Consider the following 123,291-nt stretch of genomic DNA (forward strand, 5'->3'; position numbering starts at 1 on the left):
ACATGGATGAAGCTTGAAGGCATTACGCCAAGTGAAATAAGCCAGACAAAAAGGACTAAAATTATATTACTCTATTTATATAAGGTGCATAGAAGAGTCAAATTCATAGATATAGAAAGTAGAGGGCTGGGGAGATAGCTCAGCTGGTAGAGTGCTTGCCTTGCAAGCACAAGGCCCTGAGTTCGATCCCCAGTACCGCCAAAAAAAAAAAAAAAAAAAAAAGAAAGTAGAATGGTGGTTGCCAGGGGCCTGGGGAGGAGAGAATGGGGAGTCCCTGTTTAACGGGAGTGGGGTTTCATTTGGGAAGATGAGACGGTTTTGAGAATGGACACTGATGACGGTGGCACCACAATGTGAATATACTCAACACCACTAAAGTACACAAAAAATGGCTAAATGGTAACACTTGTAGTATTTGTTTTACCACAGATTTTTGAAAAGGAAGAAGAAAAACAAATGTAAATAGTTCTCCTTTGCTCAGGTCTTAACCAGCTATGCCAACTGCCCAAGTATCCCCAGGGGCAGGTTCATTCTGGAAGTCCTCTGTCCTCTCCTCCTGAACACCTCCTGGGTAAGCCCCAGTCTCTAGAGCGACACACTTGGCACCATCATCATCTAATTGATACATTTAGATACATCCCTTTTTGCCTCCATAAACCTCACCCATCCTGCCAAGGATGCTCAGATCCCTTCCTCACTGTGTGTGTGGGGGTGTCTCAATGGATTGAGCTAGACTTCTACCCATTTTTCCTTTTTCTTATCTCTTCTCACCAGACAACTACAAGTCTGAATTGTATTCATCACCAGTCACAGGAGACACTGTCTTGGACTTCCCTTGGGGTTGTCAGTTGCCTGTTTTCATATCAATAAAAGAAGGGAATGTTGGTTCTAATGACAAATGAGACTGTGCATATGAAAACAAAGGAAGCCAGATCAAGCAGTTCTTCCTCTCTCACCCTATCTGGCAAAAAAGCAATCAATATGTAAATATCTCATAGTTTGTTTAACCCAGCCTGATTCTCTGGAAGGTGAGAATCCATTTTCAGTGTCATGAGGTAGATCCCTGCCAGTGCATACTTCCAGGGAACAATTTTTTGGGGGGAGCAGGGGTACCAGGGATTGAACTCAGGGGCACTCGACCACTGAGCCACATCCCCAGTCCTATTTTGTATTTATTTTAGAGGCAGGGTCTAACTGAGTTGCTTAGTGCCTCACTGTTGCTGAGGCTGGCTCCTGCTTCAGCCTCCCCAGCCTCTAGGATTACAGGTGTGCACAATGGGATTTCAATACTAGGTCTGTATAACAGGAGTGGAATTAGAAGGTAGAATCCCTTTCCAGGGAAAAGTGGGTCTCTAACAAGTACTTAATAATTCTAACCAATGTTACTAGAGCTTTCTAGATACTAGGCATTGTTCTAGGTGTTTTATATGGACTATCTCATTTAACCGCACAAATAGCCTCAGAAAATAGGTACTATTTTCCGTATTTTATAAACCAGGAAACTGGAGCTTAAAAGCTATCTTTTGGCCCCTTATCTTTGGAAGGTTCCTTTTTCATGTTTAATTATGGGGGTTGCTGCCACACTCTTTGCCACCCCTATGAATGATTGGGGGGGTGAATGTAAAGCTGCTCTTTTAGGCTTATAAAGAACTTCAGAAAATCAAGGTCACAAAGCTCTAAGTAGTAGGGCCAGGAACTCTACAGGTTCTGAAGACTTCAGAATAAAACTGCCCTAAGGGGCACACTCTGTTGCCTCCTGCTTCCCAGGACATTTTCTTGAGTGAGGCAAGCAGGGAGGGCTGAGGCCTCCTAGAATTCCAGGCCTGATCTAGGGGTAGGAGATGTTGAACAATTCTCTTGCACTGGATTAGGCAAGGCCTTCACCTACCTCCAGGAGAAGGTGTGGTCCGGAGGTCAGTCATTGCTGCCAAGGGTTGAGTACCTTGCAGGATAGGCAGATCTGTAGGAAGAAGGAAAAAGTCAGTAATGACGTGGGTAGACCTGGAGATTCCTTTGGTGTCAGGTTTTTTCCTAAGTCCCTTCCCCACTTCCTCTTTTCCCCTTAGAGCTTGTCTTCAACCCTTCTCTTTGGGTCTCCCAGAGTTATCTCCTCGGGCTCCAGGTACAAATCTTCCCCCAAGAGCAGATCCGGGACCCCCAGTTTTGGGGTATGCCACTTTTGCGACCCTTTCACTGGGCCCCCAATTTTATCTAAGAGATCTCTTAAGGCCTGAAAAAGTTAGGCAAAGGTATGCAAATACCAAAGCGCGATTACAGGTACCTGGGCTGCTACCGCCTGGAGTTTGGGCGGAGCCATCCACTAGGTGTCAGAAGAGGGCCGAGAAGGTCAGGCCCAGCGGGGTGGGGGCAGGGGCACCGTCAGGCAAAGAAACGAGATGCGGTGGCCCCACACGCCTTTTGGCCAGTCGCAGACCCCGGCTTCTCCGTGCTTGGCCCGCTTCCCCATAGTCCTCCCTTAGTTGCCCAGTGCGCCGTCCACGCAACAGCCGATCGACCCCACTGGCGCGCCCTTCCGAACCCCAGCCTGTGACTCCAGCACCCAAGGGCCCCCCAACTCCACGGACGTCGAGGGTCGCGCGTGGACCTGGAGGGTTGGGTGCTTGCCCCGCAGCCGCCGCGGCCCCCACAGCCCTCCTGAGTTACCGGCACTCGGAAGGGCTCCGCGCACAGAGGGGCGCCGGTGCGCGCCGGGCGGCGCGGCTGTGCGTCCCGGGACGCCGAGCTCCGGCCGCTCTCGGTTTCAGTTCCTGCCGCGGCCGAGGTGGCTGCCGTGTGAGTGTGGGCGACCGCGCTCGCCTCGCCCTCCTGCCTCCCCAGGTCCCCTCCTCCGCGTGCTCACCTTACCAGTCGGACGGGCTGCGGGGCAGGGCCCGAAGCCACTCCGCGGTTCCTTTTGAACTGGACGGGGGCGGGAACCGCAGAGATTCGCGGCTGCCGGGAGAGGCCGAGCGAGAGGGACGCGAGGAGGACCCCGCGCGGGAGGAAGCCGAGGACAGACGCGCAGAGTTAGCGGCCGAGGCCGGCCCGAGTGGGGGTGGGGGCCAGGCCGCCTGGGTGGGACAGGAAAAGAGGAGAGAAACCGCCCTCTCCAGGTTCCCTCTGCCCGCCGGACTGCCTCTGCTCCCTAGGGAGGAAAGGCTGCCTTCCCTTCTCCGGTTGTCACTGTACTCTCCATCCGGAGCCGCTTCCTCCCTCGCCCAGAAGCTCCAGAGCAGATGGGATCTGAACTCCCTGCTAACAGAGACCGTCGGGTCTCCCCGGGGTTGACATAATTTGAGTTTTCAGCAAGTGTAGAAAATTGCATATGCCTGCTCTTGCGTATCATTTATGCAAATAGTCTGGTGTCCCGAAGCTTGGACTGTAAGCCAATTTAGAAGGTACACACGCGGGTCGTGAGACATTGCAGGTGAGGTAGGCAAAGAAACGAGGCCTCACCCAGATCTTACTTGTTCGACAATCGACCACCACACTGGACAATCGACCTCCAATGTGGAGGGTAAAAGTGTCCTGGACTTTGGATTCAAACAGACCTAGCTCGGCTGCTTGCTGGCTGTGTGACTTTGGACAAATTAACATCTCCAAATTCTGTTTCCTAATGCCTAAAATGGGGTACTTGAGAGTGATCATTGCTTATAAAGTCATTTCATAACAGAAGTTCTAGCACATGGGAACCACCTTAATATAAATGTTAATTAGCACCATACTTTGTGGCAGGAAATGTTCCACATTAATCAGAGAAACTCAGTGAGTAAGAGAATGTAATAGTATATAACTCAGGCTCTGAAACTGGCTCTGCTGTGTAATTTTGGACAAGTTACTTCTGTTTCATTTCTTTTGCCTGGGGGAATACCTGTCTCATACCATAGCATTACTGTGGGGATAGAATAGTTAATTCACACAAAGCATTAGAGCCTTACCTGGCACATAGTAAGTGCTCAATAAACTATTGTTAGCTATTGTTATCGTGGCCACTCACTTAGGGTTGAACTTCTTGTGGTTATTCTGCCTTCCATCCCAGTGATACAGACTTCTGTGCTTACTCTTTACTCCTTACTCCACAGATTTGAGAATCAGTATTTATATAGATCATTAGAAAGACAGGTATCATCAGGTTGTGGGTATTCATCTGGGAAATAAAGACTGAGAGAAAGTCTCAGAAGAGAGAAAGGCATAGAGTGAGAAAAAAATATTAAAGCAAGAGTATTGCTTTCATTCCTAAAATGTTAGTTAATTATAAAAAAAAAGCAAACAAACAAACAAAAAAACCCACCAGGAACAAAAAGAAGGAAAGGGTAAAAAAGAAAAAGTTGATGAAATTCATCTCATATTTTTAAAAGGCAAGGCAATATCAGTTAGGAAGAAGCTCATGTGTAGGAAATGGTCAATTCAACCAAGGAAGACAAAAACGTGGCATCTAGGCAAGATGTACATTAGTTATTAAAAGAAAGTTCACCCTAGCTAGTCCTCAGATAAGAAAATATCCAAGAGAAAAGGAAATTCAAGTCCTAAGGGCTAAATTCCAAAGGAAGACAATTGCTTGCATTTATTCTGGCTGACCAGCTGACCATGAATTGCAGGAAGTGTTGGGATCTTTCTTGTATCTGAGTCTGTCTCTCCTACAGCATTCTCTGTGAGCAAGTGGCCCAGCTGTCTCCCTACTGATTTGCCATCACTTTCATAATTTTATTTGATGGTTGTTTGATCTCTTATAATTTTTCTTCTTTAAAATATAACATTAAAAGTTTTGCTCATACATGATTTTTTCTTGCCGGCACATAATTCATACTAAAAGTGTCAACATGCAGAAAAATAAGATCTGATGTGCACCCAATTTGGTGTATAAAAAATTTGAAGGCAGTGTTATGCTCTTTGATAGATCCTAGTAAGCCCGAATATGGCATATTTCTTGGGTTCTCCATATGACTTACCTAGTCTATCAATATTGTCCTGTAGATTTCTGGAGGGCAAGGACTGGATGGTGAACATTCAAGTACTTTTATATAAAGATGCTTACAGTGGACGATGAATGAAGCCTCATGTGGTGGTGAGTTTCCAGTGATCTTGAGGATTAAATGCTAAGCCTGAGAAACTAGAGCAGCCATCCTTTTCTCAATAGAGCTCCAGAGACCTCGGAGCAGGGAACAAGAGACACTCATCTCCACCTTTTTTTTTTTTTTTTTTTTTTGGTGTGTGGGGTAGGTACCCTGGATTGAACCCACTGAGCCACATCCCCAACCCTTTTTCGCATTTTAGAGCGGCAGGGTCTTGACCTCACTAAGTTGCTGAGACTAGCTTTGAACTCTAGCTTCAGCCTCCCGAATGCTGGTATTACAGGTGTGTACCACCACGCCCAGCTCCACCCCATTTTTATACTCATCTCCACCTAATTTTATTGGCTTTCAGCCCATCTTGTGCTGCTGCCAGGATGGTAGTCTTCTAAGCCATAGCATTTTCCCTGGACAACTTTAACATTTTGTGAGTCTGGGAAAATCATTTGGTTCTCCGTCAAAGACTGTCCACCTTATACAAGCATACTGGCCATTTACCTGCCTCCTAGGACCCTTCAGTAGGGTTGTTTTCAAAAGAAGTACCAATCTCAAAATTTAGTAAAAATTTTCACTTCATTTGCACCTTTGTTGTAGCAGTTACTGCTTCTGTCCCCCAATAGGCCATAAGTCAGTCCCTAGAAGTTCTTCTCTAGCACATTTGCCAAAGAAGATCCATTTCCTGGGGAAATGAGGGGCCAGGAAAGCCCTGGAGACAAAAGGCTTGAGCTGGATTTTGCCAGATGAACTTGTGAGTGGCTTGCATAGGGAGAAGCCTTGTATTTGTAGCTTTCCCCCTACATTTCCAATGCCCCTGGGTGTCACTTCCAGAAATGATTCTGAATCCCAAGGCAAGAGGTTTTTTTCTAGTAGGCAGTAGGGCTTTTATATTTTTAAAAACCCTCCTCTCCACAGGGACATGCAACCTCTTTCCTTTTACTGATGTACATGGTAGAAATCCTTTGAATGCTTACTCTTTTTAAAGAATACAAGATCAGATTTTAGAAAAATGACTACCCAGAGTTTTGATTCACATAGCCCCATGGAGATGTGGTTCAAGATTCTTCCTAGACTCATCATCATGGGTGTGAGCCTGCTTATCTGGGAGTGGCCACTGCATATATCCACAAGTTCACAGAAAGGGACAAGGAAAAAGGGGTTGCTCATTATCCAGATCAGTGAAGTCTGATGGAAAGAGACAGGCACATCTCTGGAGTTGATCGTCCAAAGGGTTTGGAAGCATTTTCCTGATTGAAGAAAAATAACTCAGTTATGGTCATCTACACTTACTAGAAGGTTATGCAGCATATTATGTAGCATGCGGCATGTTATGTAATGCTTGATAAAAATAAAGTGGAAAAATGACTCCTAAATAGAAACATATATTACCAGCTCCCTAACAGCCATATCTACTGAAAAATTCTACAAGTATTTCAAACTCCAGTTTAAAAATATATATATATATATATTTTTTAGTTGTAGGTGGATACAATGCCTTTATTTATTCATTTTTATGTGGTGGTGAGGATCAAACCCAGTGCCTCACACCACTGAGCTACAACCCCAGTCCTAAAACTCCAATTCTTATAGGGCACACATATATTTTTTTTGTGTGTCAGGGGGGTACTGGATTGAACCCAGCAGCACTTAACCACTGAGCCCCTTTTAAAATTTGATTTAGAGACAGTGTCTCGCTGAGTTACTTAAGACCTCACTAAATTGCTGATGCTGGCTTTGAACTCATGATCCTCCTGCCTCAGCCTCCCAAGCACTGGGATTAGAGGTGTGCGCCCAGCAAGGGTTTGTTTTTACAGCTTATTCAAGGCATAAGTGATAAATAAATTGCACAGAGTACACGATTTGATAAGCTTCAACACATGTATATATCCATTGCCATATCACCATAATAAAAATTAAGAGCGTTTCTATCATCCCTAACAGTTGCCTGTGCTTTTTTATCATCTACCATCCTCATCACCACTTGTCTTCTTTCTAGCATTATTACTACACCAACATGTCATGTTGTGCCTTGAACCTCCCCATCATATAATAGGGCCAGTCACAGTTCCCCATGTCCCTAGCCATTGGATGGGCAAATCATATTAACTGGGCCGGACCTTTTTTCTCTGGGGAATGTAGATCTGAAAAAGATGTGGTGCCAGGAGGTAGCTTGAGCTGAGTCTTCTAATGGCAGCTGCCTGAGTGGCAATCCTCACATTCCTGCCACAGGCAACCCTGGACTGGCTCTTGTCCTTCCTCCTGCTTGATTGTTCTTTGTTCTACAAGCTGCCTGCTCTCCTTCCAACATATCGTTTATTGCTTAATTTTGTCAGTTTATTGCTTGCTACTGGAGGCCCCAGATAAATACGTTTCCTTCTACAGTCACCAGGAAATGATACCACCAGATTCTAATCTCTCAAATTTAACCCAGAATAATTCTTTAAAACCTCAGTGTCTACCACATGTCTAACCCATCATTAAATCCTGCCCATTCTTTTCTCTGCTCAATATTCTCACTGCTTTATTTTTTGCAGTACTTGGGATTGAACCCAGGGGTGATCTACCACTGAGCTACACCCCCAGGCCTTTTTATTTTTTGAGATAGGGTCTCACTAAATGGCTCAGGCTGGCCTTGAATTTGTCATCTTGCTGCCTCAGCCTCTTGAACTGCTGGGATTATAGGCATGGGTCACCACACCCAGCTTCTTACTGCTTCTTTAAAGATCTTACTTCTTTCCCTCATCATTGTTTCTCTAGTACCTAGTCCTGGTATTCAGTGCTTGGCACAGAGTAGCTGCTCAATACATACTTGCTGAATGACTGAATGGAGAGTGACATTATCACCCTTGAAAACAAGAACAAGGATGGAAAGGCATTTACATGTGTACATGTATTTATCGAGGTGGCAGGACTTCAGAGTTACTTATTTTTCACAAATATTTTCACAGAAAGCAAATGGTAGGACTTGAATCCAGGACTTCTGGCTCCAAATTTAATCCCATTTCCACTATATTATATTTTTCCTTCATTTGGAATTTCTTATCTTCTTCTATCCTGCTCAGAATCCTATTTGAACCAAGTACTTACTTATGAACAACTAGATACAGCTCTAAAATATAACCCCAGTATATGTAGTAATGTATCTGGACTGAGGGTGGATTAAAGGAGGTACAGCCTGGAGGTAGAGTGAGCTGGGGGTCAGGGATATGACTAAAGTTGTCTGAACTTGGGGCAAAATCAACACCTGTGCCAAATTGGAAAACAGTGTGCTGGGTTTCAAACAAAGAATCCGTATACAGTCAAAATCACACTTTATTTAGCAATCTGAAAACCTGTTCTTTGGCTTTAAGTCCTGCAAAATGAGTGTTAAGTCAAAGACAAATTTGTCCACTATCCTCTGAGTATGTGTGGTTGTGTGTCTCTGAGTGAACAAGTGTTCGTGTATACAGATACTTTTGCTTTATATAGTTAAAACAGCCCCATTTAAACACATAAAATCTTATTCTTCTAACAGTTTCTAAAACCTGAGTTAAAATATTCCTGAGTCTGTCATTCTCCTCTCCCAAACCTGCCTGCCTGCCTTCCTCCCTCCCTCCCCTAAGGCTGCTCCTCAGCCTCCATTAATGCCAGGTCTTTGGAGATGACCAGCATCCACACTGCCTGAGCAGTGGAAGTGAATGCAGCTTTATACCCCTTGACCTATCTGTCCCCTTCGGTTAAGGAGTTTCTCTGGGGAGATGTGTATAGGGGAGGTCTTGGCAATTTCTCTTCAGAGTTGTGCAGTTTGACTTACAAATACCTGGAAAATAAACAAGTTTGCATTAGATGCTGATCTGCTCTCCTGCCAACCTCTCAATTTCTTTTTCTTGAATTGTATTTTCTCCCACATTTTTTACTGGTGCAGTATAGTTGTACATAATGGTGGAATTTGTTGTTATATATTTGTATCTGCACACAATATAACAATATAATTTGTCTAATATCCCTCCCCAGCACTTCCTCCCTCCCCGCCTCCTTCTTCTATTCTACTATCTCCCTTTACTTTTCATGGGATCGCCCACCACCACCACCACCACCACCACCACCACCACCTTTCTTTTCCTTTTTCCTTTCTAGCTTCTACATATGAGAGAAAACATACAACCCTTGACCTTCTGAATTTGGCTTATTTCATTTAACATCCATTTTCCTGCAAATGACATAATTTCATTTTTCTTTATGATTAACTAAAACTCCATTGTGTATATATACCATATTTTATTTATCTAATCATCCATTGATGGACACCTAGGCTGGTTCCATATTTTGGTTGTTATGAACTGTGGTGCTATAAACGTGGGTTTGCATGTATTGCTACAGTACAAGAACTTTGATTCTTTAGAATAAATATGAGTGGCATAGCTGGGTCATATGGTGGTTGCATGCCTAGTCTTTTGGGGGAAACTCCATACTGATTTCCATAGTGGTTGTACTAATTTACAATCCCATCAACAGTGTAAAAGATTCATTTTTCTCCACATCCTCTCCAGCATTAGTGTTTGAGTGTTTGTACTTTTTTTTGATGACTGCCATTCTGACTGCTGTGAGATAAAATCTCAGTGTAGTTCTGATTTACATTTTTTCTTAGTTTTGATTTACATTTTTTCATACAGTTGTTGCCATTTGTATTTCTTCTTTTGAGAACTATTTAATTCATTTGGCCATTTATTAACTGGGATTTTATTTTTGGTGTTAAGGGTTTTTTTTTTTTTTTTTTTTTCTTTTTAGTTTGGGTATTCTAAATACTAACCCTTTGTCAGTAAAGTACCTAACAAAGATTTTCTCCCATTCTGTAGGTTCTCTCTTCACATTCTCAATTGTTTCCCTTGCTATGCAGAAGTCTTTTATTTGAAGCTATCCCATTCATTAACTCTTGGCATTGTTTTCTGAGATTTAGGGGTCCTATTGATAAAGTTGTTGTCTGTGCTTATATGCTGGAGAATTAACCCTACATTTTCTTATAGGAGTTGCATAGTTTTTGGTCAATTCTGAGGTCTTTGATCCATTTTGAGTTGATTTTTGTGCAGGGTCAGAGATAAAGTTCTAGTCTCATTCTTCTACATATGGATAACCAGTATTCCCAGCACCAATTGTTAAAGAGGCTATCTTCTCTCCAATGTATGTTTTTGGCACCTCTGTCAAGGATCAGATGACTATAGATGTATAGATTTGTCTTTTATTCTGTACCATTCGTCTATGTATCTGTTTTTATGCCAGTAACATGCAGATTATGTTACTATAGCTCTGTAATATAATTTGAAGTCAGATACTATGAAGTCTCCAGCATTACTTTTTTGACTTACGATTGATTTGGCTATACTAGTCTTTTATTCTTCCAAGTAAATTTTAGGACTGTTTTTTTCTAGTTCTGTGAAGAATGTCGGTGGTATTTTGATGGGGATTGCATTGAGTCTGCATATTGCTTTTGGTAATGTGGCCATTTTAACAATATTAATTCTGTCTATCCATGAACATGGGAAGTCTTTCCATCTTCTAAGGTCGTTTTCAGTTTCTTTCTTCAATGTTCTATAGTTTTCATTATAGAAGTCTTTTACATCTTTGGTTAGATTTTTTCCTCAGTTTTTTTTTTTTGAGACTATTTTGAATTGGATTTCTTGATTATATTTCATCTAATGCCACTAGCCTCTACTGAGGAAGATGATATGAAGCTGGTGGGTGGGATTACTGCAAGGACTTGTTGCAGACATTGATCATTGTACCATTTGCCTCTCTTTATGAGGATTCACAGAAGAAATTTTTTTCTTAGTAGTAGCAATTGTTGTCTCCATAGGAACAGGTAACATGAATTGGGTGAATTCATCAGGTGTTTCTCTTTCTGTTGGATTGGAAAACCTGGGACCAATTTTGTGGCCCATCCTTAATAAGCTTATTTTATAGAATGTATTTTTTTGTACTTGCTTATTCATGGCTCCATTTTATATCACCATTCTGTGTCTTATACTACTGAGTTATTTTGCCACATTATGATTGTATGTATATAAATATGATATATATGATGTTTTTGTATAACTAAACTCCTTTTTGAAATAAGTACAGATATACTTAAATAAACACTTAGGAGATAGGATTAGGTTAAGGACAAGTGTTGGGCAATGGGTACAGAGATACCATAAAGTCCCAGTTCATACCTGCCTGACCCTACCCTTAGAGTATTGCTTATAACCCATGGAGAGGATTACAGTCTGTAGTCAAATCCCTGTCCACCCGGTGCCCAATCTCACCAGCCACTCTGATCTCCTTACCTCTTCTTGAGGCTCAGGTGCTGTGATGTTTTCTCCTGCAAGTGCAGAGACATGGAGCTGAGGGCCTTGGACCTACAAAGAGAAGAGTTCTGCCAGTGAGAGGTGGCTCAATGTCCCCAGCCTCTCAGTTTAGCAGGGTTTTTCTGTGCCTTACACTTTTCAAGGGTCATACACAACACAAAGGGTAAGCAAATCCTGTTGTTTCAAGGAGCCCAAAGCAACAGGAAAGACTTTCTTCCATTCTCTTTCACAGAAAAAGAAACCAAGAATGAAAGGGTGAAATGACTTGCTGGAACAGGAAGCCAGATCTCTGGATTCCAGAGTTGTTTCCATGATCAGACACCATGTGATTTGTATGACATGCATTTGTTTATATATATCTCTGTGGGAGTGTGAGGTCTTAAAACCACTACCTGCCACTTTTAGACTAACCCTTCTTAAGAACGCACGGTAGCTTTCTCACTTGCAAGTTATCCTAAACCATTATAAGCAGTTAGGAGAGGCCAGTGGTGTAATGATTTCTTTGGGAAAATTTCTAGATTCTGAAATGGGAACCCACGGTATAGAAAGCCCTAAGAACTGCTCTGCCAGGGAAAATCTCAGAACAGTATGGTTTAAAATTATTTTTTTAAAAATTTACATTTAATTCACATACCACAAAATTCATACTTTTAAAATAGAATCAATTATTAACAGTGTGAATAATTCTGTGATTTAAGGAAAATTTCCATCTTCTTGCTCTCTCCTTCTTTATCAGGCCATGAATTAGCTCGAAAGTAATATCAGCTTCTAAGTTACCAAAGCCGCCTTCCTCTCTCAGATATTTCAGATGCTGAGCAAGAACAGTTTTTTCCTCCATTACGTATATATAAGGGTCACTTAACCATTGAACCACATCCCCAGCCTTTTTTTTTTTTTTTTTTTTTAACATTTTATTTTGAGACAGGGTCTCCCTAAGTTCTTAGGGCCTAAGTTGCTGAGGTTTGTGTAGAATTTGTGATCTTCCTGCCTCAGCCTCCCCAGTCACTGGGATTGCATGTGTGCACCATCACACCTGGTTCATTATATTTTAATTTACTCATTTTACATGTGATATGTCCATAATTCTGCTTGAGAGAAAATATGGTTTAGGATGCATCTGCAAGGGAAGGGAGCATATGTTGTAGGACATAGCTTCAGAGGCTTGTTGACACTCATAGACTAAGATGCTCTAGTTGCTTAATTCTTCAGGAACAATATGTCTTCTCAGCTGGTGACCAAAGCAATCCTACCACAAAGGTTGAAAATAAGGAAACACCATAGATCTCAAATACAAGGACATAACCTCAGGGGAAAGAAGCCTGTGTGCTATACTTTCTCAGGGAAGAGAGTGCTACTAGCCTGTTCCTCAAAATGGTCAAACAGCCTCTTGGTGCTCATCATCTCCCTTTACAAACTTGCTTTATTATTCATCAAACGGTCACTCTATTACTGTCTCCATACTAAAATGGTGCAATACATAAAAAAATCAAATTGAAATTATTTTTGGATTTTCCATACCATTGAGTTACTCTCTTCATTGCAGAAAAACTCTGCTAGGGGTGTAGTTCAACACCCCGTGTTGACCCTATGCTTATTCACCATTCACATCCTGCATCTCTCACAATTAGCATAGTTGCCTCCAACTAGAAGCCAGCCAAGGGGAAGTTTTGTATCTTGTTCTGCTAGGGCCTTCAGTGCTTCTTGTGAATCAAGACTCAATGTAGAATAATGTCAATGACTTAGATTTTAGTACCTCAAGAGAGTTGGCTGAGATAAGTTTATTGTCCTCTTCTTTGCCTTTCACCTTCCCCATCTCTCCAGGTCCTGAACAAACCTGTGGATGAAAGGGAACAATGTAGGAGAAAGACCCATACCTTTCCGTCCTGAATGCCTCCCTGGTACCCTTTGTCCAGGTACACTTTCAAGTAGCACATGTGATCTGAGAGGTACTAGAAATTTCATACTCTTCTTCCAGACATTCACATGGCTCTTGTCCTGGCATTTTTCACTGCCCAGATGTCACCATCTCTGATCAGATCACTTAAAATTGCAATTTAGCTCTGATTTCTATGCCCTCTCCCACTTAATTTTTCTTCATATCTCTTATCATCACTAGTTTGTAATTTTATTTTCTCATCTGTCTTGCCCCACTACAATATAAGCTCTAGGAAAGCAGAGAATTTTGTTTTATTCACTGTCTTAACACACCTCTTAGAAGAGGGCCTGGCATACTGCAGGGCTCAGAAAACAACTGTAGACTGAATGAATGAATATTGGTGCCATCTAGTCAGACAGTTCACCATAATCCTCTCTACCATGCTCCTGAGCAAAGATCATATATCCTTAGCATTTAACATCGAGGAATGAGAACTATTTTTCAAGGTGGTTCATTCCATTTTTAAAATTTCACTTTTTATTTTTGAAGTGCTGGAGATTGAACTTGGAGCCCTGTGTGTGTTAGGCATGCACTTTACCACGAAGCTATAGCACCGGGCCCCATTTTGGTTTTTGTCACACCTTCGTGCCTCCTTCTTTCTCCCATATTTTTATTTGCTTTTTTTCCATCCCACTTTTTATTCAGAGCTAATTGTTGAAAATGTCTCTTATATTGGTTAAAAATGTACCCTTAAAAAAAAAATCTTTTTACACAGGACCTAGTTCTGTCCTCTGGAGTCTCAAAGAACAAGTCAAATCTCTCTTCTTTATGATGGCCCTTTCGTATAATTTGAATAAAGTATGACTTGATTTCCAGATCCTTCACAGAACAGTTGTTCTCTAGTGGATCACCATCTCTCAATTTTTTCTCATCTTTATTCTCACCTTTCAAAAGACTGTGCTTTTTGTTTTACCTTCCTATGTCAACTCCTGCTTCTAGGTCCTTCTCATCAAAGAAGGCCCACACTGGGAATTTGCTGCCATCTTTCTCAGGATCTATTTGCCATAGTCATAGGTATGAAACATTATATTTTCCCTTTTCCACCCCCCATTAAAAAAGGTAAGGCTCTAGATGCCAGTTGTAGGTTCTTTATATTGGGAACTTCTAGAACTTAGAGCAAAAAAGAAAGAAATGAGTAAAAATCTGCTCATAATATTAGTGAATGCCCTTTATGGAAGTCAATTACCCTAAGATTAGATTACTAAATTAATTGCTATGAAGATATAAAACAATCCCTAGACAAAAAAAAAAAAAAAAAAAAAAAAAAAAAGTGTCAAGAGTCTTCTTGAGACTGTAATAAAATGACATCAATTGTGGGACAAACTGATTATAGTAAAAATGATCTACATGGAGGTTATAAAAGGGAATAAAGAACCCAACCAAATCCAGTTACCTGAGAGGTGTGCAAGGTGGGGAAAGTACGAAGTTCTTCTGGGTTCAGATTGTGAATGTTTTCCTTTTCTCTGGCTTCAGGAGTTCTTAATGGCTTCTCTGGTGGTTCTGGATCAGGAGAGGCTGCTAAGGAGGACCTAGGACTTGGAGTCCCAGTCCCCAAGAGGGCCCTAGGGCTGGAGGGTGAACCCCCTTCAAAGGCTGGAGGGCTAGAGGGTATGGTCCCTGAGGTGGGCCTGGGGCTTGGAGGGGCTTTGGGTGGGGGAGGCCTACTAGGGGGTGCTGAGGTCCTCTGGATAGAGGCTCTCTTCTTTGGTTGTTCAGATTCTTCACTTGAGGTGCGGGTTCGTAGGACTACTTCTGGAAGAGAGGATGGCTGTTTTGAAGGGTTCAGGGATCTGCCTGGTGCTGGAGCTTGAACGCTAGGGAGAACTTCCTCCTGGCACTTGTCACTCTCAGTGGTGGGCATGGGCTGGGCCTGGTTTGGGCCATTACAGGCTGGTAGAGGCTCTTCCTCCTCAGAGGAGCTTACTTCAGACCCTCCTTCCTCTATTTCCCCATCTTTTAAGGATTTTTCTTTGATCTTAGAATCATCTTCTCCTTGGGTTGCATCAGATGTCAGCTCTTCTTCAGCTGCTGAGATAGATTCAGTCTCACTTGTCAAGGAAAGTGCAGAGGGGCTGGTGGGTGAGGTAAGATGGCTGGAGACTGAAGATGTTCGAATTGGGGGAGAGATGACTAAAGAGCGCCTGCTGCTGCTAAAAAAGGAAGGGCATGTGGATTTAGAAGAGACAGACTAGAAGTAACCTGCCAAATAATCATGCTCACATATAATAATAAAATAGAATAAAGCAATTTAGAATCATGTTAGAAAGTTTGCATAATTGACAATTATGCTAATGTCATAAAGTGAAGTAAAAAAGGGCTACAAATTTTTACTTATTTTATCTCAATTATGTAAAAAGTCATGTACAAAATACATTGCAAAATATTACTAATATTTCCCCCAGTGAAAAGATTAATGGATGCTGCTATGCAGTGGATCCACAAAGATTTTTTTGTTTGTTTGTTTGTTTGGTACTGGGGATTGAACTCAGGGGCATTCGACCACCGAGCCACATTCCCAGCCCTATTTTGTATTTTATTTAGAGACGAGATCTCACTGAGTTGCTTAGCACCTCACTTTAGGTGAGGCTGGCTTTGAACCTGAGATCCTCCTGCCTCAGTCTTCCAAGCTTCTGGGACTACACCACCACCCTCAGCCACGAAGATTTTTTTTTTATGCAAATTCACCTACCTGTTTGTTTGTAACCCCCAAATCAATACTTCTGGCACTTTCCAGTCATTGGTGGACATGTGTAAGTAGTGAAAAATGATTCATCTGACATGTACTTTCTCAGCTGAAGCCTAACACGGCAATGATCTGCCTTTTTGTTTCAGCTCTCATACTGTTTCTATTCACCATGTTTTTGCTTTTTTTAAATTTTTTTTTTTTATGTTGGTGGTGATTTTGTTATTCAAAATGGGCCCCAAGTTGAAGTGATGTGCCTTACAGAGAAAATACATATGAGACAAACTTCATTCAGGCACGAGTTATAGTGCTGTTGGTTGTAAGTTTAATATTAATCAAGCAACAGTATTATTAAATAAGTTCCTTAAACAGAAGCTTACATAAAACATACCAACCAGTATATAATCTGGTTGGTTGATAAAAATGTTGTTGACAAGAGACTTGTAGAAACCTAACCTTATGTTTTCTCAATGAGCAAAGGCTCAGTATTCAGTGTTTGTGGCAACTTTATGGGACATAACCACCATGAATAAAGCAAATTCACTATAACATTTATCCAGTGCCTACTGGATACAGTACCAAGAACCTCTACAGGCAATATCAGCTTGACTCCTACTTCACCCCCTTGTGTGCCTCTTATGTACCATCCACCAAATGATTAAGCAACCCACAAATATGTACTTGTTAGAACCATGCGCTGTGTTCTGGGTACTATCCCTAGCCCTGCAAAAAAAAAGAAAAAAAGAGTTCTTGCCTGGTGGGAGTTTCTAATGTGGGATAAGCTGTGGGACATAAGGTTCTTTATAGTACTAGCATTCTGAGAGTCAGTAAATTTAGAAGGCTCAGGGCATAAGAAAAAACCTGATTTCTACTTGAGGTTCTGGGACACTTCAATATAAGTGATAATAAGTTTGCAAAGAATGAGAAGTTATAACGAATTCTGGCTTTCTATGCTGAAAAGAGGAGAAATGGAGGTTTTGGAGCAAATGGAAATTTGTCAAGGAAACCTACATTGGCCCTTTAGTGATTTTTTAAATTGCTAAGTGAATAGTACAAACAGCAAATGTGAGCCTTATTCTTCCTTCAAGTCCCAAGCCCAGTTTTACTACCTCCTTAAAGTCATTCCTAACCATCCACACATTGGCAATTACTTACCTCTCTGGAATTCCTACTGGTCTCATTAGGCGAGCTCATAACCTTCATTCCTTGTCTCTTTAGGTACACTTTCTATACTTCCAAATTTTTATAAATCACATTTGGAAAAGGTCAACTTTCCTATGTCATTGGATCCCTAACACTGACATAAAACCTTCTACACAGAAACAGCTTAATAAAACTTTCTAAACAAAGACTTTGGAATGAGCAAGTAAACACCTTCCAAGAGGCCACTGAATTACTTACATTTACTTATATTTACAGTTGTAAAAATGTATGAAAGCAAAGACACAAACACAAACACACACATACATAGTAGAAAAATCCATAACAGATTGGCAAATGATATTTGCTATGTATATAATCACAAGATTAGTATCCAGAATACATGAACCAAAATTTCATATAAATTAATTTTTGAAAAGGGTTAACAACTGAACTGAAAGGTGGGAAAAGGATAAATAGGAAAGTTACAGAATAGGAACCTTAAATGGGCAATAACATGAAAAGATGAAAATGGGTAACTGTGGGGCTTGACTGTGACTTAAAAACTGCAAAACATTCTATTTCTTACCCATGAGCTTAGGAGAATTGAAAGGTCTGTCAATTTCACATGGAGCAAGAAAGAGGAGCCATGAGGGCTCGTATTCATTGCTAGTGAGTTGCAAACTGGAATAATCACTTTGGACAGCAAGGCTAAAGAAGCACCAGCCACAGACCCTATGACTAAGCAATTCTACCCCATGTATACAGACCCTAAAGAAACTCTTGATAAATATTCATGAGGGGAAAAGGTAAAACATGGTTATTGCAACATTACTGGTAATAGCAAAAAAATGGGGAAACAGCTCAAATGCCAATTAGCAGGAAGATAGTTACATAAATCCTGAAGTAGGCATACAATAGTAACAATAACAGTTATGGAAAGAAACTATTATGGAACAGTTATGGGAAGAAACTGCTACCACATGGAACAGGAAGGATAAATCCCACAAACAATACAAAGAGAACAAAAGAAGTTGTGTAAGAATATATACAGTAAAAGTCCATTTATATAAGGTTAAAAACATGCCAAACACTATTTTATATGTGTATGTGTGTGTGATGTAAAAGGAAAAAGACATACATGGAAATTATAAATGCTAACTTTAACACAGTGGTTACCTTTGGAGGGGGCAGGAAGGGAAAGAGTGGGGAAGGGACATTGGGAGTTTCAACTATATTTGTAATAGTCAGTATTCTTTCTTTTTCTTCTTTTGCAGGCCTGGGGATAGAACCCAGGGCCTCACAAATGCTAGGCAAATGCTCAGTCACTGAACTACATTCCCAGCCCCAGTAATTGATTTCTTAAATTTGGTGGTACATATATGGCTATTTGTTGTATTATTCTTTATACCTTTAATTATGTCTGAAATATTTAATGAATAGAAAAATAATTTATATTGGGGCACAAACATCATCATGACCATGAACATAAAGGGAAGACCAGAATTTTGGACTGGAGATGAGAATTTTGAATATGTTCATACAGTATAAGTGATGCAGAAAAGAGTCAGAAGTTGCTCACCTTGACAGTCCCTTCACCACAAAGACTTTGTTGGAATGTTGCTTCTCCAGTTTGCTCATCACCTCGTAGAGATTGTAGTTCAACTATAGCCAGCAGGAAAGAAGGGGAAGCTAGCCAAATGCACAGACCCCAAGACTGCCCTCTCCTTCAAACTGTATCCCAAAATAAAACCTCCTCACCCTTCTAACTCTGATCTATAATTTAATTCCTTCTCATGTTTCTAGCACTAGCCTTCAGGGGCCTGTCCCACCACCTCTTCTTCTTTGTTTCTCTGTCCTAAGGTCTGCCTTTTCCATCAGGCTGGCAGCCAGCTCTCTTATAGCAGGATCCATAACTTTTGATTTGAGGTTTTAGCTCCTGTCAGGTGATCCAGGGAATAAAAACTCAATATTAATCAGGCAAATCATAATCTAGCCAAAGAAACTGTGAAGAGGAATATATGTAGCTGTGTATGAACATAATATTGTAGCAGCAAAGAACTGCAGAATCCCAGACTAGAAAATACCTCATGAAGTCATGTTATATGGCTACCTGTCACTGACAGGACTGGTCCTATTCAAGACCAACCACCTGAGAAACTGCTTAAACAATACCCCTACCACTCCCCAACAATAGATAGACTTCAGAACTTGGTTCCCCATTTCAATTCTTCCTTCCATGAGTCCAACCTCTTTATGCACGTTGAAGCTATAGTTTAGTTGCTCTTAGTTGTTAAGGGAGATGGACAGGACCCTCTGATAATGTATACATGTGCTTTAATATAGTTCAACACAGCAAATCAAGTGTTATTATTCCATCAGGGGATGGAAGTCAAACTTGGTGGTACCAATACAGATGTTCAGAGAAATTATGTAAATCAGGGCTACTTTATATTTACTAGAAAAATCCACCTAGGAGTCTCAACTGGCCAGATGTTTCTCACCTTGCTCATCTCCCTGTAGAAGACATCCCTCAGGTTGGAAATGTTTTGGAAAATGGTCACATAACAGCCAATACGACTATTAGGAAGCAAAACAAGAAACATGTACAGGTAAGGGACGGGAAAGGAGGTCTTTGAAATACAAGGTAGGAACGTAAGCCCAAACTAGCCATCACCAAGGTGCTCAGAAAAAGGAACCCCTCATTCTAGATTCAGATGTTGTGTGACCCATATTCATCAGCTACACACATATGACTTTGGGAGCAGGAAGGTCAGAGGAGACAATATTGGCCAAGCTGACACCAATGTCTAGGCTCATGAAGTTATCAGATTCAGGCTCTGGAGGTATTAACGTAGACATGAAAGTACTTTGAAGAATTTTTTTAAAGTGCTATATAATTAGAAGGCCATATGATTATAATTATTATAATAAGTAGTTACTCTCCTTGTATGATACAAGATTTCTATACCTATATATACCTTAATGGAATATATACCTTAATGGAATAAATTAATCAGGGAAGTTTACATTTAAAGAAATTATCAAATTTAAATTCCACTTAAATTGGGAGTCACGTAATTAATGTTTTAGAATAGTCATTAAAAAGGCTCCATATATAATCTTTTTTAATTCAATCCTCAGCACCTCTTATGCAGACTAAGAAACTATACACAATACTCTAATTACAATTGTATTAAAGCATCTTATACAGCAAAAATAGTACACAAGTGGAATTTCTTCTCTGATTTCTCTTCCAATTAGGAAAATTTAAATCTAAAATACTTTACTATGAAGCAATGACACCTTCATTAATGCAAATAATCATCCCATGGCTAATCTATATAAATCTGGTATTTTATGAACCAAGCTTGTTTAAAACAATACATACTTGAACATGAAAGCAGATCCTGGCAGTATGCATGTTGACAGCAGTTTACTTGCCAAGATTTCTCCTAACCAAGAAATATCTTGTCTTCAAACCCAGAAAAGCTGGCAGGGCAAGGATGGTCATCATTGAATTATAGGTAAAGAAACCAGGATGTAGAGATAAGGTGGCTTGCATGATATCACATAACAAATCAGATCCTACTCTTGGACCAGATTTTTTTGGTTTTCATTATTATTTTTTTCCTTTCCTTTTGTGGTACTGGGAATGGAACTACATATGCACTCTACCACTGAGCTGTACCCCAAGTCCTTTTTTAATTTTTATTTTGAGACAGGGTCTCTTTAAATTGCCCAGACTGGCCTCAAATTTGTAATCCTCCTGCTTTAGCCTTCTGAGTTGCTGGGATTACAGGCATGTGCCACCACACCAGGGGGACCAGCCCTCTTTTTATGAGATGACAGATTTGGGCTGTAAGGTGGCCTTGCCTTCCACTTGCCCAGGAGGTAAGCCTTTTCTAAATCTCAGTCATTACCTATTATAAAGAATAGGCAGCTCCTCCAGTAGTTCCTGGTTTAGGTCCTCAAACACACTCTGGGCTTTGTTGAACTCTTCCTCAGCCTACATGATAAAAGAAACAAGATAATCCCCCTTAATCCTGAACCAGAGGATAGATGAGGTCTCCTTCATCCTCTGCATTTTTTCAGGGTCTAGGTTTATTTGGAGCAATGCCTCTCCTCCTCTTTCCCAGACACATGCCCTCTCCAGCCTCAAGATTTGCATCAGGGTCAGAAGAAACAGGATTTCCTTCAGAGAACTGGATGCCAAATTTATCATTTCCTATGTTCGTCTTGGTTCAGTCATCCGCCACCACTCTGGGAAGAGGAAGAGCAGGAACAGCAGCAAAGTTTTAGTAGGTCTTTGTTTTAGTTTTCTTTACCTTGGCAGTCTTGGCCTCATCTTTCTTCTTAGCATTTTGTACCGCCTCCAGGTGGTGTCGGGCACTATCATAGTCCACAAGTTTCCGACCCCGCTTGGCAATTCTCTCCTAAACCAGAGTGATAAGAGTATGGATACTTGCTTTTCTGTAGCCAGGATGGAGGTAACATACTACCAAACAGAGAGATAAAATTCTTGGTCTTATTACAAAATTTTACCTTCTAACAGTATTTGGTGCCCCAGGAATTTCCCTCAACTCTCTTAGAAGAATGGGAAATCTCAGGGCAGAGAGAGTAAGGGACAAGCCTACAAAGCATGGAGAAACCATGTTAAATTTTAGTATTTTCTATGAATCCATTAAAAACTGGCTCCAACTCCAGGATAAATAACATTGAGAATGCCACTAAACTGAAAGTCAGGAGTTTGGGTTCCTAGTCCCAACATGGTCACTCATTAGCCCTGTGGCCTGGGGCAAGGCCTATCTCTTTTGGCATCTCAGTAGCCTCCATTTTCCCCACACAAATATTATTTTAAAGACCAAATACTGATTATAAAATGCTCTAAAAACTCCAAAGCATAATAAAAATAGTAAATTATTATGAGCGGTGAGATAAAATCTACTGAATCTCATCCAAACTACAAATTATACAGGGAGAAACAAAGTGTTACTGGCCATCTCACTTCTCTCAATCACAGAAATTGAAAAGATCTTAATAACTGTCTTGTCCAACTTTCTGTATGATACATAAAGCTCCTCTATAATATCCAAGATAAGAAGTAGTTCAACTTCAGGTTGAAATCAGAACAGATAACTCACTACCTCAGAGCACATTTCATTTCATTTTTGGCAAGTTCTAACTTAAAAGTTAAATTTGGACTGGGGCTATAGCTCAGCAGGTACAGTGCTGCCTTGCGTGCACAAGGCCCTGGGTTCAATCCCCAGCCCCACAAAAAAAAAAAAAAAAAAAAAAAAAAAAGAAGTAGTTAAACTTAATCTTTAACATAAGTTTGGAAACTTAAATCTGTCTCCTTCTAATTTCATCCTCTAAATCTAAAACTGTCACAAAGTAGGTGTTTAATCAATTTAATTAAATGAATAAATGAATTCTAATTCTGTTTTCTGGACCCATTTAGAACAGGCTGAGTCCTACTTTCACCTAGTAGAATTTCAAATATTTGAAGATAACTATGATGACCCTCCCCCAAGTTTATTCTTCTATACTATAAATACCTTTATTTCCATCAGTTGTTTCTCACATCTAAAAGAGATCTTTTGACCAAGATGTTATTCACTGATCCACTGAGCCCAAATCTAGCTACTGAAATCTAAGTTTAAATATAACCTCCATGCTATCTCTAGCCCTCTGTCCTAACCTCCCATCTAACCCTCAGCCTTAGTCTGTCTCCTAACTTCCCCAACTTCACTCCTAACTGTGGGCTTTAATGTGGGGCTAGGGTGTGGCTTAGTGATAGGGTACTTGCCTAGCATGCATGAGGCCCTGGGTTTGGTTGTCAGCATGGCAAGTAAATAAATAAATCTTAACCTATATTTTTAAATGAATCTGGCCCACCCAAAACCTAGCCTCAGTTCTGTTATCAAGTACCTTAATCTCGTTGAACTGTGCTACATAGTTTTCCATGGTCCTCAAAGCCTGGTCAGCAAGTTTCTCTTCGTAGTCTTCCCAAAGGAGATCATTATTCTGGGGGACAGAGGCAGAGGCTGGTGAGGGCCCTACCTCTCAACAATTGCCTACCCAAATACCCAAATTCTCGCAAAGTACTTCTTTGTAGTACTGTATTTAGAAAATCATGTTGGATTCTAGGGAAGATTCAAAGGAATAAAAGAGACAACCTCTGCCCCTAAGAAAATGCCCCATAGGAAACCTGGAATGAAGAACAATCATATGATCAGGGCCAGGTACTCTAGAACTTAGGGTCCAGGAAAATTTGGGAGTAATTAACTGATAAGGTTAGTTTTAAAGAACCTAGGGCTGGGTTTGTGGCTTAGTGGTAGAACACTTGTCTGGCATGTATGAGGCCCTGGGTTTGATCCTCAGTACCGCATATAAATACATTAAATAAATAAATAAATAAATAAATAAATAAATAAATAAAATAAAGGTCCATTGACAACTAAAAAAATATTTAAAAAAAAAAAAAACAACCCATTTTCAGGAGGTAAAACTTCTTCTTTAAAGAGGGGAAGAGGGTCAAGACCAGAGGAGGCCACAGATTAGGGGAAGCCTCTTTTTACCCTGACATTGCAGTTTCTTCCTACCACCCAGAGACTGAAGCTACACAAATGGACAATGTGAACTGGCTCCTTTATTTCCCTATTTTCTTGGATGGAGAAGCTCTGCCGAGGCTGAGATGAGAACAGGAGCATATGATAAAGAATGATAAAGTCCAAGCTGCCCTTACCCCTACGATCGCCTTCAGTTCTTCATGACCATCCCACTCGCTGCTATAGATCTCCTGCAGGGTTTCTGACACTCTCTTTGAACTTTCATGCATCACTGAAAGAAGAGAATTCAGTCCTAATATCAAGTTTCCCCAAAAGCAATCTGATATAATCACATAGGAGATAAATCAGTGGGTCCAACTCAGGACAAACTCAGAAGGTTGACTTATGAGTGAAGGAAGCTAGATGAGGCTGTGATAGGAAGAGTAACTCCCTCTAGGTCCACAGAGTTCCAAGAATCAAAGGTAGGAAAGTGGTAAAAAAGCTGGAGTCTTGTTTTTTTCCAGTCCCCAGAACTTTTAGCATCTGTACAAATGCCCTCTGGATTTTTCTGACCTGTAATACCCACCTTTGACTGCACTAAGGAAGTTCTTCAGGTCCTTGTATAGCTTGTGGCCTTCTGCCTGAAAGGGAAAAGTAGTTTTGGTGACTAACAAGGTACATTTTCAAAGATGCCCCAAAGTTGAAAAGTAAGTTAAGTGTGGAATTCAATCCTGGAATTTCTTCAAATATTCACGATTGTCATAAATTAGACTTATTTATTGACCCCTCCATTTCTAATCCCAAAGTCTTCACCTATAGAACTATCTATTCATCTATCTCTGATTCTATGGTTGCTCCTGTGTCTGAATTCTCTTTTTTGGCTAGCACTCCCAAGTGCAGAAATGGTCTCTTTCTCTTTCTAAACAACAAGGGGAGCTGGGTGTGTGACACACAACTGTAGTCCCAGCTACTCACAAGGCTGAGGGAGGAGGATCACTTGAGCCCAGGAGTCTGAGGCCAGCCTGGGCAGCATAACGAGACTGTCTCTAAATAAACAAACAAACAAACAAATAAATAAATAAAAGGAGAGGAAAGTATCATTTAGAGTCAGAAGTTCAAATCTCAATCTGTTTTTTTTTTTTTTTGGAACCAGGGATTGAACCCAGGGGCACTTAACCACTGAGCCACATCCCCAGCCTTTTTATATTTTATTTAGAGACAGGTCTTGCTGAGTTGCTTTGGGTCTCACTGAGTTGCTTAGGGCTTCACTAAGTTGCTGAGGGTAACTTTGAACTTGCGATCTTCCTGCCTCAGCCTCTCGAGTTGCTGGGATTACAGGGTGTGCCACCGTGCCTGGCGATGAACTGTTTTTTAATTTTAATTTTTCAGCACTGAAGATTGAACCCAGGGGCACTCTACCACTGAGCCACATCCTTTTTTATTTTTTATTTTGAGATGGGATCTTGCTAAATTGCCTAGGCTGGTCTCGAATTTGGGATTCTCCTGCCTCAGCCTCGAGTCACTGGGATTATAGGTGTGTGCCACTGTGCCCAGCTGATGAACTGCTTTTACTGTAACTCTGACATGTTTGTTTAGCCTCTGCTTCTTAAATACCTCCAGGAACCAGAAATTGGTAACCTCTTGCCTGAGACAGCATTGCTTCACAGTTAAATAGCTGTTACAACTTCTGCCCACCAGTCTTAGGTTGGCATTCTATACCTACAAAGTAGATCTAATTTGTCTTCCACACATATTTGAAGAGAACTCTCATGTGCCCTTTCACCAAGTCTTCCTCCTCACAGGTCTCAATTATTCTTCATAGTGTTTAAAGCCCCTTCCCATTCTAGTCTCTTTCCTATGTGTCAACTTCAGTTCCTAGGAGTTGCGTGGGGAGGAAGTTAAAGACAGATGGTTGACATTTTGGAACCTGATTTCAGGAGTGTGAGACCGGACTAAGGTGCAGCACACTTCAAGGGCACTCCACAGGGTCAGTGTACAGGTCAGAACAACCCAGTTTAGGTAATAAAGTAGTTGAAATTCACGGTATGTTATGTAGTATACCATGAAATACTTGATATGAACTTGTTCATTTATCATTTGCTGTGTTCATTACTAGACAGGCTACTGAACATATCAGAAGTATAAAATTATTAGAAATAAAAATGAAAATTCAGAAAATTCTATCTAATGACTTAAAATTTTTTTCCTGCAGAAATCTTTGGGTAAAGATCACTATTATTTAATTTTAGCAACAGAAAATCCAGGTCTACTCAAATAAGCAAAGAAAATTGGACTCTTTCATCCATCTTGCCTTGAGAGCTCACTTCTAAGTCAGCCCTCCCCGATTTTTTTTTTTTTTGTACCAGGGATTGAACCCAGTGGTGCTTAACCACTGAGTCACATCCCCAGTCCTTTTTTATATTTTATTTTGAGACAGGGTCTCACTGAGTTACTTAGCACCTCACTTTTGCTGAGGCTACTTTAAACTTGTGATCCTCTTGCTTTAGCCTCCCAGGCCACTGGGATTACAGATATGTGCCACTGCACCTGGCCAGCCCAAATTTTTGACTATACTTCAGACTGGAAGTCCCTCTCAATTGGCTGAATGCCAAGGACTATAAGGACACAGTCTCAAAGGAGTTGAAGGCACTGTCAGAAAGCTGGGTGAAGAAATGAGGTTATATAAATGTAGCAAAGAGAAAGAGAAATGATTAAGGAAGAGTCAGATGCCACAAAGAGATCAGAATACAGGAAGAATCAGTAAAAATCACTAGAGTTGGTAACTGGAAGTCACTGGTGACCTTGAGAAAGCACTTTCAGTAGTACAATGAAGACAGATTCAGTTAGTTAACAAAATTTAGGGACATTCAGCACTCACCAGGAAGGATGTCTCACTTCCTCCTTGTTTTTTCATTCACAGAAAAAGTTTAGTTTGTTAAATGTACACAATATCTTTTAAACATGGATATAAGTCTACAAGTTTTGAAATTATAATGATCAAGGTTTTAGAGAGCTCTGAAAGTATCTTAGGGATTATAAAAATTAACAAGAATTTCAAATTCTTTTTTGAAATGAAACAATGTTGACTTAACTTTTTATTTCACTATGAAAACTTGATTTCAAAAATATATTTAGTAATAAAACCAGTTAAACTATTTTGCATAATTTCTACAAATTAATTTCTTGACCTTTTTCTCAGCATATATCAATGGCCTGAAAAATATCACCTGACTGAAAAATATCAAGGCTATCATGAATGACGCTGCACTGTTAGAAGTAAGGGGTGCTGTCATGGTCCAGAAAATGTGAATGCCTTCTGCCCTCCATCCTCCACGGCACCTCGCAAAGCCCATCTCCATTTCTGTGTTTTAGAATCAAGTCTCTTAATTACAAAGTTCTTCCTTCATGCTCTTGTTCATTCCTTTGTGGAGATGAAGTCTGGAAATACACGTGAAGGTGGTAATGGTGGAAGCGGGTGGAATGGGGGGAAAATGGGACAGCACTGGGTGTCATTTTATTTCTCTGACCTTTCCATCTTCTCATCTTCCCCTGAAACATCTCCAAGTAATCATTCCCAGCATCTTCTCCTTTTTTGACTTTCTCAGTCTTAGCTCTTACTTGTCTGGGAGTCAAGTATTTTGGCTCTACTCCCAACTAGCAAGTTAGTCCACTTCTCTGGCTTCAGTTTCCTCATCTATAAATGCAGTGTAAGGCCATTTCTAGCTCTAGATCTTATGATTTTATCACTTCTACTTTCTGAAATCTTGCCAAATTCTTGGTATTGCCATAAAGATTCTGAGTCAACCTTTCCCACCCCTTATACAAACAGGTTTGGCCCTTAATTATTGAGTCACTAGTGCACTGTGGGAGTCTGTCCTAAGCTAGGCCCAATCTAGGTCCTAAGAGACTGGGGGTACAGAAAATGCAGGAGGAGGTCCTTGTCCTGGAGTTCCCTACCTCTGTGAGAAAAATAAATGGACTCAGAGAAACCCAAATACTTAGTAAAACAAGTGTAAATAGCAGGATCAAACCTTGAGCAAGTGTTCAAAGTGCTTGATCTAAGGAGATCCAGGAGGGAAAGATCAAGCTGGATTGTTAGATCTGATTTTTAAAGACAAGACAGTGGAAACAGCTGTTAATATTAGAAGAGATTAAAGTACTGCTTGAAGAAAATAACTCTTCTTATGTAATATGTTTTTTTTAAACCCATCATTTGTGGTTGGCATATTATTTTTTAAATATATTTTTTAGTTGTTGATGGACCTTTATTTTATTTATTTATATGCAGTGCTGAGAATGGAACCCAGTGCCTCACACATGCTAGGCAAGTGCTCTACCACTGAGCCACAACCCCAGCCCTTGTAATACGTTTTTTTTTTTTTTTTTTTTTTTTTTTAAATCTTTAGTTGTTGATGGACCTTTATTTTATTTATTGACTGATTTATATGCGGTGCTGAGAATCGAACCCAGTGCCTCACACATGCTAGGCAAGCGCTGTACCACTGAGCCACAACCCCAGCCCTGTAATATGTTTTTGAAAAGAGGGAAGGGGAAAGCAAGTACAGCTGCAAAGAAAAATTACCTATGGAAATTTGGTCAGGAACCTAGGCAAGTTGCAAGGCTTTGAAGCCCAGCTGGAAGTTGGGAGTGATAGGAGAAGTTATTAACAAAAAGCTGATTCCATCGTCAGTGATCACCTATGGCTATTGTATCACACACAAAAAAAGAGACAACCAGACATTCCAGGTGATTCCTGATGGAAGAATACACAAACACCTATGAAATATTCTTGCCACCCAAATAAAGACAAAAAACTAAGTTTCATCACAAGAGGTCAATTTGCAGAAAATTCTGAACATAGGGACAACTTAAACAATAAGATAGGGATCAATTAGCAAAATATAGACTGCAGGAAACTGTAGTACAAATAACTTGGTATCGACAACAAAACAAAGGGAGGAATCAGAAATCTATACATTAAGAGATTTAACCTTAAACCTGAGAGGTTTAAACATGTTGACTTGCTGATTTCAACAAACTGTTAAAAAAAAAAAAAAAATCAGGGGAGTACAACCATAGAAATGAGAAGCTATACCCCATTTGGGTACAATGAATCAAAATGCAGTCTGTAAAAATAAAAACTAAAAAAAACTACAAAAATAAATTTTCATTATAAAAAAAATAATAATCAGGGAAACTTGAATGTTGAAAAATTTTTTTCTTTTTCCCATGCTGGGGAAACCCAGAGCCTTGCACATGCTAGGCAAGCACTCTACCAATGAGCTATATCTCCTTAACTGTATATTTTGATATTAAAGAATGGTGCTGCCAGGCACCGTGGCACATGCCTATAATCCAGTGGTTCAGGAAGCTGAGAAAGGAGGATTGTGAATTAAAAGCCAGCCTTAGCAATAGTGAGGTGCTAAGCTACTCAGTGAGACCCTGTCTCTGAATAAAATACAAAACAGGGTTGGGGATGTGGCTCATTGGTCTAGTGCCCCTGAGTTCAATCCCCAGTACCCCAAACCCCTGCAAAAAAAGAATAGTGCTAATTTTTTTTTTTTTTTTAGATAGCACTTAAAACTTGCATTTTTGTGGGATATTTAACCTAAAATATCTGAAAATATATTTATATTATGTAGTTAAATGGAAGAAAAAAGCAAGTTGCAAAACTACATGCATGGAATAATCTCACTTTTGTACACCTCACATTTATTTATTATGAATATATTTAGATACCACAAATGTACATAGCAAGATGGTTCTAAGGATGTAAAACAACAGTGGTTGTAGTTTAGGAGTGTGAAATCATTACTGTTTTTACATTCATTTTCTTAAGTACTTTCTGATTTATTGTAATGAGTAATGAAATTAAGTTTTTTATGGATGAAATGATTACTTGAATTTGCCTCATAAAATCAAGGATAGGAGAAAAGTACAGACATAATAAGATTGCCCATGAATTGACAAATTATTGGGTGATAAGTACATGATGGTTCATCATACAATTTTCTCTTCCTTTGTATATATTTGAAATTTTCCATTTAAAAATGTTTAAAAGTAAAAGTAAGATTCCCAGGTCCTATGCCCAGAGACCTTGCACTTTTAAATATATCCCAAATATATAGTCAATTACTTAGATAATAGTTAACATTCTTTCACTATAATTAAAAAAGTATTTTCCATATAATTCAATGAACTGATATTGTATATATAGAATTTGGCTGGTCTTTGTCCCTGGTTCCTGGGAGGTAACCTCCAAGTATTGTGTCTCTGTTATTCAATGTGGTCCCCTCAGACCATACCTGAGTTTATACTGAATTCAGGATAGTGGCTGTCCATGCTGGAAAGATCGACCTTATAATTAGAGGATTCAGGCTTTGAAACAGGTGAATGGAAGGGAAGGGAGCTAGAGATTGAGTTCAAGCACACAGCCAATGATTCAACATGTAAAGAAACTACAATAAGAACTCTGGGCCCCTAAAGTTCACCTGATATGCCAAGTGTGACATGTCCTGAAGACATAGAAGCTTTGTGTTTGGGACCTCCCACACCTCACCTTATATGTGTCTTCATTTGGCTGGTCCTTTGTAATAAAATCATAATGTACGTAAAGCACTTTATGAGTTCTGAGAGTCATTCTATTGAATTATCAAGCCCGAGCAGGTTAACTTTCTTATTACAAAGAGGGGACAGCAATCTTCAGGGCTAATGTAAAAATTAAATGATATAATGCATGTAAAATACTGAACACAAATCTTGCTCATGGTGGATAGAAAAAAAAAAAAATACCACGGAGTTTAAACCTCTGTTATCCACTTCATAGTGTAAATTTTCTACATAAAATTATCCATAATACCTTGTTGAAATAGAAGGAACAGTGAGCAAAGGAGGTTTGTTGGTGGAAATGACAAATAAAAGATGGAGGTATTATTTGGAATAAAGGTCTTAGCTGGAAAAGATATTGTAGACAACAAGAGGAGAACATGGGAAAACTGATTCAAGAGGAGACCTAAGATAGGACAGGCACCCTGGGAGGTAAATAAGCCCAAAACTAAGGTGGCAGGGGCTCACTCTGATGTTGTCTAAGGACCTAGTGATGTCACTGTACCTTGGCAGTCCTGAGGGGAACCAATTAAGAGAAAAGAATACTCCTCTGTCCCCCCATATCTCCAGGTCAGCAGTTAAGCACTCCTAGGTTCAATCCAGGAACAGGAAAGGTAAGTTTCTCTAATTCCCAGGGGAAGGATAAGTAGCAGGTCACCCTGTGGCCCTGAGCCCTTGGGGAGGCTGGGTTGGTAAGGATGCTTTCTCCAAGCTTCCCTTCCCCCAATTACCTGTTGTTGGTAGAAGTTGTTGGCACTTTGTTCAAATCGCTCGTCTTTGGTTTCTACAGTTTTCCCCAATTTTTGTAGTACCTGGGGGATATAAGACAGAAAGGCCCATAGTTATAGTCAAGTATCTCTCATTTGTTGGTCTTATATGACTGGTTTCTCTCAGAGTCTTGGAGGCAACTAAAGGTTTTTACTCCTATTACTCCAGCAGAATTAGGAATGTAACATGTTGCTGACAAACCAATCATGTTTTGTGATTCTTTTCAAATAAGTGTAACTAGGGGTATGCAGCAGTGTGCTAAAGGATATATCTAGCTATCTCCAAATAAAAAAGCTGCATCTTCCTAGAATCTCATTGTTATTTAAAGTGCTTATTTTTAAAGCTGAGGATGTGGCTCAGTGATAGACACACTTGCCTAGCAAGTGCAAGGCCCTGGGTTCAATCTTAGTACTGCAAAAATAAATAAAGTTTTTTAGGGTGCTGGGGATTGAACCCAGGGCCTTACACAAGCTAAGCACATGATCTACCACTGAACTACACTCTGACCATAAAATGATTTTTTAAGGAGGAAGAAGGAAGATGTCTTATTTATTTTTGGTACTGAGGACTGAAACCCAGAGGTGTTCTATCACTGAGCTACATCTCCAGTCCTTTTTATTTTTTTATTTTGAGAAAGGGTCTTAGTAAGTTGGTTGCCTAGGCTGGCCTTGAACTTGCAATCCTCCTGCTTCAGCCTCCGAAGTTGCTGGGATTACAAGCATGCACCACTGTGCCTGGTAAGAGCATTATATTAAAACAAGGATTAACAAAAAGAAAATAAAATATGCATAGCTCTTAAAGATAAAACATGAGCCTTGAAGACATTTCTTAAAATTTTTTTTAAATAGTTGTAGATGGACACAATACCTTTATTTTATTTATTTATTATGTGGTGCTGAGGATGGAACCCAGTGCCTCACATGTGCTAGGCAAGCGCTCTACCACTGAGCCACAATCCCAGCCCCTTTGAAGATGTTTTTCACTTAAAAGACCCTCATCTAGCTATACACAGGATTCCTCTCAACAGATGAAGTTAAGAGAGATGAGCAGGAAACTTCTTTCATGAGGGTCTTTGTGGAAAACTTTGAGAAGCCCTGATAAAATACATTTTAAATTCAATCAGAAATGAATGCTATCCATGTCTATCTTTTCTCAACAAGAAAACCTGATAGGCAACCATTATACTGGTCTCAGTGCCAAGGCAAAAGATAAGGTAGTGAAAAAGACCCAGTTTCTATTGTCAAAGGGGACACTCACTTTTTGGAATGCCCTTCCTCACCTAGTCTGCCAGGCAAATATTTTAAAACAATACAAAACAAAACAAACCAGTTTCATGTCCTTCGTAATGCCCAACAACACATATTTCATCTCATTAATCAAGTAAACCACTCCTTGTTCAGTGGTTGCAACATCTGTAAGTTGCATATGCTTCTATTACTGTTTTGTTATTTGAATTTATCCATGTCTGTTTCTAAACTGGAACTCCTTAAGAACTGAGTACTTGCTTTATTTATTTAGATCTTGCAGTATCCAGCAAATAGATACTTAGTAATTTTAATAGGAAGGAGAGTGAGACTAATACAAAAGAAGACCATAGGCTGAAACTTGAAGTAGGATTTTACCAGAATGGTGGCACATGCCTGTAATCCCAACAATTTGGGAGGCTGAGGAAGGGGGATTGCAAGTTCCAGGCCAACCTAGGCAATTTAGCAAGAACTTGTCTTTAAAAAATAAATAAATAAGGCTGGGAATGTAGCTTATTGGTAGAGTGTTTCACTAGCATGTGCAAGGCCCTGGGTTCAATCCCCAGCATAGCAAAAAAAAAAAAAAAAAAAAAAAAAGGAGAGGAGTGGGGGCAGGAAGGGAGGAAGGAAGAAAGGGAGGGAGAGAAGAAAGAGGATTCAAGGCAGACAACAGCATCAGCAAAGTCACAGGAGTATGTAACTTCATAGCAGCTTCCTGAGATGGTTTGGCACAGTTCATTTAGGGTGTGTTATGGGGAGTGATGGGGAATTAAGTTAGAACAAGAGATTGAAATCTTATTATGAAGGGTTTTGAATCACATGCACAAGTGCTGAGGTCTTGGGAGTGGGGAAGGCTCTATGTAGAGACTGACCCAAGTGTCTCTAATCTTACCCCAGGGGGTTAATATCTCTCACTTATGGAGCTGTCTGTAGTGGTTAAGATCAAGGATTCTTGGAGTCAGATATTAATTAACTCTTATTTTGGTCTTTCCACTTACTGGCTATAAGCCCTTGGACAAGTCACTTAAAACTCCTGAGCCTCAGTGTATAGAACGTCCTTTCTTCCATTAGGATAATATTTCTCTGCTGGAGTTGAGAGGATTAAACGAGGTTATGTATGTGAATTGCTTTCTCAGTGCTGCCTACAGTGAGCAATCAATACATATCTACCATCATACGTCTAATTTTTCTCCCTTGCCTATAAATGCCTGTATTTCCTTTCCAGTTTAGCCATGTCTATCTGTCTGTGTCTGTCTCTAACTCCACCTCTGTTGCCATGCCTCCTGGATGTGCAGAGTGCCAACCTCCCTGGCTCCACCCTCTGCCCCCAACAAAACACTGTCACCTACCAGAAAGTTGCAAAACTACCTTGTTTAGTGGTAAGTGCAGCTCTTACTTCCTTTTTTGCTACCCCTCCCTTCCTTTGCCCATGGTTTGGTTCTTCTTAGGTGGAGGCAAGAGAAAGAGAGAAAAAGTTTAAAGTAGGGGATGATGGAGGCATCTCCCCAGGTCCCAGAAGGATCAAGGCTAAAAGGCTTGGAGGGTGTTGAGGGGTATGTGCTGAGGAGATTTCCAATCTTCAGCTCTGAAAGGGAAAAGGTGAATGTTATCAGCTTGGAAATATACTTCAGGACCCTGGGCCCAAAGTCATTTGTTGCCTTAAGCAATATGTCCATGTGTCCTGTGTCAGGATACTTATGCTATATTGTAGGTATTCTTCGAGGAGAGACCCTAGAGGGAACAAGACGTACACAGACTTAATAGGTTTTTTTTGTTTGTTTGTTTGTTTTTCCTAGTATTGGGGATTGAACCAGGGCCTTGCACATGCCAGGCAAACACTACCACTGAGCTACATCCCCAGCCCTTTTTATTTTATTTTGAGACACGATCTTGCTAAGTTGCCCAGGTTGGCCTCCACTTTGTGATCCTCCTGCCTCAGTCTCCCAAGTAACTGGAGTACAGGCAGGTTCCACTGTGCTGGGCTCAACAGATGTTTGTTGAAAGAATGGATCACTTCCTAATGATAACCTGTAGTATAACATCAATCTTTAAAGTCCTGTCCTGAGAATTCTGCCCCAATTTGCCTGGACTGGCAGCTGAAAAGTTAGAGTAGAGACATTTGGGGGGGGGGGAATCAAGGAGTAAATGTGACAAAATGTTAACACTTGATGAATATGGGTGAAAAATACTCCGGGGTTCACTGACCTATCCTTTTAACTTTTCTATATACTAGGGTGGAGGGATAAAGCTTAAAAAATTTGCATAAATGTTTGGTGGCTACCAAACACATACCCTTCATCATAATTGATTATTAATTACATATTAGTTAATTCTCTCAATTGGGGTAATTTAAACAGGGTCTGGATGTTAGATGATATTATGAAACATTGTTTATTTTTTTCTTGAGGTGCAATAATTTTATTGTGCTTGTGTGAGAAATCTTTAGGATATATGCTAAAGTAAGCTTTCCTTAATATGGCCTCAATATACTTTTTCCAGCTCTTTCTTCCACCACTCCCTGTGCTCCAGCTCAGTTGCATTTCTCACTACTCTGCCTAAGAGGATTTGCAGACTCCTGCTTGATTATGCTGGCATTCCTTGGCTGGAATGCTCTCTCACCACTTGCCTGAGGAACTAGGAATCATCCACAATTCCTATTTCAAATTCAGCTTCCAAGTTAAGCCTCTTTCCATTCTCCCCACTCTTTCTGCTTTCTGAATTCCCATAGATGTGTGAATCTCTCAGGTCTCTTATTATTATTATTATTATTATTATTACTAGATTATAAGCTTCTGACAGGCAAGAGAAGATTGCCTCTTATTCATCTCTAAATTCCCTTCTGGGTCCAGCCAAGCCCCCTGAACAAAGAAATTTTCTGCAAATATTTGATGCATTAAATCCTCTGGGATAGAAGTTGAGTAAAAGTCAACAGAGGAAAAGACCAACAAAGGAGTGTTAAAAAAATGCCCTTGCTCAGGGGAGATCTGAGAGGTCTGCCACAGAGAAATCACAAACAGATGGCAAAGGCAGTAGTCTGAAATGTGAAGATGCATCAAACTGTAAAAATACAATAAAGTTGGCCTGAAGCAAGTCTCATGTTGTGTTTGGGTGGGAACTGGAAAATAGAACAAGAAGAATGTTTCATCTCTATTGTGTTTAACAGTCACTTGACTGTCACTCCCAGCTTTTCAGAGGAAGATGAGCCTGTTTCCACTGCTACCCCTGCTCCTTCTGAGAGATCAGCAGGAAGTGGGGAGGCACAGATGTTGGAGTGGTTTATCAGGAACCTTGCAAAAGGAGCAGCCTGAGGTTATTCAAAGGCAGAACACCTGGGTTTCAGTAATAGTTCTGCCATTTGCCAATCTCTTTTGAAACTTGTTTCCCTTTTTCTAAAATTGGGATTCTAGGGCAGAGGGTATAGCTCAGTGTGGCTCAGTGTGGTAAAGCACTTGCCTAGCATATGTAAGACCCTGGGTTCAAACTCCAGCACTGAAAAAAACAGACAGACAGACAAACAAAAAAACTGGAATATAAATGTCTTATTTAAAGTGTTGAAGAGATGATGTGAGATCATATTGCTAGAATGTTATCTCCATAGGGAGAGGTCATGTCTTCTTATATTCTGTGCTGCTCCATCCCAAGCACTTGATATTTGACACATTAACTATTATTATACATTACTCAGAAGATTATATCCTTTATCTTTACTCTAACTGTCTACCACTTTACCTTATTCTCAGTAATTTCTCAGGACACAAGAACTCTGGCTAGGAGCTGAATGAACTGAACCAGCTCCCTCTTCCCAGACCATTCTCTCCCTTATCCATGCAGCACCTCTAGGTACCTCTTCAAGTTCATGTCTGTCTGTTCCTATATCTGAGTATGTGTTCAGAGTATTCTGTTTTCTGCATCAACCTTGAAATTTCCCAGGGCAGACTCATGTTTACTCCTCTTTCTTTGCCTCATTAGGGTTCAGGGCAGGAAGAAGAGCATATGAACTGGGTGGCTGGTTTTCCTTTTGGGAAATACTAGACTCTGAGGTTCAAGGAGTCCCCTCCCCTTTTCAGTTTGGAGAGGAGACTCAATTACTACATTGAGATTCATAAAGAATATCAACCCTGTTATTTTACAGATGCAAGATCTAAAGTCCAAAGCAGGCATACTTAAAGTTTTGAAGTCCATGCTTAAAAAGTAAGGGCACAGTGTTGATGATGGGCTAGGTCAAGACAGAAGGTGAAAGAGTGAAGCAAGCTGGGTGCAGTGGTGCACACATGTAATCTCATCAATGTGGGAGGCTGAGGCAGGAGGACTACAAATTCAAAACCAGCCTCAGCAATTGAGTGAGGCTCTAAGCAACTTGGTGAGAGCCTGTCTCAAAATAAAAATTAAAAAGGGCTGTGGATGTGGCTTAATGGTAAAGCACACCTGGGTTCGATTCCTAGTTAAAAAAATCAGTTAGGGGGCTGGGGCTGTAGCTCAGTGGCAGAATGCTTGCCTAGCATGTGTGATGCGCTGGGTTCAATCCTTAGCACCACATAAAAATAAACATAAAATAAAAGCATACTGTCCATCTACAACTACAAAACAAAAAACAAAACCAAAACACAGCTGTACAATTAAAAAAAACAATTAGTATGTCTTTTTTTTTTTTTTTTGAGACAGGGTCTCATTACGTTGCTTAGGGTGTCACTGAGTTGCTGAGACTGACCTTGAACATGTGATCCTCCTGCCTCAGCCTCCCGAGCTGCTGCGATTACGGGTGTGCACCACCATGCCCAACTAATTAGTATGTCTTTTAAAAAAATTTTATCTCTTGTGGTGCTGAGGATCAAGCCCAGTATTTTGTGCATGCTAGGCAAGAACCCTTCCACTGAGCTCCATCCCTCACCCTTGGTATTTCTTTTAAAAATTGCTATTATTCATGAGATTTTTGTTTTCTTCTTCTTCTTCCTTTTCCTTTGGGGATTTTCTTCTGTTTTCAACCACAATATGGCTTTCTCTAGGGGCACCTCCCATACTGTTTCTAACCTGAGCTCCCCATAAGCAGGCACTCTTTCAAGTCTATCAGATTTGTAATTAGCCTTCAGAGAGGCTGAAACAATGATCAAGGTAAAGTTAGGGTAAATGAGGTAACTAAGTCTGACCACACAAAATCTTTCCCTTTTCCTCTTTTTCACAGGACTTCAAAAGATAGAAAAAGTGTATAGAGCCTTTCCCTTCCGTTGAGATCTCTCTGTTTTTATTTGTTTTTGGTACTGGGGATTGAACCCAGGGGTACTTTACCACTGAGCCACAAACCCAGCCCTTTTGATTTTTTAAAAATTAATTAATTGATTGATTAATTAATTTGAGACAGGGTCTCTCTAAGTTGCTTGATGTCTCATTAACTTGCTAAAGCTGGTCTTGAACTTAGGATCTTCCTGTCTCAGTCCGGAGAATTGTTGGGATTACAGACCTGCACCACCACACCTGGTTCCACTGTGGTCTCTTAAAGTCAGGAACTACATCTATACTCCATCACTTCTCAGTTGATAACCCACTTGGGAGAGTTGGTTGCCCTTTATCCTTCCTAGCACCCAAACCACTTCTCCACCTTTAGAATATAATACAAATATTTCAGTTGTTAAGCATGGGCTATTCATCTAAAGGCCTCTAAGACTGTAACCCTTAGAAAACCACGAGTGTATCTGAAGTCCTTCTTATATCTCCATACCCTTTTGCTTCTGGCTTGCACGTCTTCCCAAACCACCGTGTCTACTAGGGTGTTGGTAGGTGGAGGTTAGAAGCAAAGAAAATAATTTGGAGAGGTTACAAAAAAAAATGTCATTAAAAAGTATAGAGAGTGTCCACACAATCTGGTCAAGCAGGCAAGTTATAGATGGGCAGCCTACCTAATGCTAGTGCTGGAGTAGGCTATCCAGATAAGAAGGGCACCATTGAAGAGATGCTCCATAATCCCAGGTGGTGTGCTCTCCAACGACAAAGGGAGGGCAGAGGAAGCAGATATGGGTTATTGCTTATATATGCTTTAACCACCACCAGAGGCCAGGAAGGAGTAGGTACAGAATTATGTAGACTCTTCTAGTCCTCAGTGAGATGTCAAAAGCCAAGTTTAGTGTTGCTATCTGGCATCCCAGCTGGTCGTCATCGTCTTTGCCTTTGGGAAAATTACCCTCCAGTTTCATCATCTGTAAAACACTATCCTCACCGTATTGCTGGGACGAACCCTCCTGCGTGGATGGCGGCCAAGTCTGGCTCCTTTCTGTCACCTTTTCTGGGTCAGCCTGAGGGTTGTTTAAGGTTCCATAGAAACCGTTGTCTCCTCGGCTTTCCCCGGCCTTGCTCAAGATGGCCTGGTGTTCTCTGTTCTCTCCCATCTGCCAGTTTTCTTGGACACCCACTCCCCGCCCCATTTCCCGGCCAGCAGGACCCTCCTCCGCGGCCCAGGCCCGGCAGCCTACCTTCTCCTGGGCCCTGCTGAACTTCTTCTGCACCTGCTTGGCGAAGAGGCCGGCGGCACCACCCGCCTTGCCCTCGGCCATCCTGCCGGCTCCGGGGCTGCTGGCCCGACCCTGCGCCCTGTGGTTTCCAGAGGCCCCGAGGAGGAAGTGCTGCGGCCTCCCGGCCTCCCAGCGTGCCTCGCGCGAGCAGGCTGCGGCCTCGGCCTGCCTACCCCAGTGCTGCCCCAGGGCTGCCCTCCTGCCCCCAGGGCTGCCCTCCTGCCCCCAGGGCTCGCCTGCCTGGGCCTGGCTCTACCAGGCCGCCCCAGGCCCACACCTCAGCCATTCAGAGCCTCACCTCAAAGCCCAGGCAGCAGAAGTCCAGACCAACACAGCCCAGCTCAGGGTGCAGCCCAGAGCAGCAGGCTGGGGACCCATGGGGACAGCCCTAGGCTGGGTCAGTGGGCCCTCACTTTGCCCACTTTGCAAGGGAACATTGACCCTATTGAACAGGATCTTCCAATGTGGGCCTAGACTCATTCATTTTAGAAAACACATCAGCATTGGAAAATAACTGAAACCACAAGGCAGAAAATATTGAGTTTCACTCACTGTGGATATTTATTGTATCGGAAAACGTCTTGCAGTTCTAGGAGTATTCATGCTAGGGGAACAAGTGAACTGTATTTCTTGCCCCAGGTTGCAGTTTAGCGACTACCTTGAGAGGTCGGCTCTAAGTCTGGAACTGGTAGTGGGAGAGTGCAGAGAGGGGCCGGGACTTCAGATCTGGAGTTGAAAGGGAGCAACAACTGCAGAGAAAAATGCGGTCTTTATGAAAGGAGGTGATCTCATTGGAAAAGGACTCAGTACGGAAGCCTGTGCAGGGGACAGGGGAGCAAGTTTTTCTAGTTGGAGTACAGTGTACTAGGTGGAAGCCGAATGTGAACTGGACACAGATTGTGAAAATTGGGGTGGGGCTACTGAGATTACAACTATTGTCTGTTTAGGGATAAAGTCTCCACGTGGAAGTGGAAGTTACTCTCTGCCTGTTTGAGGGGTTAGCTGGAAATTAGGATATTACATTTGGAGGAACCATTTACTCAAGGATTTTACAGTGCATGTGAAATTCCTTCAAGGAAGCAAAGGAGGTCAAAATATTTTCCCCAAGAAGTGTAGAGGAAGTTGGAGGCCTCCACAAAATTTTCTGCTGTTGTTTTCCACTTCTTTCCCCCCAAAATACATAGTGCCCTCAAAATAAACTGTGTGCCAGTCATTGCTGGGTGCTGAGAAGCCAACGAGGAATAAAATGCAACCCCTGACCTCAAGATGCTTACAGTCTGGTGGAGCTAGGTTGGTAATCAGACGATTCCACTGTAGTCCGCTTAGTTCATTTTTAGAAATGGACACAAAAATTTCAGGCAATAGGCGATTAGTTTTTATTCTGTATTTTAGCTTTGGTGATCATCTGTGAGAGGCAGGATGATAAAGAAGAAAGGACTTGATGTTGGATGGAGAGGACTGGGGAGAAATACAGAGGATGGTGGTGCTGCTGGGACACCAAGAGAAGATAACAGTGACAACAGGTGCATCATCAGCAGGAGGCTGATACCTAGTGTCACTCCCACGACTCCACAACACCCTAAGAAACTTTCTTTAGTGCCTTGGAAACTGAAATTGATGGTCACCTAACCATTTAGTATTAGAGCAGGAAGAATACTTAGAAGTTGACTAGATGGGTAAATCCAGTTGTAGAAAAGAATTAATTTGCCCGAGGAACCCCTCTCTTCAGTGGACAGGAACTCAGGTGTTCAGAGCCCAGCCCAGCCTCTTACAGTATACGTCATATTGATATACTCTACTAATATAATAGGACTAGTTCCAGGACCTGTCCTGCTATAATGTTTACTACCCCGGTCGCTCCTCTCTGGCCATTAGTAATGGCTATGAAAAGCAGCTTCTCATTTGCTTCAACTTCTTCTTTCATTTCCCCCTTTGCTTTCTCCTAGGCCACTCTTAACAAACTGAGCCCTGGCCAGAATTATCAGCTTCCCAGTTCTCTGTGGTTTATAGAACCCTGGATCCGGTTGCTTATTTTAGTACCAGCCCTGAAGTGCTGACTCACACTTAGCTTGAGGCTCCATCTTGTTGTTGCCTTTTCCTTTCTGTTCTGAACCTTCCCCTCAACCCTTTCCTTTGTTTAGTATCTGCTTTCCTTTTTAAAAAATCTGTTTTTTAAAAAATTCTTTGTTCCCCAGTCTCCTTTCTGATTTGCCCCTTCCTCAGTCTGCCGGCCTCTGCCCTGCCATCCTAACCCTATACTCCTATCTCTAGTGTAGTCTTTTTTTTTTTTTTTTTTTTCAACTGGGCATTGAACCCAGGGGCACTTAACCACTAAGCCACATCCCCAGCCCTTTTAAAATATTTTATTTAGAGACGAGGCCTCACTGAATTGCTTAGGGCCTTGCTAAATTGCTGAGGCTGGCTTTGAACTCACGATCCTCCTGCCATCACCTCCCAAGCTGCTGGGATTACAAGTGTGCGCCACCATGCCTGGCTCTAGTGTATTGTTATAGCTCCTGTCACCCAGAAGCTTGGGGTAAGCATTTGTTCTAGGCACTGAAGAGGGAAACATATGGAGGATGAGCCTGCAGTCTACCTTGAAGAGTCAGTGCACATTTAGTCACTCAGGAATTTTTAAAGCACTTTGCCTTTCAATATAGCAAATATGCACAGGAGTGGGGTGGGGGGGCAGATGAATAGATTAATGGATAAGGAGATCCTAAAACAGCCCAAAATGGATAATGTAAAACCACTCCTCCCGGGCTTAGTTTGTGAACTGGTAAAGATAGAAGCAAAAAGGAAGTAGCCCACAGATGTGATGAAATCCAAAGTGGGTCCTATAACTGCATTTCCTCTAGAGGGCTTAATTACAAATAGACATAGTATGATAGTGTACATTCATTTTTATTTGCTTTTTAATCTCTCATTCAATAGTCTCTTAGAATGTGCCCCCAACCCCCCACCCCATGCTGGGAATCAAACCCAGGGCCTCTTACATGCTAAAGTGCTCTCCAATTGATTATATCCCTAGCACCTGCCTTTTTTGCGCGTGGTGCTGGAGATGGAACCCAGGGCTTTGATCATGCTAGGTAAGCACTCTACACTGAGCTATACCCCCAACCCTGTTTTTTCCTTATTGACCTCAAGTCCTCCTGCAGATCTAAGAACCATCTTTGGAAGACCACTGGACTCAGGAAAATATTCAGTTGGAGGAAATGACCTGAAAGAAAAAAACAGTTATGTCCATAGTCAGTAACTTTTTTTTTTTTAATGGTACTGGGATTGAACTCAGGGATGCTCTACCACCTCTACCACCAAGTTACAGCCCAAGCCTTTTTTTTTTTTTTTTTAATCTTGAGACAAGATTTCACCATATTACCCAGGGTGGCTTTGAACATGGATTTTCCTGCTTCAGCCTTTTGAGTAGCTGGGTTTATAGATGTGTGCCACAGCACCTAGCCTAACTAACCTAGAAGTTAGTAACTTCTGCCCACCTTCTTTCTTATTTTTTCAAGGCTCCCAGTTAAATATGGCCCTATGCTGGGTTTGTGGAGGATGGGAGCTATTACAAGCATATGTGCAGGACACAACAGCAAGGACAGACTTTGAAATGGCTGTGAGCCAAGATTCATGTCCAAGGCTCCAGGATGTGTTAGATGTGCACAGTGAGCTGTATTATGTGGCTCTACTACTACATCAGCGTAGGTAGTCTCACTGAACTCTTAGGCATTGCTTAAGGTGGTAAAATTTCTTTCAAAAGTTAAAGCAAATTCTTAAAATGCCCTTAGAGAGAGCTTGTGGGAGAGGAGCATGCCTGAGGGTCCACAGGCCTTTCTGAGGTTCATTTTTCCTTGACTTTGACTTCAGACAACACTGGTATGTGTCTGCTTCAGATCTATGGTTGCCACTATCTTAGGCTAAGCTAAGCCATACAGTGAAGTCTGCTCAATGGAAAGGGGGAACTCAAGAAGGCAGTAATATGGAGGGGAAGTGCACTTTCCTTCTAGGGGGAAGGGAAGGGACTCTGCATAAGGAAGACAATTATTTTCCTAACCCAGCCAGTGTGTGGATCTCAAGGTAACCCTGTTTCATCCCATCATTTGAGAGAACTCACCTTATTTATCCAAAGGATGTAAGCAGAGACCCGGGTGAAAACTGTGGGCTTCATGGGGACATTACAGCCCAGGCTGGACACAAAGCTGGTCACTCCGTGGACAGAATACTTGCCCTTCACCAAGCAGTGGAGGGGACCTCCAGAATCACCCTGCAAGGAGGAGAAGCAGAATCCTAAAACTCTAGATCTTTTGATGTTTGCCTGTTTGCTTTTGCTTATGGCCTGCTTGCCCCTTCTTTTTTTTCTTTGTGTGTGTATATACATATATCTTTGTGTGTGTATTTACATATATCTATATATAGTTGTAGATGGACACAATACCTTTCACTTATTCACCTTTTTTATGTGGTGCTGAGAATCGAGCCCAGTGCCACACACATGCAAGGCAAGTGCTTTACCACTGAGCTACAGCTGCAGCCCCTGTTCACCTGCTTCTATTTGTGATATCCTGTAAAATTTAAAGCTGCAGTTCAGTTCTTCACTTCCGTCATATCCTCACAATCAAAATGAATCTCTTCTTCCTTTATAAACAACCAAGCACTTCTTCCTCTCTCTGCAGCACTTATGTCATGTTCTGCCTTGTATTTTGGTTTCATAATTTGCTTCTGCCTCCCACACATATCTATGAGCTTCTAAGTCAGGAACTATGTCTTACTGATATCAGTCCTCTCCACAATGCAAGCACAGAATGCTTTTGTTGTTGTTTTTTGTTTTTATGGTGCTGCAGGGCCTTGCCCATGTCAAGCACATACTCTTGCCACTGAACTACATCCTCAGTCCAAGCATAGAACTTTGAACTCTTTTTTTTTTTTTTTTTCAATACTGGGGATTGAACCTAGGAATCTCTACCACTAAGCTACACCAACAGTCATTTTATTTCTTTTTTTAGTTTATTTTTGTAGTATTGGAAATTGAATCCATGGCCTTGCATATGCGGGGCAAGAGCTCTAACACCAAGTTATATCCCAGCCCCTTTTATTGTTTTATTTTGAGACTAAGTTTCCCATGCTGGTCTTAAATTTGTGATCCTCCTGCCTCAGTCTCCCGAGTCATTGGGATTACAGGGGTGTGCCACTGCACCCAGTTTGAATTTTGAACATTATAAGTTCAATAGTTGATTGACTTATATTGAATCTGGGATAGGAGAAGTATATAGTTCTAATAATTCCTTTAACCCCAGCATTTAGATCAATGGGTCTAATTAAACCAAGATGTTTAGAGAGTAGGTAATCGACACTAATTGGACTAAAGAGAAGAGAAAGTGATTTATAAGGTAGTGGTTATGTGCTCAGGCTTAGCAGTAAGGTGATCCAGAGATTTATAGAACATGATCTTGACACTTCTTACTCAGCTTTTAGAATGCCAGGTGTATAATGCCAGACATAAAACTGGAAGATACTTCTTTGGAAAATCTGACCAACCAAGAAGGACCTAACGATATTAACATTGGTGGTCTCCCAACAAAATGATCTAGCCAGATCACTTTCCAGAGAAGTCTATTAAAGATGAGCTCTACCTCAGGTTCAGAGCTACCCAACATCTTTTTACCACCCCACACTGAATGCAGCAGATGATCAACGATCACCAAACATCTAGTGTAAGCCTCTAAAATAAAAATAAAGATCAGGACTGGGGATGTAGGCCATTGGTAGAGTGCTTGCCAGACATTGAATGGGGCCCTGGATTTGATCCCCAGAACTGGAAAAAAATATTTTTAAAAAAAGATTAAATCAAAGAGCTGGCTGCAGCAGTGCACATCTGTAATCCCAGCTACTCAGGAGACTGAGGCAGGACAATCATAAGTTCAAGACCAGCCTGGGCAACTTAGCAAGACCCTATCTCAAAACAAAAGGATGTAGCTCAGTGGTAGAGCATCCATAGGTTCAATCCCAAATTCTGAAAAAAAAATAAAAAATAAAAAATAAGAGAGAGTTTTCAAAGGAATAAAAAGTGAAGGCAACTCTATGCAGGGAGAAGAAAGAAAATAAGCAATAAAACTATAGTTCATACTGTATCCATGATACAAGAAAAGCATGCCATTAAACAGTATGTTCAGAGAACAAAAAGAGCCTTTGGAAATTACAAATCCGATAGTAGAAATGAAAGTTTGGGAGAGTTGGAACATAGAGTAAACAGACAAAGCATATACGAGAGGACCAGGAAGTAAACATATGAATAACAGAAATTCTAGAAAGAAGGCTGGGGGTGGGGGACTGTGCAGCTCAGTGGTAGAGCAGTCACCTAGCACACACAAAGGCCTGGGTTTCAGCCCCAACATCAACCAACCAACCAACAATTCCAGAAAGAGAAAACTAAGAATGTGGGGGAGAAAACTATCAAGAATAAACATATTTCAGAGCCAAAGATTTGGAGTTTCTACAAAGAAAAAAAATCGACTAAGTGTACTTCACAATGAATACAAATAGACCTACACCAAGACACAGGCCACTAGTGTCAAGAGAAGTTGAAACAGGTAGCTTAAAAATTTGTGTAGGTAGGGGCTGGGTTGTAGCTAAAGGTAGAGTGCTTGCCTAGCACGTGTGAGGCACTGTGTTCTATCCTCAATACCACATTAAAAACAAACAAACACACAAAATAAAGTTATTTAAAAAATTACTGGAGAAGCTGGGCATGGTGGCACAGGCCTGTAATCTCAGCTACTCAAGAGGTAGGAGGATCTCAAGTTCAAGGCCAACCTTGACAAATTTAGCGAGACCCTGTTTCAAAATTTATAATAATAATAATATTAATAATAATAATATCAGGGCTGGGGATGTGACTCAGTGGTAGAGTGCCTCTAGATTCAATCCCCAATACTTAAAAAAAGAAATTAGTGGAGAATGTAGAGTTACCTTAGCCATGAATTGACTATGTATTCAGCAAATGAAAAAGTTACTCCAGGGAAAACAAAGTTAATACAAGAAAGAAAAACATACTCCTAGAATACTACATGATTTACTTGTGAATAGTATTTTATATAACCATAATAAACACTGGGAGTAGTGGGGAGTTTGAGAAGGTGATGGGAAAAGCTTGTGCTTGGTGGCAGGAGATAAGTGTGTAGGCATAAGAGAGAGTCAAATTTCTCATAATACCTGAACTGAAAAGTTAAGTAGTAATGTTAAGTGTATATATTTTAGGGACTGGGGTTGTGGATCAGTAGCAGAGTGCTTCCCTCGCATGTGTGAGACACTGGGCTCAATCCTCAGCACCACACATAAGTAAATAAATAAATAAAATAAAGGTATTGTGTCCATCTACAACTAAAAAAAAAAAAAAAAAAAAGCAGCTATATAGACTGACGAGAACTTAGAAGAGGTTACATAGGCATTTGTCTGTTTCTCTTAACATTTAAGTTTTAACACTGGAAAATCACAGGAAAACTGGGATAAGTTGGTCACCTTAGTTCCATAATTCTTTGCGGGGTGGGGGGTTACAAAAGCCCTTTAATCCTGTCATTCTACTATTTCAACCAGCCTCCTGCTAGCAGAATCTCTTCCTCCTCCAGGTGGCTAGTACCTTGCAGTTGATCCACAGTTCTGTTCTATTGCTAGAGTCATGCAGGAAACTCAGGCTCAGATTAATCCATTCCCTACAACTGGGTCTTTGAGTAAGATGGAGTATACAATGGTTACTACCTGGTCTCCAACCTCAACATCTTGGAGGACAACCCTCCTCCCCTTCACTCTAATTATTCCAAATGCATCTAACCTTTGCACCTTCATTTTCAGCAGTCAAGTTGACTCTTCCTAGTTCATGAGTAACCAGAAGCAATAATACAGAACACCTGCCAACTTGCAGCTACTCAGCCTGCAAACTCTTTCATATCCATGTGTATGTCTGGTATCCCTCCTCCTGATTAAAGTTGGCTCCACCTGTGCTCTCGGGTCCATCTCTCCCTTCTCTTCTGGGATCTTGTGCCATCTATCATTCCCTCTCTAACTCTGCACCAATTTTCTTCCCTTTTAAAAGATCCACCCCTCTCATGACTAGCTGTCATTAAAGGTACCAGATGTTTTCTGTTCCTCTCATTCATCCAAGATTCTTGGAAGAGTTAATTATCTACATTCCCTGCTATTTTTCTTACTGCCTCTTATTCCTTACCCTTCGATCAAGCTTCTGCCATCACCACTGAAACTGCTGTAGCCATGATTAATAATGATTGACCAGTTGCCAAAGTAGCCACTTTCAGCTCTTAGCCACTATGGCTCCTGGCTGCAGGTACGCTGTGTTATGACCTGCAGTATTTCCTGAGATTTTCTAAATCGCTACTGCACATTTTTCTCGTCATTCTGCTCTCCCTCTCATACTCCCTAGTGAGTTCTTTGTTCTCCACCTGACCCTAAAGCACTCAAGCATTTATGTTCTTATAGTATTTCCCTAATCCTCTGCTTTCTTCTCATTCTACAACTTTTTCCTGGGCAGGAGGTGGAATCTCAGTTGCTCTCAAAGTATCTCTAATCTAGCTTTCTGCTCCAAGTTCCTCTTTCTTATATATTTTGTTGTTGTTGTTACCAGTTAGCTATACCTTAATATCCAAATCCTGCAAATCTGGTCTCATCTGAGGCAGAGACTTCCTACCCCAAATCACTTAAACCATATGCCTGCACATCATTGCAGCTCCTCCTCCTTTCCTCCCCTATCTCTGTTCCTACAACACTGTTCTAATTCAGGCCCTCAGATTTCTTGCCTAGATCAGTAGCCTCCTAACCAGTCTCCTGCCTGTCTTGCCCTGCTTAAAAAGCCTGGTGACACTGTCCTCAGAGAGGGCTTCTAAAAGGCAAACCTGATCATTCTGTTCTAAGTCTCCAGTGGTCTTCCAGTGTCAAGTTAAAGTCATGTTCTAAGCATGGCATCTGAAGCTCTCTGGTCTCATCTCTTGACCTTTCTCACTATGGTTAATAGCTTACATTTTGGCACAGGGATCAGCAAACTTTTTCTGTAAAGGGACAAACAGCAAATACTGGGTGCTGGGGAGATGGAAATAAGTGGTACCAATAGCAAATGCCTCAGGTGTTGTGGGCCATCCAGTCTCTGTTGGAATCTCTATATTATGGTATAAAAGCCACTCTAAAACACTATGTAAATGATCAGCTATGGCTGTGTCACAAAAAAATGTCATTTAGAACACTGAAAATTTATATTTTTCACATGTCATGAAATATTATTCTTTTGATTTTGTTTTCCCTATCCATGTCAAAATGGACCATACAAAATCAGGTGACAGGCTGGATTTGGCTTGTGGACCTCCACTCTGCTCTGCTCTAGCTGTAGGGAATGCCCAGGAATTCTTTATGTGTTCTAAGCTGTTTCTTCAACTAATGCCTTTATTCATGCTATTCCCTCCCTCTGAACGTCTCCCCACCCACCTTTTTTTGGTCTGGCTTACTTCTATTTAACCTTTAGGACTCACCGCACATTCTTCTTTCTTGGAGAAGGCTCTTTTCTGACTCCAGCAGTAGAGGTAGTACTTGTCCTCAGGCCCCTATAATCACTCTCAGCGTGTCTTTATTTTAGCACTTACCACACAATATTCCAATATCCTACTGTATGTTTGCTCCCCCACTTGACATTGTCTGATTCATTCATCTTTGTATCCCTAGCACCTAGCACAGTGCCTGGCATATAGTAGATACACACTGAACATTTGTTGAACTGCATTAAGAAATCTGTAAAGTGGCTGAGTGTGGTGGCTCATGCCTGTAATTCCAAGCAACTTGGAAGACTGACACAGGGAAAGTGAAAATCTGAGGTCGGCCTCAGCAATTTAGCAAGACCCTCAGCAACTTAGTGTGCAACCCTGTCTAAAAATACAAATTAAAAAGAATTGGGGATATAGCCCAGTGGTAAAGCACCCTTGGGTTCAATCCAATTTGGGCACCAAAAAAGAAAAAGAAAAGAAATCTGAAATATAGCTTATTGTTGATTGATCTTGTCTAAATAGAGTAAAATTCTATTACATAAAAACTATTGTAAAATTATTTTGTGTACTTTCCCCTACCATATTCATTTGTATCCACTACTGTAAATACTACTGGGGTAAAGGGGTGGTAATGGAGGAAGTACAAGAAAAATTGGGATTGATGTGAGTGGGAGCTACCGTATACCCAATTACAACCACCTTTCCAGCCCCAGCCCCATTCCTGCCATAAAAAAAAATCTAGGTCACAAGTTCTGAAGGACATACGTACATAACAACATACAAATATTGGGCCACATACAAGTTTCTGAGGTGGGGGCATTAAGCAAAACGAAACTTTTTTGTGGGGGGTACTAGGGATTAAATTCAGGGGTGCTTTCCCACTAAACTATATCCCCAGCCTTTTTTATTTTTTGGAGACAGGGTCTCACTAAATTGCCTAGGCTGCCCTTAAATTGCAATCCTTCTGTCTCAGCCTCTCAAGTAGCGGGGATTATCAGTGTGGGCCACTGCACCTCGAAAGCAAGACAAATTTCAGGCTCCTTTTCAACTTTGAGATTCTGTGAGGACAGAATTACTAACAGAATCATTCTCATTCTGATGCCAGAAGGGAAAGTGCAGACTGCATGTGGATACCAGAGTAGGAGTGGAGTGAGCCAAAGGTGGAGCGGAGGGAGGACAGCAGAGTGGGCAGGTCTGTCGTTTCACCTGGCATCCAGCGTTTACGCCACTTCCACCAGCACACATCATGATGCTGTTCACATGGAAGCCCCAGTAGGAAGGGCTAGAGCAGGTGGTGGTGTTCACGGTGCGCATGGACGCTTGCTGCAGGGTATGGACCAGCTGGCCATTGGCTAAACAGGACACACAACACTGGAAGTCAGTCGAAGATGCTGAACAGGGAAAAATCTTTCCACACCCTGCTGAATTGTCCCACAATTTGGTGTAACATGAAGTCAGGGTGCACTCCTTCTCTCTGTTTGTTAGAGGTCATGGATCCTGTTTTCTTCTTTCTCACACATGCTAGGCAAGTACTTTACCACTGAGCTACCCCCAGTCCTTTTAACTTTATTTCGGACAGTCCTTGCTAAATTGCCCAGGCTGGCCTCTCTTCTCTTTATATGGCAGCTACAGGCTTCTTCCTTTGGGGAGGCATCCTTGCTGATGGTTCCCAGGCTCTGAACCAATAATCCTATTCCTGCTTTTTTTGTTGTTGTTGTTCTTTTTTTTTTTTTTTTTTTTTTTTGTACTGGGGATTGAACTCAGGGACACTTGACCACCAAGCCACATCCCCAGCCCTATTTTGTATTTTATTCAGAGACAGGGTCTCACTGAGTTGCTTAGTGCCTCACTGTTACTGAGGCTGGTTTTAAACTCATGATCCTCATGTCTTAGACTCTCGAGCTGCTGGGATTACAGGCCCTATCCCTGCTTTTTATGACTCATGAATAACTTAGTTAAGGAATTAAAAGGGCCTTATTTGTTGATAACTCATCTATCTGTCCTATTCCTTACAATACAAGCTCCACAAAGCAGATTGTGCACGCCTGTTTTCATTTTTTTTTTTTTTTTTTTTTTTTTTTGGGTACTGGGGATCGAACTCAGGGCCTTGCACTTGCAAGACAAGCGCTCTACCAGCTGAGCTATCTCCCCAGTTCCTGTTTTCTTTTTTTAAGAGCTTGGTGCAGCTTGTCTTTACTTGACTCTTGCAGCTTTTCAAAGTGTTCACACATGTACTATGTGGATCATTACAACAATACTTTAATGTTATATAGATCAAGAAACTGAACCATAGCGACATTAAATGAACTGAGAGGAGAGCATAGCTGCATTAGAAGCATGTCTCTCTCAGCTCTGGGTTTTCCCAATGGCCTAGCTGCTCACAGCATGACTTGCCTCTCCTTCAGAAACCCAAGTGTCACCTGGTGGCTGACAGTCTTCATCAAGATTAATGTTCCTTCCTATTTCTGTTCATAGCCCTCCCACCTTTCCATATTATCTAAATAACATTCCCTCCTTGAAATCTTCTCATAATGAGCAGAAGAGGGCTGAGACTTCCTTTGCCCTGACTCACCTGGATTTGTAGTTAATGGTTCATTCACTCCAACTCAGTCCAGCACCTGTCTATGGAGGCGGCATGATGGTATAATGACCACTGAAGTGACAACCAGGATGACTGGGTTCTGAATCCAGTTTTGCACTAACTAGACATGTAATTAAGGTACTTAATTTCATTGGGCCTTAGTTTATTTATGTAAGAAGTTTTTTTTTTTTTTTTTTTGGTATTGGGGATTGAACCCAGGGGTGCTTAACCACTGAGTCACATCCCCAGTCCTTTTTTTAGAATTTAGAGACAGGGTCTCACTAAAATTGCTTAGGGCCTCATTCTGTTGCTGAGGCTGACCTTGGACTTATGATCTTTCTGCCTCAGATTCCCCAAGGAATCTGTGATCCCCTGGGATCACAGGCATATGCCACTGCACCCAGGTGAAGTCTTTTTTTTTTTTTTTTTTAGTTCTTAGAGTCTATGAATCTCTGACTTGATTATTCCACAGCCTGTTCTTAGCTTAGTTTCATGTATCAGTTATTTTATCTATGGTTCTTTAGATTGTTGGTCTCTGACTATAAACACCTAGGACCACAGAAAGATATACCCTAGAAGCTTAGCTGCCTAATCAATATCCTGGTGGTGGATGGTGCTAATGTAGATGACTTACCGTTGGACCTGCCCCAGCCAGTGATGGTGCAGAGATTGTTGCTAAACAGAATGATTCCTTTCGGGGGCAGAGTAGCCAGCTGGACGTAGCTATTCAGAGTAACACTCCTGTCTAGGCGCAACAGGGCCATGTCAAAGCTGCAGGAGGAAAGGAGATAGTTCACAGGTGGAGTCAGGTCTTTCCTTGGGTGGGCATCAGCACTGGTCAGTCCTAAACCTTCAACTCCATGGAGTTGTAAACCAGCACTTGGAAGGAGGCTATCTTGCTAAGCATTTGAGTTTACAGTAGGTCATTATATGTTTATCAGCACCATCTGCTGGTGAAAGTTTTGTATTGCAGCCTGGCTCTGATCTGTGCTGCTCTAGGAAGTGGAGAATGGGTAATCAGAACAGCAGATGGCATGATCTTGGCGGCAGTTCTCAAAGAAAAAAGATGTAAAAGACTGAGTGACCCTGAAAGCTCTGCAGAAATGTCCCAATTCTTGTACTCATCGCCACCTCCACACTCTACAGAATTATCACCCTTTTTCATTTCTTCTTTCCTTTTTTTCTCTTCTCTCTCTTTTTTTTTTTTTTTTTTTTTTTGGTAGTACTGGGGATGGAACCTGGGTCTTCATTCATGATAGGCAAGTGCTCAACCACTGAGTTAAATCCACAGCCTTGAAAAGAATCACTTTAATAATTTCTTCCCAAAAAGTTTATAACTTGGTCTTGCAGTTCTCCTATGTGAAGGTCATTTTAGGAAATTTCCTTTTGAGACTGGGGCTTAGCCTAGTGGGAGAGCACGCGCTTAACATGTGTGAGGCCCTGAGTTTCATCTCCAGCACCAAAAGAAAAAAAAAAATCTCCTTTTACTTATAGTGTGTATTCCATAAAGTGAATAATAAATAATAACAAACAAAATCTAGAAACATTAAAACACAGAGAAGGGGCTTCCCTTAATCAAAGCATGCATACCCACATACATCAAACAAATCCTAAAGATCTTCAGAAATTTTCCAGCCCTCCTCAATCTAAACTCTCAAAGTTCTCCTGGATGAATGAGCTAGTTCATCACTCCCTGCAGGACATGGTGCCCCCAGACTCTCCTGGATCCTGACCCAAAGCCTCTACAGTGCACCAAGTTTCAGGCAATGCACTCCCTCTAGCCTCTGGAGAACACCAGGGAACCAAGACCCAGCTAAGCCAGCTCTGCTTTATCAGCCCTCCAACTCCCAGCACCGTCTTGTCCCTACCCGGCAGTCACGTTATCGCTGTTCCAGTATGGGTGTATCACGATCTTCTGCACTCCCAGGTACTGCTCAGTGCCTTCGTCCTGTCTGAGGTTGTGGTCTCCCACCACCACACGGAGGATCATTGGGCTGGAGTGAGAGGGAAAGCCCTGAGTGATTCAGGAGGCTCCCTTTCCTCCTTAGAGGAAATTGCAAAGCCCTTTTTTATCTTTAGGATAGGATCGCATCTTATGTGGCCCAGGCAGTTGGGGATGAAAGATTCTCCAAGAGGAGGAAGTAACAAGACCTCTCATTCCTTAATTTACTACTGACTTGTGGAAGTGCAAAAACCTACTATCAACTTCATGTTCACAGTTTATTAAGCTAAATATCTTCACCTGGGAGAGCTGTAGTAAGCATAGTGAAATCGTGGCTCTCAGTCACAGAGGGACTCTAAAGGAAGTACAAACTTCTAGGCTGGAAATTCTTAAAATATGGTCTTGGAACCAGCCTCACCCAGGACCAGCCAAATCAGAAACTCTGCTGGGTGGGACTCTGTAATCTGTGCCTTCCAGATGACTGCCCCCCAACACACATACTGGGGATTGAACCCAGGAGTGCTTTACCGCTGAGCTATATCCCCAGTCCTTTATATTTTTTTATTTTGAGACAGGGTCTCACTAAGTTGCTGAGACTGGCCTCAAACTTGTGATCCTCCTGCCTCAGCCTCTTCGTGAGTTGCTGGGATTAGAGGTGTGTGGCACTGCATGAGGTGATACATGTTCAAATATGAGAACTTTTGCTCATAACAAATATGAACAAATATTTACCAGTCCTATGTTGACTAGCACTTAAATATTTACTCAATCCTCATAACAGCTCTACAAAATAGGTATTATTGCCTCATTTTGGAGATAAGAGAATGGGAGAATAGAGGAGCTAAGTAAGGTTACAATAGGTAGGAGATGGTGGAACAAAATTTGGACGGGAGTCTATCTGACTCCAAAACTTGTACTTTTCTCTCAGTTATCCCTGCCCCACTAACCCCTAAACACAGACAGGCTGGGCAATAGCCCACTGCCCACCCTGGTAGAGCACTGCCCTGGGAAGTCAAAGTTGCATATTTCGCCTAAAAGGTAACTATTTCCCTCCCAGGGGCTCAGAAATGTTGGTCTTTGTTTTCTCTCACTGGTCCACGCAGTGTGCAGCTGTCATCACCCAGTTCTCTCTGATGAGGGTCCCTCCACAAGTGTGAAACCAGGAACTTCCAGACTGGTACTGGAGGGAAACCTAGACAGGGAGGAAAGAAAAGAGGAATGGGCTGGAGTTTGCTAAAAATCTTTGCCCCCAAGTGTGTACCCGAAATTCCTGACATCCCTCAGAACATTCTCTAACTTGCTGGACTAGGGAGAGCAAGCAGGTTTCCTTTGAGCAGTCAATTGCTATTGTTTGCTTGGTCATGGCTACCCACGGGACAGGCACGTCTGAGAAGGGGTCAGCCTCTGGGGTCAGCTGGAAAGTGCTCCATGGCTTGGTGATGTTTGCTGTGCACATGGATAGGGAAATAAAGGCACACATATTGTTTTGGCATTTGTGGGCCAGATGTTGCAATGGCTAGAGCCCAGGTCCTTTTACCTCTGTATCCTGTTGGAAAGGAAATGTATCCAGTAGTAACTCCTTCATCTAAGCCCCACAAATCTAGTTCTCAAGAACTCTTCCTTTAATGTTTTCAAGAAGTATCCTGAACTCTGACTTCAGGGAATATTTAGAAATGCCAATGGAATGTTCGTTTTTCTCAGTTCATGCTTCCTCATATTACACAGTGGATCTCCTCCTGAAGATTGGGGCTCAAACTGTCTTAAATCGAATCTAGTTGTATTTGCAGTGATTCCTCTCCAGGTGCGGTTATTCACGAACCAATCTGACAGTTTTTGCCTTTTTTTTTGTGGAGGGTGGAGGATACCAGGGATTTAACCCAGGGGTATTTAACCACTGAACACATTCCCAGCCCTTTTTTATTTGACAGAGTATTGCTAAGTTGCTGAGGCTGGCTTTGAACTTGTGATCCTCTTGCTTTAACCTCCCGGTCGGTTGGGATTACAGGTATGCCCCACAGCACCCAACCTGCCAGTTTTATACATTTAGGTTTGCTTGAATCAGGGTCCAGCTCCTAGGTGAAGCAAATAAGCACCGCGTGTGCGGTACTGTGTAGTACTGCGCATGTGCACCATGTGTATCGGTGAGCGCACGTGTGCTTCTAGGTATGTGGAACCCTGTGTGCGGGTGTAGCACAGTCATGCGGGGGTGTCGCAGTAGTGTCTCTGAGGTATAAAAGTTGTGTGTTTGGTTGCATGTTTGGGAGAGCATGGCTGGTGTCCAAACCCCTTCTTCCAAGGCTTTGCATTTAGAAATCCACACAAGCATGTTCCCATCCATCTTTAAAATAGACAACGGGGGTGGTGGTGGGGGGGTGGCGGTGGGGGGGAGGACGGGGGGGGCGGAGGGGACACCGTGGTGCATGCCTGTAATCCCACTGGCTCAAGAGGCTGAGGCAGAAAGATCGCGAGTTCAAAGCCAACCTCAGCAAAAGCGAGGCACTAAGCAACTCAGTGAGACCCTGTCTCTAAATAAAATGCAAAATATTTCTGGGGAGGTGGCTCAGTGATTTAGTGTCCCTAAATTCAATCTTTGGTAACCCCCCCCCCTCCCAAAATAGACAGTTGGAGAGCTGCCGTTGATCAGGATATACACAGACAAGCACAAGACTTTTTGTGATGGCACAGCAACTCTGATTTGGGTAAGTCTGGGCTGTGGAGGAATACCCACCTGAGAGGGCCAGGAATGCTTCCGGGCCTCAGTCCCTCCAACGACCCAAGCATTCGTTTTTGGAAAGTTCGGAATGCTGTGTCCTTTGTGGGAACAGAAGAAAAGTGAGTGATGACTAAGCATGGGGTCAGCCCGGGTGGTGGTGGGGAGTGGAGGTTGTGCTTTGAGGAATGTTAGCCTTGTCTGCAAATTCACAGCTCTTTGACAAATGGAGGGCCCAGCTCTGAGTTCTCTGAGCCTCTTTTGAAAGCAAGGTAGTCTGCAGTGCCAGAAGTTCCAGAAGTCCTGAAATTCTGGCTTTCCATGAAGGACCTATCCAAAATCACCAGGCTAGGGCCCTGTCACCTGTCACCAAGGTCACTCCTAGGCTGGAGAAGAATCCTCTCCCATATTTTGGCAGGATTCTCCAGGGGGGCAGGGACAGACATGCACATCCCTGCTGGGCACTGGCTGAGGATGGCCTCTTTTGAAGGAGGCTGGTGGAGAAGCCCAGGTACCCCCAGCAAGGACTTCTTTCTACTTCATGATTCAGAGAACTGCCAGCCAGCAGGGTCTTACATGGCCGGCTGGTGGCCCTGATCTTTCTATCTTGGGCTCCAGGAAAGTAAAATTTTTGCTATATTCACAGACAGAGCATCCCACCCTCCTCCGGGATATGCAGCTGGCCCCAGCTTAGGGAAGGCTTTCCCACCCTCTGAATCAAATCCCCCTTGCTGTGGAACTCAGGTCAAATGATCCACTTACCATAAACGACCAGGGTGGCGAACACCAGGAAGCGCAGCATGTTGCCAGCAGAGTAGACCACTGCCCCTTACCTTGAGCCAACCTCTTTATACACCTCTTATCAGCAGTTTTGCTGACTTCTTCCTCCCAGCTGGCAGGGCTGTGGTTGGAAGGCAGGGAAAAGAACAGGTGGAAGTACAAATGAAAAGATTTCATTTAAGTAAACTAATTAATTTGTTCTTCAAAGACAGAATAAAGTTGGAGCTCAATCATCTGCTTTTAGTTGAAAAGCATACAACAAAGTTTCAGAAAGAAAATGGAGAACCAGGATGGTTTTTCCCCTGGGTGCACCCTTCCATCATCCTACCTTGTCATCCGTCACTGCTCCCACGAGCCTCAGTGGCACTACAAATGCAAAGATCTGCCTGGTGCACTAGTTGATAAAGGCAAGGAGGGTGGAGAAGGATGGGGGAGTGGTCAGTAAGAGGAAGGAGGAGTCCGGCATGGTGGTGCACACCTGTAATCTCAGCTACTTGGAAGCTGAGGCAGTGAAGCAAGAACAAAGGTCAGGCAGTTCCTGTAGATAGATGATCAGACAGGGTCGGGAAGATGGAAGCTGAGTTGGGTTGGGAAGATGGAAGCTGATTCAAAGGGAGTGGAATGTTACTATCTTCAGGACACATCCCCTGTTCGTGGCCACGGTCACCTGCCTCTGGGGTATTGAAATGCTGATACCTCCAGAGCCCTTCCCCTTACTGCAACCTGTTGTCAAGGTGACCTGCTTCCCGGGAATTGTTCCTCCCAACAAGGGCTGTTAATGAATGCCTCCTGGGCTGCTCCCTTCCTGCCTGGACCCCTGGGCAGCTTCATTCCTGCCCTTGGCCCACCTTTGGATCATGAGTCACTTTGGTCACAAGTCACTTTGGTCACAGATCATGTAAGCAGGATGAGGGGGGAAAGGCCATGAGAACAAAGGAACACTAAAATGTATGAAAGGGGAGGACACCCCCACTTCTTTGGATACCAGCTCTGGACCCCTTTTTCCTTCCAGGAGAAGTCTGTTTCCCTCCTTTAAATAAACTTGCTTTCTGTGCTTGCTGTGGTGTTTCTCAGGTGTTCAATCTTCCCATCTGGGGAAATGGAACTCAGCCCTGATTGATTCTCATCACAGATGGTATCATATTTGGAGGTCCCCCTGAGATCATCACCGAGGTAAACTCCTTCACATGTATCCCACATCTTTCTTTCTGGAGCACCCACCCCCTTTGCAGATCAGAGTCTAGCTGTTCAGATTCTAGAAGTGAGAGAGGGACTTGGAATGGTTCATAAGGAAGAGCCCGGTTTCCCTTTGTTCGTTGCCTTTCCAGGCCTATAGAGAGTCTCCTCATTGTTGTTCCTATATGCTTTGCTAGCTTCTTTAACTACAGAAAAGGAGTTTTATACTTACAGCCCTCTAAGGATTCTTTTGGTCCATGGTAAACTCTATCCCAGTCTTTCCCCCTAGTGTTCTGCTGCTGCCAAACATGGTCTCAGTACCAACTCTCTATCTAATAGAGAATCATGGGCATCAAAGGGAAATATAGATTTTTTTTCATTGCTGGGGTTTGAACCCAGGGCCTTGTGCTTGCGAGGCAAACACTCTACCAACTGAGCTATATCCCCAGTCTGGGAAATATAGATTTTAATATCATTCTACAGCTCACCTGTTCTGTAAAAAGGAGGGAGATAGTCCAAGGTTCCTACCTTGTTTAAAAAACCCGAATTGTGCCAAAAATGGAAATTAGATTCAGCTATGATCCCCATTCTAAGTGAGGTCAAATTTCCCCTCACAAAAGTTTATTAACTCATGGGAGGCTCAACACAGACAGAGCAAGGTTCACTTTAAAAAGGCATCCTGTGTTCTCCCAGGGAATTACAAGTCACAGGGTAAGGGTGAATAGTCCAGCGGAGGCTTGCATCTTTTATGGCTATCCATGAAAAAGCGCAGTGATCATGACCAAACTGGTAAGGCAGCAGTTAAATCCAGAAGTCACACAGGAAAGGACGGGTGGAAACTGCTGACCACTAGAGGCTCGAAGAGCTAAAGACTCCAATATCAGGGAGATGTCCCCTAGCCAAAGAGACAGTTCTCGGTGCAGGCACTTATGGAACCTATTCTCTTTCACTCGATCTTTTGTTTTCATGTGTTCAGAGCAGAGCCTCATTCTCAAAAGTAATGGGAGATGATGTCTCATAATTTTCTGCATCCAAACCTGGCCTGATTACCAACTAGGGAAATAAAAATAGTTAAAAATGCCCTTGAAACAACAGTTTCCTTTACTTAGTTGCTGCCAGATCTCTGTCTAACCAAGGTCTGCATTAAATCGTAAATTGCAGAGGCCTGTGGAGCTCATAGGCTCAGCAGGGGACCTGTCTTAGGACAGGGAGAAAAAATGCTGCTTTTAAATTCCAGTGGCTTGGGAGACATAAATGGATGGCTGCAGCACAGGGAGGAAATGGTCAAGTCTTCTTTACCTTGAGAATATTTATCCAAGGATTTCAGGGCTCTCTCTCTCCTTCTTTCAATATCTGAACTCACTCTAATCTGAGCCAAAAGTAAACTTTGATCTGATAAAAAATGTTTTGCATGCTCCTTTTCTAGAGTAATTAATGACTGTGTCATTTTTTTTCTAGAACTCTTGTTTTAAATTCTATATATTTTTTTGAGCTCATGGTTTTCTGGTGAATTCACATTTTGATTCTGCACACCTATATTAATGTTTCCCTGTTCAGTTTTTTTTTTTTTTATCATTCCTATTGGTATTCCTCTTTCCACTTGCTGAATTTCTACTTATTATTTTAAACTAATTTTAAATTTGTATCAAAGTAATAAATGTACATAGTTTAATAACTCAAATAATACTAGAAGGTATATAACAAAAATAGCAACCTTGTGTCCAAGCATCTACTCCCACCTCTGCAATTCCCACTCTCAAAGGTAAATGCTTCTCTTCCTACTATGACCTCTGATATTTACCTTTGTATTTCTTTTTTTTTTTTTTAATTGTAAACAAATGGGGTACGACTTGTTTCTTTGTTTGTGGTCAGTCTTATTTTATCTAATTATAGAGGTTTTCACACTGTTTTTGTTCAGAGGCCAAATTTTTCAAGGGCTAGCTCTCAATCTGATAGAGGCTTTAATAAATATCTGTAGCATTGTAGTGGTGATCTACCTACAAAAAGCTACAAGGTCTTTGTTTCTTATTTGTTTTGTATATGTATGCACACCTGTGTATTGTCTGTCATGTCTACATGTTCTTGTGTCCATACATCATGTACATGTTATTGAAATTGGCCTATAGATAAATGAGTACTCATAAATTAAGTTTTAAAGTAAAATGAAGTTTGATGTGTCAAAATGCATTCTACTATCATGTATAACTAATTAGAAGAACAACAACAAAAAAGTAAAATGGATCCAAATACCTTTATTTCACATGATTTAAAAAGTTCTAGTTAAATTAGATAAACAGATGAGAATAAATATATCTTTAAAATTACTAACTCACAAGTTTTTCTAGGTGATCAGACAATTAATAGAATACAAATTTCTACAAAATTTCTAGAATGTAATATCCATTGTTTCTAGGATTTTTCTTCAACAAGGAAGAGATGGTTAATGCTTCATTATACTTGTCTGAAATCTTTGTTTTTACAATTAGAAATAAGTAAATTAGATTTAACATCAATGAGATTAATCTTCATGTGTTTGTTAAGGAGACACCTGGTTAACTGACAAAATTAAAGTGCTAACTGCTCAGTATAAAATCAAGTGCTCCTGACCTCTCAAATTTCATAAGGTAATATATTTAAATATTATGTGGGTTTTCATAAAATGGGTAAATGAGAAAAGGTTTAAGATTGCCTTGTGTATGGGTCTTCACTAAAGCAAGGTTACTAGCAGTTAAAGTTCTAACAGGTGTAATTCTATATACAAAGAATCAAAAAAGTTTCAACTGTGTTTCAATTAACATGCTGTAAATAGTATAAAGTATTTTGTCTTATTAAAGTGGAATAATTTGTCTAAGTTCAAATTTCATAGGGGTTTTTCCAGAGTATGAATAAAGAAAAGGGGTCAACAGGGAGGAAAGAGATGTAAGAAGTTTCTAGGAATGGAAATGTCTTTTCACATAGAAAGTAGAGGGGAAAAAGAAATGTTTTATAAGATAAGAAAGTCTTTTGTGTGGTGAAATAAAATGTCTAAGCAAGTTGCAAAGGGTTTGTGAAGGGTAAATTTCAAAATGTTTGTGTGTAACTAAGTTGGTTTTATATATATAATTAGCATAATCAATTAAAGCTATTCAAGGGTTTTCCCTAAGATCAAATATTAATGTATTGATATAAACCAAAGTTTAATCCTCCATAGGTTGAAGTAACAAGGAGTTCTTATCAAGATAATCTCTTGTATCTGTTAAGTTTTATTCTTTAGAGAAACTAGTCTTAAAGGAATTAAAATTTGTACAACTCTGGTTAAACAACAACTGTTATTTTAGAGTATTACATTACATTACAGAGTCAAGATTTTTCTTTAACAGCTAAACTTGGTTAATATAAAAACATCAATGTAATTGTGGTGCTATTACTGGTTTCTTTGTATACTAAATGTAATCACATCTTCCAGGTACACAAGTCCTTAAAGCATGAGGTTTTAAAAGAGCATTTTTTTCAAGTTAGTGTTCTCCTAACTAAAGTTGTCTATAATGGTAATTTTAGACTTACAAAAATAGCAAATTTAATTGGGGATTTATTTATATTCTTTAATGTTCTATAACTGGACCTGTTATCAATATTTTATATATGTATATACTTAAATATATTTATATATCAATAATATATAAACATATATATAAGTAACAAAATCATATACTATATATTATATATAATAATGTATAATATTATAATATAAATTATATATTATATTATGTCATAATTGTTATGTTTAATTTTATGATATTATTATATATAATAACATTATATATAATATATATGATTTTATGTTACTTTTTACACTGAAGTAGACATGTAAATATATTTTTAAAAGATAATGAGAGCCTGATCTGTTTCAAGGTTAATATTGTGAAACATAAAAACATTTTGCCACTTTCCCACAAAAGGGGGTTAAAAGCTCTCTTAGCTTTTGTTTGATTCATGTTTCAGATGTTATATTGTGTTAGCTAACATTCATATAGACTCAGGAAACAGCATATATAAACTTGTAAACTGATATTTAAGAAAGAGGCAAAGATCATATTCATAAATAAAACACTTTACCTAAAGATTTGTCAAGACCCCCATCTCAATTGCATTAAGACTCTGTCTCTCACCTTATTCCATGTTAAGTTAATTTCAAAGTAGAATAGACTTGGGCTGGGGATATAGCTCAGTTGGTAGAGTGCTTGTCTCGCAAGCATGAGGCCCTGGGTTCAATCTCCAGCACCGCAAAAAAAAAAAGTAGAATAGACTTAAACTCATTTAAAGTTATGTTCAAAGGATAAACTTTTGCTGTAAAGATTACTGTGATCTCAAAATAAATAGGAGACATAATATATAACTAAGTAAGGTTTAAAGTAAAGGTTTAGGATTATAGAAATTATGTTTCTTGGTTCATAGCTATTATATAAACTCAATATGTTTTTATTCTTGCTAATTTCATTTTGTATTTTTCTTGTAAACCTTAACTGTTGTCCATTAGTGCCTTACAGAAGTACAACTTTCAATATAACAACCTGAGTTAATTTGAGATAGTAGGCCATCATCTATAGACAGACAGGATGTAAGGCTAACTTCCAGTATTAATACTGACCCCAATTAAATAAAAGGGGTAAATGACTGTACAGTTGTAGACATTAGAGTTAAAACCCAGTACTCTTACATTAAGACTGGTGAAACTGGTCTGCTAGATGTTTAAGACCAAAACTTGGATACTAAAGTTAAGGAAATAGGCCAAGAAAGAAAATAGCCAATATTTGTCTCTTACCCTCTGAGTCAGCATGAACCCAGGGAACAAGAGGACTTCCCTAAGGGCTTAGTGACTCTGGACCACATGACTGTCCAATTTGGGGGATCACTGAGACCCTGGAGAGCAGAAAGCTGACTAATTCACATGCTGCAGACCAGTGCACATCTGTAAAGAGGAGGCTCATTGAAGAAGGGAGACATTCCTGATGTTTCCAAGAGAAGTCACATGGTCAGTGGAACCTTGACCTATCCTGGAAGCTGACACTAAAGGAGCGAAGAGGCTGCTCACAAGTTCCCTGACAGTGACCTCCTGAGGGAATTCAGCTGACTCTTAACAACAGATAGGAACAAGATCAGTTTGACCAGTTTGATCTAAAATACGTAACAAAAACAGTTAAAACCCAAGTGCAGTCATCCCTGATCATTTAAAAGGAAAACAATGGTTACTTTAATGCAATTAAAGATGTACACTTGTGTCAGCCCCACCAAGAGTAAGTAAAATTGAAGGCTACAAAAGAGGGATTCTAGGCAAGAGTGCCTAGAATCAAAGAGTCTATCAGAGTCAGAAATTTTTTTTCAATAGTCAATTTAAGGCCTACAAATCTTGCTAACCTCCTATACAGGTAAACTTGATCAGTATTTACTGGTATGATTATTTATCCCTAAGTTACAGAAATAAAGGGATCTCTGCTAAGCACAGAGTTTATGTCAATGTTTTAAAAAAATCAGATGATATTAAGTAGCTTAACTACAACTTACAGGGCATCTGTGACATTTTAAAAACTAAGTATTGTGCTTACATTCCTGATAACCCTAGCAATGTTAAAGATTTGCATTCCCAGATAAAGGCCTTGTCCTCACTGCCTTGTTATGGGAAAAACTACTCAGCTCTTACACCTCCTGGTAAAATATTACTGGTTTCTATTGTCTTCATGATATTCACTGACATGTTCCAGATGCTGCAACATTTATTTTGTATTAATCTTATTCCAGCACTCACATCTTTTTGTTTCTTTCATAGAAACACCCACCCTCATAAAACTTTACAGCCTGTTCTTTCCAAACCAGACATTTGCCACAGATTCCTGACAGACCTGATTTCTAAAAGGGAAATCTGAACTGTTTGCCCCATGACACCCACTGTCAGCTTGAAGCAACAAGAGCAGTCATCGTCCATTTTCCTTACAGTAGTAAGACTCCCTAAAATTAGAGGGGGAATGAGGCAAGAACAAAGGTCAGGCAGTTCCTGTAGATAGATGATCAGAGCTGAGTTGGGTTGGGAAGATGGAAGCTGATTCAAAGGGAGTGGAATGTTAATATCTTCAGGACACATCCCCTGTTCGTGGCCACGGTCACCTGCCTCTGGGGTATTGAAATGCTGATACCTCCAGAGCCCTTCCCCTTACTGCAACCTGTTGTCAAGGTGACCTGCTTCCCGGGAATTGTTCCTCCCAACAAGGGCTGTTAATGAATGCCTCCTGGGCTGCTCCCTTCCTGCCTGGACCCCTGGGCAGCTTCATTCCTGCCCTTGGCCCACCTTTGGATCATGAGTCACTTTGGTCACAAGTCACTTTGGTCACAGATCATGTAAGCAGGATGAGGGGGGAAAGGCCATGAGAACAAAGGAACACTAAAATGTATGAAAGGGGAGGACACCCCTACTTCTTTGGATACCAGCTCTGGACCCCTTTTTCCTTCCAGGAGAAGTCTGTTTCCCTCCTTTAAATAAACTTGCTTTCTGTGCTTGCTGTGGTGTTTCTCAGGTGTTCAATCTTCCCATCTTGGGAAATGGAATCTGTCCCTGATTGATTTTCACTGGCGGTATCAGCAGGAGGATTGAAGTTCAAGCCCAGCTTGGGCAACTTAGTGAGATCCTATCTCAAAATAAAATTATAAGGATTGGAGGTGTAGCTCAGTGGAAGAGCACTTGCCTAGCATATGAGAGGCCCTGGGTTCCCTCCGGTACTGGGGGAGTTGGGGTGGGAGGAAGGGGGACTAACAGCCAAGCAGGTGCTGTGGAGAGATCTCTGGTAGAGGGAGATACTGAGAAACAGTTCTGTAGAGATGCTCAAGTGGAAAGCCAAAAAAGGGGCTCTTGGAGTAGGAGAACATGGGGAAGGAGAGAGAAGGTAAACCTCAGTGATAGGGAAACAGTTTGAGGGCCATGGGGGTAGAGGGCCCTCAGGAGGGAGTGAGTGGGCCCTGCAGGAAATGAAAGAATCTGCCACTCAAGGCCAATAGTGGAGAGAGGAGGGAGGTGCAGGGAGGCAGAAAGCAGGAAAATCACCTGGGGTTTTTATTACCTGCACTCTCCCACTCCAGGCTTTAGGCCTGCAAGGGTGGGAGAGGTCTGGAAAAGGTCTCAAGTAGTCTGCAGACTACTTTTAAGGGTCCTTGAGCTATTCAGGGGAGTTACACTTCGAGTCTCAGGTCACCTGGAGGACTCCTTCCCCAGTCCAACCTTCAGCATTCAGACACAGAGTGGACCTCAGGGAAGAGCTAGCACTGAGATAGGGGCCTCACCTCCTGGTCTCTCTGGAGAGTAAGGAGAGTGTCAGTCCAGGACCAGGAGTCCATGAGGAGGGGCAAGGGCCTCTTGGAGGTTATGCTTTGACATCACCTGCTCTAAAGTGGCGAAACTTTAAGGGCAGGGCCAATTTCTCAAATGTCTCTGTACCCTTGGCCTGACCCAGAGAAACCCAATCCATAATTGTTTAAAACCCAAACACTAACTGGGCATGATAATACATGCCTGTAATCCCAGTGACTTGGGAGGTTGACGCAGGAGGATCGCAAGTTCAAAGCCAGCCTCAGTAGTTTAGCAAGGACCTGTTTCAAAATAAAAAGGGCTTGGAATGTGGCTCAGTGGTAGAGTGACCTTGGGTTCAATTCCCAGTACTACAAATAAAACAAACAAACAAACAAAAAAAGACAGCAAAAACCCCCCAAAGTCTAGGACTGGAGCCCCTCACAACTGATAATCTTTGATGCAGTCAGACTGTTTTATTCTCACTCTTAGTGTTAGGCATACAGTGGCCTTGGCCTATATTTTAAGGCTCTGCAATTCTAAGCAATTCCAATGCTAGGAATGCATTCTTTTGAAATAAACACAGGCATAAAAATAAATGTATGAGACTGTGGGTTATAGTATTGTTTGTCAACGTACTTTGTAGTATGGTTTGTCACAATGTTTGTCACAAAAGTGGGAAACCCTAAGTATCAACAGGGAATGGTTGAATAAATTGGATTTAACCCCACTAAGAAGCACTATGTGTCTTTTAAAAAGAATGAGCTAAACTTAAATGAACCAACATGAAAAGATGTCCTTAGTATACAAAGTGAAGAAAGCAAGTTGCAAAATATCTGGTACCATGTATGTATATATTTGTACTTTCATAGAAAAAGGTATGGAGTAGAGAAGAGGAAGATGACTGGGTCAGGGGAAGGGAGGAGGGAAATAATGGGGAATGATATTTGCCAAATTATATTGTCGTATTGTGTGCATGTATGAATACGTGACAGCAAATTCTATCATTATGTACAATTATAATGCACCAATAAAAAATACGAAAAAATGAAAATGCCATGGAAATTAAGCTATAAAAAGTTATTAGTTCTTGAGAATAAATCAGTAGGTCTGGAACAACATTAGGATGAATTTCACATTTTTCTATCTATTCGACTTTTCTCCATTATATTACTTTTGCAATTAACACTAAGAATAAATTTGCCAGGTGTGGGGCACATGCTTATAATTCCAGTGACTTAGGAGGCTGAAGCAGGAGGATCACAAATTTGAGGTCACTCAGCAATTCAGCAAGACCCTGTCTCAAAGTTAAAAAATAAATAGGGCTGGACATGTAACTTAATGGTAAAGCATGCCTGGGTTCAATTCCCAGTACCAAAATAACTAAGTAATTACAAAATAAATGAATTCTGGGATATTTAGCTATTTTGGCAATGGTCTAATACTCTTCAGGTCGGGGATAGATCCCCAGAGGCTTCAATGATCTGGTGTTAGGAAATAGTTGCACACTGTGGTTGGCAGCAGTTTTTTTTTTTTTTTTTTTTTTTTTTTTTAATATTTTTAGTTATCAATGGATCTTTTATTTTATTTATTTATTTATATGTGGTGCTGAAGATCGAATCCAGGGCCACACACATGCCAGGCAAGCACTCTACCACTGAGCCACAGCTCCAGCCCTGGAAGCAGGTTTTAAGAGGGAGAGGCTTTTGGTTAACTCTGAGGATGGTCAGGGCATGGGTTTTAAGGAAAAGTGCAGGTGTTGAGTTAGCGCAAGGCCAGCCATGGCTAAGGGGAAGGCAAGAAACTAGTTTCTTAGTATTCTTGCAATTCTCTTTCCTCTTCTTGACCATCTCTCCTCCCTGTCCTCCCCTTGCCAATTTGGCATGTGTATTAGGGTTCTCTAGAGGAACAGAATCAACAAGAGAAATATTTATTAGGATTTATTAGGATAAATTTATAGATTTATTAGGTTGGATCATACAACCAGAAGCTGGATAGTCCAGAATGGCTGTTTGCAGGCTGCAGAGTGGGAGGAAGCAGCAGCTGTGCAGTTCAAGATGCTGAAGACTCAGAACAGAGGGATCAACCCCAGTCTGGGACCAAAGACTTCTGGAAACTTCCTGGAGATTTGCTTTGGAAGAGTGAAGGTGCTGGAGTCTGATGTCCTCAGATAATCACAGCAGCAATCAAGAACTTGTTGAAGAAGAATGGAGTTCGCAACTGCTGCTGCTTCCTTGTTCTTCCAACTTTCATTCCATCCATGCCCTCATCCTATTGGATGGTGCTGCCCACACTTAGGGAGGATCTCCACTTTAGTTTGCTATCCCACATGCCAATCATTCCTAGATACACCCTCATTGACACACCCGGACACCTCTTAATTTTAGGCATATTTTAATCCAATCGAGCTGACAATTCAGATTAACCATTAGAGCATGTGGTCCTTTCTCCCTCCTGCTGTATCTCTCACTCCCTGTGAGTTACTCTTAGCTCACTCTTCCTGAGTGATGCTATGCTGTTTTTTTGGTAGTCATGAGGAAGCTTCTTGGCCCAACGGGGCACCTTGATTGGACATGATATGATTTGACTGGGGAGCTACAGGGTGATGTTATAGAAGCTGTGTGGTGTACTCGAATAAGTGGCAAACCCCTCCATGTCTCATAAATGTTGGGATGTTTAATGCAACCAAGTGTAGGGTCAAGATTAGGGGTTATGAGTCTATGGCTAAATTGACTTATTACAGCACTCAAAGCTGTTCTCAATTGGGTCCTGATCCATTCTTCTATAGAGCAGATTTACCCAGTAGTCACAGTGCCTAAGGCCCACAATACTTCTAGGGGCTCACAAAAATGCTTTAGTCTAAGATTAGAAGACGTAACTAGAATCTAGATTACATTCACTCTTATACCAATGTAAATATACTTTTAATTTTTTATGGAGCAGGGATCCTATTTAGTGCTGAGGGTCCATCAAAGTTAAAACATGACCCGTGGGGCTGAGGTTGTGGCTCAGAGGTAGAGCAGTTGCCTAGCATGTGTGAGGCACTGGGTTTGATTTTTAGCACCACATATAAACAAATGAATAAAATACAAAGGTCTATCAACATCTAAAAAGATATTAAAGAAAAAACAAGACCCTTATCTTCTACCTTCTATAGCCATTGTTCCCTTTCCCTGATGTCCTCTTGGTTTCCCAGAACCTTTTGTATCTTTGTCCCTCTGTGTCTTTGCTTATGCTGTCTGTGTAACATCTCTGCTTATCAAGTCCTTCCCACCTGAGGACTCACCCGTCCATGAGGTCAAATGTCATTGTCTTTGTAAGGCTTTTCCCGATCCCTCTAAGTGGAAGGGACTGTTCCTTCTAACACATATGGCACTTTTTTTTTTTTTTTGACATCTTAAAGCTTCTCATGCCTTATTTACATTTAGAATGGAAGTTCCATGGGGCATAACCTCCTCTTAATTTCCTCCTGCCTACGTATACTTGTCATCCAATACACAGATGCTTGGGGATAACAGCCAGTGGCTCTAACACAGTTTTTTCAAATGTATGTGGTTCTTCCCAGCCTAAATCAACAGATATAGCTAAGGGACAGAGCAGGAAAAGAACCCAACGCACACTTCCTCTACCAATGCCCTAAAATCTTTATTTCCACTGGGATTCCACGGCCAATTCTCTTGTTTCTGAGAAAGAACTTCTCCTTTTCCCAACTCCAGGTCACATCCTGGCCACTTCTTCCTTTCTCCTTGGCTGGGTCACCCTAGAATGTCTTCTCTATGGTGGGCTCCCAAAGGGTACCAGGGAAACAGGAGTCCTCCTGCAGGGTTTAATTGCATGGGAACAGGAGGCAGCCGTGGTCCCATGGCACCCTCATGTGGTGATAGCTTGCTATTGACATCAGAAGAAGCCTTCCTGGACAGAATTTTGGTTTGTTTTCAGCTAGGCAGTGGCGGCGGGCGGGGAAGTGGGGGGTTCTTTCCTTCTTTTTTTTTTTTTTTTTAGGTACCAGGCCAGGGATTGAACCCCAGGGCACTTAACCACTGAGCCATATCTCCAGTCCTTTTTAATATTTTATTTGGAGACAGGATCTCACTAAATTGCTTTAGGGCCTTACTAAGTTGCTGGGGCTGACTTTGAATTTGAAATCATCCTGCCTCAGCCTCCTGAGCTGCTGGGATTTCAGGCATGTGCCAACAGGCCTGGCAGCAGGGGGGGCTTTCTACCTCAGGCAAAGAAGACATGTGTGGTGAATCCAACTTGCTCGGAGAAGGGTTGGTAGCACATCAAGTCCGCTCCATTCAGGACCTATGCCAGTACAGTGGATGGGATCAGTCTTTTAGTCTTGCTTGACTCTGCACACTGTCCCTGCTTGGGTTCTAATCTCAGGGTGGCCAATACCTTGCTGGTGACCTTGGACAAATTCTTCTGGCCTCAGTTTCATAATATGAAATTACAGAATTGGATTAAAATACCAGTTTTCAAATTAGGCTCACAGACCTCTACAAGTTCATGGGTTGGAGGGCACTGCCCTTCCCTCCCTCAATTTCACCATGCTACTTTATAATATATATGGGGCTTAATCTTGAGAATCACTGCTTCCATGAACTTTCTTTCATCATTAACATCCCAGGATTCCCAAATGTGATCTCCTTCCACATGGCTACCCAGCTCCATCATTCAAGGCTTTATGGAAGCCAGCCAGCTGAAAATGACCAGAATGGGGTAAAGAGGGCATAGTAAAGCTAGTGGCTTGTCTAGTGTTCTTGTGTGGTGGAAGGAGCTTTGGTTTAGCAGTGAAGAGTCTCAGTCTTAGCTACAGCTATCCACTAGCTGTGTGACTACAGACAAGCTTATTTACCTGTCTCTGCCTTAGTTTCTTATCAGGAAAATGAGCACAGTTGTTCCTGTCCTGTCTTTCTCACAGGATTATTGGGCAAAAGAAATAAAAGATACTCAATGGGATGCTTCCTATAAATCATGATCAATTCTACACACCTTGGGCAATATTAGCAAGGGAGGCTCTCTTTGACCTCTAATCCCTCTGTTAGAGCACCCTGTTTCACTAGATTCTGCAGATTCTCTGGGTGATCAGGGTTTCAGGATGTAGCTGCAGAGGTATTCTTCTTGTGTTCAGCATTGCTGCCCTGGGCCCTCCCCTAGCTGCCTTCTCTGTGTTGGTGGCCTCTGTTTCTAGGACAGAAGGAAAGTCCTAGACCAAATGTCATGTGTCCTCATGGTCTCTTCCATCAGTATGGAGGAAAGAAAATGGGCCCAATGTTGCAAGGAGCAAGATCGTCCTTTGACATCCATTGGGTTTAGAAATCCATTTTTAAGGCCTATTGAGGAGCTAGTGGTCAAGTTTCCAGACATCAGCAATCCTGTTTCCTGAGAAGATTGAGAGGCTCTCTGGGGTGATCCAGGGCCTAGACAAAGAGCCAGAGCTGGTGGGTGTCCCTGGGATTGCAGGGGGCCATGGCTGGTTTTTTGTCCTGGGTTGTCAGGCAAGTACCAGATCCTGAGTTCCTGATGAGGTGATCCTAAAAGACAACACAGCAAAGGGTCAACCTGGGGGCAGACTCTAACTGTGCTACTGGGGGGCAATGAGGTAGGGGGCAATTGAAAAAAGGCAAAGGAACCCAACAAGGCACAAAGAGGACATTTGCAATTTCTCTCCCAGGAAGGAGGTGCTCTGATGAGCTGCATTAGTGAGTCCCTGCCCCTGTGACTGATGCCAGTTCCCCAGCTCCAGCTTTAGCTTGAGTGGCTATAACAGAGGAAAACAGGACCAGGGGCTAATAGGAAAATGCTTTCAGAGGGTAGCCTGGGTTCTTGAAGCCTGGTCCTTTAGGCCACAACCTCAAGCAGTGGGTCCTATTGGTGCCTATTGGTCATGTTGTCTGCAGTGACCACTGCACATCTACTCCATGGCAGCTCTGCTACAGCAGAGAGAGAACAACCTCTATTCAGATCATGAGCTTCATGCTTTAGATGAAGCCTAGCAACTAGCAAAGAAGAAAGCTGACCTTTGATGAAGAACAGGATGAACAGGATATATTGCTTGTACAAAATTTGGAAGATATGTAGGAGCAAAAATTCCTACAGTGCAAACCTGGAACTTGTATAACAGAAGCTGATTAAAGAAAAAAAAAAAAAAAAAAAAGACCAAATCTCATTGCACTAGAAGCTAGACTGAAAACTTATCCTTTTAGTTAGAGAGTTAGAGAGAAGCTTGGAGATGAGGATGTTTAGATGCTGCCCTCTCAGACAAAGTGGCAGCCTGGGGAGACTCTCCAAGGGACAGCTGAACCCTGGCCACTCTCTCAGAAACAACAGGGAAGCCAAGTTCTTAGGAAATGCACCTTACAGCCACTACAACTTCAAGTTCCCCCAGGCAATGCAGACAGAGAGTAACCTTGGGGCCAAAGTATTCTTCTTCAAAGAACTACTACTAAGCAGAGACTTTACCCAGGCCAGGAAAAAGGACCACCATGTGTGGATCAATAAGAAGGAGCTGGGCAACTCTTTGAAACCAAAATACTTGACCCAGGTTGGAGATTTCTTTTGGATCTCTGGTAGAGGGAGCTGCCTGTGGACAATGCTCAGACAAGTCAGGGGTTAGTGCTTCAAGGACATTTGTGTGGTTGCTCCAATATGCAGGGAATATCAAGCAGCAAACTAAAGTCTGAGGATTAAATGAAAGAAAGAAAGAAAGAAAGAAAGAAAGAAAGAAAGAAAGAAAGAAAGAAAGAAAGAAAGAAAGAAAGAAAAGGAGGAAGGAGAACAGAAGAGGAAAGAAAAGAAAAGTAAAAAGAAGAAAGAAAAGTGCTCTAAGGGCCTCCTGCCAACCTAGATGGCTCAAAGAACTGGGGCCTCTGCTGCCTGCACCGCATTTCCTGTCTTTGATTTTATTTTGACTCCTCTCTTCCCTGCAGCCTCAAGGTTAGGTTCCTCTTTCCCTGAGCTAAGGATGGGCTCATATATCCTGAAGTAGTGTGGCACAATGGAAAGAGCCTGTGCTTTCAAGCCAGACTTATCTAGGTCTGAATCCCAGCCTGCCAATTCCTAGTAATGAGTCTTGAATCAGTTACAAACTTGTTGAGCTTCATCTGGCTCATCTTCAGACACAGGGCCACGGCCTACTAGTAAAGAGCCTCTGAAAGATGAACTAAGCCAATGCATGTGAGTGGTCTCACTTTGGGCCAAGCACACAGAGGCAGGCAGGAGCCATGAATGACTCTTCATTTGCACCTACTTGGGTTCAGTCTAAAGATGTTCATGCCATGGCAGAACTGGCCATGGACCATAATCACCAACCCTATCTTTATTTCAGCTGGAATGGGTCATCACCCAACACTGATCAAGTCCTGAGAACCCTGCCTGTCATCAAACCCACACTCACTAGGCCACCTCATAGTATCTCGGGCAGAGGATTCAGAAAATGGGCAGTGTGCAGATGTGGCCTCGGGTTCTTGATTCCAAGGTTTCTGGGCAACTGACTCACCTGGGTCAACTCCCATTCCTCGTCCTTGGGCACTTGGCTATTTTTGCCAATAAACTGACACCTCCGAAGGCCCAGTGTGCTAGCACTGGCATGTAGACATAGCTGCTTTGCGATGTTGTGGCGAAGGTCCCTCTGGGTTGTGTACTCAAAGTACTGGAAGTCAAGAGAAGAGGAAGTTTTGAGGGCTGGGACTAGGGCTTAGTGGCAAAGTGCTTGCCTAGCATGTGTGAGGCACTGGGTTCTATCCTTAGCACCATGTAAGAATAAACAAATAAAATAAAGGCATTTTGTCCATCCACAACTACAAAAAAAATTTTTTTTTTTAAAGGGGAAATTTTGAGGAGCAGGAGGGGAGTTTGCATACTGCCTTCCAAAGCTACATGCCCTAAGATATCAACCACAGATAGATTCCTGGGAAGGAAAGTAAGTGGACCAGTTCATGCCAAGACTCTTAGTAATTTTTGTTGCCTTCATGATTTTTATAATATATAGGTTATACTAGAATAACAGTCACTATATATTTTATTTAGTTAAAATTTAAATTTGCTGTGCATGGTGGCACAAGCTTGCAATCCCAGAAACTCAGAAGGCTAAGGCAGGAGGATCATGGGTTTGAGACCAGTCTCATCAACTTAGTGGGGCCCTAAGCAACTCAGTGAGACCCTGTCTTAAATGAAAAATAAAAAGGACTAGCTGGGTACAGTGGTACATGCCTGTAATCCCAGCGACTTGGGAGGCTGAGGTAGGAGGATCAGGAGTTCAAAGCCAGTCTCAGTAATTTAGCAAGGCACTAAGCAACTCAGTGAGACCCTGTCTCTCATAAAATACAAAAAAAAAAAAAAAACGGGCCGGGGATGTGGCTCAGTTGTTAAGTGCCCTCTGAGTTCAATCCCTGGTACCAAAAAATAAAATAAATAAAATAAAAAATAAAAAGGACTGAGGATATAACTCAGTGGTAAAGTGCTTCTGGGTTCAATCCCCAGTACCAAAGTAAATAAATGAATAAAGTAAAAATTTAACTTAGCTTCATTTAAGCAATATCTCTGTGTAAAATCATATATTAGATATTCTTGTTCTATCTCTGCTAGTAAATTACTATTAAAATTAAAAATGTTCATCAGTGTATCACCTAAAATCATTTTATAGACCAGTAGTTTAAGAAATTGCTTTTGAATGGCTTTGTCTTCATTTGCACATGCTGGCTCCCTGTTCAGGGTCCTAAGCCACTTTTCTCCTTGCTTCAGCTCTGTGTTAAGTACCTCTTATTTACCAGCGACTGTACATTTGTGGTAGTGGAGGGACAATGAATGGGGATGTTACTTGTTACTGCTCAGGTAAGTGCTGGAGCCTCTTGGGGCATGGGGTAAATTTCCCAGGATGCCTGGTAATTGTGAGATGTCAGTAGGTGGTTGGGGATCACTGCTGGGTGGTAGGATTAGAGTGGCAGTTTCTGGGCAGGGGAGGCACTGAAGATAAAAATTGAGTGTAGGTGAAGGGAAATACTCAAAAATTTTCACACTTTCCCACAAATATCAGCCGGCCTCCTTCCAGCAAGCCTTCTCTCCCTCTCTTCCTTCTCTAGCACATAGCACTGCTGCCGGTGCACCCTCTGTCCCCAGTTCAGAATTCAGACCTTACTGGCCTGTCACGTATTACTCCTCAGACTAAGCTCCCTGAGACAGGGATGATATCTCCTCTGCCTTTCAGATCGCCTTCACCCCAGGCCTTGGGAAAAGACTATTTATGGTAGAGGGAAGGGAACTGTGAGGAGAGGAGGTGCCCCAGAGACTGGCTTCTCTTGGGCCTACCTGGTATGGGTGGGCTGTTTACCTGATTGCCACCGAGGCCATGGCAGGTATACATGATGAGGGGCTTCCCTCCATGGTTGTTCTCACCCACATCCAGGCATTGATCAATGCCAAGGTTCTTGATCTGCAAGATAGTAAACAGAGAGGGCCCAGGGTAGCATAACTGAGAGCTTCCTATTTTGTGCTGCGGGGCCCAATTGGAAAAAAAATCCCTTCTCTTCTGTTCATCAACCCAGATGACAGGGATTATAGCAAAGTGAGGGAGAGGCAGGACTGGACACCCACCGTGGGACAGGATGTCTAAACTCTTAGGACATCAGGTTCCTTGGAAGACTTTTTCCTTAGAAGAAACTTCCTTGGAAGAAGTTTCCTTATGAGTAGGGGTTCTCAAAGTGTGTGATGCCCCGACCATCAGCATCTGATTTGCAAATCCCGCCCCAGTCCTTGAGAATCAGAAACTCTGGGTTTGGGGCCCAGCAATCTGTTTTAACACAACTCCCTGGTGCATCTAATGTGCATTGACATTTGCAAACCACTGCTTATGGGTTGTTTCCCCCAACCAGGTTTTTTTCTATACCTAGAAGCCCCAAAGTGGCCCCTCTCTCCTCCTCCTAGATAAAGGAGGGTGGTAGGTAAAGGTCAATTCTTGTTTGCCATCCATCAGTGGGGGTAGGTGGTCTTGAACTTCTCAGGGAGTAGCTGTGATGATGGTAAGGCAGGTTGGTTCTCAAACTTACAGCTCCATAGAAGGTGGGATTCAGGTCAGGTACAAACATCTCTGGGTAGATGTTGTGAAGGAACCAGGAAAAGTTGTGACAGTGTAGTTGTTCCCGCAGCTGCAGTCGTTCCGAAATGTCACCGAAAGATTTCTGCCAACCAAGTCAGTCCCCTAAGGGTCAGTCCCACAGTCTTGACCTTCCCGTTTGGGTTGAAACAGCCCAGCCAGCATGTTGCTCCCAAGGCCACTTTCTCTCCTGTGCATTCCCATTCAGGATCTGCTGGGGTTAAGTTGCTCAGCCTCATACCCAATCTCAGACCCCCGACCTTGGTTGGGGATCGCCCCCTCTATCAAAATACCCACCACTTCCTCATTTCCTGTGACTGCCCAGTAAGTCCTCCTGGTTCCCAGTCCAAGCTTCTCAGAGTCATTCCTCTTGTAAGAGGTTCTTTCCCTCAAATTTCTTCTCTCACTCCTCCCCTCCTAAGTAATGCTGTGATTCTCTAGGTAGGGACAACAAAGGCTCCTCTCCCTTCTCTAGCCTTTAAGATCTGTGGCCTCCCTTGGGCTCTATCTCACAAGGCTCTTAGGGCTGAAGGGAGGCACAGAATGGTAAAGATGGGGGTCCCTGCCATTAAGTCCCTGACCAGAGTCTGGGATTCTATTCTTTTCTTCGTCCTATCACCTCCAGGCACCACTTCCTCTCACCTCTTGGGCTATCTTCGCTGCTTGCAGATTTCTCCTGTAGAAAAGCTTCTTGTAGTTATCCAACCAGACCTCAGCCAGGCGCACTTGGTTTCGAGCAATGACACTGGTGCCCTTGGGGAAGGTGTGGGGACTCTTGGTACGGAACACATGGCCTACCACAGAGCAGGGGATGATCTCCAGCTGACCCCCACACTGCCACACCTGGCACAAGAGGAGATAGGATGGTGTCTTAGGAGGTCCGAGTGGGGGGGCAATCTCCCCTCAGGCAGCTATGTTCAGTTCCCAGGGCACTAGATTCCAGGTCCAAAGACTCAGGTAAGTGCTTCCCTCTCTTCCTGGAAATAGGGACATTGACCAAGTTTCTTCTTAGGCTGTGACTACACAATTCTAGGCTCTGTGATGTTGGTTCATTCTGGTTTAAGCAAATGGAGATTTGCAGAATCCTGAGTTTACCACTTCCCACTTTGGAGAAGGGACAGTTGGTTCACTTTGTACTGCCCACCTACTCTGAGCTCTGATCACTTTACCTTTTGACCTGAAGATGTGATTTTATCAGCTCACCTAGGTATTACTGGAAACTAAAGATCCCCCAAGTCATAGAATTAGTGCATTAGTTAACGGCAAGGACTGTCAACTGCAGGTGACCTGGGATAGTCACCTCGTTCCTTAGCACATGGTTTCTCAGGAAAGAGACTGGACAGGGGTCAGAGGCTCACTGAGTAGCCTAGAATCAGAATGCTGAGAGTTATGGTAACTGGCAAGTGACCTTTCTCTATGCTAGTGGGCTGGCTGAAAACATCCCTTCCACTGGCCTCTTCTTTTGGTTTCCATATGTGGAGGTATGTTGTTGTTCTCTTTAGTATGGCCGCTACAGAAAGAAGTACACAATTATAGTAATATTATAGTAGCTATCAATCATGTGTTGACTATGTGACACTGTGAGAAAAGACTTCATAAATGAGCCCATCTGAGAGGGGTTGGGGCAATAGAGTCTCAGGGACCATGGGCTACTCTGTCTAAGAACAAGGAAGGGGAGGGACAGAGCCAAGTTCATAGAACATGACTGTCTGAGGCAGTGTCTCCTGGTGTCAGGAGGGAAAGATGCCTGGGGGAGGGGTGATTATAAATATCTCAGTTCCACGTTATTTATAGAAAATGTACAGCTGAGTGAATGTGAAATAAATGTTTTTAACGCAAAAAAAAAAAAAAAAAAGAAAGAAAAAATGAGCTCATCTACTTATTACTTTTTACTGGCATGGGAATTTGCATAAGTTTCATGAAGAGGAAATCCTTTCTTCCTAATCCAATCTTGATTTGCCTAATTCTTTAAATCCCTCGAAGTTCTGGCATCTATCAGAGTTGGGGTTTCTGTCTTCTCCTACAGTTATGAAGAGTTTGATGAACATAGATAGGGAAACCCTAAGGGGATGTGTCCTTTGACCTGGAAAGGAGAGCCTGATTTTTCTAAAACAACAACAACAAAACCAGGATGGTGATTGGTAATGACCTGTTTCTACCTTTGTGCTCAACATTTTTTCCCACAGACTTTGCCAGAAAATCCCCAGTCCCCACATGTCCAGTCCTTATTGCCCCTGTTATCCCTTCCCTCTAAGAAACTCTACCTAGTAATTTGTTTCAAGTAGCCCCACTGATTGCCAGAGCCCTACTGCCATGGACAGGGAGGCGGACAGAGAAGGGGCAGGCCATAACAGAAAATAGCCACCCTTTCAAGTTCGGTTCCAGATGTGACATCCCTGCCTCGGGGACAGCTCCTGTCCCCTGGGATGTTGAGGTTCCCCCCGAAGCCCTCTTCACTCTCACCCGGATGGACATTTCCACGTTCTCCCCTCCCCAGATCTCCATCTGATTATCATAGGTACCGATGTGCTCAAAGTAGGACTTGGAGATGGAGAAGAGGCCACCAGCAAACGTCGGGGACCTGAAGAGACAGAGGGGGAAGCATATGCATCTTCTGCAGGGGGAGGAGCAGGGGCCTGTCGCGGAAGGCTGTTTGTGGGCTTGCTCCCTAGGCCTCCTAGGCTACCTCCCCCTTCCTTTCCTTTTTCCCGGGACATGCAGCCCCTCTTCTGCTGAGTCACCTGCCCCTGAACTTTTACTTTGTCCTTCTCCCATTCCAATCCTGGGTCAAGGACAGATGTAATTATCATTACCCTCCTCAGAAAGGTACTTATTCATTCATTCAACCAAGGATGTCTGAGATACTGGCCTCCAGTGTGGGTGCTGTGCACAGTGAGCATCCAGAGCTGACAAAGACAATCCCATCCTCTGGGGACACAGTATAGTAGCAGAGCAGGAAGCTTCATCGCTCATTTGTTTGACAGCAATGTGATTAGAATGGAGTACATACTCAATTTTCTGAAAGTTTATGAAATTGTTTTTGAAAATAGGCAGGAGTCAAACTGTGAATGAATGAGCACATATTATCAGCGGGGCTGACCCTATTGTGTGTTGGGTTCCTTGGCTCTTCATGGACTATAAAGCCACAGTATTAGCAGGTGTCTGAACCTGGTGTTCTAAGTTGCCTGAGAAACTCAAGTTGGGGAAAAGATGCCAGTTGCTTTGAATGAGAGAAACTGATAAGAGGTACCCCTGGAAATAGGGTGGGAAGAGTGTGAGATTAAGCACCAGGTTTGGACTATAAGGAACAACTAGGAGGCCATAAAAAGATTATGGCTTCCAAACAAAGGCAAGGAGGAACAGACTCAAGTTAAGGTAAAATGACAAAAACATCTCATTCCTAGAATTAAATACCAGTTTGCTCCTCAAAGGTACTAGGCTAAGGGTAGGGCACCCAAGGGGACAAAGGGAAGTAGAAGCAAAATGGAAGGCAGGAGCACTTAGTCCTTGACTGTTGGTTTCTGCGCCTGGGCCAGGCTGGCGTGAATAGCTTTTTGCTGCCCTTAGTGGGTAGCTTCATATGGTATGACCAAGCAGAAAGAAGGTTTCCCAGAGGAAACCTTCTGTGTAACCCCAGAACCTATTAAGGGGCCTTAATCACACTGGGGTCTGATCAAGGTTCAATGGACTGATCCACCAAGGTGACTTCACAGGAGCCTGACGTTGGTGTTACTCTGTAGCTGCTCTTGTCTTCCTGAAGTTGGCTCTTGCAGCCACTTTCTGGGAGGAATTTCAGTTGGGAAACCTTTATGCTCAGCTTGGCTTCCTGTCACTGGTTCTGTCTTCTCCAAGGGGTCCTAAGCTCACACAAGAAGCATCCAGAGAGGTTGAGAGATGGTTTTGAAGCTAAATTGCTCTTAAGAATTCCCCTTACTTGGGCCTGTCTAATCTCCAAAAGGTCTCCTAGACTAAGTCACTGACAAATCAGCTGTAAGGAGAAATGCTACACAGGGACTATCACTATAGATCCACAACCTACAAGCAATCTCTAGTACATACCCTCTAATTCCTAGCCCTGGGATTCTCTTGGGTCATCTGCCTCTCCTCTTGGTTTCCCACTGGCTTTGAGAGGGAGGCTAGGGGGTACTGCCAGGTCCTGCTGGTGGGCCACTCTGTGAAGTGCTTTGGGCATGCCGTGACTACTACCAGGGCATTTGAACCAAGGAGCAAATTCATTCCTCAAACACTGGAGCTTTGTTCTCCAGCTGTATGTCCTTGAACGCTGGCTGGAACTCGGCATGTCAGTGATGAGTGGCAGCCAGGCGCCTTGTCCCTGACTGTGTTGCTGTGTGCCTGGTCCCAGTCTGGGGGTGGGATTTGTTGCTGTACATGCCAAACAAAAGACATCTATGAAAAAAGTGGAGGGTCACTAGGGAATGCCAATTCTTTTTCTCTCTTGCCTTCTCTTTTCCCTCTCTGTTTCTAATGCAGACAGAAGAATAGCTGGCAATTTGGGATCCTTGAGCACCTGAGCTCTCTCAACTGAGACTCTGGTCAGCATTTCTCAGGATTCTGGGCATGTGCAATGGGAGGAATCCTAAGCCTCTCCTCCTTTCAAACCTTCTTTCTGAGTCAGGCACAGTGGCGCATGCCTGTAATCCCAGAGACTCAGGAGGCTGAGGCAGGAGGATCATGAGCTCAAAGTCAGCCTCAGCAACTTAGCAAGGCCCTAAGCAACTCAGCTGTCTCTAAATAAAATATAAAAATGGGCTGGGGATGTGGCTTAGTGGTAAAGCATCCTTGGGTTCAATCCCTAGTACAAAACAAACAAACAAACAAACAAAAACTTCTCTCTCATCTCTGGTTGAGATGAGATGAGCAGTATCCTCTGCTTCCTTCCAACCCTGACATATATTCAGGGCCAATATTCTGGCCAGTACAGGAAAACAGTGACATAAATAATCTAAAACCACAGTATACTCTAAACCTCATTCCCCAACACAGTTTGTCTGAGACCGTGGTTAAAATAGACTTGTGGTCTCTAACAACATCAACAGGCAATCTGCAGAGGGCAGAGAAGGCTGTAAGGATAGGTAAGCCCTGTTGGGCTTCAAAGAATAAGCAACAGTAATTCCAGCAGCTTGGCAGGCTGAGGCAGGAGGATCACAAATTCAAAGCCAGCCTCAGCAACTTAGGGAGACCCTAAGCAACTCAGCAAGTCCTGTCTCTAAATAAATATATAAAAGGGGGTGGGGATATGGCTCAGAAGTTGAGTGACCCTCAATAAAACAAACAAACAAACAAAAAGCAATCAAGACTGCTTGTGATTGGTAAATCCTGTGATCTTTACTATCTGGCCCTTTAGAAAAAGTTCAGGGCAGCTGGGTACAATAGCTCATGCCTGCAATCCTGCAACTTGGGAGGCCCAGGTGGGAAGGTGGCAAGTTCGAGACCAACCTCAGCCACTTAGTGAGACCCTGTTCCGAAATTAAAAAAAAAAAAAAAAAATCTAAAGGGATGTAGCTCAGTTTTAGAGCACACCTGGGTTCAATTCCCAGTACTGGGGAAAAAAATTCAGGGCAACTTTAAACTGCAGAAAGCTTATTTTCTTTAAATACGTTCTTAAACCATGACCTAGGTGTGCATACCACCCTTACTTATTACAATGGCTAATCAACTCTGACCTCCACCCACTTCTCTCACCTGTTCTTCCAGCGCCATTTATGACCTAAGTGGGGAAAGGAATCAGTGAGATGAAGTATGTGAAGCCCTTAGTCCAGTGCCGGCTGCATCAGTGTGCACAGGAGCAAGCTGTTATGGTGAGGAGCAGTGCAGTGCCATGGTTAAGGCTGTGGGGTGGACAGGATGGAGTATCTTCGCTACCATTTGCTAGCTGCCTCATCTACAGTGAAATGTTTATCACTGGGCGCCTCAGTATAAAGTAGGCTATCATAGTACCTACCTCACAGAGAGTGAGGATTAAATAAAATGTCAAGTACTTGATAAGAGCACCTAATAAATGCTGACATGGAGTAGCACAGGTCCCTGGAGCTGGGTGGGATTGGGGTCACAGAAGTCAGGTTGGGGGCTTCTTAGGCCGTGATCCTTACTTGATGGGGTAGGTCTCATCCTTGCGCCTCTGCTTCTCATGGTCGGGCAGAGTCTCCCAGCCAAAGGTCAGGCTCCAGTCAAAGTTGCCACGGCTGTGGACTCTGCCCCTCTGGACAGGTTTGAAGAATGCGAAAGTATTGAGATCGATGGTAACAATGTCTGGACTCACCACTGCTGTCTTGTCCTCAGCAATTCGAGCCAATAGGGGCTCCAGCCAGCCATGGAAGCACTCACCTGCAGACCCAGACAAGCGTTCAAGGTCCTCCCCACGGTTAACCCAAGCCCCACCCAAGGCTTGCATCACTGTGATCGGCCCGCCTGATGTTGTCAATGAACTTCTGCATATACTACTGCATGTATTACTTCCCTGGGTCCTCAGAGTAATGATTTTGTTAGGTGAATAAGGTTGGTATCCTCATTCCCATTTTACAAATGAAGAAACCAAGGCTGTTAATGGCACAGTCAGAATGGGAACCAGGGTTTCTGACTCCAAGTCTAGAGCTTTCCTCAATACATATCACAGTTCATCAGAATAGTTTTTTTCCCCCTGACAAGGACTGGAAGGGGTTTTGATTTTGGTCAAGAAGGAAGCCTTTCTGGCTCCACATGGCTCCATAGGAAAGCCCCATACAAATCCGTTCCCAGTTCGAGGTCTCTTTGAGGTGCGGAGTTCAGAACAAAGAATGGGTAGGGGAAAGAGAAAAGGAAGAGCAACAAGGGCTCCAGAGCATACTCCTAGAAATTTTGGAGTCATCAATTTTTTTAGGGTCTCCTGGGTGCCAGGCAGGCATCTTCTACTCACAGTGGGCATCCAGGAACGTGAGCACCTCTGCCTGTGCCACGCTGGCTCCCAGCAGCCGGGCAGTGATCAGTCCCTTCCGCTCTTCCTGCCGCACCACCCTCACGATCTGCAGCTGCTGCACATACTGCTCCAGCTTCTCCTTTAAGTACTCTGGAAGGGACAAGGCCACTGTTGCCAGTTCTTTGCTTTGTTGCAAACTTAATCCCCTGTGAGCACCAAACCTGGGTGCTCTGAGGTTGCCAGCACACTGAGCCACTCCACAGAAGCTGAAGGTGAGGAAGGGGGAGAAGGGAGAATAATGGAAGACAGGAGGAAGTCCCATCTCTGGCCAAGTCTTCTTGGGGTTTTTTGGTGCCTGTTTACTGAGGCCCCTCTCCATCATCCATGACAGCACTTCAGAGTTGTGTTTTTTGGTCCCATATTGAGTACAAACTGACAAAGGCTCTCAGGTGCCTCTCACAGTTTCTCAACTGTCCCTGCCACTTCCTCCAGAGCTGTGATTCAGATTCCTTCCCTCTCACACCTGGTGGGTGCTCCCTCATTTCTTAGTGTCTATGATTCCCCATCTCCCAGGATCTTTGGAATAAGTTTCACTGGGACAGCAAACACGGATCAACTGCTGGATCAACAGCAAGAAGTCTTATTTTTTTTTCTCTCTTCTTTTTTTGGTGCTGAGGATCAAACCCAGTTCCTCACTCATGCTGGATAAGCACTCTACTACTAAGCTACATCTTTAGTCCTTATTTCTGAGACAAGGTCTTGCTAATTGCCCAGGCTGACCTGGAACTTGTGATCTTCCTGCCTCAGCCTCCTAAGTATCTGGGATTATAGGTATGTGACACCATGCCTGGCTCACATATGGAATTCTTTAAGAAAATTAATCAAACCAAGGAGCTTTTAAATTATACTTAAAAACAGGTTAAGAGTATGGCCCAGTAGAAGGGTGTTTGTCTAGCATGTTCAGGGACCTGGGTTTGATCCACAGTACTGCTCTTATCTCTCTGTCTTTCTTCTATCTATCTATTCATCCATACACACATACATTTTTAAAAACAACTATACACCAAGTACCTGTCATGGGCCAGTCACAGTGTTAGGACTAGTGTACAGCGATCACAGCTGCATGATATTTGACCTAAAGAACACACTGCCCCATGATCTGTCAGTGATCTGCCACAGTTAGTGCAGGCTGGGTCATTCTCCCAAGAGGACCAAACATTTGAATTGGAGGGCAGCAAGGAAAGCTTTCTGAGAGGAGGGGCATCTTTGCTGAGAGTTCCTGCTCCTTTTCAGGGGGAGTATTCTGCTTCCTTCCTGCCCACATCCTTTCAACCACACTGGCTTTCTTTCCACCCTGTATACACACCAAGCCTCAGGGCCTTTATACTGACTTGTTCTCCTTGTGGGGAGCATTCTGAGTGACCTTTCCTGGCTACTCTAAGAGTTCCCTAATGATCCTAGTATTCCACCTGAAACCCTCAGCACATTAAAAAATAGCTTTGTTCTGAAGGAATCCATCTTGAAACATATTTCAAATCCTACTTATATTTCATTAACTGCTATTTTGGTTTATCTGTGCCACTGTTCTAGTCTCAGTTGTATAGAATGGAGATTCTTGTAGTGTTAGAGGTAGCAAACAGCTGTGACAAATGTGTATCCTTTCCTTTTGGATCCTGTCCAGTGCACAGGCCCTGCTCTGAATTTTATAAACCCTATGAAATCAATTTAGTGGATTGAAACCAATCTTGCATACATACACGCTCACACATGCACTCTCTATCTACTATGTGCCAGTCACTGAACTGGCTATTTTCATTCTGACTTCCTTCTTCAGTCTTTTCAATAACAAATCAATGGAACAGGGAGTACTGTCCCTGATATTAATAGATAAAAAAAAAATAGATGAAAGACTCAGAGTGATGAGCCCAGATTTACAGCAAGTGCAAAGGGCATCTGTGGGGTACTAACCAGCTTGAATCTGAGGATTTCTCACCACCCCCATCCAGGAACAGTGAGGCCACTTGGCCAGGACAATAGGCATGGCTTCTAGGTGATCTCTGCAACCTCCTGCAGTCATCTGAGGCCTGACCCACTTGCCCATGTGTGAAACCCCAAGAGGGAAGGAGAAAGATCCACTTGGTCAAGCTCCTCTTTTTGTTTTTTCTCAGGATGGTGGAGCCCAGGGGTAGGAAACTATAATTTGGATTTTGTGGTGGTGGGGGGCATTACTGAGGATTGCTTTACCACTGAGCTACATCCCAGTCCTTTTAATGTACTCTTTTAAAAATTTGAGACAGATCAAACTAAGTTGCCCAGGATGACCCTGAACTTGCAATCCCCCTGCCTCAGCCTCCCAAGTGGCTGGAATTGTAGGTGTGCACCACTGTGCCTGGCTATAATCTGGAACTTCGACTCTTCTCTTTTCTTCAATTCTGGATACACAGGTGTTCCTGGAATGGTGCTGCCTTGTGGATGGAATCCTTTAGGCAATCACTCAGAAGTGGGGGCTATAACTTACTCCAGGAATAAGAACTTTTCCCTCTGGTGTCAGGATCTTAAGGGTCAGAATTAACCTCCCATGGCAGCTTTACTTCAATGATCTGCTAGTGAACATCTGATGACATACTTCCGGGTGCCAGACATTGTCCTGCCCAGGGAGGGACCTGTTAGGCCCTGCCATCAGGGATCTTGGAGCTTCATGACCCAATCACAGCCCCAGGGGCTGGTTCTGACAGGAAAGAGGGAGGAACCCCAAGCAGGAGCCTCACCATCTCAGCCTGGCTCACATTTCTCCTAAGAACTGCTTTAACTCTGCTTGCAGGAAGCTCACGGTAGTAGAGGTAACCCAGAGACAAAATATCATAGGAAGTGGGTTTTGTGGTAACCGAGAAGCACTGAGCTGTCATCCTCATGGGAGTCTGAGCTCTACAAAGTTCCCCCACGATTTCCTTCCAGTCTCACGTGTTTAGGCTAAACCTGGGGATTCTGAGCCTGAGAGGTTTCCAGTCCTAGGCCTCTGTCCCTTCTAGACTAATCAGACAGTTCCCCTAAGAAATGACTCTCTGATAATTCTCCACTGGTACCACCCTTCTGACATATGGAGGATACCAGAACTGAGCAGGGAAACAGGCAAGCCCGTCTATTCTCTCTCATGTTTCTCAGATGACAGTCTTTTAATTTAGGTTCAACACTACCACTCCAACCCTGCTCACTCCTCAAGACTCTAATCCACAAGACTGCAGTTACCCCCAACACTCATGCCTCACTCAGCCCCGTGGTTTGAAATAAATACCATCTATATGTGGATGAGTCCAGGGTCTTCCTTCCTGGTCTTGTCCTCCTCTTCACTTGAACATCTAACACAATTGCAAACCTAATGTATGCCCCAACATAATTCCAGATCTTACCCTACCTGCCTACCGAGTCTCACCTCTGTCAGCTCAGGGAACCAGCATCTCTCCAACTTGGAGTCATTCTGGATTCTCCCCTTTTCTCACTGTTCACAACCAACCAACCCATCAGCAGGTTCTGCCAGTTCTCTCTCCATCCCCATTATCATCCTAGCACTAATGTCTTAATGGTTTCTGGGCCCCATTTATACACTACTCTCTCCACACTATTCTTGACATGGCAGTCACAGTGAGCAACAGAGCTAACTTTAAAAACTATAAATCAGACCATTTCACTAATAATGGCTTAAAGTTACACTTAAAAACAAATCTAAACACTACGGTAGTTTCTTTTTAAAGCTACAGAATATCATATGATCCAGTAATTCCATTTCTGGGTATATACCCAGAAGAATTTAAAACAGGGACTCAGACTGATATTTGTACATCCATGTTCTTAAGTAGCACTATTCATAACAGTTGAAAGGCAAAAGCAGCCAGGCACAGTGGCATAGGAGTGCAAGTTCAAAGCCAGTCTCAGTAACCTAGTGAGGCCCTAGGCAACTTAGTGGACCCTGTCTCAAAATAAAAGATGAAAAGGGCTGGGGATGTAGCTCAGAAGTACAGTGACTCTGTGTTCAATCCCCAATACCAGGAAAAAAAAAAAAAAAGGCAGAAGCAACACAATTGTCATCAACAGATCAATGGATGAGCAAATGTGGTATACGCATAGGATAAAATATTATTCTGACAAATGCTCCAACATAGATGAGTCTTGAAGATATTACTATGTGAAAGAAGATGGTCACAAAAGGACAGAGGTTGTGTGATTCCACCTATATGAGGTACCTAGAGTAATCACATTCATAGAGGCAGAAGGTAGGATGGTGGCTGACAGGGCTGGGGGCAGGAGGATGGGGAGTTGTGGTTTAACGGGTACAGGGTTTCAATACGGGAAGATGAAACCCTTCTGGAAATGGATGGTGATGGTGGTTGCACAACAATGTGAGTGCATTTAGTATTCATGAACTCTGAAATTGAAAATGGTGAAGTTCTGAATTTTGTTACATAGGTTTTGACCACACACACACACACACACATACACACACACACACACACGTACGCACACACAAACCACATACTGCTCACTGCTTATAAAGGTCTTGTGATTCAGTCCCACTCATCTCTTTTTAATTTAATTGCAGTGCTGAGGAATGAACCCAGGGCCTCATGCACACAGGTAAGTGCTCTACCACTGAGCTACATGCACCCTCTAGCCCCTGCTCTCTCTCTTTACCAGTGTTCTTTCTCCTTCCTTGTCCACTTGCTTTCAGTTTCTTTGGCCTTCTTTCTGTCCCACAAACATACCAAGCCTTAGGGTCTTTGCACTGACTGTTCCCTTTGTAGACCTAATTGCTGGGATGACAATGGGGACTGAGATAGAATCTCTTTGTGGGGAAAAACAGAAGAAAAATTTGAAATGTAAATAGGGTTAATATGGAGACATCCTGCAAGTAATAGAGCAACTTTACTTGTTAAAACAGATACTGCAAGTTGTAAGTCAACTACAGTCACAGCCTTTGAACAATTTCTGATTATCTTACAACTCTCAGGAATTCAGGAAGCCTCAAAACTGCCACTCACTTCAGTTCTGACAAGCAAGGGGATACAGAAGTGGGAGAAATCTTGGGCTGTTTTAAAATGCTTCCCATGGGTTTCCCACAGTGCATTCCTGTCTCAAGGCTGCCCCTTTTATCCTGTCCTGACCCTGCTCATCCCTCAACCTTCCCTTTCCTAATCTCCTCACTCCTAGCCACTTCATAAGGAACTTGCTCACTAAGGGTTGTATTCATTTCTGCACTCTTTCTGGGTCCTAGATATGTGACTGATTCCCCTTTCAACTAGTAAATCCCCACAGGAGGGAGGCCTAGGTTGTCCCTTCCTTAGTCTCCCCATGGGGCAGGACAGGGCTTTGGACATGGCATACACTGTTTGGGGTATGGTAGACTGATGGACCTCAGGGACAGTTTTCAGAAGTTGGTAGTGTTTTCCAGACCAGGAGTGAACCCTGGACACTGACCCATTCACTCAGGAGTGAAATCTGTGTCCTGATTCTGACTCAGAGGTCAGCCTGGTACTGGGTCTCCACCTACCTCAGTATCAAATACCCAAATACTCATGGTCATAGGGTTCCTGCTGGGCACCTAGATAGGAGGACAGAGAGCAGGGACACTGCATTTCAGCAGAGGCACAGCCCTTGTTTGTGTGTGTGTAATGAGAGCTGTTTAATCTGATTGAGTCAAGTGCATAGGAAATTTCATCCCATTGTGGACTGTAGATATCTGGCCAAGGAGCTGAGGTTTTTTTGTTTTGCTTTTGCCTTTCCCCACTGAACTGAACAGTGCTTAAAGTATCTCTAGAGTCTGAAAGCACTCAGGTTGGGTTGTTTATTTTATCTTACTTATTTACTTCTTATTTGTTTTGTGGTACTGGGGATTGAATCCAGACCCTCACATGCTGGGAAAGCATTCTTCCACTGAGCTACACCACTAGCCCTTCTTTATTTTTTGTGGTACTGGGTATTGAACCCAGGGGTGCTCTACTACTGAGCCCCAGCCCTCTTTATTTCTCATTTTGAGACAGGCTTTTGCTAAATTGCCCAGGTTCACCTTGAACTTGTGATCCTCCTGCCTCAGCCTCTCAAGTAGCCATGATGATAGGTGTGTACCACCATGCCTAGCCAGGGTTGCTTATTTTAGAGTGCACACATTCTCTGGAATTACAGTGAATGTGGGCGCAGCACATTGCTGAGGGCAATGGTGCTCTAATCTTGGGGGAGGAAAAGAGTTTTCACTGGATTCTTGAAGCAGACAGACAGAAAAATAAGGCCTGGATTAGGTTTTTCAGGAAAGTGATCTAGGCATGCTAGAATTGTCCTTAAGAGAAAGTCCAGAGCAACAAGGTAGGAACAACCAAAGAGAATGTGAACATGAGTCTGCTAGGAGCAGAAGCTTTGGAGGGGTGCCTGGGGCTACTGCAAATTCTACCCTATGAGGCACAGGCTGTTCTGTCCTTTAGATGCTGCCTATGCCAGTCTAGCACTCTGCCACTTACCCAGTTTGGTCACAGGAGTTGCCTAACTGGGCATTTATAACTTATGAACTCATGAAGTTCTGTGAAAGCAGTTTAGAACTCCCATCACTAGGTTCAGGGGTTGAAGCTTCTCTGAGGGATAGGTAGCATAGGGTTGGGAGTGTAGGGTCACAAAAGAGCCCAATTTGAGAGGAAGCTGATATTTCTCCATAAACAAATATGTTTAGCTGGCATGAATGTTAATTCAACATCTTTTTGGTCTCATTTCCTACCATAAACGTACTCTTCAGCCATACCATATCTCCCCAGCATACAAATTCATTTCTCTAGGATTCTGCTGATGTTGTTCTCTCTTCTGGGAATGCCCCTCATCCATTCTCTCCTGAGGCACTTTCTCTTTGAGGCCCAGCTCCAATCTGACCTCCATTGTGGACCAGGCCCAGCCATGTCAGGCAGAAATATTTCCTGTCTCCATAGTCCCATGGAACACTGTTCCCATACAACGAATAAAATGAAACCAATGTTTATGGAACTGTTATTCAATATCAATTGCTCTGTGTCACAAGAATTATCTCATTTATCACCTATCTCAGATCCCTCACCTGTCATAGGAAGAAGTCAACTGTCCTCATTTTTAAAAAAGGACACTGAAGTTCAAAGAGGTTAAATGCTTGCCCAAGCTCAGAGAGTCAGAGTTGAGATTAGAATTCCTGGTGCTGGACTCAAGTCCATGCCCTTTCATGTGTTCATATGGCCATACCACAGTCTGACCTATGGGCTGTTAGCTGGCTTTTTCAGGATAGGGTCTGTCTTGCTTGTCATGGCAGCTCCTGGGTCTGGGTCAGTGCCAGGTGCAAGGACTCAGTAAATGTGGAGTGGACTGAAGGGTAGAAGTTCAGTGAGCAACCTCACTTACCTATGAACCACTACAGCAAAAAGAGCTTCTGAGGTGGAGACTTCAGAAGAGTGGTCTAGCAGGCAAGAACCAGGAAAAGGCCTGTGCCTACCCTCTGCCCTGCCCTTGCCTAGCATTTCTGAGTTGAGGTTGAGCCTGGCAGCTCTCAGGACGTCCTGAAGGTCAAAGCTGCAAAGTTCTTGGAGTTCTTCATGTGCAGTGGGAATAAAGATGAAGCTCTACAAATGTGGTCTACCTGCCCCTTGTCCCCCACCTGTCTTCTGCTCCTGGGGTTTATGATGCATGCAATGCCAGGCAAAAGGCCTGATCCCTTGAGAGAAACTGTCCTCCTCCTCAGAGTACCCCTGGGACCCTGGTCCCTCCTCAGGGCCCCTGAAGCCTCACCCTCAGTGCTGGCATCGTCCACCAGTATGATCTCCTTCAGCAGGAGGGCAGGGCTGGTGTGTAAGACACTGTACACTGTTCTCAGCAGCGTGGACCAGGCCTCATTGTGGAACACAATAATGACGCTGGTGCTGGGCAGAGGTGGGCAGCGCCGGAACTTCTGGTCAACACACCTGGAAGGACAAGAGAATAGAAACAGCTGTACAGGTCCCTGGAAGTTCCTGGAGTAGGAAAGGCTGGGTCTAAAGCTCCCCTAAACCATCCTCTGTTCCTCTGAAACACCAGCCAACATCTGTGGCTGGGAATAGCTGTTCTTGACTTTCTGTCACCTGCTCTGAGCCTCTGCACAGGTCCTAGCCAACACACTCCAACCTCCCATCTCCAGAGGTAGCTCAGTGCCCCAGATGATGGCCAGGCTACCCCACCTCCTTCCTTCATCTGTTCTCTGCTATCAGGTTAGGACTTCCCAGGGCTGACTCTTCCTCTGTAATATGTATACTGCATAAAGTGTATCCAGTCTAGAGGTCCCAGAGGGGTAAGTGATAAAGGGCAAATTTGACATTTGAGAAGACTGACTACAATTTTCTTACTCAATGTGAGGGAAAAAAAGCACTTCCCTTTTAAATGTACAGTTCTTCTCTAATCCATTTCCTTATTAACACCCTATAATATGACTCTACTATCACTGTCAACTTCCTGCAACCTTTTCTCTATCCTCATCCACTACAACAACCATTCTGTGGCACTTGGTCACGCTGTCACCGAGACACTCCATCTTTGGGTGGGAATCTGGAGCTCAAGTAATCCTGTGGTTTAACACCCTTCTAGTCCCCCCTCTGTTGATCAGCGAGATTGCTCCAGAGAGATTCCCCAACTTCTTCCACGCAATGCCCTTCTTTGCCAAGGAGCTCCAAGTAACATCAAGTGACCCTTGTTCTGGGGTTATGATATTTGTGGGCCAAGTATGAGGAATTCCAGACTCACAGCCCTAAAAGATCCTGAAATTGGGGATGAAGAGATGCCATGTAAGAAAAGGCCAGAAAGGGTCTAACTTTTCTGTTATTGTTGTCACTTGGGATTGAACCCAGGAGTACTCTACCACTGAACTCTACCCCCAGCCTTCATAATTTTTTTTTTTTTTTTTTGAGACAGGTCTTGCTAAGTTTCTGAGGCTGGCCTTGAACTTGGGATCCTCCTGCCTCAGCCTCCTGAGTCACTGGGATACAGGCACGGGCCACAGTACCCATCAAGGATATAACTAACTCCTAAATTGAAAAAGACAAAGTCTGCAGATTCAGAATCTTTAAATTGAAGATAGTGTGAACACAGCTGTGGTCACATTAGAGTGAGGTGGGGACAGCTCAAAGAAGGAAATGTTGATTCCATCACCAAGCCTGAAAATATAAACAGTTTCAAATAAAGTTTAGAGTGACTTCATGGCCTTGTGGCCCTCACTGGAGGAAACCAGGTGGTGTGGGAATATTCCTGACCTCCAGGGCTACAGTCAGGAAACATCCACTCTCCCAGCAGCTTTGCATCAGAGTCCCAGAGCCTCTGGGACAGGCCTCAGCAGAGGGCAAGGCCACTGAAACCACAGCCTGGTATCAGCCCTTCCCAGGTACCTCTGTGCCAGATCCTGGTCCCAAGTTCCTTCTGCATCCTGTCACCTTTATAACTGCGCTTCACTCTCTCAGGTCTCTGACCTGCCCATAATATTCCTTTAGTCCCTGTATAAGGCCAATTGGTCAGTGAGAGAAAAGATGGCTTATAGGAAATCCTTCCCTGTATTTTCAAATTACCTTCAACTTTGTTCCTGGCACATGGCCTGGGGCCACAGCCCTACCTGCCAAACCTCTGGTAAAGCCCTGGCCTCCACCCAGGACTCAGTGCTACTTACTCAGGGGGTCGGGTGTCTGGCCCCAGGGCCCTCTGCAGGGAGATCCGGTCACTGGCAAAGGCATTGAAGCAGTGCTTCTTATAGCCCTCTTCCTTTTCCTGGGTCTCCAGGGTGGTCCACTCACTCTTCTGAAATGGTTTCCCGTCTGCCCCAGGGCTGTTGGGGTCCTGGGGGGGGCGTTCCCAGAAGGGCTTCAGCTCACCTGGGGTATAGAACCCAGGTAGGCAGGACTGGTTTATGGAGTCCAGAACCTGCTGGGGCTCTGGAGCCCTGATCTGAAGCTTGGGCATTGAATCTCTAAGGTTGTTCACGGCCCCTAGCATGATATCCAGGACATGATCCTTCTGGTTCACCAGAGACTCCAGCCATGGTTTCTCCGTGGCCAGCTCCCTGCTTCTTATGTCCTTTTGCCGGATGAAGAGGAAAAGCATGAAGGCGCTGCCCACCATGGCCAGGCGCAGGGACATGTGCCGTCTGCGGAGGAGCCTCATCCTCCACAACCAATGGGGACCCTAGCAGGCTCAGCTCCAAGTTCCAGGCCTGACCCTGAAAATAGCTTGATATGATATGTTGTGGTGGCCACACTGTGGGACCTCGGCCTGAGAAAGAAAAGGAGAGAGAGAAATGAGGCAAGATAGGGGTGGGGAGGGAGTTGGGGTTTGGGGCTGTAGTCAGGCTCTGTGCTGACTTCACATGGTCACAATGTGCTGGTGCTTCAATTTTCTTCATTTGTAAACTAAGGAAACGGAACGGATTCTTTCTTGCCCTAAGATCCTGACATTCATGGGTTTGGGCAACTGGAACACTGAAACTCTACATGAAGAGATTCAATTGACATTACCATTTTGGCACTAACAAGCAAAATAAATATATGTATGTAGGTATTGGTACTAGGGTTTGCACCCAGGGGCACTTTACCACTGAGCTATATCCCCGGTCCTTTTTATTTTCTATTTTGAGATGGGATCTCATTAAGTTGCTGAGGGTCTTGCTAAATTGCTGAGGCTGGCCTTGAGCTTGTGATTCTCCTGTTTTGGCCTCCAGAGTTGCTGGAATTACAGCTGTGTGCCACCACACCTGCCAGGTTTGTTTATTTAAAATTTTACTCGTTAGCCAGATACAGAGGTCCACACCTCTATTCCCAGAGACTCAGGAGGCCAAGGTAGGAGGATCACAAGTTTGAGGCCAGCCTTAGCAACTTAGTGAGATCCAGTCACAAAAAAAGTGTGTGTGTGGGGGCAGGGGGGAGGCTGGGATATAACTCAGGTAAAGCACCCCTGAGTTCTATCTCCAATACTGAATATTCCATTCCTACTTTTATGTCCCAGATAAACTCTAGTGCATGCAAACCAAGAAGCTTAGACAAGAATGTTTACAGGAGCATTGTCTAAAACCACACACACAAAAAAAATGGTAACCATCTACAAGTACATCAGCAATAGAATGAATAGAGTGTGAAGTAGTTACACTGTGAAGTTCTCTACAGCCATGACAAAGAATGAACCACTTCTCTGTGCAACAATGCAGATATAAGGTTGGGTGAAAAGGCAAGTTGCAGAAAGACTTATATAGGGGCTGGGAGTGTGGCTGAGTGGGGGAGCACTTGCCTAGCATGCACAAGGCCCTGAATTTACTCCCCAGCAACACAAGATCAAATAAAAGAAATACACATATGGTGTGATTCCATTTACAGAAAATTTGAAACCATGCTGACACTAAACAACATGCTGTTTATGATACAAATGTATTTTTTGTATGCATAGTCATATTAAATAGGTATTCTTATAAGCTACAAAGAAACTAAAGTAATAGTATATCCAAAGTTTCTGAAGAAGGAGAAAAAAGTATGGGATTAGAGATGGGAGATAGGGAACTTAGAAGGAAAGAGCTTTTTCTGGAAGTGGATGGTGGTTACTGGTGATATTTTTCTTTATACCCTACATATATTTTATAAATACAGTTGACCCTTGAACAATGCAGGAGTTAGAGATGCCAATCTCCATGTAGTTACAAATCTGAGTATAACTTTTGACTTTGCCCCAAATTAACTAATAGCTGCTGTTGATCAGAAGCCTCACTGATAACATCAACAGTCAATCAATCATATTTGGTATATATAATAGGTGTGGTGAAAAATGTGCATGAACAAGAGATTACTTTTTAGTGTGATACTCAATTTTCTGGGGAGAAAAAACTGCTCACTTGAAGATGATTAATGTTGCATGGTGTTTTAAGTGAATGCTCAAAATAATTGAACTCATAGCCACAGCAACAGGAGGTAGCTACAAAATTATTACAGTAGTATAGCATATACAACAGTTAATTTTATGCAGTTATCATTAATTCGTTTCTTGGTGCCGGGGATATAACTCAAGGTCCTGTGCATGCTAAGTACACAATTTACCACTGAATTACACCCTCAGCCCCCAGTTATGATTTAATATTGCACCTTTACATTTGCTAGATTTCTTTCTAGTCAAATGCCACCATGTATGATCTGTGTTTGTGTGCATAAGTTCCGGTAAATTTTAACTTTTAATAATAGATTTGTGTATATTTTATGTTAGTAAATAATAAAATAGATTACAATAGATTTTATCTGCACGTTACACATATTCATGACATATCTAATTTTTTCAACATTTCTAGGCTTTAAGATTTGTCAGTTTTTCAAATTGTTGAAAATCTTCCTTTCTCACACACACACACAAAATTCATGTATGAATGCACCCACACAGTTCAAACTCATATTGTACAAGGACCAACTAACTGCATCCTTCTGTATCTACTCATTTGTAATAAAAAATTTAAAAGATTTTTTAAACTTAAAATTCTATGATACCTTCTAGGCAGAACCAAGTATGGGTGCTCACCAGCTTCCACCCCTAGGCATGTATCCCACACCTCAAAGGATGAACGTTTGCAAAACTTTCCTGTGGCCAGCTCTGGAAGTATAAGGCTTGCTGGTAGAGCACTAGAGGCTGGTGGCAAGAGAATGGGGCATGAATGCCAGTTCTGCCCCTTCAAGTAATAGCACCTACCTGCTAGAGTTGGTATAAGGATTAACTTTAATTTTTTTTTTTTTTTTTTTTTTTTTTTTGGTGGAAAAACTTGGCAGTCTCTGTACCTGGTTAAGTTCTCACAAAGCATTAGTTGTTATCATTAGCCATGAGAGACCCTTGGGTGATTTACTTAATCCCTCTAAGTCTCAAATTTCATTATCTACAAAGTGGGAATAACTAGTACCTACTCACAGGGTGATGATGAGGATTAAATCAGATATTGTATGTAAAACACCCAGCAGAGTGTCTGGCATTTACTAAGCCCTCAATAAGTGGTATCAAGTATTTCTATTATGATAATTAATAAATCCCTGCTCAGCTTCCCAGGACTTAACCTTAAGCATCTGGTCCTTGGCCAAAACCATGCTCATCATCCCTTGCATAGTTTGCTTAAAAGTAACTCTGGTTGAGTTCTTTATTTCTGCTATTTAAACACAAACTCTCCTGCCAGTGGGGAAGCCTGGTGTAGAGCCACTTGCATCTGGGGAATATATGACTGTCATGATCTCAACAGGGAGCAGGGTTTACTCTGGGCATGGGAGACAGGCACTTCCTTTCATATCATGAGATTCAGCAGCAGCATCAAAAATTGAATAAAAGAACTCTCTTTGGGCATCTGTTTTGCATTTTTTGTATTGTCTAGGAGATGGGAGAGATTTGCTCATTCTGTCAATATTTATGGAATACCTGCTCTCTGCCAGCGACTCTGCAAGCTGTGGGAACACAGTGCAGAGCAAGGCCCACCTGAGGGAGTATACACCAGTTGAGGGAGTCAGATGTTAAACAGTGATTACTCAGCAAGAAGGCAGCAAAAGAGAGGCACCCTTGGGTGCTGAAGGAGAAGGGAAGCTCAACACATGGGGAAGAGCAGAGAAGTTCCATCAGGGGAAGAAGCTTGGGCTGAGCACCGAGACTCGAGTAGGAGTCACCCTGGTGAGGTGAGCATGTCCCAGGCAGAGAGAAGAGCACAGCAGAGGCCTAGGGGTGGGGAACAGAATGGCCAATCAGAAAACTGAGAACCATCTGCTATGGTGGGAGTATGAAGTCTGATAGGAGAAGCAGTAGATGAGTCTGGAGAGGCAACTAGGGAGTTTGCCCTTGACCTGAAGTGTGCGGAACACTAAAGGATTAGCTGGGAGCCCAGAATTCCATGTAGAGCAATATGACAGCTGGTAGAGAGCGTCTAGGAGCAGGACCTGCTTTGCAGCTGGATGGTCAGTTAAGAGAGGCCTGGCAGGGGTTTGGGGGGGGGGGGGTCTGACCCAGTGTAGTAGCAGAGCTAATGAAGAGGGGGAATGCAGTGACAGGGTAAGAGCAAAACCCCCCTGGGTGACAGAGTAGGCCAAATAGGGACATGAAGGGGTACGAGACTGAATTCCTTTTCTCCAGGGATTTAAAACTCTTGCTGAAGAACAAGAGGTGGTAGTCCCTGCCCCTGGAGGAGACAGGGACAGAAAAAAACATCTTTCACTGAATCCCTTTTTGTACTTTGAGCCCTGACTATATTATCTATTCAAAAATTCTTAACTTTGGGCTGGGGAGATAGCTCCCTTGGTAGAGTGCTTGCCTTGCAAGCACAAGGCCCTGGGTTCGATCCCCAGCACCACAAAAAAAAAAATAATAATAAATAAAATAATAATAATAATAATAATTCTTAACATTAAAACTTAACAATAGCATAGAGAGTGAGCTGAAAAGGTAAGACTTCCCTGTGGAATTGATGGGGGTTTCTGGGAAGACATGGGGTTCAATGTAAAGGCAGCTTTCTGCCCCTGGGTTAGAACAATGCTGGGGTCAATCAAGGGGTTCTCATTGAGCTAGACACCTCATCAATCCTGGAACTGTTGCAGCCAAGCCCAGTCAGAGGGCTACAGAACGGGGTAGCATTGAGCATTTTGCTGGCAACTTCTGCTACTTTCTGTCTCTCTTCCCCCTCCAGCAGGAAAGAACATAGTTAACAATGAAGGTGTGGTAACACTGTAATTACTAGCAGTAGCCACTGCTTAGGACTTACCTCTTCTAGGAAGGTGAGCCACCCAGGTCACTCCAACTCACTCTTCCTGGCACTGCCTTGTGGGCCCTTGAAGCGGGGTTTGTCTTTGTTCCTTTTATTTCTCCTGAAGAAAGAGAGCTAGGGTCAAAATGAGCTGCTCCCAGGCACCCGCTCCTTCAATCCAACTAGCTGTCTAAAACTTTTTCTCTGGAATCTGTAGTTCCTCAAGGTACTCACCACATCCTGAAAGGAAACAAGACACCTGTGATTAGGCTTGGCAGTAATCACTGTCTGGTTTGTTTGCTCAGCATGCAGGCAACAGAAGAGTCCCTCAAAAGAGGCACATAATCCAGTGGAAGCCACAGGAGTTTGGGATTAAAGATTCCTGCTCTCTGCATAGGTGATGATTCCCAGAAGTGCAGTTAACAAGAGCTGGGAGGTCACCCCCTCCACCAGCCTTGGAGAAGGAATAGCCCCTATTGTAGTACTTTGCTAAGTGCAGGGCTTCACAGGATCCACCTGCCAAGTCCTGCCTATCTCCCCCACCTTTGGGGCTCCACACCCAGGGGTACTGACAAAAAAGTGTTCACAGGGCTTGTCCACTCACTCCCCTCCTGCTGCTGCTGATCATTCATCTTTTTTAACTCATCAGACCATCAATGCACTGAGATAATGCCAGAAATCCTCTTCTGGGAAGCCCTCCTCGATTGAATGAATGGGACTTGCTTCCTGGGCCCCACCAAGCAAAACAGGAACATACCTTCTCTCGCTGGTATGAGGAAGAGCAACTAGAGGCTAGTCAACCACTAATCAAAACCCCTTACAGTGCTGTAAAAGAACTTAAGAATGTGGCAGATCAGCATGAAAAATAATTCTTTAAAAGACCAGAGCAGGATGAAAAAAGAAGTATCAAATTGCATCACATGTAATATGGGTAGGTATTATTTCATTAAATTTTCATTTCAGTGATTATTTATACATACATATATTTAGTTCTAAGCTTTAATAACTTCAAAAGTATGCATTTCAGAAAATAAGTTCAGAAATATGAAAGCTACAGATTTTAAAACAAATATCACTAGAAAGTTTTATTTAAATTTCTTTTGCTTTTCTTTAGTCTTATCAATTCTGAATAGTCAATTTATATTTTAATCTTTATCTCAGTTCATTGAAGATGGCAAAGAGTATCTGATAGAAAATTAAAACAAAATTTCATTATTCAAAATTCATAAAAGTAAAAGAAATTTAAATGATTTTTTTTTTTTTTTTTTGGTATCAGGGATTGAACCCAGGGACATTTAATTAACCACTGAACCACATCTCCAGCTCTTTTTTTACATTGTATTTAGAGACAGGGTCTTGCTGAGTTGCTAAGGTTGACCTTGAACTCAGGATCCTCCTGCCTCAGCCTCCCACTGGGAATATAGGTGTGTACCACCATGCAGTTGATCAGATTTTCAAATGACTTTTTTTGTTTTTGTTGCTTTGTATAATTTATATTTCTGATGTTATTAAGGTATAAAACTGCCCTAAGACTTTTGGGATACCCTGCCACATATATGAGTAGTAGGTTTTGTAGTCACAGAAGTTTGAAAGCCAATGATGCAGTCCATGCTGGGCTCTACCACTGGCCTACACCCACTAGCCTTGGCTTCCTATCTTCACTTACACTGTCTTCATCACTGCCTGTCTTGCATTAGAGGTATCTCTTCTCCTTCCTGGGACCTGAAAGGCTATGTTGATTCCACCTTTTTATTACTTGTAAAGCCTAGCATTCCTTTAGTATGTGGTAGGTGTACCATAAACACTTGTTAAACGAAATGAAGCCAGAAGGGTTAAACATTAAGCACTGGCTACACTAAAAGATGTTCTGAATGCACTTGCCACAGGTATTAAAGTTATGTGATAGTCTACTGTTAGACCCTCAGCTTGCCATCTGAGTCCAGTGCCCTCATTTTACTGGTGAGGCTAGCTTGGTTAGGTGACATACCATAGTTCCCAGGAGCAGAACCCTAGGCCACCGGTCTGCTAGCCTACTCTCACCTCCCCCTTGGAGGTCACGTGGGTTCTGGGCTCTGCTGAACTTCCCTTTCTACTCCCAGACCTCCTGGGTGCCATTTGCACTCCTCCAACTCCCACCCAGGGATTCAAATGCTTTAAATATGCAGAAACTGAGAAGTCCCAGGCAAAGCCTCTGCTTTTGTGAAAGCCAGGGTCAGCCACCCAGAACACACCCTTGCTGGCCAGGTGGCCTTTTTGTAACAAAGTTTCTTCCTGTTTATCAAATGAGCTAGTTGCTCACCTCCGGGGAGACGTGGCAGTCAGGAAGCAAGCTGTCCCGTCATCACCAGAGGGATGTTTGCTCAAGTCAGTCAAACTACAACCCAATACAAGTCTCTTTGAAAAGTAAGGACTGCCATCGCTCTCACTGAGGGCACAGGTGTGTGGAGCTGGACATCATGTTAGGGAGGGGACAGGTCAACTTCAAACTCCTGGTGGGGGAAGGGACTGTGAGGCTGGACAAATACTTGTCTAGTCTTCCTGGCTAACACTTTCACCCATCAAACACAGCTCTTGTTTCATGTCCTATGTACCATGCTGTGAAAAGAGGAGCAAATTATCTCTTCCAAAGCTCTCCTCCCACCTCTGACCCTTTTGATCATAGAATGCTGGGAGGTTTCCCCCATAATTACACCTTCAAGACACTTTGACTTTTCCTCAATACCAAAATTGCAGTACTGTGGCTTGTTTTTCCCCAAAAGATGTGCTGAAAGTTCTTTCTATAGTCAGTCCATTAACATTTCCCCCCAGTATATCTAGGTTCATTCTATATTTACATATAATATTAAGCTGGAGTTATCCAAACATAGATTTTCAACTGAAAAACCCAACCCAACTTTGCCTTACCACTATATGCCCAGATCAGCACTTCACATAAAGTAGGTGCTCGCTAAACCTTTGTTCTGAGCAAAAAATCATTGAAAATCAAATTGACGGGGACACCAAATAGGAAGTTCAATAGGTCTTTCCCTGGAGGATCTCTTAGGCCCTGCCAGGTGGGGCAGGAATGTGCCCAGACCCCTAGGAATCCAGGGAGGAAGGAGAGTCCCAGGCAGGGAATAGGTGGGCTTCTCTACTAGCCGAGAAACTCTGGTGACAAGCAGTGTGGGCTTGAAGGAAAGCAAAGAAAAAAGAAATCCGAATTCGGTTTAACCATCTGTTGGTTGCAGGGAGACAGGGCCAGGGAAGGCTGGGCAAGGTCAAGATAGTGGGAAACAGGATGTTTCTGAAGACTGGGACCAATCTCCAGATTGGAGAGGGTGGAACTGAAGTTTTTCCTTCTCCCTCCCACACCTGCACTTGGTTGTGGAATTTCTACCCATGGAGACTGGATACTCCACCCACCACATTTTGAACTCAGATTCTGTGCTCTGTCTCTTAAGCAAGCTGGCCTTCCCAGTTTCCCACCACTGTCAGTAGCATCAAAATCCTTGAAAAATCCCCCAACTCCTGCCCCTGGCCCACTCCCAGGCCTGTAGTATTTAATCATTTCTCAAAGTTGGGTTCACCCCATGCTTCCTCCCAGGTCCTGCTGATTCATTCCCTGCCTCCAGGATCCTCCCCTTCCTCTCCACTCTCAAAACCGTCATCTGAAACTGTGCCCTTGTGCCCAGCATCTGGAGAATCTGCTGAGCTGCCTGCCAGCCTCCTTTGCCTCAGGACTCTCTCCCCTTTCACAATCAGGACAGCCGTGTGCATGTTCCTTTAGTTCTACTTGATTGTGGCAGAAACACAGCCTGGGCAGTCTGCTTCCTGTTTGCGCTCATTCTCAAACCTTACCAGATGCTTGGCACTGGCTGGCTCTCCCTCCTCAAAGTCTTGCCCTTATCTTCCTGGTAAGCAGGCCATGGTTCTGTTCTTCAGATTCTTACTCGTAAGTCCCCTCTTGCAAAGCCTTCTTAGACAAAGATATGTCTTGCTGCCCCAAGATCTAGGTGAGTTTATTTGCTCCTAAGTTTTTCACTCATGCTTTCCCCATGTAGGAATTGCTTACAGATTTCATGAAGGCAAACCAAAACCCTAGACACCTACATATCATTACACTTCTTCCTGATCCTTAAATCCTGGTCCCCAAATTTTCACTTTCAGAATGCTTCACCTGACTCATCAATGTGGCTTTCTGTGCCTGCAGCATCCCTCTGCCCTGAGGTGTGTGGTTAGACCACTTCCTAGGACCCAGAGTGGGCTGGACAGGGTACAGGAGAATAACTTGAGCCCACAGGGCTCTCAGGTGCCATAAAAGAGTCTTCTAATGTTCCTTTTTCTCCCTGGACTGAACCCGTTCTTGTCATCACACAAGCTTTTTACACAGCACAATTACAGCATTGAGCTGGACACAGAGACAGGCACTGCCCTACACTTGACCTCTTGCTATTCAAATCCTCATTCTCAGACCCATCAAACGAGAATGAACATTTTGAGCTTTTCCAGAGAAGGACAGGGGCTATAGATCCAAGTTCACCCAGACTCTGATACAGCCACTCATGTATCCTTCCAGCATAAATACACCCCTCTGGTCCTCAGTTTCACTTCCAAGGTTGGAGATATCAGAATATAGAGGAGTTGTAAGATGTTTAGAACAATCTTTTTTTTTTAGACAGGGTCTCACTTTGTTGCCAAACTACAAACTCGTCAAACTCCTGAGTTCATGTGATCCTCCTGTTTCAGCCTCCCAAGTAGCTGAGACTACAGGCCCACACCACTGTACTCTCTCAAATCAAGTTATAGTTACCATCATTATCATCTCTATTTTACACAGAAGGAAACTGAAACACAGGAACGTTAACTAACTTGACCAAGGTCACACTGCTAGGAAGTAGCTGTTCAGAATTTGCACTCAGGCCCATGTCTCTCCAGAGCCTGCTGTTGTAACCATGGCACCATATTGTCTTGCATTTGGCTGGTGCTTTGGAGCTTTGCCAAGCACTTTCATATATACCTTCTCATTTGCTCCCCACCCAGGGAGTGTTTATGTGATTTGGACAAGGTTATACAGCTAAATTAGTGACAGAGTTGAGTCAGCAGCCTTCCACCTTCATTATGCCCACTGCCTCCCTGCATGAGAAGCCCTTGGCCCTAGAATGAGCTGACCCTCTAAGTCTTCACTTCAGTTCTAGGCAATGGCTACACAGACTGCAATGATCATATCTCCTGCTCAGTTTCTCCAGTTGAACTTGAGTTAAGATGTTTCTGATCTCAGAGGGCACCTAATAAACATCAGGGCCTCCCCTTTACAGGCCTGCGCTCTTCCGTGCTGTTGTGGATAGGAGTTAGTTGTCCTACCAACTATGGGTGGTGATTACTTGGCAGTCCAATATCCTCCACCTCGGTTTAGTCAGTTCCAGATTTCCATTTTCCCTGCATAGTCCTTTCTTGCTTTCTGCCCTAGTACCCCTAGAGCTGTCTTTTCTTCTGTTACCTTTGGATTCCTAAAACACAGGATACTGAAGCTGGGAAATGCCTGCTATGATACTGGCAATCATTGGATAATTAGAACAAAAGTATATTTCAAAACCCTGGCCTTACCTTGTTCTAGTCATCACATGAAATTTCCTGCGTCATCCTTCCTACCCTTCCTCTGATGAGTAGGGAAACAGCTCATTCACTGGAGAGAAGGCCTGCATAGTGCACACACAGCCCAGGTTAAAATAAGCATAAGTCCTGGAGGCTCTTTGGTGTGTCCAGAGTTAATAACCTCACCCAGTGCCTGTAAACTGTGTTTGCGGGTCTGGGGTGATCTGAGAGCACAGTGTTGAGAACCTCCCTGTGACCTCCTGGCTAATAGAGGAGGTTCGTTTGAAGCTTTGCTGGCAACCTGATCACTGCCAGTGCCCACATAGGTAGGACAGTCCTGTCCTACACTCTGCAGAGGTCTGGGTCTGGGATGCCTGGCCCCAGGGGCAGTACAAGCTGTTTCTCCTTTCTGTCAGCATGAGGCTTGGAACAAGTGACGAGAAATCAGGAAGTTGATGACAGCCACAGTCATGCACACCCATCAGGCCCCCTCCCACACAATACCACATAAATCCCTCCCTACTCCCCAAAAGGCCCAAACATTTAGGGCAGGACAACCAGGTGGGGCTGTGAGGGAGTCCCACCAGCAAGTCTTTTGCTCTCTTGTCCCTTCGCTCAAGTGTGACGTGTCGCTGGCAGGAGGAAACCTTTCTGAAAGATTTTCCGTACTGGAGCACATAGGGTGGCCCAATCTGGGGAGACCAGCGCCAGGGAAAGGGCACGATGTGAGGGGGAAAGAGTGTACAGTCCTGGAAGGGAGGGTTATGGCTGGTCCCCCTCCCACCCTCCAAGTTCCAGAGGTCTGGGCACCCCATTTACCCTTAGCTCTTTAGTGGAGGGAGTACCACCGATGGAGGAACTACCCACCACCGCCAACAGCCAAGAGCGCAGGCAGGAGGGACCAGTTTGGCCCAGCCTCTCATTTTACAGTGTGGGATTTTGAGGAGGAAGAGGAGAAGGCTGGTGGACCCGAGTGAGAGCGAGGGCTTGGCAGAAGCGAGCCCGACTGGTGAGCAGTCGGGGTTGCGAGGACGGGGGCAGGGTCGCGGGCTCCTTCTGCGGCTTACCTGTCGAGCCGAGGCAGAGCAGCCGCCCCGCCGCCGCGCCGCTCCTGGGTTTCCCGACGGGGCGGCCGGGAGGGCGGGGCCGGGGCGTTCCTCCTCCGCGGCCCCGGCCCCGCCCCGCCCTCCCAGGCCAGGTGCAGCCCCCCTCGCGCGGCGCCGGGGAGCGCCCCGCGACCGGGTGGAGCTGCTCCCGACTCCTCCAGATCTCAGCCCACCCCGGGAGCGGTTTCCGCCGCCAGATTCTCAACTCCAAAACGGATTGGAAGGTCCTAGTCACCCTAAGGCCACAGTCATTAGCAGAGCCGTTGCCGGCGCGTGCATGGAGTCGTGGCGCTCCTCGAGCCCGCTGGTTGACAGCGCAGCCGGAGGGTTCAGAGCCCCGCGGCCTAGCATAGAGGAGCCCTGGGCTCTGTCCTGGGCTCTGTCTCCTCATTTGCCTCACGAGTTGGTATTAGGGCTGGGGAGATAGAACCGCAAAAAAAAAAAAAAAAAAAAAAAAAAGAGTTGGTATTAACTGTGTGCTACGAGTGTGCCAGGTCTCGGGTAAACCCCGGCCTCAGCAGATACCTACTTATTGTCCGGACTGTACACGGGAGGGGGCTGATCACGCAGCTAGTTTTCTCTAAGTGTGGTTGGTCCCTTGATCCGCAGCATCAGTACCACTAGAAAACTTTTTAGAAATGTAGATTCTAGGGTCCCGCCGCCTCACACCTAAATCTGAAACTCCGGATAAGGCTCATCTTGTTTTTAAAGTCCTCCAAGTGATTCCGGTGCACACTCAACTTTAAAAACCCTTGAACAATAGTGGCGGAGCTGCAATTAGAATTCAAGTAACTCAGGCTCGGGGTATAGCTCAGTGGTGAGTGCATGCATAAGAACCTGGGTTTGATTCCTGGCAGGAGCGCGTGTGCGTCCTACACACACACACACACACACACACACACACACACACACACACAGCCAGGGAAATTCAGTTCCTAAACTTATGTACTTATGTTCCGAATCACCCCACCAGGACTACAGTACTGTTCATGGATGCTCTACAGTTCTAAGATTCTGTGATGTAATATTTTGGGATCCTTAGTAATAGAGGGGACCATAGAGGATGCCAAATAGCTGATAATTTGAAAACTTTGTGTGATAGAAACTTGGATTGCTAACCCAAGGTTTTTTGTTTGTTTGTTTGTTTTTTAATGAATTCATATTTCCAAGTCCCCAAGACGTGGGATCAGGGAGATGGTGGGTGCATGTAGAAAGAAGAGGGAACTATAGGAACTTGGAAGGCTGGGGAAGCCACCTGGGGATTAAAAGTTGAATGAAGGGCTGGGGATATAGCTCAGTTGGTAGAGTGCTTGCCTTGCAAGCACAAGGCCCTGGGTTCAATCCCCAGCACCGCAAAAAAAAAAAAAAAAAAAAAAAAAAAAAATTGAATGAAGAAATGTAATCGTGTTTTCTAATCTAAGGATAGGGTTGAGCTGTTCAGGAGGTCAAAGGTATTCCATGATGGAGTCCGGAGGGAAGGACAGCAGAGTTGGGGTTAAGAAGAGCTTGTCCAGCTACACTAGATCAGAGGAATGTTGAAGGATGACATTCCCGCAGAAGTAGAAAGGGAGGAGGTGTCTGTCACTCACTGTTGGCATGGTCACCCATCTTCCCTAACTCTAAGCAGTTGAGGAAATGATTCCCCTTCCCACCACCCACTTCCTTTCACATTAGAGTCTAGGAGTGGGGAATTAATCTTCTAAAGAGATATTTTCCACAGATCTTCCTTTATCATTCCTTTTAGCTATTTCAGACCCTCAGGGCTAATTCTAACTCTGCTTTAACTGCCACTATTCTTTTTTTTTTCTGTGGGGGGCAGGGTGAATTACTGGGGATTTAACCCAAGGATGCTTTGCCACTGAGCTACACTCCCCAGCTCTTTTTACTTTTTATTTTGAGGCAGGGCCTCACGAAGTTGCTGAGACTGTCCTCAAACTTGCAATCCTCCTGCCTCGGCCTCTCAAATCACTAGGATTACAGGCATGTGATACCATGTCGGCAGCTGACACCATTCTTACTTAACTGCTGTCTTTCTTAGGATAAAGTTGTTTCCTGTTGAAGAGTATGAAATGCTGCCCTCATTTTTCTCTTCTTGGCATTTAAATGCTCTCTAAATAGATTTGACCGATCATCTTTGTTCCATTCTTCTCATTTTGCTTTGTGACCTTCAGGGATTGTGTGATCCTAAATCAGGACCCAACCTGACCTGAGGTGAGTAATCACAGTTCTTTCCTAGGGTAGGTTCTTGACCACAGACTCCAATCTGGAGCTTGTGAGAGACTCTGCCTCGCTTGCCAAGAAGCAGCATCAGTCTCAGTGTGTACTTCACATTCTAGAAGCAAATTACTCATCCCATCTTACTTCAGCTGACTCTGATTTTAAATGTGACTTTGAGTTCTCAGAATGATTAGCTGCCTAATTTGAAGGTCTACACAGAAGACCCACCCCTAATGTGTCATGCAGTGAGCTGCTTTCTCCTAGCAGGAAGGACAGTCTTGGCTTCCTCCTCTCTGCTCCAAAAAGGTCTGGGGAGGAGCCACCTCAGAATGGTGATGCCACCTCAGCCTCCACTGGGGGCAGGACTCTTAAAACTTAAAATTATATATATTCTGGGAATTGAACTCAGGAGTTTCTACTACTGAGCTACATCCCCAGATCTATCGATCTATCTACCTACCTACCTACCTATCTATCTATCTATCTATCTAACTAACTAAATTGCTGAGACTTGCCTTGAACTTATTATCCTCCTGCCTCAGCCTCCTAGTGGCAGCTGGGATTATAGACATGTACCACCACACCAAGTTAAAAATGGGTTTATATGCATGTGGTAAAAAAAAAAAAAAAAAAAAAAAAAAAAAAAAAAACACCAGGCATTAAGAAAAGGTTTAGATTGAAAGCTACATTTCCTACCTCCCTGACCTGCAGTCCCTTTCTCCATAAATTATCCATGCATGTTCCCCTTCCACAGGAAGGATGCCTGGATTCTCCTAACTACAGAGACCTAAAATGACCCCTTCTCAGGAAATACTATAAATTTCATTTTTTCCCTTACAATCTTATTTTTACTTCTTGGCCATTTTAGATTCAGGTTTTGGGTGATCTGAATTTCACTTTTCACATCATTGTGCTTCAGGGGGTTTCCCCACCACAGGGCAGAAAACAGATCTGTTGAAGCAAGCAAGAATGAGGGCAGTTCTGTGAGGCTGGTGATGTCAGCTCTGTCCCTTATCAGGTGTCTTCTTTCTACATCTCAGTCCCTGGTGAGGAAACACCCAACTCTGGGTGGGGCAGAAGGAGCAGAGACCTGCCTTTCAGGGAGAGGTGCTGGCCCCATGTACCCGGGAGAATTTGCAGAAGATGACACAAAACTTGCTAAGGAGGTCTGGAGGGAAGCCAGCTGGCCCACCTCCCACCACTACCCCCCACATCACCCCCTGGGGGCGGGGCCTGCAGTAGGAATCCAGCAATGCCTTTAACCTTCTTGCAGCTTAGTTTCTTAGGTATAAAGTGGGGTTAACGATGTCTAGATTTGTTGGGAAGCTCAAGTGAGACAACTAATATGGAAGTGTGATCGTTCTTCTAAATTCCCTTTACTTCTTTTCTTCCCATATTCACACTTCCTCCTCATGTCATTCATGGGCTCATAGGAGAAATAGTCAAGCAAGAGATGTTTTAGGAATTCAGGCAGAGCTGCTCCAGCTTCTGCGACCACCACTCATGCTTTACAGTTCACTCACCTCTGCACTTCAATTTCCTCATCTGTAAAAAGAGCATATTATTTTTATTATTCAGCTCTTAGATAAGTGTTAAGCCCCAAACCTGCATTCACTAAGGGTCAGAATGTTAGCCATTATTATTAGCTGTTTTCCTTCTCTTATTTTTTCCTTCAACTAAATGCTGTTGAAGCCAGCCACATGCTAGCTTCTGTGCTGGGTCTAAGGTCAGGCAGAGAAACAAGGATAGAGAAGCCTCCTCTATTTCTCTCTCTCTCTCTGGACACCCATGGCCAATCAGGGGTCACTGATAAATATAAAAAGAGTTATGATGGGGCAGGGCCATGTCCTGAATGAGTCAAATGAGACATTTGCCTTGGGTGAAAAATTTAAAGGGACACCAAAATAGTAAACAAGATAAATAATATTTTAATGAAATATTTTAAAAACATCAAAATTAATGCAAAAAATCTACGATGAAAAAACATTTAAAATTTTAAATAAAGAATTGTTGGTGGGGTACAGATACGGTTCAATGACAGAGTACTTACCTAGCAAGTGCAGGGCCCTGGGCTCCATCCCTGGCAGGAGTGTGCCCAAACGCGCGCGCGCGCGCGCGCGCACACACACACACACACACACACACACAAACACACACACACACTGTGGGCTGGGGATGCAGCACTGTGATAGGGGACATGTTTGACATGCTACCCCCTGGAGGTGAATAGGAAGAAGGTGACTGGAGTGTATAAATTATACCTAAGAGGCCCTTTGTAGCTGGGAGGTAGCTCTGATGGTTAGTTGATTCTGTGTGTCAACTTGACTAGGCTATGGTACCCAGCTGTTTGGTCAAACACTAACCTAGATTTTGCTATAAAGATATTTGTAGATGTAATTAATATTTACAATCAATTGAGTTTAAATTAAGCAGATTATCCTCCCTAATGTGCATGAATGAATCTCATCCAATCAATTGAAGTCCATAAGGGCAAGGACAGGTTTCCTGGGAAAGGATCAATTCTGCCTCAGGATTGCCTGAGTCTCCAGCCTGACTTATCTTGAAGATTTTGGACTCAGGATGACAACATTGACTCTATCTCTCTGTCTCTCTCTCTCTCTCTCTCTCCATATATATATATATTAGTACTGGGGGTCGAACCACCAGGGGCATTTTACCACTGAACTGTAGTCCTAGCCCTTTTTGTTTTTTATTTTGAGACAGGGTCTCACTAAATTGCTTAGGATCTTGCTAAATTGCTGAGACTGACCTCGAACTTGTGATCCTCCCATTTCAGACTCCTGAGTTGCTGGGATTACAGGCATGCACCATAGCACCAGGCTCAACATTAACCCTTACATGAATTTCTAGCTTGCTGAACTGCCCTACAGATTTCAATTTGCCAGTCCCCACGATTTTGTGAGCCAATTTCTTAAAATTGCTCATCTCTTTTTTTAAAAACCTTTTGGTTCTGTTTCTCTAGAGAACTCTGACTAATACAGTGCTCGTGCATGAAATAAGATTATGGACATTGGACAGATATTCATAGTGGATGCTGCACTAGAAAACAGTTTGTCACAGTTTAGACCCCAAGCATCCAGACCTCTGTCCCATCTGGTGCAGAAAATGCTGATATTTTTACCTTTGATGAAGCCAGGTATAACACAGCATCACAAATTAGCAATATCCCTTCTCTGGGTAGGACTATGCACTTCTCTATGGCTTTCTACTGGAGTGGGTAGTACCATTGTTACAAGTGAGAAGTTTATAAGCATAGCAGGTTCCTATGACTGCAGAGTCTGATGAGCTCTTGGCCGCTTGTTTTGTTTTTGTTGTTGTTGCAATTCTCTCCATTTATTCAAGTCTCTACTATATGAGCCTCAAAAAGTTGTTCTCGAATTTTCTCTCCCCAGTGTGCAGATTGGGGAAAGAGAATCATTCTTGTTGAAATGATTCCTTGGGATTTCATAGCTCGGTTGCTGTTATAAGTATTATCCATACCAAGAGAATCTTGGTCAATTTTTCTTATATATTACTGAAGTCTCACTCTGGGCACAGTGGCCCATGTCCATTCACATAGGACAGTGAGGCAGGAGGATGGCAAATTCAAGACCAGTGTGGGTAATTTAGCCAGACCCTTTCTCAAAATAAAGGGGGAAGGGGCAGGCATGGTGATGCAAATCTATAATCCCAGCAACTGGGGAGGCGAGGTAGGAGAATCACAAGCTCAAGGCCAGCCCTCAGCAACTTAGTGAGACCCTATCTCAAAATTTAAAACATTTTTTAAAAGCCTAGGAATGTAGCGCAATGATAAAGTACCCCATAAAGTGGATTCAATTCCCAATACCAAACCCACCACACAACATAGAAACCCCCTAATATCGTGCAATTAATCATTTCTCCTCTCTTGGGAAACACATGGGATTGGCAAACTGTGACTGGGATCTTCTACTTTTATCACACAAGATCATCTCCCTAAAAGCTATCAAAGATGCCCAAGATCTCTGTGTATCTTCTACGAAAGAGAAACTTCATAAATGCAATTAATAAAACATCTAAATACTTGTAAGGTTTTGCTGAGAACCCTTTCGACTCCAAATTGTGATTATTTTATTGTTTAATATTCCTGTTTTAAAAAAGAAAAAGAAGTTCACATCAACCTTCTGTAATGGAGTTAACTTGATCTCAATTTGAAGACCATTTTTCCAAAGGAGAAGTAATAAAAGGGGTATTAAAGTACCCCCCACCACAAACTATCTTCCAGCTAAAACCAAAACCTCTGTTTGCTATTCCTAGAAAATAGGGGAGGATATTCTACCTTCTTAGACATTTGATATAATAAATTTCATCAGAGATTTGAAATCTGATAGTGTCTGAATATTATTTAATATTGTTTTGGATCGAAAGTAAAGATAATAGAATAACACAATTCTAATGTCCTTTTAACATGAAATTTTTGCCTCATTTCTTAAGTCACATGGAATCTTAGTTATTCTCAGTAGGTCAATGTGCATATGGCACAACTATTGAAAGTTCAAAAGTAGAGTGCAGTATTAAGTCTCCTTCCTATTCCCATCCTTAGCCACCTGGTTTTCCTCCCCTGCCCCCAAAGCTGCCATTTTCCCTGATTTCTTTTGATTCTTTTTCAAAACATAACCCAGAGAAGGAAAAGCATCAGTGTGATTTTGGCAAGTACCTTACATAGTTAATGTCTTCCTTACATTGTTGGAAATGGATAGTTATTTTTAAAGCAACCAACTTAACCGAGCTATCTTTATGGCTCTGATGAGAGTTCCAATGGATTCTTTTCGGTTTTCTAGGTGGACAGACATTTCAATAGAGTAAGATTTTTTTTCAGTGCTAGGTATTGAACCCAGGGCCTTATGAATGCTAAGCAAACACTCTACCACAGAGCTACACCCCAGTTCAACAGCATATGATTTTGACAAAGTGAAAACCATTTTGGAGTGAGACCTGGATTCTGGTTCTCCTATCTACTAAGATCAGGTATCTGATCTTAAATCCAGCTTTTCAAAAGTTTTGGCACTGTCCAGAGATAGCATGTAGGTACAAAGTGGTACTCATCTCCCCTCAGGTGTGATAGGTAGGAAGAGTGGGCAGATGTCACACAGAGCCACGTCCTGCCCCTTGGCCCTCTCCTGGAGTTTTTCCACCTGGATCAGTGGATACATTCAGAGTGTTTTGATCTCAAGGATTCCCAATCACCCAGAGATCTGAAGAGGTCAAAGAGGAAGTCCTAAGCTAGAATAACATTTTCTTTCTCATGAATGGGACTTGAGTTTTGTTTGCTGAGAGCTGATTAAAATAGATTCTAAAATTTGAAATCAGGGATTTATAGAAATTCTTTGAAAGTCAGTGATTATCAGAATCTGCCATTGTGATAGTGCATAAAGCAGTTGGGCACAATGGGATGTGTGCAGGTTTTCTCAGAGTTGAAACCCATTGCCAGTCAGGGAGTTGGTGGTATTTGGTGCTGGTTTTTGGTGAGGAGTAGCTCTAAGAAAACTATTTTTATGAAGTAGTCTCTCTCTCTGTCTCTCTCTCTCTCTCTCTTTGTCTCTCTCTCTCTCCCATCCTTGAAGTTTTATCAGTTTGAAAGGATGGCCCCAAATGTCTCAGGGATTCTGATCCCTTTAACAACTCAATGGAAAAGGTAACCGGGAGGTGTGGATTATCCAGCTTGTTTATGACATAACTTTTTTCAGCAGGATCCTAAAAGAGCATAAATAAACTCCTTCATATCTTTTTTTTTTAATTCCTTTATATCTTATCCTACTAGGAGAAGACAGACCTGAAGTGGTGCTTTGACATATATGTGTTCTACCAGACTATAGTAAGATATGACAGGCAGATATGACAACAAGGAATTGGCTCAGAAATGATATTGACTTTGCTTACTAATGATGGAGACTTGAAATATCCCAGGGTTTAGCTGCCATAAGAGGTTTATGAGAAGCTATTCCAGGCTTGCCAAACTGCCGAGGGATTTAAGGCAAGGAAAGCAAGGATTTCTTGAGAAGAGAAGCTGCACTGTGGTCAGCTTGAGATTGGACTTCTGAAATGTTAACAGGCTCTGTCATTAATTATCCTGTCCTGGCCTTTGCTGCTGTGTTGAACCCACAGGTGCTAAATTTCAAGGTTACACTGTTACATGGTTGATGCCTTGGTTCCTTGGTGACTTATAGTCTAAGCCAGAGATGGGCAAGTAGAGGTCTCTGCTGGGGTTTCTTGGAAGTTTCATTCTGTTGAAAGAAACAGATACAAGAATGAGGCAGTTCTTTGGGAGACCCCTGTGACAAAACCCATACAGTGAGCAGACAGAATCTAGGCTTTTTGATATGTTGAGCTGGGGTTCAACATATTGGTCATGAGGTCTACCCCACCCACCCTGGCATCTGTTATGTGAACAACTCAATGGGTTGTTTTAGAGCCAAAGGCAGGACCAAATGGGAAAGTAGAGTATACTAGCCCAAAAGGACCTTCTCCAAGGGCACTGAGATTTTGCTTTGAGTCTGCAAAAACTAGAATTTTCTGTAGAACCTAGAAAGCAAAATGAGTAATCCTACCTGGGGAGATAAAGAGTCTTGGAGTGGGCTGGAGGTGTGGCTCAGTGGTAGAGTACTTACCTAGCATGTGTGAGGCACTGGGTTCAATCCTAAGCACCACATAAAAATAAATAAAATAAAGGTATTGTGTCCATCTACAACTAAAAAAAATAAAAATTAAAAAAAAATCTTGGAGCCATTGTGAACAAATCTTTTAACTCCAGTGGTTGAGAAAGCCATATATAAATAAATATATATATATATATATATATATATATATATATATATATATATTTGTTTTTAAGTTGTAGGTAGACACAATACCTTTATTTTTATGTGGTACTGAGGATAGAACCCAGGACCCCACACATGTGAGACAAGCCCTATACCACTGAGCCACAACCCCAGCCTGAGAAAACTATGTCTTGTTGGAGGCTGGTTGTTGCTGTTCCTCTGGCCTCTTGTGTCACTCAAGGAGAAGCACGCCTCAGAGTTTGGTTATGTTGGCAATCAGTGGGTGGAACCAAATGTCTGCCAGGCTACAGGAGAGAACTGCAGGTACAATGGACCACACCCAGATACAATAAGAATACTTAATAAGGCAATAATTCTGTTTTCCTAGCCATGTCACCCAGGTCCAAAGTCCAAGCCTTGAAATTCTTGCCTTGGGGCAGTCAACCCTTATCTGTATCTGTGCTTCAGGCAGGGTGGTTGTTGGCCCATAAGGAGCCTTGTGTGCATTACTAAAAGACACTCTTTGCTCCAGCAAATGCAGATCAAGACACTTGACAAGCTAAGCTTGTGCAGAGCACAAGTTGCACAACTACATGTGGCAGTCATGGGTAGGACCTTGGAGTTCCCAGTTTTGTTTGGGGCCTGCTACAGCCATCTCTGCCTTAGGGTAAGTGAGGGAGGTTGGCTTCACTAAGGGTGAACCCAGACTTTAGGGGAAAATTTAGGACCCTAACAACTTAGCCATGGTTGCTCTTTGCTGTAACACAAGAGTGGATACATAATGATACCAGGAGCTACGAGAAGCGGGTGGATGACTTTGAAACCCTGGGCTTCCTGGTAAACACTGAATTGCCAGTCTGGGGAAGATGACCTCTGACCAAATGGAGAAGAGACTGGGAACTTGACTAGGTACAAAGATGGTAAAAGAGTGTAAAGTACCTGCTTTTTTCTTTATCTAGCGTCTCTTAGGGAATTTCCTTCCTTCAGTTTTAGCTCACCTCACTTCTGCACACCAGGGGTGCACCTATGACATTTTGGCTACAGTGATTGATTTAGGGTTAGATATATTATCCAAGCCAGGCCACTCATTCTTCTCTGAGACATTTCCTGGAACTAGCAAAAATAAATAAATAAATAAATTAATTAATTAATTAAAAAAACCTCTCTCTCCCCTGTATTTCCATCTCCCATTCCCACACAATCACTAATGGGATCATTAGCCGGGAAGGCAGGTCATAGAAGTTCAGAGTGGCCAGTGGCCATCTTTGCTACTATACAAGGAAGGAGAGTCAGTTTAAATGTAAAGCCAACACTGAGAAAGCAGAGAAGGGGAAAGAGGATGGACCCAGTGATATCTGTTGGACTCCTGGATCCTTCTGTACCTGAAATCATTTATTTCTAGGTTTCCCCCTTCTTCTATTTCCTTCCCTTCCTTTCTTCCCTTTTCTCTCTTTTCCTTCTTTCATTCTTTTTCTTGTTTTGGTTGAAATATGTTTGAGTATATTTTTGTCACTTTCAACCCAAGAAATCTGATCAACGAATACTATGATGCATTGAACTAATGTATTGTTATTGGGGAGCTGGTGAAAGGGTTGTCTGTGTTGACTTAAACTCAGGTCTGGCAGGGAGGAAGTGGAGAGAAATTCCCTAGAAAAACTTAGGAAATGATACTTCTAATTCTCTAGGGAGCCAATAAAGGGAGTTGAGGATTTGAGTAGAGAAGTGTAGAAATATTGGATTGAGAAGGTGGGTCACCCATCTTTCCAGGCTTCATCTTGTGAGATGCCCTTGAACCAGGCAATTTTCCAGGTAGGTCTTATAGCTAGATGGGAGACCAGGGACTACAAGACTTTCTGTTATGAGAGACGGGATCCGTAAAATAGAGAGCAAGAGGCTGGTCCCTTGGGGCATGCCACGCCTCAATCCCTTTGAGCACTGATGATATCATCATTTCTCTACTTGATTACAACCTTAGGCTCAAACCTGCTGTATACTGTTGTTAACCATGCCCCTCAAGTTTGCTTTGGAGAGATTGCACCTGAATTCCCCAGCAAAGTCTTGTGTTGTACATAAATAGTACTGCTATAAAACCCCTTTGCATATATCTATGGCCATTTTCTTAGGGTAAACTTATAGAAGTGGAATTTACTGGGTCAAAGCCTATGAACATTATTAAGGTTTTTGAATCATATTTGAGGAAGAAATATCATCCATTTCTAATCAGCTGGGTATAGTGGTGCACATTTATAATCCCAGCTGCTGGGGAGGCTGAGGAAGGAAGATTGTAAATTCAAGGCCAGCCTCAGCAACTTAGTGAGACCCCCATCTCAAAATAAAAATAAAAAATAAAAAGGGCTGGAATGCGGCTCAGTTGTAGAGTGCCTCTGGGCTCAATCCCTAGTACTAATAAGTAAATAAACAAATATATAAAAAGAAAAAAGAAAAATTCTCCATATCTAGAACAGAGATATGAAAAGTTCCAGCTCTTGTCAACTAGAAGAAGGCCAATTGCCAAATAATGAATATAAGAGCCGACCTGTTTTTCGGGAAAACAGAGCCACATCACAATATCTACAATAAATTAAATTAGGACCATAAAATGTGGTGTGAGTGCAGCATATCATGTGGCATTAAGCAAATTGAATTGCCTGGTTCCCTGGAGACACACGGGACAGAAAGCACTAGAAAGATGATGTAATGGAGTTGTCAGGTTGCTTCCTTGAGAGTATCCCCAGAGTAGGAAGTGTGGTGGTACAGGGTGGTGACAATGGTGACAGCAGCAGCTACAGCAGCTGTAGTAATGTTTGTTTCTGAATAAATGCAGTTAGGTAGAGGAAGGCAAAGAACTCTCATTTCTCTCTCAGGGAACTCTTTGTCTAATGAGAGATTTCACTCACTACGAGTAAAATTATCCCAAGGGAGAGATTTGGGCGAGGTATAAAAAAGAGCATTCTGGACTAGGGCCGTAGCTCAGTGGCAGGGAGTTTGCCTAGCATGTGTGACACACTGGGTTCAATCCTTAGCACCACATAAAAACAAACAAACAAAATAAAGGCTTTCCATCCATCTACAACTACAAAATAAAAATTTAAAAAGAGCATTCTAATAATCTATCCATACTTGGAAAGTTTAATGCATTGGAAAATACTGTAGAGACCATAAAGCATTATTGGGGTGGTGTAGTGCTAGGTTCTACGGAGTCAGACATGAAGGACATGGTTCCCATCTCTAGGGAGCTTCTAGTCCCCTGGACAATCACTCCAGAATGTGGTAAGATCTGTGACAGAAGAATATATATAGGAGACACAGTAATGGAATTAATAAGAAAGCAGTGTTCAACTTCATCTACTGTCTTAAGAGGATTTAGAAGAGGTAAAATGAACTGGTTCATAAAGAATGAGTAGAAGTTGCCAGATAGGTAACTGGGAGAGACATAGGTAGAGTGAAGGGCAAGCATGTGACCTGAGTGGTCTCCACAATTTGGGGTGTAAATAGCATGTCCCTATTAGTCCCCAGAATTTAGTATTTCAGGCCCCACGTGGAGTGATATCAGTGTAGCCTGTGGCCCTCTGAGGTTCTACCAGGATCCTTGGGGTTACTAATGTAGAGGGGAAGAAGTTAGTCTAGCTTGGTTTTGGTTTGGAGGAGAGGGGTGGGGGTGGGGGGGCTGTTATTATAGAGAGGGCTGCGTCTAGTGAGAAGGAGCCAGCCTAGGCCAGACTGCAGACTGGGGCAGAAGCTAGGCAAAGTTTGAAGCTTGAGAAAGGAAGTGGACCTTTATTTCCCAGCTTTCAATTATGAAAATTTTCAGAGAGAGAAGATTAAAAATCAGGATATTTTGTCAGATCTGCCTTATTTTATTTCTTTATGTATCTATCTAGGTGTATCTATTTCTATATATTGCTGTATTATTCAGAAGTAAGGTGTACACACCATGATACTAACACCTACACACTGCAGCATGTATCTCCTGGAACTAAGAATCATCATTTAACTTCAGTTGCATTATCATCTACAAATGGTGACAGTCTTTTTGAACTCTTCATTCCGTTGCTGGAAGTTCTCTTAGTGATCTAGAGTTGCAGGGATGCAAGAATCTGCTGGAGCCAGAAATCCTGTCCTCATCACACCCTGTGTCAGGACAAGGGAGCGTATCAAAACTGGCTGCAAGAATTTGAAGGTCTGTCATGTGGAAGACTGAGTTGGCATTCCCTTGGGAGCCAGAGGAGAGCAGTTGGAAAAAGAATGAAAGTTTCAAGGAGGCAAACTGAAACTGGATTGGGACTGCCAGCCTCAATCAGTGGTGAGTTTTCTATCACTGGAGATAACCAGGGGAAATTGGAGAGCTTCTTCTTTGGGATGTTGTGGAGAGGAAGTGTGTTGGATAGAAACTGATTTATAGGACTTTTTTAAGTCCTTTTCAACAATTCTCATGGAACAGGAACAAGAAGTTCTGGAGAGACCTCCAACTAATATATAGGTTATAATCTAAATATAACAGTTCTAGTTCACTCTGCCTACCCAAACCAAGTTGATTGTTCCCATGAGTTCTAAGGTTGGATTTTTTTCTCTGCAATTCATTGACTGACCATCTTATAGCCCTGGCTGTTTTTGGTAAATCTGGCAAATGCTCTTTTTAATATTTTCTTTAAAAAGGAGGCTAGCCTTTTCATTTTGGCAAAAGATTATCTATAAAGATAAACAAGTGAAATAAATTCACATTCTCTGTCTGTTCTCTTCTGTTTCAGTCCAGAGGTCTAAAAGGGTCTCTTTTCTTTTTTATTAATGGAAAAAAAAGGCCTCAAGGGATGTATCACTGGACGTAAGAGTAGCTTGAATAGAATTTATATCTATGTCAATAATGTGCTTCTAGAGATAAGAAGCAGTAATAGTTATTTTCAGAACTTCATGGGAGTTTGCTCAGTAAACTAATGAATAGGTACCACTGACAAGCTTTGCAGGGTGGAAATTATGAAACTCTCATCTAATAGGGTAAGAGAGGAGAAACGCTGGGCATTTGCTTGGTGGTGGTGGTGGGGTAGTGTCAGTTCTAAAGGAGGGCCACCTTTTCACTGTTTGATTGAAGTCAATTTAATTATATGCAGGAAGTAGCTTAATGGAATTATATTTCTAGGAAGTCACACAAGGAAGCATGTGGCTCTTCTGTTAACTGCCCTGAGTAAGTCCCTATATGTAGCCATTATTTCAGCTTCCTATTCTATAAAAGTTTTGTGTACATTTCAGACCCATTGAAGACAAATGAAATAGATTTTTTTTTTAAAGATGAGTATATAGAATTACACAACTTTGTAGTATGAACTTGCTGCCACCTAAAGGATTTCCCAGATCTATTGGCTAAAAGCAAAGTAAGAACTTCCTACTTGGTATAATAAGCTTGGGAGGTCTTATCTTCAAGTAGATAAGACGTGAGGCGGAACTACTTTAAACCTGATTTCTAACAAGGGCTTGTTTGGAAACAGGCTAGATAAATGGATTTAATATAATACAAATGTGTTCAGAACTGGTATCAAGGACTTTGGCAAATGGTCCTTGGCAAATACCTGTTTCTTTCAAATTCCTGAATGGCTTCCCATCTGGCTCTGCTGGCCCACAGTTCCTTTCCTCTCAGGCCTATTCTTGATTTGTACACATCGAGTTTTTACAGAATGTTTTTATGTTTTGCTCCGCTCTCTCTAGAAATCCTTTTCCCTACTTCTGCTTCTGACTAAATATCTTAATTGTGACCACAAAGAAGGCAGGGGTTGGGTTTTCCCCTTTTTACTGGTATTCTGTCTCAGAGTCTCAGCAAGTGTAAATGAATGTAGCATAGCAAAGCTCTATGGATGATGGTGGTGGTGGTGAATGAAGGGGGAGTGATTTTCACACTCAAGAGCTCAGTTCTCAGTTTTTGTGCTGCTTCATATTCTTCCTTGTGATGTGCAGTGTTCCAGGCTGGCAGCATGCTGTGAACAAAGAAAATTGTATTCTATAGTCTCTTTAGATATGCTGGGACTTGGCAAGGGCTGAAAACAAATCATGCACCTGCATAACCTTTTCAGCTTGACAAAGAATCATGTCCCCCCCTTCCACAGGAAATGCTCCCAGATGACAGCACAAACAAACCCTAATTAAGTCTTTCCTTGGATTCCCAGATCTTTTCCTCCAAACTTTTCTTGGGCTTAGATGTGTAATTAAGAGGAAAGTGAAGAAACAAAATCAGGTATAAGATTGGGGTGGGAGAGGCTGGGTGTGTAGTTCAATGATAAAGCACTTTCCTACTGTGTGTGAAGCCCTGGGTTTGATCCCCAGCAAAAAAAAAAAAAAAAAAAAAAGATTCAGGTAGGAATTTGGGAGCTTGGGGCTATGTAATCACAAGTAAAGACTAGAACCTCTGGTAGCTTTTTTATTTATTTTATTTTATTCTGTATTGGGAATTTAACTCAGGATCATTGCATTTAACCTCTGAGCCACATCCCCAGCCCTTTTTATATTTTATTTTGAAACAGGGTCTCGCTAAGTTGCTTAAGGCCTTGCTAAGTTGCTGAGGCTGACTTTGAACTCACAGTCCTTCTGCCACAGCCCCCAAGATGCTGGAATTACAGGGATGTACCACTGTGCCTGATTCTTAAGATGCTTTTGATGGAAAAATTGGTTGCAATTATAGAACATTTTCTCAAATGTTTTGAGTTTCTTGCATTTTTGTCTTTTTGTCTCTGAATAAGAGAATTTCAGTGTCTTTTCAGGGAATACAGTCATGCACTGCATAAAGATGTTTTAGTCAAGGATGGATCACATATACAATGGTAGCCTTATAAGATTATATTTCCGTGTATGTGTGTGGTTTGTCTCTGTGTCATTGGAAGTGGTCTGAGGACATCCCAGAGAGGGAGAACTCAGTTCAGGACCACTGGGGTCCTTGATAACCTCTACAAAAGTTTCTAGATGCAGCAGATATGGAGTCACAGAGATTTATTTAGGAAAGCAAGAAATACACATGTGGGCTATCTCAAGAGTGAGAGGTATGGCTGGGTACAGTGGCACATGCTTATAATCCAAGTGAATCAGGAGACTGAGGCAGGAGGATTGCAAGTTCAAAGCCAGCCTTAAGCAATTTAGTGAGGCCCTACGCAATTTAGCAAGACCCTGTCTCAGAATAAAAAATAAAAAGAGCTGGGGACGTGACTCATTGGTAAAGTGTCTCTGGGTTCAATTACTTGTATATATTAAAAAAAAAAGAGTGAGATACACTTTTCCTGGGCTCTTCTTTTAAAGGAAATTCAGCATGGGAAGGTAGTGGGGATGACAACAGTATGGTGACCACAGGATGGCTTATGATAGTCTGACTGTTCTCAATTGACATCTTCTCTATTATCTGATCAATAGATAACACTGAGAAAGTACCCTATGTTATAGGTTTCATATCTCCCTTTACTCAATCTGTTTTAAAAATACATGTACTAGTGAGATAATTAACATTGCACAGGATAATTTTCATAACTGGATGAATTTCTAGTAATTTTAAGATTGTCAGTGAAGATCCGTAGATTTTCCAGAAATTCGGGAGCAACAGGGCTGGGAGAGAAAACAGGCATGGGGAGTGAAGGTATGAGGAAATTTAGCACAAGGCTTTCAGATTAAAGTTATAGTCTCCTTGTCTTTCTTTTTGTCTCCTTTCTATCTATCTTTTTAACAATTTCTTCCTTCCTACCTCATCCTATTTTCCTGTGTCCACTTGATGCTTCTTTTTAGGCCAAGTGAAGGCCCTAGAAGTTCAGAGTTCAGTAGAGCTGTTTTTTTTCTTCTCTGTCTTATTTACAAAAATAATCAGTGTGAGGTGGTGTCCTTGGCTGAATATTTTTCTTCCAGTTCCTGAAGGAGCCCTTTTGCTGGCCAGACTGAGATTCACATGTTTGCACTTTTCTAATCAGGGTAGGGAGCAGAAGAGACCGGGAGCCTGGTGGTGTTTGAAACAAAGCGTGCCAGCCTTCTTTGGGAAGAAGAAATCACATCAGTCTTGGAAGGGGTGGGTCTGTCTGCTGCAATGCCCCAGATAACAGCAGCCTCAGGCTATCTCAGAGGCTGCCTCTACGGCCTACTTCCTTTTGTAATTTGCACAATAGACCAGAAGATGGGGCTCTTGACCCTGGAGTCAAGGGCCAGAGGCTATGTTTTCATATTTGAACCGGAGAAAGGTCAGTTCCACCGGAACTCCTGAGAATCATCTCCACCTCCTCATTTCTCTACCTATACTGCCCACTTCACTTCTACCATGGCTGGGACCTATCTTCTAGGGGAGTGGGAATGTAGGCATATCTTCCTTTTGGACACCATCCTAGGCCCCTCTTGAATTACTGTGTTGCCTGGGTCAGTCTAACTGAGACCTGTGTCTCAGGTTTCTGCCTCTGAGCCATTGTGCCCTCATGGCAGATTTCAGAGATACCACCATTTGCATAGAACAGTATAAGAGGGTGTAGCATAGTGACCAAGAACTCTAGAGCCAGGCCCTCAATTCATCTCAATCAGGTGAGGCTTTCTTCATCTCAGAGAAGCTCTCCTTGATCACCTCCCACTTGAGAAGCCCTCTATCACATAATACTATCATTTACTTCTTAGTAACTATCACAACCTCCCCCCCCCCCCCCCCCCCCCCCCCCCCCCGGCCCCCCGGACTGGGGATCTAACTCAGGGCTTTGTGCTTTCGAGGAAAGCACTCTACCAGCTGAGCTATCTCCCCAGCCCAACTATCACAACTTTTAATGATCTTTTTGCATACTTGTTTACTGTTTACCCACCTAACTGGAAGACCCACGGAGGCAAGCAGCCTGTTTTGTCGTTTTGCAGTTTCCCCACCACCTAACACAGGGCTGGATACATAAGGTCTCAATAAATGTGTTCTGAATTAATAAATGAATGGTTGAATCCTAGTTTAATGACCGCCTGATCTTGAGAAAGTTGCTTAACTTCTCTAAGTCTTAGTTTTCACTGGAAATGGGAAAATAACAGAGATACATTGACTATTGCAGGAAGGTATTTCCCTAAAACATTCAGCAGAATTCTACTTTCTGTCATATAAGAAAAATAGTTTAAATTCATTAGCAGCTCTCCACAATTTGACCACAGCCCCCCCCCCCCCTTTAACTTCATCCTTTTTTTTTTCAAGGTGCTAAGGACTGAACCCAGGGCCTTGTGTATACTAGACAAACACTCTATCACTGAACTACACCCCAAACCCTGACCATGACCTTGTTTTAATACAATTTTTACTTCCTACTGATTTTTTGCTTTGGCTCAAATCATGACTACCTGAATGACTCATATATTTTACTACTCTTTAAGTTTTTGCCCAAGACTTGAGATACTTGCCCTTCTTACCTTGGGTCAATTAAATCTTACACATATTTATAGACTTAACTCAAACTCATGTCCTCCATGTCCCCTTCTTGAAATGCTCCAAGTCAAAGATCATTTCTGAATTTTTGTAATCTTCTAAATTTTTGTAATCTTTGTCCCCCAAACACATCTTCCCTTTATCCACCATCCTTGGAAGGAAGGCTTCTTGGAAGAGATGGCTTTTTGGATTAACTTTGAAGGACAGTTATTCATATGGCTCTTATTCTATGTTCTATTTTCTTATCATTATATTAACATGTATTCAAGATTAGATGGTTAAGCTCCTTGGAAATATAGTTTAGATTTCTTTGTATCTTAAGTGCTATTTGGGTCTGTACATAGTAGATATTCAATATTTTTATTAAATTGAATTAAAAGTACATATATTTGCTAACTACATTTTTTTTCTTTTTTTTGGGGGGAGGGGTACTGGGAATTGAACCCAGGGGCTCTTTACCACTGAGCTACATACCCAGTTTTTAAAATTTTCATTTTGATACAGGGTCTCTCTAAATGGCAGAGGCTGCCTGAAACTTGCTATCTCCCTTTCTCCTGAGTCTCTGGAATTACAGGTGTCCACTGTGCCCAGCATATTTCTAATTACTTTCTATGTATCCAGCATTCTTCAAGGCTCTGTGGAATATCCAGAAAGGCGTAAGAAAAATAACCATTACTTTCAAAGAACTTATGATGTAGTAATAAGCTAAAGTCAACATATGTGCTTAAACATACACTGCATGTTAACTGCTATGAGAAACATATGAAGTGAGGGGTTCTGAAGAGGGAAAGATGACATCTGTTAGGGGTATCAGGGATAATAGCACAAAGGAATGTTTCTTGGAAGAGGTGGCCTTTGGGATTGACTTAAGGATGGTTAAGATTTTGACAGGCAAAAATAGGGGATGAGGTTGCGATGTGAATTAAGATTCAAGGAAGGGGCTATGGCTGTGGCTCAGTGGTAGAGCACTTGCCTTGCACATGTGAGGCACTGGGTTCGATCCTCAGCACAACATAAAAAAATAAATGAATAAATAAAGATATTGTGTCTATCTACAACTAAAAATATCATTAAAAAAAGATTCAAAGGATAGGTTTTATGAAGACATGAACAAAGAGTGCAGATATAGACATTAAAACTCAAGAACAGGGCAAGGATCTTATGCAAGAGTTGAGAAATCTGTTGTTTTTCTGGGATCCCAAACCCCAACTTTGTTATCAATTTCAGGGCCAGTGTAAGGGATAGTATGGAAATGCTGAACCTTAACATGTACTGGACTATATTCCCCAAGAGTAGCTTCTTTGGAGTCTGAGAATTATTTGCAATGATTTTTTCCTCCTTTTAATAACATGGACTCAGTTACAGTCTGATGTGATAAGTGCATATAAAACAAAAGACCTCTTTCTTGCTCTTAGGGATAGAGGACATGCTGGATTTTAGCCAGTCTTTTCTTTTAAAGTCAAATCAAACTGAATACATTACTCATGATTTTCTAATCTTGACTTAGATATTAGTTCTGTTGTTAAATAATAATTTGCCTTAGATTATTTCCTGGAAAAGTTGGAAGCGTTTTTGTGAAACTACTTCAACAATCATACTTTAACCCAACTCTGCT

The 123,291-nt window shown here is 42.7% G+C and overlaps 4 protein-coding genes and 1 pseudogene across 10 annotated transcripts in view; 1 reads left to right on the forward strand and 4 right to left on the reverse strand.

Moving 5' to 3' along the window:
• Positions 1–2,996, reverse strand: part of Smagp (small cell adhesion glycoprotein) — a 17,920-nt gene extending 14,924 nt beyond the window's left edge. The window contains exons 1-2 of one of the 4 annotated variants that reach the window (XM_047549315.1): positions 2,861–2,996; positions 1,889–1,960 (exon numbers count right to left, since the gene is read on the reverse strand). In XM_047549315.1, coding sequence (XP_047405271.1) covers positions 1,889–1,922 — 34 coding nt within the window. In that variant the 5' untranslated portion in view covers positions 1,923–1,960; positions 2,861–2,996. Of the gene's footprint in view, positions 1–1,888; positions 1,961–2,281; positions 2,460–2,605; positions 2,837–2,860 lie in introns of those variants that run through there. The other 3 variants (XM_047549316.1, XM_047549314.1, XM_047549317.1) reach the window with 3 other exon arrangements.
• Positions 2,997–8,366: 5,370 nt separating this feature from the next.
• On the reverse strand, positions 8,367–38,903 carry Bin2 (bridging integrator 2). Of its 2 annotated transcripts, XM_047549977.1 has the most exons (14): positions 38,779–38,903; positions 31,037–31,117; positions 24,286–24,340; positions 23,897–23,991; positions 23,080–23,175; positions 21,477–21,584; positions 21,072–21,157; positions 19,653–19,728; positions 18,731–18,813; positions 14,991–15,475; positions 14,719–14,825; positions 13,143–13,223; positions 11,369–11,440; positions 8,367–8,865 (listed from the first exon to the last, which is right to left on the reverse strand). In XM_047549977.1, exons 1-14 carry the CDS (start codon positions 38,857–38,859, stop codon positions 8,836–8,838), a joined length of 1,536 nt encoding a protein of 511 aa, XP_047405933.1. In that variant the 5' UTR covers positions 38,860–38,903; the 3' UTR covers positions 8,367–8,835. The 2 variants fall into 2 exon arrangements, with proteins under 2 accessions (XP_047405933.1, XP_047405932.1); XM_047549976.1 differs by having other exon boundaries at positions 14,719–15,475.
• A 2,905-nt stretch (positions 38,904–41,808) lies between these two features.
• On the reverse strand, positions 41,809–56,436 carry Cela1 (chymotrypsin like elastase 1). The gene is made up of 8 exons (XM_047551012.1): positions 56,349–56,436; positions 55,605–55,687; positions 53,968–54,068; positions 52,803–52,928; positions 51,569–51,705; positions 49,560–49,705; positions 42,932–43,081; positions 41,809–42,037 (listed from the first exon to the last, which is right to left on the reverse strand). Exons 1-8 carry the CDS (start codon positions 56,386–56,388, stop codon positions 42,020–42,022), a joined length of 801 nt encoding a protein of 266 aa, XP_047406968.1. The 5' UTR covers positions 56,389–56,436; the 3' UTR covers positions 41,809–42,019.
• An 11,760-nt stretch (positions 56,437–68,196) lies between these two features.
• Galnt6 (polypeptide N-acetylgalactosaminyltransferase 6) lies at positions 68,197–103,317 on the reverse strand. 3 transcript variants are annotated; one of them, XM_047551658.1, is made up of 13 exons: positions 103,233–103,317; positions 96,829–96,834; positions 96,613–96,715; positions 91,537–92,135; positions 89,640–89,812; positions 81,858–82,007; positions 81,055–81,289; positions 77,408–77,525; positions 75,587–75,787; positions 74,898–75,029; positions 74,183–74,284; positions 72,353–72,505; positions 68,197–70,388 (listed from the first exon to the last, which is right to left on the reverse strand). In XM_047551658.1, the coding sequence occupies exons 4-13, from the start codon at positions 92,025–92,027 to the stop codon at positions 70,275–70,277; spliced, it is 1,869 nt and encodes a 622-aa protein (XP_047407614.1). In that variant the 5' UTR covers positions 92,028–92,135; positions 96,613–96,715; positions 96,829–96,834; positions 103,233–103,317; the 3' UTR covers positions 68,197–70,274. The 3 variants fall into 3 exon arrangements, with proteins under 3 accessions (XP_047407614.1, XP_047407615.1, XP_047407613.1); XM_047551659.1 differs by lacking the exon at positions 96,829–96,834 and adding an exon at positions 102,178–102,269 and having other exon boundaries at positions 103,233–103,253; XM_047551657.1 differs by lacking the exon at positions 96,829–96,834 and having other exon boundaries at positions 103,233–103,309.
• On the forward strand, positions 70,776–71,470 carry LOC124982184 (39S ribosomal protein L46, mitochondrial-like; annotated as a pseudogene).
• Positions 103,318–123,291: the final 19,974 nt, after the last annotated feature.

The sequence above is a fragment of the Sciurus carolinensis genome, chromosome 4 (assembly GCF_902686445.1).
Source record: "Sciurus carolinensis chromosome 4, mSciCar1.2, whole genome shotgun sequence".
Taxonomy (NCBI): Eukaryota; Metazoa; Chordata; class Mammalia; order Rodentia; family Sciuridae; genus Sciurus; species Sciurus carolinensis.

What these genes read in the sequence shown, in the direction of transcription:
- Galnt6 (XM_047551658.1), bottom strand. Translation starts at nt 92,027, where the DNA reads ATGAGGCTCCTCCGCAGACGGCACATGTCCCTGCGCCTGGCCATGGTG. An exon ending in GGACGATGCCAGCACTGAGG is followed by an intron (nt 82,008 to 89,639) that starts GTGAGGCTTCAG and finishes TGTCCCTTCCAG; the next exon opens with AGTACTTAAAGGAGAAGCTG. An exon ending in ACGTGGAAATGTCCATCCGG is followed by an intron (nt 75,788 to 77,407) that starts GTGAGAGTGAAG and finishes CTCTTGTGCCAG; the next exon opens with GTGTGGCAGTGTGGGGGTCA.
- Bin2 (XM_047549976.1), bottom strand. Translation starts at nt 38,859, where the DNA reads ATGGCCGAGGGCAAGGCGGGTGGTGCCGCCGGCCTCTTCGCCAAGCAG. An exon ending in CTTCCTTAGTGCAGTCAAAG is followed by an intron (nt 23,992 to 24,285) that starts GTGGGTATTACA and finishes CTCTTCTTTCAG; the next exon opens with TGATGCATGAAAGTTCAAAG. An exon ending in CACCTGAGCCTCAAGAAGAG is followed by an intron (nt 8,866 to 11,368) that starts GTAAGGAGATCA and finishes TTTATTTTCCAG; the next exon opens with GTATTTGTAAGTCAAACTGC.
- Cela1 (XM_047551012.1), bottom strand. Translation starts at nt 56,388, where the DNA reads ATGCTGCGCTTCCTGGTGTTCGCCACCCTGGTCGTTTATG. An exon ending in CGCCACCCTGGTCGTTTATG is followed by an intron (nt 55,688 to 56,348) that starts GTAAGTGGATCA and finishes GTTCCCACAAAG; the next exon opens with GACACAGCATTCCGAACTTT. An exon ending in TGGCTGGGGCAGGTCCAACG is followed by an intron (nt 49,706 to 51,568) that starts GTAAGTCATCTA and finishes TGTCCTGTTTAG; the next exon opens with CCAATGGCCAGCTGGTCCAT.